At 41.3% G+C, this 141,027-nt stretch overlaps 5 protein-coding genes and 1 long non-coding RNA gene across 6 annotated transcripts; 2 read left to right on the top strand and 4 right to left on the bottom strand.

Annotated features, from left to right (window-relative positions):
- Nucleotides 1-20,546: 20,546 nt before the first annotated feature.
- Nucleotides 20,547-21,347, top strand: LOC119732335. The gene has a single exon (XM_038205793.1). It carries the CDS (start codon nucleotides 20,547-20,549, stop codon nucleotides 21,345-21,347), a length of 801 nt encoding a protein of 266 aa, XP_038061721.1.
- A 2,668-nt stretch (nucleotides 21,348-24,015) lies between these two features.
- Nucleotides 24,016-24,591, top strand: LOC119732334. Its single transcript, XM_038205792.1, has one exon. The coding sequence runs from the start codon at nucleotides 24,016-24,018 to the stop codon at nucleotides 24,589-24,591; it is 576 nt and encodes a 191-aa protein (XP_038061720.1).
- An 18,054-nt stretch (nucleotides 24,592-42,645) lies between these two features.
- Nucleotides 42,646-82,505, bottom strand: LOC119732333 (E3 ubiquitin-protein ligase MIB2-like). The gene is made up of 13 exons (XM_038205791.1): nucleotides 82,397-82,505; nucleotides 81,894-81,998; nucleotides 79,958-80,129; nucleotides 72,674-72,780; nucleotides 68,492-68,683; nucleotides 64,650-64,771; nucleotides 63,953-64,112; nucleotides 63,456-63,628; nucleotides 61,861-62,012; nucleotides 61,246-61,405; nucleotides 60,001-60,155; nucleotides 53,559-53,685; nucleotides 42,646-42,768 (listed from the first exon to the last, which is right to left on the bottom strand). Exons 1-13 carry the CDS (start codon nucleotides 82,503-82,505, stop codon nucleotides 42,646-42,648), a joined length of 1,857 nt encoding a protein of 618 aa, XP_038061719.1.
- A 5,637-nt stretch (nucleotides 82,506-88,142) lies between these two features.
- On the bottom strand, nucleotides 88,143-111,150 carry LOC119731534 (E3 ubiquitin-protein ligase MIB1-like). Its single transcript, XM_038204707.1, has 15 exons — nucleotides 110,930-111,150; nucleotides 110,542-110,646; nucleotides 109,669-109,840; nucleotides 101,283-101,389; nucleotides 100,830-101,021; nucleotides 99,408-99,529; nucleotides 98,034-98,178; nucleotides 97,367-97,545; nucleotides 95,618-95,769; nucleotides 94,163-94,322; nucleotides 93,296-93,450; nucleotides 91,903-92,029; nucleotides 91,397-91,603; nucleotides 89,923-90,119; nucleotides 88,143-88,451 (listed from the first exon to the last, which is right to left on the bottom strand). The coding sequence occupies exons 1-15, from the start codon at nucleotides 111,036-111,038 to the stop codon at nucleotides 88,406-88,408; spliced, it is 2,175 nt and encodes a 724-aa protein (XP_038060635.1). The 5' UTR covers nucleotides 111,039-111,150; the 3' UTR covers nucleotides 88,143-88,405.
- A 3,926-nt stretch (nucleotides 111,151-115,076) lies between these two features.
- LOC119732332 lies at nucleotides 115,077-117,562 on the bottom strand. Its single transcript, XM_038205790.1, has 3 exons — nucleotides 117,553-117,562; nucleotides 115,502-117,331; nucleotides 115,077-115,288 (listed from the first exon to the last, which is right to left on the bottom strand). The coding sequence occupies exons 1-3, from the start codon at nucleotides 117,560-117,562 to the stop codon at nucleotides 115,101-115,103; spliced, it is 2,028 nt and encodes a 675-aa protein (XP_038061718.1). The 3' UTR covers nucleotides 115,077-115,100.
- Nucleotides 117,563-123,755: 6,193 nt separating this feature from the next.
- LOC119731620 lies at nucleotides 123,756-125,850 on the bottom strand. The gene is made up of 3 exons (XR_005271475.1): nucleotides 125,713-125,850; nucleotides 124,236-124,304; nucleotides 123,756-123,820 (listed from the first exon to the last, which is right to left on the bottom strand). It is a non-coding gene; the product is annotated as an uncharacterized LOC119731620 (long non-coding RNA).
- Between the last annotated feature and the right edge of the window lie 15,177 nt (nucleotides 125,851-141,027).

The following is a 141,027-nucleotide window of genomic DNA, read 5'->3' as shown; positions in this document are numbered from 1 at the left end:
GGTCCAGCGCTCTTTCCTTGTCTGAGAGAGTTCTTGGCTCTCTTCAGCTCAGCCATGGAAAACAAGCCGTCGTCAATGTCAATGCCAGTAAGGATGGTGATTGGTTGGGATGTCTTCGTCCTCTACATGAATGACTTAAGTTTTGCCAGTGTTACCTCCTTCGTGTAAGATCAGACGAAGGTCTCTAACATCTATACCAATCACTTTAGCAGCTGTTTTGCTCACACGTTCGAGCCTATATGAATTTATTACAGTTAGAGAGCCATGACACACACATAATAAAAAAGTCATAATTGATTGAATCACACTCTGGTAAAAAAGATGAAGTAGTTTTCTGCACACCTTAAAAGATTTGAGCTTTCTGATAAAAAAAATCCGCTGATAAGCTTTAGAGACTCTTCTGAAGACGGTCAGAGCATACTGACAGGAACGTCGAGTTTATAAGTCTGGTTCTTTTCAGAACCATTCTCTTAGTTTTAGAAATTGTTCCCACATGGTGTTTCCGCAAACCCTTCATTCATTAGTATCTCCACCATGCAAAGCCTCAAATCTTACTTAGCCTTTAGAGACTATTTTTTTAGTGTTTTCATTCCAATCGTCCTTCTGCAAATCATATCGGATTTTTGTTCATACCACTACTTACATAAGGTGTATAGATTTGTAAGAAATATCCTCTGTCGCCGGATCTAGAAACAAACCAGGTGGAATTTCCTCCAATTGACATTGTGAAAGACGGCTGTATAATTAAAAACAGAAATGTCAAAATCGCTTTTAGTATTCTGTGTTCTTTTTATAACACGTCACCTTAACCATTCCATCAAAAGTCACTTGAGCTATGCCTAAAAAAAATCTGCTGATACAGGCTCCAGACATGGGTAAATTATAATTTTTGCTAATGGGAATTGAAGAGTTTAGTTGTTCACTTTTGGGGCGCGAATGAATCGTCAAAGTAAAGTCCCAGTTTCTGCTTAAAAAAAAAAAAAAAAAGATTTCCTTTTTAAATGGGTACCGTGGCTTCTAAAAATCTACTATCAAAAAATGGGAAAAATTGGGTTATCCACTTTTGGGGTTCCATACATAACACCTTCAATTTACATTCGGACATCAGTTTGAACGAAAAAAATGGAAGACGACGCAATGCTTACAGTACGTTCAGCTGATGCATGCTCCCAAAGGTATGTGGCCGTAACACCTTCAAGTGGCATTTACCCATCATTCTGTTTCAACGAAAACAAAGCAGAAAGACGATGAACCAATAATCAGCTCAAGCACAACTCATAAGTCGGCCATCTTGATTGGAAAACAAGGAGTTTTGTAATGTTAACGCAAGCAATTGGGAATAAAAATTCCCATCTTCTAAATCTTCTTTAAAGCGAAAAGCTAAGGGTTATTTATGTTACTTACAAATAAGAAACAACAACAGCAGCAGCAACAATAAAGTAATAGGCGACTTACAGCATGGAAATATCTCGTAGTCCCGCAAACCCTCTGTCTTGTATTTCAGATATTGTTTTTTTTTGCAAGATTCTGTTGAAGGGACAAAATTAACAAACAAACAGTAAATGAGAAAATACGTTTTCCCGGTCAATTTCCTAAAATGTTATTTCACTTCTGAAAATCGGTCATTCATTTTCGTATGAATTTGAGAATCGCTCTGAACACGCGTTTCATTTTTGCTACCAGAGCATATGATTCCATTTTAGTTCAGTGATTAAAAGTATGGTCCATCATTTGTAATTTTGTGCGTTTTGTTCGTTTGAAGCAACAAGAGTGCTCAAAAATATGACCACAAATATGAGTTGTTTTTGTATTGTATTTTATTTCTTTATGATAATGAAACCGAGGATTCCTCAAAAGTGCCCTAGGCACTATAGCTCGAAAGCTTGAAGAAACCTGTAGAGAGAAGACAATGAGAAGAAATTTCAGTTTTAGTTTGGGAGGAAAAGCCCAGAGGAATATTCCGAGGAAACTCCACGGATTCAGGTAGGGACTGAAAACCCAATCCACATATTGGGGTGGGATTCGAACACGGGTGACAGCGGTGAAAGGCGAGGAAAGTACCACTACGCCAACCTGACTCCCCTAAAATCAAATATTAAGTTATTTTTCTAACATTCCATCAAATTTTACTCGGAACGCCGTAGAATCTTATATGACACAACTGGCCAACTGAGCTAAATTACTTATCATAGCATTTGAAGAAATTAAGGGATACAAAATAACAGTTAAATAAGTGTCTTAAACAAAAAGGAAAACTGTCCTGCATACTTACATATGTGTTAAGTTAGTAAATCTCTTGAACATATCCGTCTCGATGATTTGCAGACTGTTGTCCCCAAAATCACTGTGGATAAAGTTGAAGTTGAAGTTTCAAAATGTTCTGCTTTCGGATTTTACTATCGTTATGAAAAATGTTATACTTAAGTTTGATGAATTTTGTGAAGTAAAACGGTGCTAAATATAGGCCTAAACAATGAAGTACAATTTTATCATTTAAATTTCACACTATCAGGAGAATCGGACTCGCACACGTTGTTGTAGAACTTATCAACGGCAAGAAAAATGATGGGCAAATTAGAAAACAAACATGCGTAGTTGAGAGCAACTTCGGACGCACGGTTCCACTGGTCACCAATAGCCACGTGCATCATTAATGTACAGCAGGGAGCCATGACGTTTCGACAATCTTTTGACTACAGGATTGTAGCTCGCACGCTGTTATTAGTGCACAAGCATGTGTAAGTACGTCACTGATCATCAACTTGTGACTAAGAGGTTTCAACTGAATTCCTCCAAGCTGGGTGTAGCCCGTGTATAATCATTCGGCTGTGACCCGAAAGAATACAGTCGAACACCTTCACAACAAATCCATGGGACTTTGCAAATTACGTTGTTATAACAACGTATTGGGAAACAAAGATTTGGGACCTAAAATTTTGCTAAAGCATGACGTTGTATTAACATTAATCTTATTATCAGGGTTCGATTGTACTTACACTGATACCAACTTCACACTGTTATTCATTATTGGCTTGATGTCTTGAAGTTGATTCCCGTGTGCAATACTGTCAAAAATACGAAAGAAACATGTTGATGTCTTGCATTTGTATATTTTGTAGTCCCCCTACTTTAAACGTATAAAACGATTAACCTAAAATGTGAACAACCACCCCCTCCCATCTGCGCCTTCTTTCTATTTTTTTTTTTGGGGGGGGGGCATGCCAAAAGACCTTTTTAATAATAAATGTACAGTGGGCGTCCGCGTTATTTGAATAGAACGCAACAGCTTTCTTCGTTAACAATGCCTTCAACGATTTGACACAGACAGCAATCCTTTCGATTCAGACGTCAGATAGATAAAAGTCATACGTCAAAAGTAATACGTTCGGAAAATATTTTATACAATCATATTACTAACTACACCTTACGAAATAGAGCATCAAATACCACAAACCTCAACCACAAATGAAAGTCCTCCCTAAGGCTTGGTACTTTTTTGTCAAACTCAAAAACTACTGAGCACATCTTGCTCAAATTACGACTGATCAGTACAGAATGTCTTAGCAATGCAGCCATACTCTTTGTTTTGCCCGAAACAGTCATAATGTGTACAAATGCACTTTATGACAAATGATAAGTTAATGATAAGTTGCACTTTTGTGTACGTGCATGTTGAATGCGAATCATAACTTGCACGTATACAAAAGTGCAGCTGTTTTCTGTATCATTTGTCATAAATTGCATTAAATTCTTACACATTATCAAGGTTTTGGGCCAAATAAAGAGTACGGCTGAATTGCTAATGAATTTCTGTACTAATTAGTCGTTATTTGAGCGAGCGGTGCTATGCAGTAGGTTATGAGTTAGACAAAAAGTCCTGGAAGTGGGGGGGGGGGGACGTTCCTTTTTGATTGAGCGTATATACACTCCCATCATTTCGAAAATAACACATTCGAAATAAAATAAAACAACAGCAGCAACAACAAAAACGCCACGGGAATTTAGACAGGAAGAATATATCGACTTGGGTAAAGTAACCTGTGCGATAATTTCGTTAAAGGAAAAGTGCATGTACCATTGGTTTGTTGAATTACATATACAATCACGTATTGTTGACTTACATGGCCTGGACGGACTCGGGCAATTCAAATGGCGTTTCGATTGAGTTGTCGGCTATATTTCTGAGTGAAAAGAAAGCGGTGGATGGAGGGTGGATTACAAAATAACTTAGACATGTACACGAAATTATGACACGAGAGAGGATGACACACAACGTGAAACATTGCCACAATTAAATAAGCAATTAATTAAATCAAAACCATAGAAAAGGAAAAATATAAGCGATTGAAAAGGAGCAATGACTTATAATGTATAGTGATTCGTATTGAAACGAGAAGGCCCATTTGCAATACTAAGTATTATACGAGTAGATATAGACGTACAGTCTCATCGACAACTCCAATGGATGATTATTAACACAAGATGATTTCTGATTTCCCCAAGACATCCCAACCCCAACAAAGGAAACAAGCTATCGGCCTACACGGCCACAGTACAACTCACATTTGGACAAGGGATCCCAATTCCAGCAAACCATCGTAAGGTATCTCTCGCAAGAGATTATTTCCGAGCTCACTGTTTAAAAAGTAAATAGAAAAGAGACCAAAATGATCAATGAAGAAGTTAGAAAGTGTTATTTCAAAACTGAAAGGGATTTGCCAGGTAGACTATTGTAAAAGAAGATTTGGTTAGACTGTTTGAACAAGTTGGTCTTCCCGAAAAGGACGCCATGTTTCCGTAAAGGACGACATTTTCGGGGGCAAATCTTCCAGCGCCCAAAACATGACGCCAGAAGGCGCTCTTTCTCTCTTTTCTTATCTCTTTTTTGATTCAAAGTTTTCGTGATCCTTAAAGGTAACATAGAAGAGTACATCATCAAGTTTTTTTCTTCTCAAATCCTCTTCGGATCCAGAACACAATATCATTCTCTTTAATTAATGAGACAAACAACGGTTAACTATGGACGTCTTTTGTCAAATAATTATTTTGCCAATTTTAAGCATTTTTTTATGGTTTATTCCAATTATAAGTAAACAATAGATTTTTATTCCAAACTGTTTTATGGTTTACAAACCATTAAAACACTTTTTGTATCGGCAGTATGATTTATGAACATTGAAAAATAATGCCGTGCAAACTCATGGTTTATAAATAATGAAAACTGGCCAGGTTGCAAATGCATGGTTTACAACCATGCAAACTAAATGATTGAACACATCTATGATTTATAAATAATGGACGTTCACCAAAGGCAGTGTTCTAGCAAGGCTATTTTGATCGGGGGGGGGGTACATTTTTTTGAAAAGGGCACTTGCACACCCGTGGTGAAATGTAGATCCTTTTTTTTCTCCGGAGACTTGGCCTTCGTAAAATCAAAAAGCTTGGAAAATATGGTGCTTTTCAAGGCGATACAGGCGTGAAATTAAAAAAGGCACCCGGAACGGCATATGGCACAAAAAAAGCTCCATTTCTTTTTCAAAAGGCCACTTGTTAAAAAAGGGCAATTCTTAAACAAAAAGGGCACTTTTACAAATTATTGGGGGTACGTGGTGGTGAAAAAAAGGGCAACGAATGGAAAAGGGCACTCTTTACAAAATATGGGGGGGGGGGGAATACCCCCCTAGCCCCCGGCAGGATACGCCTATGAAAGGGCAATAAATTGACGCGATTGACTGACTTCAAAGCTTCGGGTCTGACAGGCCTATGAACGGCCGAGACTAGGCTGAAGACCGGATGAGCTATATAGACCAGCCGAGCTACCGGGGGCCCTTTTCATACCAGGTCTATATCACTGGCACCTTATACAATAAAAGACTTAAGAGGTTAATAATGTACCTCACAAGCTTGGATAGGTGCCGGAGAAATACAAATATACCTCAAGGCTCGAATACCTCAAACATATCTCTCCGGACTATGTTCCTCAAATTTACCTCCATTATATATCATGGCTTTTAATTTATCAACACCTGTTCATATGCACAAGTAGATTAAACACTGGGCAAGTGGTTTATCACTTAAGCCCAGAATTTAATATTAACCACGAAAGGCCCACAATAAATAATAACAAAACAGATTTATCCTTGCTACTTTACTTGACAATAACATTGCACAATCTGTACAATGACTTTTAAATTACCCATACACACTTCAAGTATTTTTCTCTGCTTGGTTAGACGCTAACCCAGTGTGCCTATGGGAATTGTAAGCGCGCAGACCAGTCAGGGCCGCCTACAACCGCCGCTACACCACGTTCCGGCACAGAAACACGGTACGCAATAAGCTTCTCTACAGATGACGTCACATTTTGTTTACATGTGCACTTTCCTATGGAGCCAGTGGGGGCCCACGTTCCAATGAGCACCAAAGGAAAGCACACACTTAAACAAAGTGTGACGTCATCAGTACAGAGGCTTATTTCTCCAAACTCATGGTGAACAGATTCACCGGCAAGAGAATGGATAAGCTCTCGGACGTCCAGGCCGCCCCGACTGTATCCACGCCAAATCCGTATAGAACAACGGTTTAAATAATCCAAACTTTCTAACAATAATCCACCCCTAATCTTATTAGATAAGACTTAAAATATCTGCTTTGGTCTTGTCACAAAGCCGCTCAAACCTCGCTTGGTTCACAAACACAGTACAACGAACTAACGCGTTACCGGCAAAAGCCCAAGGAACACCTCAATGAGTTCTTCAACAGGTGCCGAGCGAAGACTGTTGAATGTCAGTTTAGTGTGGAGGAACTCACTGAACGAGTAGTGGAACTCGTGCCTCTACCCCCTCCGAGTCCTTCCAAAAGGATCTGCTAGACAGACCCATTGGCTACAGCACTGACAAAATGCTCGTCGAAGAGCGAAAGTATGACGCCATCGTTGCCGGAAAGCAAAGTTTCCAGTCCATGAAGACCAGTGGGGCATCAGTGAACGCCATTATAAGATCCAAGAGCCGAGCATGTCAAAACTGTGGGTTATCACACCCACCCAGACGGTGCCCCGGATACCATGATACCTGCAAGGCTCTCGGAGCGAAAGGACACTGGTCGGAGTGTTGCAGAAAAACGAGAGCTAAAAGCAGTTGACACAGAGGATCCAAGTCACCACGGAATAGACAACGAAAAGCCAAGGGCCGAAATAAGGATGAATCTTCGACACCAACTACTAACGAGCAGGAGACAGATATCCAAGTGTTCCACGTTGTCACTGCCTCCGACCTCTACAAGAAAAATAACACGGGTAATGAAGCCTATAGAGTGCTTGACGTGGTTTGCCCTGATCTTGAAGGCAAGCACCGCCTTAAAGTCAAGATAGACACCGGAGCTGGAGGCAACACACTCCCACTCCGAACCATACGACAGATGTATGGAGACACTTGTCAAACCGGTGACAACCAAGCTAACTGCATTTAATGGAACACCGATCCCCTGTCTGGGCAGCATCGATTTGCTCTGCAGATACAAAGATCCTACGTGGTCAGAGAACAGATTCTACGTCTTTGACGTCACAGGCCCAGTGATAGCAGGTCTGTCCAGGTCTGACATGGGAGACGTGACGATACATGCTGCCAGACTGACGTCAGTACAATCAATTGAGCAGCTGATGGAGGCGTATCCAGATCAGCTTGACACCACTGGAAGTTTAAACGAAGGGCAACATTGCACCTCAAAGAAGACGTAGTACCCCATATTGACCCACCCAGAAAAACAGTAAGCACTTCATACCAAAGTTGAAAGTGGAAATTGACAAGATGTAGGTGCAAGGGGTAATCAGTGGTGCATCACACAGACTGGTGCAGTGCGATCACCAAGAACCTCAAGCAAGATGGTTCCATCCGTGTGAGCCTCGACCCCAAGCGTCTCAACCAAAGCCTGCGAAGATGCCCTTACAAAATTCCTACGCTAGAGGAACTCAACCCAGAGTGTTTCCAAGCCAAAGTCTTCTCTAAACTAGATGCGAATGCCGGGTACTAGAAGTCCCAGGAGCTCACTACATTCCGGACGCAGTTCGGACGGGATTGCTTCCAGCGTTTACCATTTGGCCTCGCCATCAGCCAGGACATATTCCAGCAGTGCATGGACGAGATAGTTGGCCAAGTTCCAGGATGTGTCTGTATAGCTGACGACATACGGCCGCAAGGACGAGGAACACGACGCCAACCTTAGAAACCTGTTCGAGGTTGCCGGATGTGAAGGTCTTGTATTCAACAGCACCAAATGCAAGATATGGACGAAGAAGGTCAATTTCTTCGGCTCGATATACTCTGACGTTGGGGTACAGCCAGACTCAGGGCGAGTTGAGGACATACACAACCTTCCCACACCCCAGGACAAGGAAGACCTCTAAAAATTCCTTGGTCTCATCACCTTTCTGTCAGCGTATTATTCCCAACCTGGCAGACAAGGCAGCGATCCTCCGAGATCTTCTAAAAAAATATTCCTTTTGTCTGGCAGAAGGACCACCAAGCAGCGTTTGAGGCACTGAAGCTGTCGATCACAGCAGATGCATGCCTTCAGTACAACAACCCTGAGATGCCAACGTTATTTGAGGTTGACAGAAAGGACTGGGAGCATGCCTTACTCAACATGGCAAGCCTATTGCCTTTGGATCCAAAAGTCTCTCACCGGCGCAGAAAAATTACTCGAACATAGAGAGGGAAACGCTGTTTCCACAACTACCTTTTCGGGAAGGAGTTTGCGGTATACTCAGATCATAAGCCGCTAGAAATGATCTGGAGGAGGCCCCTATACTACTTATCAAAGTGCAAGGCTTTACCGTGCACTACAGACGAGGACCGACAATGATTTAGTTTGACGCCTTGAGCAAACAGCCAAACCCGAAAAGAACTGGTCGGTGGCATAGATGTCATGGAAGAACCAGAGCTCAAGCAGATCGACCTCCTTCACTTCGGCCAGACTAAGCGGACCCAACTGCAGGCGCAAACCGCACGTGACCCAACCCTGAGTTCCCTTAGCCAAGTTATCTACTCCGGCTGGCCTGACGAAATCAAGGAATTACCCAGAGATCTAAGGCCCTACAGAGATAAACTGGGAATGGGGTGTCAATTTCAAAGGGAAACAAGTCGTTATCCCCGATGATCTACGACAAGACATCCTGGCCCAGCTCTACACAGGTCACATGGGAATCGAAAAAACACGACCTTTAATTCGAAAAACCGTGTACTGGCCAAACATTAGCAGTGACGTCGACAATGCTGTGCGGGCATGTGAATACCGCCAAGAAAACCATCCAAAACAGGAGATGGAACCCCTCCATCCCCATGAGATCCCATCCACCCCGTGGACCAAGATAGGCACCGAGCAGTTTGAAATTGGTGGAGATGACCTTCTTCTGATCATCGACTTTACCTCGAAGTTCCCCGTAGTCCACAGGCTGCAAGATACCAAGAGCGCAACGGTAGCGGGTGTGACATCGCGCACACTTGGCATGTTCAGCGCCGGCAGAAATTATATCGGACAATGACCCACAGTTCGTTGGAGCGCCATACCAGGACATGTGTGCTTCATGGGACATAAGTCACATCACATCGTCACCCCGATACCCCCAATCCAACGGTTTCGTGGAGAGATGCCAAAAGTCGAAGCAGAATGTTGACAAAGTACTTCTGAACTTGCGAGCTACTTCCATTGACTCCAAACTGCCGTCTCCTGCCGAGATTCTGTTTGGCAGGCCACTATGCACAAGCTTGCCAAGCCGATGCCCATACACTGAGGCACGACACAAGGAAATGAAGGATGTTCACGACAAGAGGCGTGACCGAATGAAAGCAGATTGCGACAGGAGATACTCAGCCAATGAGCTCCCACCTCTCCATGTTGGGCAGAAGGTCCGGATTCTTGATCAGGATTCTCGGGCTTGGCTGCCAGGCGAGGTGACAACCGTGTGTAGAGAGCCGAGGTCGTATAAAGTCGCCACCCCAAACGGCAGCATATTGACGCGTACTAGACTCCACCTCAGACGGATAACAAATGCACGACACTCACACTCCCAAGCGGATCAGATTTGCAGACGTTGAGAAAACCACAGACCTCAGCAAGACGGAACACAAACCCCCAAATCATAGCACCAAAACAGCTAGGGCAACCGGATATACTCCACAGACTACAAGATCAGGCAGAGTAATTTGCAGTCCAGTGCGATAAATCCAGCAATAAGGTCATCTTACACAATTTACCTCTTTCAAGCAAACAACCTGATCCTGACCAGCCCATGCTATATCATACTTGCAGAGTGTTCATTGTATAATTTTTTTCAAGTTGTTTAATCTAAACTTTTGATCACTTACACGACTGGGGGTAGTTAACCCTCAAGCATTTGACAAGAGAATGAAAGTTAGACCAGCATGAAACTTTCAGATATGACGTTAAGTCATTGAGCTGTTACTTGGCGTTACAGTTGAAGAGTTTAAACAGTTAATGCGTTTTTGATGTTTAGCACTCTTTTAAGAAGTTTAAGTTCCATCCCATGAGAAACATGTGAAGACACTAGAAAGTAGAGACGCAGCACAATTATTTGTTATTTACTCATAATTTGTATTCAGAAACTAACCACATTACCATTTAACCTGTGCGGAAAGTTGTCCAGTAAATGTTAGACTCCAACACTGTCCTTTCAAAAGGGGGGGGGGGCAGATGTTGTAATATTAATGTGGAACTACTTAATCATATTGTACGCAGCGCACGAACACAATGTGTGTAATGTGGCTACACTCTTGTTGTACCATCATGGTTGAATAAGCGCACTACGTCCATTACAAGTGCCTGGGAAGCTCAGCAAACCTTGTTATGCTATCACTCCAATTATGTCTCCAACTAAATTCAATATATGCAATTTCAAGCTGAATAGTCATCTCGAAGTTCGCTCTGTTTTCCTCTTCGTATTTATTTTTCGTTTCAAAATGGTGGTGCGCGTTGCTAAAAATCTCCAAATATTATGTCAGCTGATCAGATAAAATTGCGTATAAAAACATTGTTTTTTAACAATGAAAAGTAAAACGTAGAATATACAAACTGTTTAAAATTACAGTTGTATTATTTAAATCGATTTAAGAATGAAATTAAATTACTCTCCCATAATGCTCTTGCCTTCTGAATGCATTGGCGGATTCGAACCTTTTTGGAGGATGGCTTGAGGGGTACGAATGGTGGGTGTTTTTGTTGTGCATTATTTCGAACACAAGTCGGGGATATTTGACCTCAATTGGCGGCGTCACCAGGCTGGGCGGGGGGGCATAGGTAGATGGCAAAGATCTTCAAAGCGAAATCGGGAAAGCTGCATTGGGCAATAAACAAAACCACTGCTACTCATAAGGAAACGAGTTGAGTAAAACCATACGAACGATTCATAAAAAGAAAATCCTCAAGTTTATTTACATGTGTTCTACCCGTTTTTTCAACATTGTGAGATTCTTGCGCTTTCTTGGAGATTTTCAGATGCTGGATACGTCACTAGAGGAGAGCACAATAACACACATTTATTTGTTCTGTGTTTTTGGTGAAGGTCCGGGGGAGGGTCGTGCATCCCCCAGCATCCAACAGCACAAAACTGTATCTGATAACGGCGTATGAATTGTCCCGAGGAGGGACAATGGAGAAAATATTGTTCTGAGTGAAGAAAATAGCACCTTAACAACTGGATGCGAGTTTTTTTTTTTAGCAACGCGCACCAGCGTTTTAAAACAGGAAATAAATACCAGAAATAAAATGGACAAAACTGCGAAAAAACATGCCGCTTGATTACCCATTTTGATTTTGTTTGGGAAATAACTGCTACAGGTCAAAAATATTACTTTTACGGACATAAAATATGTCTTTCCATACAAACCTACGGAAATAAAGGTGCGCGGAACGCAACTTTTGCCCCACGAGCTGAAAAATGGCGCTGCCCATGGCAGAACGCGCGTCTGTATACACACTGCCGATGTAGTTTTTTTTTAATTCTATATCTATGGTGAAATATTGTCCACTTACATGATAAACAAATGGACGCGGAAGGCTCAAAATAGGAGACAAACAAAACTCAACGTACACAAATTCCATACAGTTGTCTAGCGGGTGTGGCTCACTAGGTCAACCGCCCGATGCGCGATTCTGATTGGTCGCTGCGCCTGGTCACGCAATCGATCACGCTGGCATAATTCATAACCAGATATGCTGGTCAGCCTAGCACAAATGCAGGATGCGAATTCTGATTGGTTGCCCTGCGATATCACGCGCGATATCACACGGGGCTGGCGTGATGGTGTTGTGGCTAGTAAAGCCATTTTGTGAGTTAAATTGAAATAGAATCTGGAGCGCTGACTTATCGAATTCTTTTGCACGTTTTTACTTTGTATGAGATTTTACTATATCACGTGATTTGGGGCAAACCCTATGCTGGCATCCCCTATAGGTCCGGTGTAGCGTTAATATCCGACTCCATGAAATGTGGACTCATTGATTGTATTGCGCATGCGTAAGTACGAAGAATACGGGGAGTGACCTGTCATGTGCGAGGGATTAACTAATGATAGGGGGAAATGGGTCAGATTTTCACAGGAGTCGGATTTTCTCATGACACCGGCATGGTCTGTGGTGTCTTTGTGCCATTCTCACCCATTGTGAAAAATGATTTGGCGCTGATTTTCTCGTACGTAACTACGCAAGAGCTTGCCCCGAATCATGCGATTAACAATAGTGTCTTTGGTCTGGAGAATTCCCCTATATAGTGTCTTTGGTCTGGAGAATTCAACGTTAAAATGTGTCAAGCATTCTGAGCAAGTCAGTGTACCAGATGTTTTCAAATTTAACTTCCAGTGGGTATAGGTCACTCGCAAATGGCTTATTGTTGGAGAACCCTTTTAGAAGAATTATGATACCGAAATATCCCGATTTGGTCGGGCAGTTTTTTCGGCAGAGCCTAATTTTGTGAAGCACACTTCTTTCATGTGGGTATTAAGTCAAATTCCCGGGCGCGGTTGAGTAATTCATTGGGACAAAAATGACCCCCGCCTTGCTTAAAAAATGGGCTCTAGAACAAAAACAACAGGACCGAATCAGGTCATCTTGGTGTCATTTTTCTACTTATCAGATTCTCCATGCATTTGTCTGTGGTTTGAGTCTCAAGGTAGTGGAAGTATGCCATTCCAGCTTTTTTTGGATCACCCTGTATATTCCGAAAGTCACTCAGTTGACTGATCGATAGAAATCACCCCAGCCGTCTTGATATCTTCTGAATGACAGCAATCCACACGGAAATATACCAGTACGATCTTTAATCCAAGAAATTTGTTGGTAATAATAAGGCAGGTTACTTTTTCATGGGGTGATAGGCAACAAGGTACCCTCTCGCTCCCATGGATCCGCCAATGCTCAACTAGTATCTCTTTCTAGTGGAAATAAAACACTGGATTTCCATTTGTCCAAACCTTTCCGTTTGCCCATTTTGTAACTACAGATTCTCACATTCTCTCCCCACCCCGGACCCCCCCCCCCCCCCACACCCACGCACACACGAAAACTCACTGCGATTACTTACAGTACTTTTGTCCCTCTAGGGATACCTCTGGGTAGTTCCGTGAGACCTCTTCCCGTGCAGGTGACTATGGGTGCCTTCTTGCATTCGCACACATCGCAGGCTTTCCCAGTTGCATTCAACGCGATGGCCGTGGTCAACATTGCAAGAAGCTGAAGTATGACCACAAAACCCATTGCTGCATTTTTCGGACTCGTTCTTAGCTGGCTCAGCGACATGGCTTATAACAGTCACCGTATAGCTGCAGTCAGTTTTATTGTTTTTGTTGAACGTTTTTCCAGTTTCCGCTTTTTAAGCTTATACGAAATTCTAGGCTTACACAAACTTACGGCTTAAAAGTAAAGAAAAAAACTTCTCGATCGTGACACGTTCACTAAAATTTGATGAATGAAAAAAAAAATGAGTGACTACCGAAATTATATATTTTTGCCAGCTATTTCCTCGTGGACACGGTGTTTTTTTATGCGGAAAATATGTCTATAGCCTTCAGTCCAACTATGACTTGCTTCAAGTTCGGATATGTACACATTGGCGCCGTAAATATGGCCCTATTCGAAACCCCGCTATAGTGTTTATTCAACACTTGAACGAGGTTTCGAATACGCACATTGATGTAGCGGCTATTTTGTTAGGGATTTTCCTATTTCAACTTCCAAAGAGCCATTCTTTTATGGCCTTTGTCAATGATGGGGAGGATATGTGATAATACGAAATATACATCTTATGCAAACGTGAGAGCTCACGCTTAAGCTTATATCAAAATTGTGCATTTAAAGCTTTTCTACTGTTTATTACCTTCGCTAAGGAGGTTATGTTTTCATCGGTGTTGGTTGGTTGGTTTGTTGGTTGGTTGGTTGGTTGGTTGGTTGCTTGCTTGGTTGCTTGCTTGGTTGCTTGGTTGCTTTGTCTGTTAACAAGATAACTCAAAAAGTTATGGACGGATTTCAATGAAAAAAAAAAATTAGGACTGGTCCTTGGTACAAGTACTAATCGATTAGATTTTGGAAGGGATCCGAATATGGGTTACTCTATTTCGCCATGGTCTATTATATGTGAGCAAATTCACTGATTAATTATGCAAGACAACCGCCTCATGACCTGTAGATTTTGACCAATCAGCAGGCGCTTCAGTATGGGGTATTCGGTCATTCACGCGTTGTCTCGTCATAGACATGTATATTCAAAACACTTATACACAGCAACAAAGGCTGTGGTCACGCACTCTTATATTACGCGATACGAGCATGCTTGTCTAGGTTTTATCGATATATATGGCCGGCCGTAATTGTTGTACAAACACTGCATTCGAATTGACAATCAATCAGTAAGTACTGGTTTGAGAATGAAATGATGTCACGATTTAGTAAAGTTTACTCCGACAGGCTGAAGCTCGGGTTGACATAAATCTGCATGCTTAGAAATATCACACGTGAAACAGGAGACTGGGCTCCGTGGATAACGGGTGATACTGAGACTAGATGTGGGTATGGATCCAAGAATCGTTGTTAGGATTCTTCACAATTTGGTGTACTGACAATATTTCTTTGTTCTCGTAAGGTTTTCGAGTTTGAAAGTGTAGTTTCAAAATGCTCTTATTTTGACAAAAATTAATTTCCTTGGCTGAAATTCGGACTGAATATCCCTTTTCTAAAACTCTTTCATTTGCGACATATCAACATACCTTGGAAACCATATTCCATTTTTGAGTAAAAGTCCATATATCTATTTCGTGATAACCTTGTGTTTTCATCTATAGAAATTGCCCTGTGGATACGTATACAATCTTTTGTTCCCTATTGTGTGCATGTCTCCAGAGGGCAAGGTGTATCAGATCAACATCGTCGGTGAATCCAGAACAGGAACCAAATCGAGGACGACCTCGATTAAAAAACGTGTACAAAACCAATGAGAGCTGTTGTGAAAAAGTTAGTACAAAGGAAAAGGTAAGAGGAACAAAAGCAAATCCTCGATTTACACCACAGACAAACGTGTTCCTGCATGGCATTACGCCTGAGGACAGACAACAAAAGGAGCTCAAAGGGGCCATTGATCCTCGAAGGAAGGTGCCTATTGTGCCTATTACAGGGACAAAGGAAAACACAAAGCCAATCCTCGGAAGCATAGCAAAAAACGACGGTGTGCGTGCGTGTGTGTGTGTGGGCGGCGCCCGGGATTTACGCCCTTAAACTAGAGCACAGTGGTCCCCTGGTTGGATTCGAACCCCCGATGTTAGCATCTACTAGGCAAATGAATCGGAGTTGTTCAATCTACAAGGACACAGCGGACCGCTGAAAAGGTTGAATTGAGAGTGAGAGAGGCTTCCCAGACATCCTCCGGCTGCTCGAACAGGTTCTTACCACACGCCTTAGAAACCTGCACATTAACAGCGCGTAAGAGTCGTTCACTGCGGCCACGTTCTTGTTCCTATCCGTGCGAAGGGAAAATAGAGATATTTCAAATTTGATTTGTAATTGATGGTATCATTATTGCTACTTTTTGCTGGTCTCAAAGGACCAGCCTAGTGTCCTCTTAATATGAGCCAGGCAATAAATATCTTCAAGGCGTCCCGACATTTTATGTTATTTTATTGTTGGGCCATCTCTTACGAAATGTAAACACTGAAACTATATTGGGATGACGCCGGGAATTTCCCAGTTGCAATGAAAAGCCCCTATTATTGTCAGGAGGAAGTACTTGTACAAGTTCCAATCAACTCCGTTGTACCAAGTGCGTATAAGTGCTTACATTTTCTCCTGTCCATAAGATATGCATGCTAGGATATACCAGATGTGCGTAGTGCGGCTCTGCACACGTTAATGTCTGATCCTCCGAATAATGCTAAATGTCTTTCTGCATGTTTGGCCAGTAGAATCAATCTCGAGCAAGGCTAAGTACTGTCTGCTCCCAGGCGGCCCATTTCGTTGTGTAGCTCATGGTAGACCCGCTGCCGGTGTTTCTGAGGGTTACAGCCCGATAGTCTGAAGGTTCGATAGTCGCAAGGGCCCATTAGTCCGAAAATAGAATAAGGTTAATTAATCCGAAGGTTCGATAGACCGAATAGACAAAGGGGTTCGATAGTCCGAATTTAGAATAAGGTTCGATAGTCCGAATATCCGTTTCTAAAGGGAGGACGAGTTGATGCTTGGATCCTCACTTACGGTAGAGTATTCCCTGCTTAAGATGTAATTTCTCCCATTCATGAAGAAGAACTGTCGTTTCCTGGAGTTTCTTTCTTCTTTCTCTATTTTAAGGTCGTCGCGGTTTCGGGTGACGTACCCAGAACTTTTCCAATTCCTGGGTCTGCTCGCTGATAGTCAGCCTATTCCTGTTAGATCGCATCTTGTATCCCATCACTGTCCCGAGGGATGGGGGATGTGATGGTTGATATCCAGGTGAGTCCTGTCTGCTGAGCTTTGATAGCCTTGACCTTGGGGCCGTATCATAAGTCCGACGCCTCATAGGTCCGACGCCTCATAAGTCCGAAATGTCGGACTAATGAGGCGTCGGACTTATTAGGCATAAAATTGATCTATTCCGCCTCATAGGTCCGACGCCTCATAAGTCCGACGTCGGAAAAAAAAAGACATTTAAATTTGTCGGACCTACGAGGCGTCGGAGCTATGAGGGGTCGGAGCTATGTTGGTGGACTTGTGAGGCGTCGGGCCTATGAGGCGTCGGACTTATGGGCCTTTATTTGGTTAGGAATGCGATTTCGTCGGACTTATGGGGCGTCGGACTTATCAGTGGACCCCTTGACAGTGGCCTCCATTGACATTGGAGTTGTCTCCAGGGTACAACCTGTCATGTACTTCTCAAAGTGGGGCAATCGGGAGAGTGTATCAACATCCACCAACAACCAACCCAAACCAAGCAACCAATATTCTTCCCTCTTGGTACTAGTACATGTATTGAAATGCATTGTGTATCAAGCCCAAACCATGCCAACCAATATTCATCTAACTAGGACCCATAAGGGGAAATAATGTGTCAAACCCAAACCAACCAATCAACCAATATTCTTCCCTCTTGGTCCTAATATTGAAAGGTATTGTAACAGACAGTCTATGCAGCACTTTTGTTGTCATTGCTTTCTGGCACAAGTGCTCCGGCGGAGGGGGTCCGGCGGCGTGCACCTGACCTGGTTTTGGGTCTGGCTAGCGCGCGTTCCGGAAAAAGGGTCTCTAAGGCCAAAACAAAAAAGGTATCCGGTTTCTGGTATGCGCGCGCGTGGCCGTAGCCATGCGCGTCGGCAAAATGAAAACGTTTTTTTTTCAATGAAAGATGATGTCTCAAAACCGTCAAACTCACTGGTTTGACTTGAATCCTGCTACTGGACAATTTTAACATGTTTTTAGACTTCGGGTTATGGTCGAAGATGAGCTTTATGTGGCCTCCCTGGACTCCCATATATTTGCACTAAGTTTAGTCGGGCACCATTTGCAGTCATCGGCCGACATTTGAAGCAACAAAATCAGGTAAAAAAAAAAGAAAAGCCGCGTCGCCGCACCACTTTTTGGGCAATCTCCATACCAGAAACCGGAGACTTTTTTTGGCCTAAATAGGCTGGCTAAGTGGGATTCTTTTGTTGAATTGCGCGGGTAGGACTTGGCTGGATTCCAGGGTTGGGTAAAGTTGTTACAATTGTATACATTTGTTCAGACTGTTTGCGTGTCTATGCTGGGAATTGATCAGTTGCAGTTTGGAAGTGGTGCAGCAAGTTGCCCGCAGAGTCCGCTTGGCGGAATAAATTACATTTTCCTTCAGAGTTAGAAATCCCGTCTGTGTGTCCCCTTTTCTTGCGTTTTGCTGGACTTGGCGGACAAGAGCCTCGTAGGATCCCGCTACAAATGGTGGCAGCTGGTGGGATATTGACGGGAAATCAGACTGACGACTGAAAATGACGGAAAGCCATCAGCCGCAAGTGAGATCGTGGACGCTATCAACGATGTCATCATTGACGTTCTGAAGGTGGGAGACTCCTTGGAGCGCCAAATATGTGGATCAGCCCATTCCTCGGACAGACGTAATCCACAGGCAACTGGTTCAGCGGTAGGTGTGTTGCAGAGGATCAATAAAATGATCGCCGAATTAGAAGTGATGTACAGCTCCGAGGATTCTACCAGAGCGGATCAGAATGAAGATGAACGACGAGCAAGCCTGTTCAGCAGTCCGGGGCGGAAATTGATGTTAGGCCGGGTTGTCGCGTGAATGGGGAGACCACGAGTAGGGAGGCCGCTGCGAGCGATGATAGCCCTGCTGTTGACGTGAAGCTAGCACACATTCCCACGCTGAGCGCTGGAGATCACAAAGAGTGCGCATTCTTAACTTACTAAATTTCCAGACAGTGCGCCACCCAATTGTACACATTTCAAGACGTACTCATATTGATGCAAATTGGTTCGGTTGTTTGGTTTTTATCGTGGCTTGTACAGATAGGTTTATGCCTTTACTTGCACTTACACCTTTTCGGCGTCGCATTTTAAAGCTCTGACAGGGATAATTTTGAACGATTTCATGCATAACGTTCATGCAATTAGACTTCTTGCAACACGGCCAGAGCTTGGGCACTCGCACTTGTTTTCAAAATATAATTATTTTCAAAAAAATAAAAGTAACCGTGCACCACCACTGACTAGTGGACTTGTTGCGGTAGGAAAGTTTTCCAGTTCGTTCGTGACGTCATAGGTGTGGCATTTTCTTGGTCAACAGAGGGCGCTATCAGCGCGCCAGCATTGTCACATATTTGTGTTAAGTTTGTAGAAATCCGTCAAAAGGTTCCTTTGATTTTTGCATCATATTCGATCCGCCCAATGTTGTGAGTACTTATAATTGTTTAGAGATTTCGATAAAGGGTTATAGATAATTGTGTATAAGGGGGGGGTAATAATTACGGTCATTAGATATAGTCATTTTTGGGTCAACTTTTGGGATAAAATTTGGGTAGAATTAGCGATGCACGTTTTATACACGTTTACTGAATGCACGTGACATGATTCTCACATCAGTTTCATCAGTTTATATGGATTACTGTCAACCAAGGTTAATTTTGGAGAGTTGAATATTAATTTTAATGTAAACATTGATGTACTAGGACACATATACAGGTATTTCACGCAAGACACAATTTCAAGAGTTTGGGGATCAAATCAGTCAGTTTAATTCATTTAGTTCATATTGTAATTGATTCATGTGTGTGCAGGTACATTTCGACATACTTTTAGAGACTTACTGTATTTTTTGGTTTTATATTAATTGCAGGCTGAACCGCATACCGCATACGCATACCGCATACGCATTAGCATAGCATCGACAAACTTCTTGAGTGTACAAACCCGTCACACATTTTGCTACACATTTGCTATTGGTACAATACAAGGGAAAACAGTTTGTAGTGACATGTACATGTGTATATAATTAATTGTTTGTACTTTTAGCTCCAACAGGCGTTCCATACAAATAAGTATGTTAATAAGTTTTGGTTGCCATAGGCACCGGAGTTCACTCTCGCTGTTCTGCGTTTGCGCAGTGTGACATGTTGGTGACATCTGACTTATCGTTTTCATTCTGCTTTGTGCAAGTCTTATTCCAACGTTGAAAGTTTCCTCAACCAAGTTTTATTCAGTCAATTGATGTGCGCTTAAGCCTACTGACGTTCCAGAAGTTTGTTGATCATTGGATAGCAGGTGCATGACGAACTTGTGAGTTTTGAGAGCATTAAAACTTGTAAACAACCAACATTTTGTGTGCCGTTTTTCACGACTTGTAAGAACAGACACGATGCTTAAATAACAGTAGTAGAACTCATTTCGGGAGAAAACACGAATTACTACACTGGTGACCCTGTTTTGAACAATTGTGACCTTCTGCACAAGCCCTGTCTGTGGAAGTTAAACCTGATGGGACAGAGGGTACACCGCCTCCAACTCCACCTCCCCCTAACCCATTTCAACCGCCTGTCATGCCGATGCAAGCTGCAGTAAGCCTCAAACTCCCTCCATTTTGGCCTAACGACCCAATCCTGTGGTTTACCCAGGTGGAGGCTCAGTTTGTCATCCGCCATATCACTACCCAGGAGACTCGTTTTGCCTACGTTATCGGATCTTTGCAACCGGAGGTCGCACAAGAGGTGCGGGATATCCTGATTACACCCCCATCCACGGACTGCTACGATAAGCTGAAATCTGAACTCATTCGCCGCACTTCAGCTTCTGAGCAGAAACGATTAAACCAGCTGCTTACTTCAGAGGAATTGGGAGATCGCAAGCCCTCGCAGTTGTTGCAGCGCATGCACCAGCTTTTGGGGGACAACAAGCTGGAGGAGAGGATTTTGAAGCAGTTGTTTGTACAGCGACTTCCCCACACCGTCCAGTCCATTTTGGCCTCCACAGCGGACACTGTGGGAATTGGAGCACTGGCAGATTTGGCTGACAAAATTGTTGAGGTGTCTGCCCACTCTACGCCGGCATCGCAAATTTCCACGGTTTCTTCACCACCCCTCCACCCCCCGCAACGACACGCCTCCCCTGAGGTACTCACTCTGCACGCAAAGGTTGATGACCTGACTCGGCAAGTGCAGGCCTTGACTTTTCAGCTACAGGGCATGCAGCGACAAGGCCGTCCCCGCTCTTCCTCCCGCAGTCGACCCAGACAACGTAGTCCAACCCCTTCTGCGGATAACCAGCCATCCGGCGACCGCCAATGCTGGTATCATTGGAAGTACGGAACTAATGCACGAAAATGCATCAGTCCTTGTTCGTGACGCACAGAACCAAAGCGGAACCAGGAAAACGGCCAAGCCAAAGACTAGCGGCGACAGGTCGGTCTGGCAGCGATACAACAAGTCGCCTCTTCCATGTAACTGACAAGACCACAGGCACTCGTTTCCTAGTTGACACCGGCGCTGAGGTGAGTGTTTTGCCACGCAGTCACAAGTCACGAGCTCAACCTACTTCTATACAGCTACTAGCGGTCAATCACTCACCTATTGTAACTTACGGCGAGAAGTCTCTGACTTTAGATTTGGGACTTCGCCGAGTATTCCCTTGGGTTTTTATTGTTGCCGACTTGCCAACCCCTATTATTGGAGCTGATTTTCTTCGGCAGTTCAACCTACTAGTCGATGTAAAGAACCAGCGGCTTGTCGATTCCATAGCTAGTCTTGCCATACAAGGAATAATGTCTGGTACCCCGTCCGCGAGCCCCATGTTTGTGAATGCAGCTTCATCACAATACGACGAGCTCCTTAGCCGGTATCCCGACGTAGTGCGTCCTGTGTATAAGCAAACGGAGGTACGGCACAACATCACGCACCACATCGAAACTCATGGCCCCCCGGTTGCGGCTAGACCCCGTCGACTTGCCCCGGACAGACTACCACTTGCCAAGGCTGAGTTTGACCACATGCTTAGCCTTGGAATTGTTCGCCCTTCCAGTAGCGAATGGTCCTCTCCGTTGCACATGGTGCCTAAGTCAACTCCCGGGGATTGGCGTCCGTGTGGTGATTACCGCGCCCTCAACAAGAACACCATTCCGGACTGCTACCCAATGCCACACCTGCAGGATTTTTCCTCCAACCTTCACGGGTGCACGCTGTTCTCCAAGATTGATTTGGTACGCGCCTACCATCAAATACCAGTGGAACCAACAGACATCCGTAAGACTGCCATCACTACACCGTTTGGATTATTCGAGTTCGTGTGCATGCCCTTTGGGCTCCGCAATGCGGCACAGACTTTCCAAAGGTTCGTCGACGAGGTAACCCGTGGTTTACCATTTGTCTTCGCCTACATTGACGATCTGCTGGTAGCGAGCTCATCAGAGGCTGAACACCAAGAACACCTTCGACTCCTGTTCGACCGCCTCTCGCAATATGGCATAGTCATAAACCCCCACAAATGCCAGTTCGGCGTGCCATCCCTCTCCTTCCTCGGTCATCTCGTCAACCAGCATGGAGTCTGTCCTTTGCCTGACAAGGTGCAAGTCATCAGAGATTTCCCGGAACCGGCATCGCTGAGTAAGTTGCGGGAATTTCTTGGCCTCATCAATTTCTACAGGCGTTTTGTTCCCCACTGCGCAGACATGCTCCAGCCCCTGACCGACCTGCTCAAGAACAGGAGGAAGAAAAACGAGCCGATTCAGTTAGGGCCGAACGAGCAGCTAGCTTTCGAGCGTGTGAAAGCTGCATTGGCCGACGCAACACTCCTAGTCCACCCACAGACTGACGCACCGTTATGCCTCTTAATCGACGCATCGGACAAGGCCGTGGGAGGTGTTCTCCAGCAACACGTCAAGGGTGTTTGGCAACCACTGTCGTTTTTCTCCAAGCGCCTCCAACCAGCGGAAATCCGCTACAGTACTTTTGGTAGAGAGCTTTTAGCTCTATACCTCGGCATCAAGTATTTCCGACACATGCTGGAGGGACGGACATTCCGCGCTTACACTGATCACAAACCCCTTACGTACGCCCTACACTCCAAACTAGACCGCCATTCTCCTCGAGAGATTCGACAACTTGACCTCATATCCCAGTATACCTCGGACATTAGACACATCAGCGGCCATGATAATGCAGCGGCAGATGCACTCTCTCGTCTGGAGGTTAATGCCTTACCAACGAACGTGACTATCAATTTCGACGCCATCGCTAAAGCACAGATCGATGACGACGAGTTGAAACATCTCCCCGACACCTCTCTCCAGCTAACTGCCGTCCCCCTCCAGACATTGCAGGGTACCATTCTATGCGATACCTCCACATGGACGCCTCGACCCTTCATCCCAGCCAGGTTTCGTCGAACAGTTTTTGACGCTTTGCATGGACTGTCGCACCCTAGTATCAGGACCACACAGCAGTTACTTACTGCACGGTTCGTGTGGCCTGGTATTAACAAAGACGTTCGCGCTTGGGCTAAGACTTGTCGCAACTGCCAACAATGCAAAATTCATCGCCACATCAAGTCGCCACTTGGTACGTTCTCCACACCCGACGCACGATTCTCACACGTACACATCGATTTAGTCGGTCCCCTTCCACCGTCAGCCGGACAGTCCTACCTGCTTACGTGTGTGGATAGATGTACACGTTGGCCGGAGGCGATCCCCATTCCTGACATGACTGCTGAGACTGTGGCCCATGTATCTTTACCCACTGGGTTTCTCGGTTGGGTGCACCAGCTACCATCACCACCGACAGAGGACGCCAGTTCGAGTCACGACTTTTTCGAATGCTCATGGACATGCTTGGTTGTCAACGAATTCACACTACATCATATCATCCTGCTGCAAATGGGATGGTAGAGCGACTACACAGACAACTCAAGGCATCGCTAAAGACTCATGCTAACCCACGTTGGACGGAATCTCTTCCCCTCGTCCTGTTAGGCATCAGAGCCGCTATCAAGTCAGATATCGGTTTCTCTCCAGCAGAAATGGTGTACGGTACCACAGTCAGGCTGCCTGGTGAGCTTATTGTGCCTAACTATGATCATGCTGAGCTCGACCCCAGTGTGTATGTTCACAGGCTGCGTTGTCACATGCAGGACATTCGTCCCACTCTGCCCAGGCCAAAACAGCGACAATCACACATTCCAGCTGACCTAGACAAGTGCACACACGTTTTTGTTCGGCATGATGCAGTGAAAAAAAACCTACAACCTCCGTATGATGGACCATTTTGCATCATCAAGTGCGCCAGCAAATACTTTGTTTTGGACCTCAACGGCAGACGGGATGCGGTTGCCAAGGATCGTCTGAAAGTGGCGTATCTTGACGACGACTGGACAAACGCGCATTCCCAACAGATTCGCGAGAACACGCCCGCAAGGACTGTTTTGCCAGAATCACACCCCCCATCCACAGACACGTCGTCTTCCCGACAGATTCGCGAGAACGCCCCCGCGAGAACTTTTTTTGCCGGTTTCACAACCCCCATCGCCAGAGACGCCATCTCCTCCACAACGAGCCACCAGAGCTGGTCGACGAGTTCACTGGCCAGCCAAATATGAACAATTCGACTGTCACTGACTGTTATTATCAACTACTTGTATCGATTGTTCCATTTATCTCTTACAATCTAGAGGGGAGCTACTGTAGTGACATGTACATGTGTATATAATTAATTGTTTGCACTTTTAGCTCCAACAGGCGTTCCATACAAATAAGTATGTTAATAAGTTTTGGTTGCCATAGGCACCGGAGTTCACTCTCGCTGTGCTGCGTTTGCGCAGTGTGACATGTTGGTGACCTCTGACTTATCGTTTTCATTCTGCTTTGTGCAAGTCTTATTCCAACGTTGAAAGTTTCCTCAACCAAGTTTTATTCAGTCAATTGATGTGCGCTTAAGCCTACTGACGTTCCAGAAGTTTGTTAATCATTGGATAGCAGGTGCATGACGAACTTGTGAGTTTTGAGAGCATTAAAACTTGTAAACAACCAACATTTTGTGTGCCGTTTTTCACGACTTGTAAGAACAGACACGAGGCTTGATAAACAGTAGTATAACTCGTTTCGGGAGAAAACACGAATTACTACAAGTTCTTAAATCGTCATCAAAGGAGTCCTTTTTAGTCGTCATTTGTCACATTAAATTCAATTACAACGTCATAAATCGACAACATGAGTACTACGTCACCAAGTCAGGAAGATGATGTCAAGCCAGAAGACTCGGCCAGTCAGTGCAGCCATACGATAAGCACCTCATCCAGCAGGAGAGCTAGAATGGAGGCCATGGTGAGAAGTGCTGCACTTCAAGCAGAAGTTGAAGCTCTTAAAGAGCAACAAGAGCTTGAGCTATAGGAATTGAGGCTCCACTAAAGGACAACTGAGCTTTAAATGAAAACCAAGCTCAGCTGTGCAGAAGCGGAGGCAAACGTTTATTCCCAGTTCGATGACGAGAAATCAAGCACAGTTTCTCCATCTCAGTCAACACCATCTCCCCATGATGAAGACTCCCCATCACAGCCCGATCCATCACCGCATAATGATGATAGAAGCGGTGACACAGTCCCATACTCCATTGAAGATCATCAATCGTCAACCCCCTACCTAAGCCATCAATGAGATGTTGCGACAATCAAAGCAACAGCAGCAGAGCCTCATTGAGACATTGCAGTTACCGAAAGCAGAGTTGATGTGCTACGAAGGAGATCCCCTGAAGTTTTGGGAATTTTGTAGAGCTTTCGAGGTGAATGTAGACAGCACGACAATAAGCACCGCTGCCAAGCTAACAAGAATTCTTCATTACTGCAAGGGGGAAGCACGCAGAGTGATTCAAGTATTCTCTGTGCTGGAGTCGACACAAGGTTATGCTCGAGCCAAAACCTTGTTGAAGGAGAGATTTGGAAACAAATATAAAGTTGCTGATGCATGGATGAAGAAAGTCACCTGAGGCCAAACAGTGTCACCCCATGATGGAAAAGCCATCAGAGAAATGGCAGATGAGCTGAAAGTCTGCTACGAAACCCTCCAGGCTATGTGCTGCGAAAATAAGATGGCACACTAGAGTTTGTTAAGAGACATTGTTGAGCGCTTGCCCAACTACTTGCGCTATCGATGGGTCCGAAAGGTCAGAGACCTCGAAAGGAAGGAAGATCGAATGCCGAAGGTGAAGGATCTTGTGGCCTACATAGATGATGTAGCAGAAGAGGAGAATAACCCTGTGTATGGTACATCTACTTGGGAGAGAAGCCGATGTTCCTCAGAAAAGACGCACACAGCCAAGACAGAATGGGTCCTTTGCAGTGACATCTGTACCAGAGAGAGTAGTCACCAAAGAGTGTTCTCTATGCAAGGGAGAACACACCCTATTTGGTTGCCAGCAGTTCAAGGCAAAGTCACCACAAGACAGGCTGAGTTATGCCAAGCAAGAGAGACTGTGCTTCAACTGTCTGCGCAGAGGCCACTCGACATCAGCGTGCAGGCTCAACAGGACATGTACTGTTTCTGGTCGTGGAAGGAAACATACAAAATTCCTTCACATCCCGCAGACAATGCAGCAGCATGAAGAAGCAGCGTCACAAGCCAACACATCACTAGATGCCCCGGTACAGAATAGCTACGTTGATTAAGCCGCTGAAGCAAGTTGCAGTAACGTCACAGGGGCCGGCAGGACCGTGCTGCCCATTGTCCCTGTTCGAGTAAAAGCTGCCGGAGGCAGTGTCTTTATCCGCACACATGCATTGTTGGACGCTGGTTCGACAAATACATTCTGTACAGAACACTTGGCACGACAGCTTGGAGTTGAAGAGGCCAAACAAAGGCTCAACCTGACAACACTTGACAACATGGGCAGCTCCACAGACATCACAAGAGTGAGCTTGATTGTGGACTCGGGACCAGCAACAGACCGTATAGAGTTGCCAAATGTGTTCACCGAACACGAGATCAACATTCAGAGTACCCACATGGCCAAGATGGAAGAGATAGCTGGACTACTCTACCTGCAGGGTATTGACTTACCGTTTGCAGGCGAAAAGGAAGTTGGACTCCTGATTGGTCAAGATATTCCGAGAGCACTGATGCCTCTCGAACGGCATTGGGATGATCGCTACATGGCCCAGTGAACAAAATCGGCACAACAGAGCAGAACACTCGTGCTACCTCTACCTTTATTCAAGGAAACACCAACCTGGAAGAACAGGTTTATAAGTTTTGGAAGCTGGAGGCATCAGATACACTACATGATGAAAGAGGCATGTCAGTGAACGACGAAACAGCTCTGAAGATGTGGAAAGGTGGAATAAGCGTTGATGGGGGACATTAACAGTTTACCAGTTCCATTAAAGCGTCATCCTCCATGCCTGCCAAATAATCGGTGGTTAGCAGAACATAGGTTGCAGAGTCTTGCAAGAAAGCTTGGCAAAGAATACAGTCTCCGTCGTAAGTACCAAGAAGGCTTCGAGGACTAACTCAAGAAGGGGTATGCTGAGGAAGAAGAGAAACAAGAATGTCAGTCTAAAGATCAGGCTATCTGGTATCTCCCTCACCATCCAGTTTTCCACCCCTTGAAACCCGAGAAACTACGCATCGTGTTCGATTGTGCAGCTAAGAGCGGAGGTGTCTCTCAATGATGATAACCAAGATGAGTTCAGTCCTGAAGCCGTAGAGATTGTGAAGCGCAATTTCTATGTTGACGACTGCCTGGTTTCTGTCGAGTGTGAAGAGAAAGCTGTGAATCTATCGGACGAGCTGAAAAATCTGCTGCAAAGAGGCGGATTCAAATTGACCAAGTGGCTGAGTAACAAAGTGTCCTAAAGTCAAGTGTCCTAAAGTCCATCCCTACCGAAGAACGATCCAAGCAGTTGAAGGGTCTTGACCTAAACCTTGATGCTTTACCTGTTGACAGAGCCTTGGGCGTCAGCTGGGATGTTGAAAGAGACTGTTTGGGATACAAGTTGTCACCTAAGGACAAGCCCCTGACGAGACGCGGGCTGTTGAGCATTGTGTCATCAATCTATGACCCCCTGGGATATGCCAACCCGTTCATCCTGAGAGCGAGACTGCTACTCCAGGGGCTGATAAGAATGAAGCTGGAATGGGATGATCCAGTACCAGAAGAGCAGCGACAAAAATGGCAAGATTGGTCAGAAGAGCTAGCAGAGATGAAGGCGTTTGAAGTTAACAGATGTGTGAAGCCACACGGCTTTGGCACAGTGACAGAATACCAGTTGCATAATTTTGCAGATGCCTAAGAGAAGGCTTGTGGAGCAGTGTCTTACCTTGTCATGAAGAACACCAGCAGTGATGGCCAAGTCTCATCTAGCGCCATTAAAAACAATGACGATACCTCGTCTTGAGCTTGCAGCAGCGACCCTTGCTGCTAAGTTTGATGTTGCAGTGAAGAGAGAGTTAGATGTACAGGAACCGATCTACTTGACATTCTGGACAGATAGCATATTGTGCTGCAGTACAATAGAAGTACAGACGGGAGGTTTCGCACATTTGCAGCCAACAGGATAGCTACCATACATAATGCATCAGAAGCAAGTCAGTGGCATTATGTAGACACAAAGTCAAACCCTGCTGATGACATATCAAGAGTGATGTCAGCCGGTGAGCTTAAGAAGAGCACAAGGTGGATACAAGGACCAGAGTTCCTTCTTATGCCACAAGAACACTGGCCGAGGGAACGAGAAGTTATGGAACCCCTAAGACAGAGTGATCCGGACCTTAAGAAAAGCAAGGAGCAAGTGCATATTTGCTGTAGATTCCGAAGAGAACAAGGCGACAGACAAACTACTCCAACACTACTCATCGTGGCACAGGCTAAAGAAGGCTGTAGCATGGATCTTGCGAGTGAGAGAGTACTTGCAGAACAAGAATGGACATGTGCCAAGTGACATGAAGAAGCCACTGTAGATGATCTTGACAAGGCAGAACAAGCATTCATCAGACACGTTCAACGACAAGCCTACACAGATGAATACCAGACACTGCACACAACCGCCAACCCTGTGAAGAAATCCAGTCCTCTCTACAGACTGGACCCAAAAGTGAACAGTGAAGGAGTGATGTGCGTCGGAGGGAGATTGAAGAATTCCAAGCTGCAGACACAAGAAAAACATCCTGTCATCCTTCCAAAGAAGAATCACATTGTCAAGCTATTGGTGAGACACTTTCATGCTGTATCAGGTCACTCAGGGAGAGAGCATGTTATGTCATTGATGAGACAGCGGTACTGGGTGATACGGAGGAAGAACCACAGTACGACAGGTGTTGCATGATTGTTTGTGTGCAAACGCCGATTAGCTTCACCCAGCATTCAGAAGATGGCCAATCTACCTGAAGACCGAGTAACCCTTGAGAAACCGCCATTCAACTACGTCGGAATAGACTGTTTTGGGCCATTTTTGGTCAAGCAAGGCCGAAGTCAAGTGAAAAGATACGGCTGTATCTTTACCTGTTTGGCGATTAGAGCAGTTCACATCAAAGTTCTGCATTCTATGGAGACCGACTCCTTTCTTAATGCATTGCAGCGATTCATGGCCAGACGCGGTCAACCAGAACTTATCAGATGCGACAACGGCACCAATTTCGTCGGAGCTGAGCGTGAGCTGAGGGAAGGGATCAAACGATGGAACAAGCAGAAGGTCCATGAGTATCTTCTTCAAAAGGGGATCAGATGGAAATTCAACCCACCGGCAGCGTCCCACATGGGAGGACCCTGGGAGAGACAGGGCAGAACAGTCAGGAAAATTCTGAACACTGTAATGAAGCAGCAAGTTCTGCATGACGAAAGCCTGTCGACCATGATGTGCTTGGTTGAATCAGTGATCAACGGACGCCCACTTGCAGTAGTATCTGATGACGCGAGAGATCCAGAACCCTTGACGCCAAACCATCTTCTCCTGTTGCGTCAGAACAGTGCATTGCCAGTCGATATATTCCAGAAGCAAGACCTGTTCAGCCGTAAAAGGTGGAGACAGGTGCAGTATCTTGCGGATTTTTTTGGCGCAGATGGATACGAGAATATCTACCCACACTGCAGCAGAGAGGCAAGTGGAACGAGCCAGTACGGAACATTGAGTTCGGAGACATCGTTCTCATTGTTGAGGATCAACCGAGAAACCAGTGGTCCTTGGGGAGAGTCGTCGAGATCTACGCTTGTGAAGACAAGCTGGTCCGATCGGCAAAAATATAGACAAGGTCATCCACACTCGTCAGGCCAATCCACAAGCTATGTTTGATGGAGTCTGCAGAAGCCAAGGAGAGATGAGGTATCAACCTTTATATTGGAGTGCTTTACAGCAGTCTTGGAGTACGGAGTAGGCAAGATAGTCAGGGATGTTAAGGCGTTATAAGGGCCGTTTGGTTCAGTTTCTTCCAAAAGCACCAAATTTGGCACAGATGTCAGTCATACCATACTATTTCGATTTTTGACGGGCGCCAAGACGGGCGCCCCACGGGGCCGCCGTATTGGCAAAATCCAATATGGCCGCCTACCGGGTCAGAGGTCAATCGAACTAAACGAGCTAAAATCATAAATAATACCACTTTTCAGGTATTTTCGGGGACGAGCAATCTGAATCAATAAAGATTATTGTTTGAACTATTTTCATTTAAATAGTTAGAGATAATGTCTGCAGTGTCAAAATGCTATATGCCGCTGTGTGCGTTTAAATTGAGCTGTTCATTTGTAGAGGACCTTGCATATAGAAACCTACATGTAGTGTGATTGCATTTCAACCTTCCTTTGCATGAGGCAGCCGCAGCGCACGAGAATGGCACATGTCACTGAAGCATCATTGAGAGTTGGTCCATAGTGATTGCCATGTACTGGTACCATCTTTGTGCCAGCCCCACACGATGAAGTCAGGAATTTCCTGCTGGACCGAGGTGGCCTGTACGTAGTAGCGGTTGCTTTACATGTTCAAACAGCACGGCAGGTAGCTGGGATGCTTCCGACAAGCTGCTTCCAGTAGTGAAGAAGCGATGTCTGGCCCCTTAGATACCTACAGTTGCACCACACCCCTTGTGCTCTGCATGAAATGGGGAAGCAAGTTGTGTCGCACCATGTTAGGCTTTGGAAGAAGGGTGGTGCCAAGGACTTTGTCAGACCGAGATCGGAGTAGATGCTTTGGATTAGTATGTTACTGTACTTTTCACCACTTCTGAAGCCCACCCAGATCTCCAATAGGCCAAGGATCTCCAAAACAAGCTTGAAATGATCTCGAAAGTGATCGCAGTGACTCGACTCTCAATCCTTCACTGGCTCAGTGGGTCGCATATCAAGTTACTCCAGTGCACCCATAAGATGTGGATGCAGCCTTGTCTAGGTATAGGGCGTACGTCCCGATTTTGGCATGGGGCTTTGCCGACTTGTTTGCTGGCACTGAGTTAATTGTATCCCAACCAGGTGAGGATGTCACCATCTGCAAACTTGTATGATGTGTAGAAGAAGTCAAGCTTGATGAGCCCGCCTCACTGCAGGGTTCTCATGCGAGAAATGGATATTTACGGTATGGCATATCACTGGAACTCACTAAGTGAGAGGTTGCCCTGAGCATTGGTTATCTGTGATCAACATTTTGGGTGGTGAAGACAATGAAACGACCGTTGGTTGATAGCTCCACCCATCCTCAGCATGGCGGGCACACACCACACGCGCCTATACATCCTTAAAATAACTAGGGACAATTTTCTCGCTCCAATCTAAGATTGTTTCTGTGGTATGCGTAGAAATGTCAAACTGTCCGACATGTGCAGCTAATGGGAAAAGGTTTTTTTATGGAATGACGCACCAGAAACACCAGGAATGACCGGAATGATCTCGAGTGGTAAACTTGACAAATAATTACAATTACATCAGAATCAGACATTTGGAGCCCCCCCCCCAAAAAAAACCGTTGTATTGTTTTAACTGCGAGTACCTCCAACCTGGGTGGCGGCCATTTTTTTTTCAAAAATGGCGGCTCCTAGAGCATCTGCCTTGCCTCGAATCATTAAAATGACATCATATTTAGATTCTGTGACCCCGAAAACCCATAAAAGGTGGTATTATTTAAGATTTTAGCTCGTTATTTTCTACAGTTATATATTTGGCGGCCATTTTGGATTTTGCCAATATTGCGGTCCCTTGGGGCATCTGTCTTGCCTCAAATCGTTAAAATAACATCAGATTCAGATTGCTCGACCCCGAAAAGTGGTATTATTTATGATTCTAGCTCGTTTAGTTCGATTGACCTCTGACCCGGTTGGCGGCCATATTGGATTTTGCCAATATTGCGGTCCCTTGGGGCATCTGTCTTGCCTCAAATCGTTAAAATAACATCAGATTCAGATTGCTCGACCCCGAAAAGTGGTATTATTTATGATTCTAGCTCGTTTAGTTCGATTGACCTCTGACCCGGTTGGCGGCCATATTGGATTTTGCCAATATGGCGGCCCCGTGGGGCGCCCGTCTTGGCGCCCGTCAAAAATCGAAATAGTATGGTATGACTGACATCTGTGCCAAATTTGGTGCTTTTGGAAGAAACTGAACCAAAATATCCCTAAGACCCCTGACTAAGAGGAGAGTATCATTGTGTCATTTGTGGAATTTACACATGTAAATGATGTCATGCATTGAAGTATGACAGAGGTGCGAGCCTAGCGCACCTCTTTTTTGAGCCTTCAAATTGGCCACACTCCACCCTACATGTATCAGGCTGAATCGCACACCTGTGTAGCATCGGAACAAGTCGAGAAAGAAACAGTCATCTCGGACAATCGAACATTTCTGAGTTGGACTGCGCAATCTTTGAGAACATTGCAAGACATTTTATACGGCCATACGACAAATGGTTCATTGTGCGTAATTGGCCCAGGCCAAGTCAAACTGATATACAGACTCACTCACGGCTAGCTGTTAAATGTGTTTGTCCGGATGTGCACAGAAAAAAATCAGGAAACTTTGATTTCTCTGCAAGCCGATCAACCATTTCAAACTGGTACGAGTACTAAAAAAAAAAGTACTCGAGTAGTAGGCTTACTCGAGTACGAGTACCGAGCGCGAGACTGCGAGTACACCAACACTTGGATCCACCTGCAAATATACCGCCATCACATCTGGGGAAATGGATTTTTGAAAGAAAAAGGTAGTTTCACACAGAAGTCAACGAGGATTAACGAATTTTATTTTTGGCAGTTATAATACAGCACTATCTTCGAGTTCAATCAGAGTGATATTAAAGCTTACACTGTGTATTAAATAATAACGATTGGAGACTGAACTTTCATTTTGCATTTTCAAAGGAAACGTAACAGGCTCTAGACTAAAGGCAGTCAAAATACGAACAATAAGGTCCTAAGTGTATGTCCTGTATAGTAATGTATCATACACCAAATACACGTAACTATTATGTTTGAATAATTAACCATGCAATACAGCCACACTCAAATACACGCAGCGAAGCACTATACTTTAAATAATATTATCTGGTTGATATCTCTGGGATAAAATTCCATGAAACAGATTTCCTCTTTATCTTGACGACGAATTTTACGAAATTAAATACTGAAAGGAGAAGAGTCCTATTTTTTTCACTCCACAGGTTATGCGCTACACACAAGAAGTTAGAATTTCACATGTAGGGCGGAACAGCATTTTTATAGACGGATCTGACATGTGATTATTGTACACTCACAAGACCTCCTTCAATGGCTCTCGCCATTGAAGGGGGCCTTCGTGAAAGAACTGTTAGCGTTCCCGGATTGGTTTGTACGCAATGTTGCTATGTTTGGCTCCTTTAGTTTTTATGATCTCCGTTTGAAGTACTCTTCTAATTACAAATTATCTATTTCTTTTTGTTCATACCAGTTTGTACACATTGTGAACAATGGCAACATTGAAATAAAATTTTCTAAATGAATGAATGAATAACAGATATCAATCAAGCATTAATATAAACAAACCACGGTAACGAGGGGTCCAACTTTAATGGAGCATGTAACTTTTCATTAACAATTCAGTACTCTGAGTATTGTTTAACTTCAAATTTCTGTTCGTTTTAATACAATCGTTTCTTATAACATATGTACTAAGAGAAATGATATTCAGATAATAAATCATGCAGGAGTGTATGCGTTAAATTGAATACTTAACTTGACACGCATTTAAGATGTCTGAACTCTGAAGCTCTAATGAGTTCATATTACAAGATTCAGGTTGCCAAGGCAAAATGAATGTTTCTTATCATTTCAAGCATCACGAAGTCTATAACACAATAATTTAAGAAAATCAACCCATTTTTTGTTTTCAAACCTGCGTTGATGTCTTAAGGTCTTAAAACTGCAGGGCAGTGCAAATTGCAGATTGTCAGAAAAGCAAAATACACACTCGTATTTAATTTTATATAAGGATCTAGTGACCTTTTGTTTAAAAGCCTATACTAAAGCATGCAACCTTCGTTTGAACTGTGGATTACACACCAAACTACATACCACAATCTAACATGGTGTTGTACAATGACTATCGAATACTATTACATGGTAGTTTTTTTTCACAAGTTACGATTGGTTAAAGGCAGATTTGTGTTATTTGTGACTTACTGAGGCAAAATGAGGAATGTCACCCAAAACCTTGTTTTGAGTTATCGACGGCTAGCTGAAGTCGAATATACTAGAAAAAATAGTGTCAACATCAATATTGATTGTTTTGTAGTGTTGAGTAGCCAAGGCATCCAAGATTCACACTATGCATTTTTTTTGGAAAAAAAATACCCACAAAAGTGGAAAAACTGAAGAACGTTTTTTACTGCTATTGGCGACGCAATGCGCATCTTTTTTCCAAAGCGGTTTGCTCGAAATGAGGATAGCGAAACCTGGCAGGACACTGTTGAAGTTCCTGCGGCATATCTTTGGAATAAATTAAGCTACAGATATAAATTTTATATCATTGGAAAGCCAATGATTTGCGCTTTAACATGATGTACATAACGTGAAAAGTCAAAGGTGGGGGTTATTCCTCATTATGCTATGGCATGTCACATTAATTTTGTGCTTAAATAGAGCAAAACAGGATGGTTGGCGTGTATAATTATTCCGGGCAAATGTATTTTTTCAGTAATGTACAGCACTTCTCATTTGTTAATGTCAACAGACCGGTATTCTCTGTGTAAGTGATAATATTTTAAGGTCCTTTATCAATAAAAGGCTGAAATTAAATCTATGATGTGAGTAAAACTTATATCAACTCGATCAAGGCTCTGGGTAGGGTTTTGTGTTTCGCTGACATTCAAAAGGACATTAAACGATGATGTAAATTTTGGACTCGTTTCGCCCAGCCTGCTCTGTCTCTACACGCCCCAATCGGCTATAACTCAATGAACAGGTTTCTTATGGGGCAATACAGTTCTTTTTGTTTTCCAAAATTTGCTGCGATCTATACGCCTCATGGATCCTTAGTAAAAAAAAAAAAGGATCAGTAAAAACAAACGAAACCCAAATGTCGCGACCATTGTTTTAGTGAAGTTCTGCATGTAGCACTTTCAAAATCTAGGATATGAAAGCACAATTCAAAAACATTTTTTTAGTAGAAGAATCATTAAAATCACTTATGTAATTTTCAAGTCCACGTATCACAAAAGGGTAAGTGTTCTTTCAGCAAACGAAATCAAATCACAAAGGAACTTGTGTGAATTGTTTTTGTTTTCCTGACAAACGCACTCCTTTTTTTGTGATCCGTGGACAGAACTTTAAAGGGAAAATACAACATTTGCAAACATCAAAAGATAAAACTACCAAATCATTTTGAAATACCTTGCTGGACTGTTAGTGAATGAAAGTGTAAAGCATCCTGTAAAATCATGGCACCTGGTATACTGTCATTTTCAAGAAAAGTGGTATGTTTGTATCAATTTCCAACGCTGATCGGCCGATCAGTGTTGGAAACAACTGGTTTTTTTTCAAATACTGGCCCCAATTGACCATCGCACTTGTTTGCAATCGATTACAAACCTATGAACGGGTACGAGCCAGCTAGACTGGTTCCCTGACCTTACAATTCCACAATGTATGTAAACTGCTCTGTTTCTTCTTATATGGAGTCAGGGAACCAGACTACAGGAAAATGATCGTTTTTCTTGGTTTTTATAGCATTTCGAACCCAAAACCTCAAAAAAGTCAGTGTAACTATATTTGCTATATATTTCCAACCCCCCAATTCTATCCATTTCTGAAAATTACAGCAAAAGCAAATGATGTATATTCCCTTTAAACGGTTGTTGTGTTTAAATTCAGTAACTTGAAAAGTACACAAGTGATTTAAATGATTTTTGTACTAAAAGAAAGCTTATGAATTGGGATTTCATATCCTAGATTTTAAAAGTGCTACACGGTTAGCTTCACTAAAACAAAAGTTCCGACATTTGCTTGTTTTTTACTCACCCCGTACAGCTACAAAAGGAAGGAGTATATGTATTAATTATAGCTGGATACATAGCTCATCGTTCATCACAGTTGGGGATGTATTGCAACGAAAAGACCTAAGAGAGGATTTACTCTTGTTGCAATTGTGGGCCGTGTTAATTACTGGAGGACCTCTCCCGGCCACGACTTGATGTTGTGTAGCTGGTTGCACGGCAAATCGTTTAGCTGACAGTGCAACGTTTTTTGGATGCCGGTGCCTCTCTGGTACTGAAACGATTAAAAGATAGGTAAGCTCCTCAGTGAAAATCTCAACAACTATAGACTCTCCTGCATACAAGGCCTATAAGAGAGCAACCACCCAACGGCAGTGAGTGAAGGCCCTACATTTCCATAAGCGCCCTGTACATCCGTTGATTTTAGAAAGGAATATCGGGATGGCATAGCCTTGAAAGGGAGGGCAACCGACATCTGAACTCGAGGGGGCGGAAACAGTCTGAAGTTTGGCGCTTTTTTACACCGTAAGAATCACTGCATACCAGAGGAGATGACGCAACGTGTTACGTTATCACCATTTACTGGATACCTGTTAAGAGCCACAATACTTGTTATGTGCCACACACGGAGCTCTTTAATTTAAAAAAAAAGTTTTAAAATGTGTATAATTTAACATATATAGGGAACAACTCGCCAGGCGACCTGCAAGTACCCTTTCTAATGAAGCCGTCGGAAATACAAAAAAAAAAGCTGTAGAAAAATAGCACCAACAAAAAAATGCGCAGCTAATTGAATATTCGACTATTAGTATATCAATATGTAAAAGACATAAAATCCCAGAAAACTGTTTAATCATATACACAAAGATAGGATGTACTGTGCTGAATACTTAAAATAAAGGCATGGTCATTTCTAGCAATTTACTGGCTTAAACCTTTTCACAGCTTGGTTGTAACTGCCTATAACCTAGGGTATACTTCCCCCGACTTTGGCCGTCGAATACTATAGTCGATTTTCATATTGACTTTTTACGTGCATTGAAAAAAAAACATGTTCATGTTTATCCTACTCATTTGCAAAGTATTTTGAAATTATTGCAATTAATAAATCAACCGTGAATATATGATCCTCCAATCGTGAATATATGATCCTCCAATGAGTTGTTTTTATCCGAAACATTTTCCTATGGTCGGTAGCTTTGTATTAAAGAGCCCATGCAATGTATTTTTTTTAGTACAATACTTGGATGTCATTTCGAGCAGAAACCTCAATGTTAAAGCTCCTTTATCAACCCTTTCTCACAACAGTTTTTAATGAGTAAATCTGGGATTAACCTTTTTTAACAGAAAACCCCCTAAACTGAACGGTGTCTTCCTGGAATGACATCACGAGTGTCCTTTCTTCACGAGTGCCCTTTCTTCACGAGCGGCCTTTCTTCACGAGTGCCCCTTTTCTCCCGACAGTACCTATTATCGCCTTATTTTAACAGCGGACTCGTATAGGAAGATGTTGTCCTAGCCTAGCCCCCCCCCCCCCTTACCCACTGTTTGATTTTACGCAGGCGGGGTTACCAGTGCGAAAATTCTTTCTACCTTTCAGCACGGACGATGAAAGTGTCCCTTTTCACGTCTAACCCCCCTCCCCGAAATAAAAATGACCATGCTACGCCACTGGAAAGTTGCAACAAAATGAACCTGAGAAAAAATCATTGCATGGCCCTTTTAAATCGGTGGGAAAAGGTTTGTAAGATCTTAAACGAAATACTCATGAAGGCGCAGCACTCATGGATGCGGTGACATCGGGTCAAAGCCGATGTTGTGGAAGGATACATGTTTGCAAATGAAAAACAAAAAAATAACAACAGTCTCACCTTCTCAATTCGATGAGACGTTTCATTAGATTTTGAACTTGTGGGAATTCACAAATCCTCAAAAGAACATCAACTCCGTTTTTATTCTCGATGTAGATGTCGGCGCCATTTTGAATTAAGTATAACGCTATTGCAACCAGGTTGGATTTTTCGTCGGAACCGCCTTCATTCTCCAGGTGCTTGACAAAATGCTCCACCAACTAAACAATTGAACGAAAACATTTTGATGAAACTAAAAAGTCATTGTGGTCTATCAACACCTAATTTTGTCATATGCATTTGATATTGGAAAGACTACCATAAAGCTATCAAATTTCACAGATTGGTGACATGTCTCATGTCACATGTATAAACTTTACGTCGTAACTTTGAAATACTACTATACTGCTGCAATAATGCTTGCCAATGTAGTAAGCCGCATTGACGCAGCGTCAATGTCAAAGGCGCGATCATTTACGGCCTTCTGCACAAAGTATCCTAATAGATTTGAACATTATAAAACTAAAAACCACTGTTGTTTACAATAGGAGCATGCAACAGACTCCTTGCGAAGCTAAGGAGAGCAAATGCTTAACATTTGCTTTGACACTGGAATTATTGAATGAAATAATAATAATAATAATAATAATCGGCATATAAGAACGCCCTTTTTAGTAAACTAAATCACGGCGCTTACAGTATTATTATTACCCCCGATCATTGGGCCAATTAAACATTCCAAATACCATCTCAGCTCCCTGGGGAGTATACAGCTCGATGCTGCCTGTTAGGCGCAAGCAAGCTAAATCAATCACATAACCATCTCTGCCCTCACAGGTACCCATTTACTCCTGGGTGGAGAAAAGCAATGAGTGACAAAGTGCCTTGCCCAAGGGCACACGCACCATGACCCCGCCAGGACTCAAACCCACAACCTGCAGCTTTACCCACAGACCACGAATCAGTCCCTTAACCATGAGGCCACAGCACTCCGCTGATGCGTTAGGCCTATAAGCGTTGAAAGAAGTCAGATTTGCGCATTTTTCAAAAACCTGAACATTTACCTCTTCCTCATGATAACTGGGACAATGGAAAGAGATTTTCATCATGATCAGATGAAGACTGGTTTCACCGTCGTGATTCTTGGCGTTCACATTGGCACCATTGTTGACCAGAGCCTCGATACACTTCATGTTAGTCTTGCCGATGGCCAGGTGCAGTGCGGTTTTCCCAACGAAGTTTTTCAGATCTTTGTTGCAATTTACCTAGGTGACAAAAAGAATATTAGAACTGTAAGTGCGCGTATAAATGCGCAAACTGAAGTCTTGAAATAGTCACAAAGATGCACATGCGTAGTCAGAGTTCATATCCGCACTTATCTCGCACACTGATTTGACTTTCGGCCGTTGTAATTGAACGGTGCCACTGACGGCCATGTCAAATAAAATGCATAATTAAGGTGGGACTGGTAAGCGTCGTAAACGGAATTATGGTCCGTATATCCACGTTGGGTAGTGAAGCTTCGCTTAGTGAAGTTCATTCATTATACTTACGATAAAATAAACTGCCAAACAGGCATGACAATTGCGAAATTTAAACACAAAATAATACCGTCTTTTAATCACTTTCAAAGAGATGACTTTTAGGACCAAATTGACGCTGAGGTAGCAATCCATTAAACTGTTTGTATAAAAATAACGGGTTGATGGGTTTTCATTTATTTATGTGTTTTTGGAGTATAAAGAACATTACAAGTGTTGATAAACAAGGTTTAAAACATTTTTTCCCGCATCCGTTGCCGTCTACCGGGGGATTGTTCAAAGTCCTTGCAGGTCACGTCAGTATTACAACTCGCTCGAATCCAACTTATTACACACTGGCATGTTCATTAAATACATCCACAATCTTCTCCCTCCAACTTTTCCTCCTACTTCACTCATGTAAACGACATACACTTCCATCGCACTCGTTCCCGAAGCAATCTATTCTTACCATCCACCCGCACTTCATATTCCATTCACAGGCTGAGTGAATTTACAAATTACAAATTTATTTGACAAATTTACACAACATCAAAATCGTACGTTCAGAAATGTCAAGGGGAAATCTTCGTTATGAAATCGTATTAATAGTCAGCTTATAGGTACATTTAAAACCACCTCAAAATATCAATTCAGTTTATGCAATGGAATTATAGCAGGTAAGAAAATTCACTGTTTAAAATATCTAGCAATCTACTTTCCGTTGTTCACAGCGAATACAACTGACCGATTCAAACTTCCAATTCAATATCTACAATCAAATATCTACGGTCAGTATCAGCATCCAGTATCTATATGTACGTGCCTAGCAATAAATCCACACTATTAATTCAATCAATAAATCTGCACTATGAACAAGCCGGATAATAAATCCACACTATTAACAATTCAATCCATAAATCCACACTATTAACAATCCGTTCTGTGTTCACCTAAACATCACTGGCTGCTTAAAACTTTCCTATTCAAAACCTACAAGTCAATATCCAATTCAACGATTTAATCAAAATCACATAGAATGACAGTTCCTGGGGTTTTCTCACAAATATTAAACTAAACCAATTCAACAATCTACATTCCCTTAAGTCGAAGAACACTGCTACATGTAGCTGGACACCACAGGTTACATCAATACACAATATTCACAAATTATACATGTACATCCAAACAACAGCACCTGTGCAGCAATACACAAGAGTATATGCACAAACTAATGCTCTTCATATCCAGACAAATAGTTGCATCAAATTATTAAATTATATGTGAAATGGTACACTCAAAATGTGCGTAAATATATCAGGTGATCAAAGTGCAAAAAGTATTTTTAAGAAATTATACAATTCTAAATCAATATGCTGTTGAAGTTTTGCTGATAAGGCTTGTCACATCTGCGGTAGGTATCCCGCTCTCATCGTCTAGGTCAGAGATGGGCCAATCCAGTCAGAGGGACATGGCGTTGTAAGTCGGCGGTCATGGGACCAACCCTCAGAATTCACCACTTATTAGGGCCAGGTAGTACATCACAAGTACATCAACTTCAGTAGGGCCAGGTAGTACATCACAAGTACATCAACTTCAGGTACATCCATATAAGGACCATCTATAATTAAAATAATTAACCAACTCGATGCCAGTATTTTCTCCAAAGAAAACATATTCACATATTTCAAGGCTTGTTCAAGCAACAACAACCAATACTCAATAACCAATAATTCAAGCAATAATGGAGAAACAACAAAAGGAAATGGTAACTTACGATTGTCCAATTGTCACGCTGACCTATGCTTGTCCGAGCCACACCCAAGAACCTCACAGAACTGCAACTTCTATGCTGATGGCCGAGGGATGGCACAAGCTGCCAAAAATGGCTACGCCAGCATGCACTCCCAAAACACAGTGCTAACTCAACAACAACATGTATAGCAATACTCACACACACCCAGTTTGCTCCATCTTATATCAGCCAACACCCACATTTACCGCATACTGGAAAGCACTCAAGCACGCCAACTAAATTCCAGCACCAAGCCCTGGCTGAACAACAAAAGTCTACTGGCCAGTGTAGAGGATTAAGTTAGGATTACAAAAGATTAACTGTACAATTTGCAACGACAATCATGGTCCTGCTGTGGAAACTTAAAATAGTTAGAAAAGTTATGCTTAATCAGAATCAGCTGTGACACTGAGATTCCACGGTCCTCGCCTCTGGAACTCTATGATGGAACTATAAAGACTCAATCGTGCATGGGCGGATTCAAGTCCTCCCACAAGGACGTCCTCATCTCTCACTATGTGACTTAGCTTCTGAATTTTTCTTTCGTCTTTTTCTCTACTTTGAAACTTACGGCCAGCTCCACTCCCACCTAAAACTAAGTTCAGCCAGAATCGCGACTGATGTATCATCAGTCGCGCCCTCAACGTCCACTGCGATGCAAATAGCCGATTATTTCCGGTTTCTTTACTTCTTTTTTATTGACCGATAGTGTGGTAAAAATGTACTACGCTATCGGTCAATATTTGTTACATTATCGGTTAAGACCGAAAATGTAACAACAATCGACTGATAGCCTATAACATTTTTACTACACTATCGGTCAATTTCTGTTACATTATCGGTTAGTGATACAGTATCAGTCAATTTGTGTGACATTATCGGTTGGTGATACATTATCCGTTGGTTACTACATTATCAGTTGTAACACAGGTACAAACTGCCCGCGTCTTTGCCTGAGCTTGTGTTATTCTATATTTATCATCGTTTTACATTCGCTATATAGTTTACGACTGTGCCGTGGTCCCTTGGAACGCTCTCTCGGTCCTGAAGTTTGAGCTCAAGGTTTGGAGAACTTTAAGGCGAAGTCCGCCGCAGATTGCTGGTTATGTAACTCCAGCACCCACTTGCCGCAGTCAATGACCCGTTGCTCTACCCCCAGAAGCAAGCCGTCATACACCGTCTTCTCATAGCAAACACCGCATCTTCGCCTGATAAAATAACTGCTGTCTGGTTGCGACATGTGCCTCAGTCTGTCAGTCTGATTGCTTTGATGTTTTTTTCTTTTTACTTTAATGCACGGATTCCCCAAGTTAGAGACTGTCCACCTATACGGGCCTCTTCTTGCCTATATAATTAATCTGCGTTCACAGTTGACCAATGACCAACACCCCCTTTCCCTGCCATAAGGTATCGTTGACATCTGCATCCCTGGATTCCGTGTTTCTACAGCTGGGGCGTCCCATAACATGGAACTGGGTTCCGCCTTCCGAATCGTGGTCTATGATAAATTTGACGATATCGCTTTCCCAACCTATCATCAACAATACAAAACTGGAATCACAGTTCTCCTGTATCAATTTGTTGAAGCTGTTACCCAAACTGTCTTTTTGCCTCTTCCCACTGCGCTTAAAATCACTTGAGCTGTGGGCCTGCTCTGTGACATCTAGACTTGATGACAAGTCGTTAGACTATAGTGGTTTATGTCCGTCATCAGCGCCGGAATCCGCATACCACTGCCGTTCATGCAACGTGAGCGTTACAATCATTCATGCAAAAGTCATGTACTACCGCGCGGCATGGTCAGTTTGTGTCTAACGACCTGATTAAGACGTTTTCAAGCGAATATTTATATATGCAGCCACTGCAATGCATATGCATGACGTTTCCATAGCGAGGGCCAATGGTAGCACATCTGGCTTACGAAGAAACATCCATTATAAATATAGGGGTAATTATAACACGATTATTTGAAGCTTCCATTCGATTTGGCAGTCCTATTTTTAAAATTACAGTAAAACAGAGTTTAACATTGTAGATAATATTAGTACTTTTGCAACTGTCTTTGAATAAAAAGGAGTAATATTTAAGTAATTATGGAAGTTGAAACTGTTACGAATAATTGTAAATCCCCTTCAAAAAATAAAGTGCGCACCGACTGTAAACGTAAGCTCCTTTTGGCCCATGTGGTTTGTTGTAGTTTAACTGATCACCCTGACAACAATTCGTTCGCGGTTTCTCTATTTTTACATTTGTAATTGTGACCATAATGTCATGTTTCAAAGCAATTTTGTGCAAGTAAAAATAAGTCGATACAGAAAGGGGCTAGCTGGTATATTAGGGATGTACCCGCTGGGTAGATTCACGAAGGTGTCGTTGCCGTCAAGAAAACTTGTGATTGCCTCAGTTTGTTGGCGTTTCAGAGCACTGGAAATCCCCAGTTTTCGCAACCCATGGTCAATGGAACCTGTATACCTTTCGGTGCTAGCTTCCAACACCTCCATTTTAACGTTGGGCGATAGGAAATCCGAAGAAATTCGATGTAAGCGATTGAGAATGTTTTGTGAAGACTATACACTAACATGCTGCGATAATCAGGTGTGTATGTAAACTTGTATGTGTCGTCGTGCAAGCCAAAACGCATCGGCTAAGAGATGCCTGTTTAATATTCATATTTTCTTGATTCTTAACCAATCAGACTGCTCCGTCCAATTTTGGTAGCAAGTCTCATTGCCTATGCACAAACTGACAACGAGTTATTCAAGTTTATAATGCATGCACAGAGCACACGCATGGGATTGCACACGCATGGGGTCGAAAATGTACGTAGCGTCCCCGCTACTAGGACAGCATGCGCCACGTCGTACCCCCGGCACAGAGCTTGGCAGTCGAGTCGCGCGCGGCGGACGCGATTAAAACCACTCATTACAGACTTGATTTCAAGTCTATGTGACATCCAATATACATACATATTATTCCATTGGTCAGCTGAACGTGTCTTTAACGATGGTTTGTCTGGCTAAGGCTGTATCGCAAACCCTCGCGTTTGCCTCAAATTCTCCTTAAGAACATATCAAACTGTCGATGAAGTTTTCGGTTTCCCACAATCGTTAAATGGACCTGGTCTTAGATATCCTACTGGGCCATTTTGTGGAGTTGACAGATCTTACATAGCATTTGATGTCAGCACTTCCTCTTTGGCGTACTTTCATCAGGAGACGAACCTCGGGAAGTTGCACCTGTAACTGCCCCCAGGCCGCACTTCTGAGCAAATTCTTGGCTACTGCTGAACGATGCATTACAGCTCAAGGTCACCAATTCCCCCATGCAGCACCGCAATATTTGGCTTTTGAGCTTGACACAAGGATATAGGGCTCGACACAGGCTTCCATCCCCACCCCGCGGTATACACTTACGCTAATACGTAATCTTTGGAAACCGCCTGGCCAAATTTTGCTATGCTTTTGAATATGGAGTCCGAGACAAGTTGGACTGCCCTTTGCTCAAAGTGTCAGGCTGACTTGGAACACCACATAATTACAGTGAAGGCAAAAGGAAACTAGATTTTCCGTAGCTTAAACGACGAGATGGTACCTCAAGAAACCCGACCGGCTGGCCTACCTCATCCAGTCGTACAGATTATAATGGGCACAAGTCCGGCCACCAATGCCTAGGCTGTGTATGCTTCGCGACGACTATCACCTAAATAAAACCTTAGAGAACTTACATCTCTCTTCTTATGTGCACCCCCATGAGGCAGTTTTGGAGTACTCGTACTCGAACTCGAGTACAACTCGAGTACCAAAAAGTAGTTGACCCGTACTCGATCATAAGTGCTCGAAAAACAACAACAACTAAGTACTCGGCACGTATTCGTTATTTTGTACTCGGACCCGTCCCCTAACTCGACAAATTGTACTCGGTGAACTCGATCCCAGTCGCGCAGTACTCGAAAGAAAATTGGGATTTTTTTTATACTAATTTTTCGATACTAAACTTTGACCAAACATTTCATAGAGTGTATATGAAAATGATGAAAGTATTGCGCTGTATTCTTTATCGACTCTAAATCGAGTATTTGTGAATGGCTATTGGCAGCGCTCGCAGTATCGCTGGTGCACATTTTTTTTACTGTCCTATTCCTACTGAATACTACAAGAATACCAGCGAAATAAATCGCAACCTTCTTTCCATGGGCTGCATGTGCGTTCATCACACAAGGCATTCTCTAACTTACAAGGCGCGGAAAGATCGTATCCGTTGGGAAGAGGTTGTACACATCGCTCTTTGTTGGAAACGCGTCACATTCTCTGGCGCATGGCGGCGAGTTCGATCCAGACGTAGACATGTCTTCTCCGTCAGAAATTATATCTTGGGGGTTTAGAGATCACAAGGAATATTTCGCTAACAGACAGATCAGCATAGCGCAGTATGCAAGTCATGTGGGCTTCAGATTTCGGGTAAGTCTGGAACAACTTCCAACTTCAATAAGCACCTTCGACGCAATAAATCCAGAATTCCAAGCAAAAGCAACACTTCTTAATATGTGTACGTGTTAATTTCTTGGAATTACTTTACATATCACATGTAAGTAATTGTGCTAATTTCCATAATGCTTCAGTTTAAAAATGTACTCGGGATGTACTCGATATCTTTGTACTCGCACTCGGCCCGTACTCGGCCCGTACTCGGACTCTGAAAAACTCGCACTCGGATTTTTGGCCCAGGACTTGACTAAAAAGTACTCTGACTCAGCCCGTACTCGGCACTGTGTGTACTTATCTTTGCCTGCGTTACGGTTGTATAGCAGGCAAAATTTGTCTAATCGGTTGAGGAATGATTTCCGCGAGGCGGTAGTGCGTGTAAGGGTGGAAAGGGTGTGTCAAATTTGAATATGAAAGACGTGCATAGAATGTACGTAGAACGTGTGAGGCGAAGGCGTGGGGGATCATTCTAGCTTGCGACTTCAGGTCAGTTAAGAACAAACAGAGAATGGATCAGCTTTAAAAAAATAGCTTTATGTAAACGTTCGAAACGTTTTGTCTTGCTGGCAACCACAAGGTTTTCCAGAGTTTTTGCTCATTGAGTTTTATCTCTGGTTTTTAATCCAGTGGGTTTATTCGGGAGTTTGTACGATTACATTGAATATCTGTATAATTATTGTTTAAAACTAAACAATTAAAGAGCCAGCTCCAACTAGTTAACTGCCCCTTGGCAAGCCGTACCCTATATATGGTAATATATGTTGTATATTGATTTGGTGTTGTGTTCATAGGAAAGGATGTATCATTAGAATAGACTCGGAAAACCTGGTACTACAATAGTGGTTCAATCGACTGCAAAATGCATGTGCCCGTGCAGTCATCACGTACGGAAACATATGGTATGTAGTGCTATTCACCCATACTGGACAATGGTATCGCCCTACAATGCACGTGAGCGTGCCCGTCCTTCTTGCATTGTTTGCGTCATATTGAGCACGCGCGCTCTTGCTTTAACATGACGTAAACAATTGAAAAGAACATCAGTGCGCGGAGTTCTAGGCTATATACTGGCGCGTCAGACTTCAGAAAATACTGCTTTTTTGCAGCTTTTTCGAGAACCGCTGATCCAAACAACTTCAAACTTGTCACTGCACATTCTGCTATCCCGAGCAATACACCCGCCGATTTTCAACTATATACGGTGCCCGGTTCTGGAGATAATCGGCGGACACAGTTTATTTTTCTCATGTTATGACGTCATGAATATTTAATGAGGCAATCTTGAGAGTCTTATAACCATAGAACTATTTAATAATGAAAGGTTTGCGGAAACACCATGTGCGAATAATTTCTCAACTAAGAGAATGGTTCTGAAAAGAACCAGAGGTATAAACTCGACGTTCCGGTCAGTATGCTCTGACCGTCTTCAGGAGAGTGCCTAAAACTCTAAGAAAGTGAATACTTAAATAGCAAAAGGCGAAGTCAATGAAGTGAGAAGTTGCATCCTGTGAGGATGCCAAGTAGACAGGATCCTAGAACAAGCTTGGTGCCCACTGAACTATTTGACCGATTGATGTTAAACTTGGTAGGTATATAGACATGGAAGTGTAAATGAAAATTGGTATTTCAAAGTCACGTGACCTTTACTACCGGTGTTACCAGAAGTGTCAATTTTAGACCCTATTTATCATATTTAATGAATTATAAATTTGATGGGTTTGATACCTTATATAAGCATTAAGCAACATTGAGAGGTAAATATCTTGCATAATTATGAATGTGCAGTTTATTGTTCTCAATTTATGACGTCGTGAATACTTAATGAGGCAAACTTTAAAGTCTTATAACCATAGAACTATTAAGCAACATTGAGAGGTAAATATTTTGCATAATTATGAATGTGCAGTTTATTGTTCTCAATTTATGACGTCGTGAATACTTAATGAGGCAAACTTTAAAGTCTTATAACCATAGAACTATTTGACCGATTGATGTCAAACTTGGTATATAGACAAGGAAGTGTTATAAATTAAAATTGGTATTTCAAAGTCACGTGACCCTTACTTCCGGTGTTACCAGAAGTGTCAATTTTAGACCCTATTTATCATATATCATGAATTATAAATTTGATGAGGTTGATATCTTACATTAGCGTTAAGCAACATTTAAAGATAAATATATTGCATTATTATTAAAGTGAGGTTTATTGTTCTCATATTAGGACGTCATGAATATTTAATGAGGCAATCTTTAGAATCTTATAACTTTAGAACTATTTGACCGATTGATCTCAAACGTGGTAGGTATATAGACTTGGAAGTGTTATAAATCACAACTGGTATGTCAATGTCACGTGACCCTTAATTCCGCCTACCAGAAGTGAAATTATTTAAGATTATATTTTCAATTTAAAAAGATATTGTTTTTGGAAACTGTCCAATACTGTCCAATAGATATAAAAAATATATGTTGGGAACAGCTCTGTGGTTGTTCAGTTACAACAACCTTTGAAACAGAAGAGTAAGTTGTGATAGAGGATTTTTAATGTAAAGTCTATAAATTGAGTCATTTGTAACCTACCAGCTGTACAAACATAGTCATAAAATTGTAAATTTGGAAGACCCCAATTTGATTTAGTAGATTCTGATAGATGAAAACATACTCTATCAAGTCGGTTTCACTTTGTTGATTTTTGGACTGATTCACTATTAGAAAAATTGGGTCAAAGGTCATGGTGACATCTTAAAAGTCATGGCTACCTACTTTCCACAAAATTTAAATTTGACAAAAGAGTTGATTTGAGCATGCAATTCTCAATATTTTAACACCACATTTGCATATATTTGATAAACATTTACATGATAATGGCATATTTGTTCCACAACGGTGGTATTTTTATCTAAAATTTCAGTTTTGGTGCTTTCTGCCCTGACTACATGGTAGGTCGGTAGGTCGGATTGGGCTAAAAATTGGTATGCATTCATTGCTCATCGGGACCTACTGTACAAGCAAATCAATTTTTATCAAAATCAGAAGACCTAAGGTGAATAAGTGCGTTGGTCTGACATGGAATGACCCTAAAACGATGTCGATTTGTTTTGATTTCAGGCAAATGTTCTAATTTTACATTCACCAAACTTTGACCTTCCGGTAGACCTGGAAGTAAATGTCAATCCAGTAAACGTAAACCAATGTTAACCAATAAATGGCCTGTCCGAGCTGATTACAAAATTGATCATTTTGTTCAAGCGTTATAGGTGAAAGAAGACCGTCATTTTTTCAACGAAAATCGCTTTACACCCGATGACGTCATCACGCCGTCAGAGTAATATGCATCACTAGGGATCAGGCTCGATATATGTTGAAAGTTACAAGCTCATACCATACACCGTTCAGGAGAAAACCCACGGAGATTTATTGTCCGGAAAAAATAACAACTAAAGGTCAAGGCGTTTGTTGAGCTACAAACGCAGAGTGGTCGGGCCGACAACTATTTTATTAGACACAGCCCACGTAAGTTATGAATGATTTAATGTCAGAAAAAAGAATCACGAAAATTGTTGTTTAAAACAAAATTATATCAAATTTCAGTACACATTTTATGTACACGAACAAGTTATTTCTGGCTTGATGACGTCATCAGTCAAAAGGGAAAGTGAATACCGATTTAGTTCGGAGAGGACATCTGTTCATTTTGAAGTAAAGAAGACGTATGAAAATATGGAAAATACTAGAGGTAATCGCGTTTGATGTTACAAACGCAGAGTGGTCGGACAGGCATTTTTTTTCCAATAAACACTGCCGTGTTAAGTTATGAATATTTGAACAAAGGATCACGAAATTAAATCCTTTCCAGTACAATTATTTGGTGGTAAAATTCAGTAAATATTACACTAGTTATATCTGGCTTGATGATGTCATTATTCAAAAACGGGAAGTGAATACTGATTTAGTTCGGAGTGGATAAATGTTCATTGTGAAGTTAAATGACGTATGAACGTATGGAAAATATACGTGTATTTATTCATAACAACTAACCTCCGGTTTGATGATGTCACAGTATTTGGAAACAAAAAGTGAACATTGTAATGGATATCGTTACTTGGGCTACGGAAATATACAACATGGATCGAATGATATGATTTAAAAGTAAATTCAAAATATGGTCGTTTTCAAATTCTCAAAGAAGTAACTTCCGGTATGATGACGTCATAACTTTGAAACCTTGCCAAGTTATTTGTAGTTAATCAAAGAATATCAAGGAACGATTTGGTAAATTTGAACTGATGGTTTTTAAATAAGAGAGAAGAACACTGTTTTATGTGGCGCTAGAGGCAACCTTTCGAAAGATAACGTCATCACACTTTTTTGTCTGGCATTCCTCACTTAACACTTTCATAATTTATATGTGTGTAGTAAAATGCTTCCGCTTTTAAATTACATTCGGTTTTCATTGCACTTCCTGTAATACTGGAAGTGGAAGTCGAGCGGTTTTGTGTCCGGGGACAAAAAATGTTTCTTACGGCATAGTCTACAACCTCACGAAAAAAACGAACAAGATACTCTATTTAGTTCAAAAGATATAGCGCAAACTATTTTGTAAGAATTTGCCCTTAAATCGCTTGTAATTTGATACCTGATGACGTCATGATGACATAACAACATTTATAACATCTTCGTTACATGGTACAAGTTCACATTAGGTTTCTGGATCATACCGTTAACCGTTTGGAAGAAATTCTGCTTTGTTTTGATTTCAGGCTAAAGTGTTCATTTTGAATTCACCTAACTTTGACCTTTCAGTGGACCCGGAAGTAAGGGTCAAGCGAGTTCACGTACATATTAAAAAATGTTTATCAATTCATGGTCTATCCAATTACAGAATACAAACACTATTGATTATTTTGTGCAAGAGTTAAAGGTGAAAGTAATTGGTAATTGTTTCAGCTAAAATCGCTTGTAATTTGACACCCGATGACGTCATCATGACGTCAGAGTTATATGCACCACTAGGCATGAGGGTTGATTATATTGAAAATTTCAAGTTCATATCATGAACCATTTAGGAGAAAAGCCGCGGGGAAGTATTGTCCAGAAAAAAGAAAGATTTATCAACACAATAACAGAGAGTGGTCGGGTTGTGCCCGACCAATCAATAATTCATGTATTAATAACACCTCACTCCCGGTTTGATGACGTCACATCATTAAAGATCCAAAGGTGAACATTGTAACGGATATTATTATTTGGGCCACGAACAAAGTCATCAGACAGGGATCAAATAATAGAAAAAGGAAAAAAAATCATTTTCAGGTTCTCCCTACAGTAACTTCCGGTCTGTTGACGTCATAATTCTTAAACCTTGCAAAGTTATATGTAGTTGATATAACCTAAGTTGCTCGCAACTTAACTTAAGTTGCTCGCAACTTAGAACTGATTCTACAAGGGGCGATTGGGTTAAATTTGGACAGAGGTTTTTTTTTTAATTAAAAAAAGGAAACCCTATTTGATGTACTGCTAGAGGGCGCCCTTTCCAATGATGACGTTATTATGCTGTTTTTTTGTCCTTTATTCCTTTCTAAACACTTCCATAATTTATTTGCTTATAGTAAAGAGCTTCTGCTTTCGAGTTATATTCAATTTTTATTGCACTCCGGTAACACTGGAAGTGAAGGTAAAGCAGTTTTGTTCCCGGGAATAAGAATTGTTGCCCGAGGCATCATTTACAGCCTCACGCAAACGGAACACAATACTCTATTTAGTTCTAAAGAAATAGCTGAAACTATCTTCGCATATTTGGCCCTTAAATTGCTTGTAACTGTTAAAATCATTTATAATAATTTGGGATACTGAATTGCGAAGGACTCGGCTACAACGTGGTCGGGCCGCTGGTACGTAAAGGCGCCTATGGCTGTTGGCCACATTGACCCATCTATGACCACGGAGCACAGCCTGAGATCGAAAGTGTTTGATTTTTTCTGGAGGAGGGAAACCGAAGGGACCGGAGAAAAACCTGATACCTGATGACGTCTGATTTTATTATCATCTTCGGACGGGGGTTCATTTCATACCAGGTTTTATCGTAATCCCGTTAATCGGTCGGTAGAAATTCGGTTCGTTTTGATTTTGAGACCTCAGTTTTGTCTGTATTTTATATTTACCTAACTTTGACCTTCCGGTTGACCTGAAAGTAAAGGTCAAGCGAGTTCACGTGCACAGCAAAACATGTTTTTCAATTACTGGTCTATCTGATTGCAGAATACGAACATCATTGATTATTTTGTTCAAGAGTTATAAGTGAAAGTAGTTGATCACTCTTTAAGCTAAATTCGCTTGTAAATACAACCGATGACGTCATCATGACGTCAGAGTAAAATGAACCACTTAGGATGAGGTCACATCATATACCGTTTAGCAGAAAACCCACAGAGAATTATTGTCCAGAAAAAAGAAAGAAACAAAGAAGATAATCGGATCAATTCTAAACAGTGGTCGGGTTGTGCTCGACCATTCCAAGACAGAAAGAAAGAAGATTTATCTGAACAATTCTACACAGTGGTGTAGCCCGACCACTCAAACAGTCGTGTTGTGCCTGTCCACTCAAACAAACGTGTTGTGCCCGACCACTCAACAAAGACTAATCGGAACGATGACAAGCAGTGGTCGGGTTGTGCCCGACAACTCCAAAATCCTTTAAAAAAAAACCACTTATTTTACATCCTTCCAGAGGCGCGAAGGGTTACACTGATTAAACATTGTTACTGGAATTTGTATCCTTCTGGATTCATTTCTTTGTTCTCGTGTATTAAAGTTTGCGAGTTTGAAAGGGTTCTTTCAAAATGCTCCTATTTTAACCAGAATTAATTTCCTGGGCTGAAATTCCGACTTAATCTCTTACACTATAGTTCTCAAGCTGTTGAACAGTTTGCAAACTTGTAAACTTGTAAAACTTGTAAAACTTGTAAACAATTTTTAACTTGAATACATTGGCTATTAAAAGTCAACCAATCAGATGACGAGGATTTATGCAGGTGTTATATAAAACAAATAATGAATGTTTCACGTTCGTGCAATAGAAAGAATAATTTCATTCGGTGAGAGATAAAATGTTCATTCGCCTCGTGGAATGGAACATTTCATCTGTCACCTCATGAAATTATTCTTACCATTGCACTCACAAACATTCATTATTTGTATAATGTCCCTTCAGGGACACCATACCAGCACATTCTTTTCTAAAAGTAACAAACCCAACACACTTAATTCACTTTGTTTTTACAATAGGAATGGCAGATAAATGTTACAGTTGTGAGAAATGTGTCTGGCGTCGTGACGTTATCAATACAGAATGTTTTCTCAAATATATACATGTATATGTGTAATTAGAATAAAATGCGGAAAACTCAGATGTTCTGTTCATCAAACGGACCTACTTCTAGATTTTGTCCTTTTTTACATTCTATTCAAATCATGCTATCAACAACCTCACCTGTGTGACGAGGATCAAGATGATTTCAGTCAGTCCGTTTGAGGCAGCAATGTGCAGTGCCGAGGAGCCGTCCCTTTTGACAACATTGATCAGGTTTGGCAACTTTCTTAGAATCCCTTCCACAGCACTGGAGTAATGAAAGTTGCTTGTTTTATAATGCAACGCCGAGGCGTTTACTTTTTAAGTTGGTATGACGTAACGCACTACACATACAGGGTGTCTCAAAAAAGGTAACCCAACTTGAAAGGGTTATTATGGCCAGACTTTTTGTTTACAAGCAAAAAGCATGGTATCATCTTAAAGCTGAAGCTGTGCGCTTTTCAATGATATCTTGGGTTACATTCCAGAGTCACGCATCACGGAACACCATTGTCTTGAAGTTGTGGTACAAAAATGCAGTTGGTTCACTTTCCTGCTAAAGAAATCGACACAGATTCATGTTTTTGGCTGTTTCGGCACTTTGCCGAAACAGCCTTTGTTTTCGTTAAGATTTTTTTTTTTTTTTTTTTTTTTTTTTTAGCTGTTCCCAATTTCAATTGGGAACAGCTCTTGTTTTCGTTAAAGTAATTTTTTTCCTTTTTGGCTTTTTCGCAATTCAGCGAAAAAGCCTTTGTTTCTGTTCTGATTTTTTTTCTCCCTAGTTTCTTCTTTTTGTTCCATGCAAAATGCCATATACTTTGTACACCATTTTTGTACACGCCACTATTGGCATTGAAATTTGTCAAACATAATTCAAATTAAGCATATACATTGTCCTTATAGCAAAGTTGTGTCTCAAAGAGTGACGTCATGATTACGTTATCAGGGGTCACGTGACGTCATCACAAACGTGCATATTTTGAAGTCTTATATCTAAAAAACAGTCCGATTGGGTTGAAACTTGGTATGTGGGTAGACCGGGATGTGTTATAGAAAAAAAAATGAGGTGACGTCATGATGACTATATCGTGCGATTTATATTAATTTTTGAAGTTTTGGACCTTAAAGCCATATCTCACGAACGCAACATGCTAAATTGAAAATTCTTTTTGTATTTGGTTTGTTATGTAATAGGTATATGCACACATTTTTGAAAAAATGTGTGACGTCATCATGACGTCATCAAAAATGCGATTTTTCAAAACACATATAAGGGAAAGTCTGATTGTCATGAAACTTGGTTGGTAGGTTGATAGTGGTACTAGTGTGCAAAGTCCGAAGTGACGTCACGATGACGTCATCGTTTGATTTTTTACGATTTTTTAATATTTATTCTGCTTCCAAAATTGCACACTCCGCTTCATCGGGTTGAAACTCGGTATGCGGGTAGACCGGGATCTGTTATAGATAAAAAATGAGGTGACGTCATGATGACGTCATGGTGCGATTTTCAAATGAATTTTTGTATTTTTGGACCTTGCAGCCATATCTCACGAACACAACTTGCAAAATTCAAAATAATTTTTGTATTTGGTTTGTTAGGTAATAGGTATTCGCACAAAATTTTGAAAAATGTGTGACGTCATCATGACGTCATCAAAAATGCGATTTTTCAAAACACATGAGGAAAGGTCCGATGGTCATGAAACTTGTTGGGTAGGTAGATAATGGAACTAGTGTGCAAAGTCCGAATTGACGTCATGATGACGTCATCGTTTGTTTGTTTTATATTTTTTTTAAATTTTTATAATTTTATTCTGCTTCCAAAATTGCACACTTTCTTTTATCGGATTGATTTTAAACGTGGTTCAAACTAAGACCACAATACAAAATGTGCATTGAGAAGGGTTTTCAAGATGACGTCATTGCAGGGCATGTGACGTCATGTGATAACCTTATATTTTAGGAATTATTTTAAGCGTTTTGAACAACCTTAAACTGCATGAAGCACTATGAAAATTGACTGCAAAAGGTCCAACAAAACATAACAATTTGTAAAATGCGAAAAAGCCCTGTGTTCTGTTTGCAAACAGACACACAGCTCTAGTTTCTTGGGTCTTTTTCTTTTTCCACTTTTCCCCATAGGTTTTGTACACGTTTTTATTGTACAAGCCACTTCGGCAATTATTTTAAATCCGATCAACTTTAAAATTCGCATAGACATTAACCATCATCTGAAGATGTATGCCGAAACGTTTCGTCATGCTGACGTCATCAAGCGATTTATTATAGAATTTTGAATATTTAATTTTTCCCATAGACTTTGTACACAGAAATTTAAAACAAATTGTCGATTTTCATAGGGAATTTTCGACTCTTTGCCAGAAATTCATTTACACCAATCTTTGTCCAAGCAAAGACCCTAATTCAAACAACATTGTGTAATGATGACGTCATGATGACGTCATCCTGTGTTTTTTATGGGCAATTAAATTGTGACACTTCTAATATTTAAAAATGCATAAGAAATCAACCGTACGCGTCCGCAGCATTCTGTTTCCGTCAAGTGGTAGAATAGGTTAAGGTCTTTATTTCATTCAGTGTGCGTGAAATCACGTGACCCTTGCTTCCGGTCGAAAAAGGCCAAAACCGGTAGTGGCTTATTATTTAAAAATGGTAATAGAAATGAACTTGCTTTTAACGGTAATAGTCTTTTGGCTAAAAGTATTCTTCAAATCATCTACCATTGACGTCATGCAATCTTCGAGCGCCCTCTAGCGACAGGTTGAAAATTTGCAAAAATGTATTTTGAATAGATGTCTGCGGCGAAGTTTGTCGGAATCGCCTAAATATTGGTGTATATGATAACCTTGACCCACTTAAGACGTGTGCGAAGTTTTAGGCGAATGACGTCATCGGACCGGAAGTTATAATAAAAAGACCCTTTTTCATTTGAAAATTCCTGAAAAATCAACCATGGCAGTTTTTATGTTAGTTTTTACTTTAATTGTCCATTAAAGGGTAGGTCTTAAACATTTCAAAGCTTAGAGGCAATAAGGTAACTCGGACATGCCCTGCGCACGCTTAAAACTTCAGGTTGACAATACCTCTGCTCTAAAAGATGCACAGAACGTCTATATGTACATACACGTACGTTACGCACATAAATTGTATGTCAGTCAGCCTGCAGAGCACGTGTTGCCGAGGTCAAATCCTGTCCACGTCACAGTGACCGTTTTAGCCGATTTTCGGCTAATTTTGACAGATTTTATGTTCATGCATGCGCATAGTCAGGGACGTATAATAAAATGTCATAATGCCGAAAAGCCCTATGTTACGTACTAAAAGGTGCAGTTTTTCTGCAGTGGGATTTTTCACAAGTCTTTTCCTATACAACACTGATATCTTACCGAGTAGTTCTGAACTTCAGCCGAGAATTACTATGAGAAGGAAAGAGAAATCGTATTTTTTTCGCGCTGTCATTCGATTGAACATATTCCTAAGGTCAGAATATCAAGTAATATTTCATAAAAATATTTCAGTTCAAAAGGCAAATTACAAATTTAAAGGTGCAATTTTTCTGCAGTGGGATTTTTTTTAGCCCGTTAATTTTGTACACGTGTTAGCCCATTGACTTTGTACACGTTTTCAAGCCACAATTTCTATAACTTGGCGATCTGGAATTGTCATCAATGTTACAGCCAAGGAAGACCCTCATACAAAATTATGCCAAGACTATGACGTCATGATAACGTCATCACTTAATTTTTTTTTATTGATTTTTGAAAATTTACCTGCATATTATGAAGTCTTATATCTACAGAACTTTAAGTCCGATTGGGTTGAAACTTGGTATGTGGCTAGACCGGGACGTGTTCTTGGTAAAACAAAATTAGGTGACGCCATGATGACGTCATCCGGAGATTTTATATTTGAAGTTTTTGACCTTTTAGCCATAACTCATGAACGTAACGTACAAAATTCAAAATTCTTTGTGTATTTGGTCTGTTAGGTAAAAGGTATTTGCACAAAATTTTGAAAAGAATACCTGACATCATTATGACGTCATAAAAATGCGATTTTTCAAAATACATATAAGGAAAGGTCTGACTGTCAAGAAACTTAGTGGGTAGGTAAATAATGGTACTAGTAGACAGAGTTTAAAGTGACGTCACGATGACGTCATCGTTTGGTTTTTATAATTTTTAGATATTTATAATTTTAATCTGCTTCCACAAATTGCACACTTTCTTTCATCGGATTGACATTAAACTTGGTTCAAACCAAAATCACAATGACAAAATGTGCATTGAGAAGGGTCTTAAGGATGACGTCATTGCAGGGCAAGTGACATCATTTGATAAAATTATACTTTAGGAATTATTCTAAGCGTTTGAAACTACCTTTAACTGCATGAAGCACTCTGAAAAGTGACTGCAAAAGGACAAACGAAACAAATATTTGTAAAATGCGAAAAACCCCTGTGTTCTGTTTGCAAACAGACATACAGCTCTAGATTTTTTTCTTCTTCTATTTCAGCCAAAACCCATAGGATTTGTACACGTTTTTACAGTGGAAGGCACTTTGGGCACTAAAATCAATCCGATTGACTTTATACTCGGCACACACTTAGACCAGCATCTGAAGATGTGTCCCGAACATTGACGTCATCATGACGTCATCACGAGTCACGTGACGTCACATAATATGCGATTTTTCTATTGTGACCGTTTTCTAGCAGAATTCGGCTATATCTGACAGATTGGGCTATATCTCCAGAACTACAGGTCCGATTGGGTTGAAAGTTGGTATGTACCTAGACCGGGATGTCTTATAAATGAAAATTAACTTGACGTCATGATGACGTCATCACGTTACATATGACGTCATAAAAATAAACATATTTTGAAGGCCTATATCTCCTGAACTACAGGTCCGATTGGGTTGAAAGTTGGTATGTACCTAGACCGGGATGTGTTATAGATGAAAATTGAAATGACGTCATGATTAAGTCATCATGGGTCACGTGACGTCACGTTAAAGATTAATAGATCTTTGAAAATCAATATAAATTCAAACGTGAGAGACCTAAAATTGACGTTTGCAGGAATCTAAAGAATAATCCAGGGTCTTAATTTTTATATGTGCAAAATCACGTGACCCTTCCTTCCGGTTGAAACCAGAAGTGCCTTGTAATTTAAAATTGGTGAAAGATGTGAACTTGCTTTCAACGATGTATGCTATGGCGAAGTTGTTATTTACAAACAAAAATATAGTTATAGATGAAAATTGTTGTGACGTCATCATGACGTCATTACGTCACATGTGACGTCATAATTCAAAGCCCTATGGGAATGTAATCACATATTGTATGCCACCAGTTATTATCAACAGAACTACACATTCTTCCTGGATGGAACTTGTACTACAAACTTTACATGTCACATGTCACAAAAAAATACCGAAACAGCCCTATGTTTGTCCACAAACATAAATCTAGTTTATTCATGTTTTCATTCGTGTTTTTTAATTATGAATTTTATTCACGATCATGAGTAAAACACTTAACAGCAGAAGTTTCTGATTTTCTCACACTGGCCAAGACCCTCCCTCCAATGTCGTTCGCAGCAATGTTTTCCTGAGATCTCGCCGTCCTTGGCCTTCCTGAACGTCCTTTGTCTTCCTGAACGTCCTTTGTTGTGGTTGAGGCTGGTTCCATGTGCTTCATACTTTCTTACGTTGTCCCAGATTGTTTTCTTTGCTGGTGGTTCACGGTCTGGGAATGCTTCTCCAAGGGCATCCTGTGTAGCCTGCAAACTTCTTGATTCGTGCAATTTCTTGACCACAAAGATTGTATGTTCTGCTGTTAGCTGAATCATTGTGACAACCTGAGGTTTACACACTGTCTGAAGGCTAGAATGAAATGGGTTCAAAAGTGAACCAACTGCATTTTTGCACCACAACTTCAAGACAATGGTGCTCCATGATGCTTGACCCTGGAATGTAACCCATGGTATTATTAAAAAGCACACAACTTCAGCTTTAAGATGATACCATGCATCTTGCTTGTCAGGGGCGGATCTAGGAATTTTTGTAGGGGAGGGGGTTTTCATCAGCAAAAAAATCTGAAAATGTACACAGGTTTTGCTGTTCAAATTCGACGATTATTAACACTAGATTACAGAATGGTGTACCGTATTTTGAACAGGCAGACATTATACCAGTATAATTTTTATGGGGTGTCACAGCGGGAGGGGGGGGGGAGATTTCGACTTATTTTTAAGGAGTTTGTAAAGGAATTTTTTTTTTTGACAGAGCTGGGGGGGGGGGGGGTTGACCCCAACCCCCCAAACCCCGGATCCGCGCCTGCTTGTAAACAGATAGTCTGGCCATAATAATCCTTTCAAGTTGGGTTACCTTTTTTTTGAGACACCATGTAGTGTGAATAAATTGTAATATTTAACAGAAAATCGTAGAATTTCCGGCCAATTTAACAGATTTGGCAGCCAAATTGATGACGTTAAAATATGGTGAAGTTTTAAATGACAATGTATTATATAAAAAAAGAACACAAAACACCTACAAACTGTTTCGGCAGGCCGTGGCGTGATGCAAACTGTTGAATCCCTTCTTGTTCACCTGACGGAGGTCAGTTTGTGGGTGGTTTATCAGCCAATGGATGATCTGCTTGTTGTTCTTGGCAATTGCGAGAAATAGTGGCGAGTTACCATTACTGTCCTGTTAGAAAAAAAAAGGAACGTTTTTCACTGTGCTCTTTGTCTGCAAGTTGACTTTAAAATCAAATTTACAATGTTTCGATACAGAAAGTTTGGCAATCCCATATAAATTGGCCGTCGTGTAATTTAGTTTTCTACATTTAATTGTTGTTGTAGATTTAGGCCTCAGTGTCTGCTATAATTAGTTATTTTTCCTTTAATTATATCCTGGGATTACTTGGTTTCAGAATTATATCAAGCAAATTCACGATTATTTTAGATGTTACAATGATGGCTCCGCATGCATTTCTCTTGGGTATGTTCGTCTTAGTAGTACAATAGCATTAACTCATACCATGACGTTATCGTGTGGTTTATATCGATATTTGAAGTTTTGAAGATGATCACCATATCTCCCGAACCCAGCATGCTAAATTCAAATTCTTTTTGTATTAGGTTTCTTAGAAATAAGGTATATGCACACAATGTTTGAAAAATCTGTGACATCACGATGACGTCATCAAAAATGCGATTTTGCGAAACACATAATTATAAGGTTAAGTCCGATTGATTGAAACTTGGTGGTAGGTAGATACTGTTAATAGTATGCAAAATCTGAAGTGAACTCATGATGGTGTCATCGCCTGATTTTGTTATTAATTGATAAACCTTTTACATTTCTTTTAATACAAAAAAATTGACATAGTATTATTCAAAAATGCGGAAAAGCCTGTGTTCTGTTCATCGAACAGACAAAGCTCTTGTTTTTACATTCCTTTTGGTCAGATACATCATTGATGACAGTTTGAACAAACGTTTGTGTAGACCAGGACAACTTTATTTATGGATTTTAATTATTGTCCGAAGATATACAATAAATAACAATACAATTTCAACAAATAACAAATAAATTCTTGTTGGAATGTTGTTCGCAGTTGGAATACCGATTTTGTTTATTATCCATATTTTTTTTCCATTTTCTAATGCGCAATGTTTGAAAGAAAAAGCTTCACTGTGCATTGGAACATCCACATTGAACATTGTATTATAACAAGTTAACATTTTTATAATGATGTGAGTATAACTATGCAAATAATAAACACTCAACTTACTTGGTAGTTGACATCGCAATTCTGCTTTCTGAGCAACACCTCTGCGCATGCCTCGTGACCTTCAGCAGAAGCAAGGTGGAGTGGTGTCAAACCATTGTTATTGGCTGCGTTTATGTTGCTCCCGGCAAGGAGAAGATTTATGACAATATCCGGTTTGTTACTAAATATGAGATTAAGAAAATGCCAAACTACCTTTCATCACGCTAACATTAAAAACAAAGAGATTAAAAATTACTTTTACTAAAACTGCACCATTTAAAGCACTGTATGCACACAGGTAACAAAGCAACTGGCGAAATGGCTGAGAGCGACGCATCTGTTAAGCAATTTACATTTGCTTTTGCTGTATTGTTCATAAATGGATGGATTTTGGGGTTAGTATTTTATAGCAAATATTGTTACACTGACCTGTTGAAAGTTTTGTCTTCGTAGATGTTCGAAAAACCAAGAAAAAAATGTGTAGTCTGGTTCACTGACTCTACATCAGACGAAAACGGAGAAATGTATAGACCTCGGGGAATCGTCAGGTTAGAGAACCAGACTAGCCGGCTTGCTCCAATGTGGACTAACTGAATTGTGTAAATTTTGGGCAATATTTGAAAAAAATATGCTCACCCAAGTACAGCATAGCTTAATGCAGTGTCACCGTCCTTATCCTGCTGTTCGAGTGGTGCTTTATACTTGACCAATACATTCACCGCATCCACGTGACCACGATGAGCGGCTGCCTGCAGTGCCGTCTGTCTTTTGTAATTCTGAAATTTTACCTAAAGGACGAAATAAACATAGACTCAAGGATCTCCAACATGCTTGATGTAGCGCGTGACACTGATACATGCGATTTTCGTCCCCCGGACAATGTGTACAGGGAAAGAAAAATCCGGTCACACCGGCAGTAAATGATGGGAATTGGATTCTGCAGCGTCAATAGGTAATTTTGTATTTGCTGGTGAAGCGTGAATGTAATTTTGTGCTAGCCAGTACAAGAACACTCAGTCTGTTCCTATAATTTTAAATGATACTCATCTTGATCAGGTTAAGGGTACCAAATTTTTGGGAATACATATTGATGAGAATTTAACTTGGAAGAATCATATAGACGTTATAACAACTAAAATATCAAAAAAATATTGGTATAATGAACCGTCTAAAATATTTTTTACCTAGTAGCATATTACTAACCTTGTACAACTATTTTGTTTTACCGTATTTAAATTACTCAATTCTGACCTGGGGTAGTCCAACTCCTTAATGCAACAAACTGCTTACTCTACAGAAACGTGCAGTTCGAGTAATTTTTAAAACTGGCTATTGTGAACACTCTCGGCCTCTATTTGCAAATTTAAAATTGTTAAAATTCATTGACCTGTATCATCTTAACTTAGGATATTTATGTATAAATGTATGAATCGTGCATTACCTGCTTGTTTTAATCCCTGTTTAACACTTACTTCAAACATTCATTCATATAATACGCGCAGTACTACTAGGACAAATCTGTATGTTAATTATTGTAGAACGACATTGTCCAAAAACAGTGTTGTCCAACGTGGCACTTTATATTGGAGTAGTCTGGATAACTCTTTTAAATCATCACCCACTCGCTCTATTTTTGCTAGAAAACTAAAGAAAAAAATCAATTTTAATTGCATACTTAAACAATGTAATAGGGATAATAACAGCCTTGATTACAGTCTTACACCGGTGTTTGTGCTCTGTCTTTCCATGTATGTCTGTCACTTGTCTGTCTGTCCATAGGCTGGGGAACAAAAGCTTATGCTTCACCCCGGACCTAGATGCTGCCATTTAGTTAATGTTCACTCTTGTAAAAATATATATGTACATGTATTGCCAATTTGAATATATAACATTATGTATCGTCCTTTATGCAGCATCGAAATAAATGTATGTATCTCTTTAATGGTACAATCAATCATTCATCATAATACGGACTCATTGGTAGTCGCATACCTGTATATAATAATTGGGAGAGAGTGACCGGTCACGTGAGATGGTTTAACCACTAATAGGGTTAAGGGGTCCATATTTCATGGGAGTTCGATTTTCATATGACACCGGTCGTTGCCAAGTAATGCTGACGTGGCCAAAGAAGACTTTCTTTCGCTGAACCAACGGTCATCTTACATAAAGACGCAAGTTTTTCACGGTGCAAAGAAGATTAACGTAGTTTCTTGTCGTAATCTTCTCACCGCATCTGGATGATCATTGATGATCCTTCGCACTTTGTTGGTGTCGCCAACAGCAGCCGCCCGGAAGAGAACAGCACCGCTCGATCTATCCTCTGATCCGACAAGCAGATCCCCGAGTTTCTCCAGCTCTGACTTCAGGTATAGAGCGGCCAGTAATTCACCTACATTGAGCTCTGAAACTGGATAAAAAAAAAATCGTGATCAAAAGTTGCCACCAAACAAACACGACAATAGAACGGAGTGTATAAGACAACGAGTTGTACTAGGCTTTCTGTTTGAAACTTTAAAACAAAATGTCCTATTAGCCATGTCTGAAATCAAGACACTCGCATCAAGCTCTGGCATCATAAACGCAGTCAATCTGTTAAAAACAACGCAGCTCGTGTGAGTTCCTAAGACCGGATTCACAGGTCTGTGGATGCCATTATCTTACAATTTTTTTAATCAAAACGTTTTGGCGTCATCTATTTATCCATGATTGTTGGCATTCTTTAGACTATCCCATGTACCTCCAGCACCGGCTCTGGTATCTTCAGCTTCCTTCTTTTTCTCCATGACGAGACACAGCGGATTAACGAAGTACGACGCTCCGCCAAAGTTGACCTTGACGTCGCCATCTTTGTCGACCGCGATGACTTCACCGACTTTGCCTCTGTACTATGGGGCCAATATTAAAGTTACTAAGATTGATTTTATTTTTTTCCAAGATTTTTTCATGTGTTGTTTTTGTTTTCTACCATGAAGATGTTGCCAAATTCGAATTTACCTATTTATTGTTATTTATTCCGAAGTCGACCATTGTGTGCATGTGTCAGTTGTCAAACAAATGGTTCTTGGACTTCACTTTCATTAAAAAAAATCCTCCAGAGCCATGAATCAGGAGAAAAAAGTTCAATATAAAGAATGTGGAAACCAATTATTGTACCCCTTAGGTCGGTCTTTGTAGGACGGTACCCTGCAAAGAAAATTCTCAAGAAGAGGGATACAGGGAGAACAATGCAAGACGACCCCATATATAACATCCGTATGTGCATGACCACTTTCATAACTCTACTACCTAATGACTGAACCCTCATAGTTTGTGCACGACACTTCACTATATTGCACAAACAGTTAAATTACCTCTTTCATGGAAAGCGCTTGGACATGGTTTCGACCAGTTATGACCCGCTGTGTACGTTGCTGTCAACTTACGTCTTTGATTTCCTCGTTCCAGCCACAACTCTCTAGCTGCAGTTCCTTGAGCTTCGTAGGGTCCATGTCAAGCAGACGGACCTTATCTCCGGTATCCAAGTAAGGGCGGAGGCTAGTGGCATCTGTATTGGCGCAAAACCCAAGAAAGAACTAGAGGTTCGCGTTTGTTGTTACAAACGCAGAGTGGTCGGGTAGACAACCATTTTATTAGACATTGTCCAATTAACTTATGAATATGTTTATGTCAGAAAAAAAGGACCAAGAACTTCAACATCTCCAGTACCAATTATATTATACAAAAAGAATACGTCTTTTAAAGTATGATAAATTTCAGTAAACAGTTGGGTACACGTACAAGTTATTTCCGGTTTGATGGCGTCATCAGTCAAAACAGGGAATGGAGGACACTTGTTTTATCATTAAGTACAAATAACGCATGGAAATATGGAAATTAAGTGTATGTAATAATAACAGCTAACTTCCAGTTTGATGACGACACAGTATTTGGAAGCAAAAGGTCAATATTAAGTGTAACAAATGTCATTTTTGGGGTGCAAAAAAAACGAAGTCATGAGACAGGGATCAAATGATGGATTTAACATAAAAAAATAAATAAAATGGTCATTGTTGAACTCTCCCTACAGTAACTTCCGGTCTGATGACGTCATGATTATGAAACCTTGCAAATTCCTTTGTGGTTGCTCACGGGATATATAGGGGCAATATATCATAAAATATTGATTTAGAGTTTTAACATTTGAAAAGATTAAACTGTTTTCCATGTGCTGCTGGAGGGCGCCCTTTCGTGGATGACGTCAAAATAATGTTTTTGTAATTGGCATTCCTTACTTAACACTTCCATAATTTATTTGTCTGTAGTAAAATGCTTCCGTTTTAGAGTTAGATTCAGTTTCTATTGCACTTCCGGTAACATCGGAAGTAAAGGTCAAGCAGTTTTGTGCCCGGGAATGTTGCTGAAGGCACCGTCTACAACCTCACGAAAAAACAAAAACGATACTCTATTTAGTTCAAGAGATATAGGTCAAAGTATTTTGTCAAATCGTGCAATCAAATCATGTAATTTGATACCTGATGACGTCATGATGACGTAACAACAGTTATAACATCTTCGTAACATGGTACAAATTCACACTAGGTTTTATGATCATACCGTAAACCGTTTGGAATAAATTGTGCTTTGTTTCGATTTCAGGCTAATGTCTTCATCTTGAATTCACATAAATTTGACCTTCCGGTAGACCCGGAAGTAAAGGTCAAGCGAGTTCACGCACACAACAAAAAATGTTTAACAATTTATGGTCTATCTGATTACAAAATTGGAGTATAATTGATCATTTTGTTAAAGAGTTATAGATGAAAGAAGATTGTTACGAAAACAAAAATCGCTTGTAATTTGACACCCGATCTAACCATAACCAAGTTGTCTCAGCTCGACAGTTAACTGCAGTTGGTATTTAACCTGAAAGCAATCAACTTTTCTTTTCCAAATAATTAAAAAGCCTACACACTTCTGTAAATAAAATCGGTGTTTTTTTTCCAAAATTAAAATAAAAAATAAGAGTAGCCTCTTCTTCATTCTTAGCAAGGACTTCTTCAGAGGCAAATGACACTGGAACAAGAAACAAACATGTAGGGACAAACACACATGCAGGGTTGGGAGAGGAAACACAAATCAGGGATTTGGGGGCCATATTAAATATAGCTCTATGGGGGGGGGGGAGGAGGGGCAGACCAGTGTGTGTGAAGATCGAAGGGGAATAAGGAAATAAGGGAACAGAGGGGATTTGAAGGAACGAATGATGCAGGAGGGAACACAGGAGACTCGTAATGAATGTGGTATAGTGTGAATGGGAGAAGATGGATAATAGTATGGACGGGGGTGAGTGGATAAGGAAATGGGTAAAATTGAAAGAGGAGTGCAATGAATAGGGTGTTAGTGTGAATGATAGGGGGTAATAAATGGGGGAAACTTGTGGATAAGGATAAGGGTGAAATTGAAAGGGGAGGGAAAAGAGGAAGAGTAAAACCCGAGAGTGTAAGGCTGGATCTGAAATAAATGACACTTGGAGAAAAAAAATGAAACATTAATCATTGCCTTGCTTGACGTTCAGACCATGTTGCTCAACAGTCAAAAGACGATTCATCCATTCTGCTCCCTGCTTATACGAACTGAGTCCTTGCGACGGTTAAATTACTCTATACCCTGTAAAATCATAATTATCAGAAATTGAATGTTAGGCAGGTTTAAGTGGTAACCGACAGGGTTATCCAGTCTCTTGGTGTTGACAGTTGATTGATGACCATAGAAACGTTGTTCAAGCGTGTTCTCTGTCTCCCGAGCATACGGTACTCCTAAAAGCCTGCAAGAGATGAGATATATGACTTTGGAGGTGTTGTAAGTGATGTTACCACAAGTGCTATGGGTGGTGCCAGAAAATTGTACTGACCAAGAAATTGTTCTTGGTTGGCACAAGTCTCATGAGGGTGTCTATATCACTGGTTGGAGACGTCGTGTGTCCTGTCTTGGTTAGGGCCATTGAACACGTCTTCCTCGAACGAATAACTTCCTCATGTGGGATGTTGGTTAACAAAGATAAGACGTCAATAGTCCCAGTGTCTGGGGTATCATGGATATATACGATGAGATCCATGGGACGCAGGGTTTGAGAAACCTGTCAATAAACAGGGAGATACTTTCCGTGGAGAACCATTACCAGAGACGATGGGCCAACCGGGCTAACCAGCATTGTGAATCTTGGGAAGAAGATTGCCAGTCCTACAGTCTGTTGGGAAAGAAATGTGTGAGCTTTCTTGGGCAACTGGTCACGTGGTCGTATATCGTCCAGCACCTGTTGTATCTAACAGGAAGAACCTGTGGGGTCAGAGGCAGATGAAGTTAGTTCGATTATTCAACTAGTGGTGGGTCTCGTCAATGTACTGCTGACGATTCACGATGACCACAGCTGAGCCTCTGGGTCTGCTGGCTTGATGTTAATGTCAGTACGATGACGTATAATGTAAATTAAAATGATCCCCATGGAAAATTGTATGCTCATTAAGGGAACACCATGGGGATTTTATGGACACAATGGGAACACCATGGTGATTTTATGGACACCATGGGAACACCATGGGAATTTAATCGACACGGTGGGGATTCTATGAACACCACGGGAACACCATGGGTACACCATGGGGATTTTATGGACACAATGGAACACAATGTGGATTTTATGAACACCATGGGGATTTTATGGACACCATGGGAACACCATGTGGATGTCATGGACACCATAGGAACACCATTAGGATTTTATGAACGAATAATTTCACAGGGAGTTAAGTCCCTTACTATCTTTCAACCAAGTATGTTTTTCAACAATAATTACGCCAGTTACTTTTTGGATAGCTGCAAATGATGGACTCTGGCTTTAATGCGTACTTGTGCACTGACATCGAGTGATGTAGTCAACCTATAGTTTTTTTCTCTTTTCTACATAAAAATCTGAATAAAAAAATTAGTTAGTGAAGTTTCCGACTTATCATTGTTTGTATGGCTTGAAGTTATGCAGTGCTTGGAAAAGTTGTCATATACTCTTATGTAAAGTTCGTTCCTTATTGTATAATATACAATATCTCAAGCGGGTCGTGCCCCTACCACCACAAGCAGTTACGCCACTGCCGGTACTTTAGCAACGGGGTTTTACTGTACATTATTCAGGGAATTAACATAACATTTCTTTGTTCAGCGAAAAAAATTCTAGACATTTCCCTAAATCGCTACTTCGCAGCCAATATGGCACAACTTCATTATTTCTTACCGAGCCTTGGAAGATGCTCGATGTAGAATTCTCCAGCGGTGTCTTCTTGCTTGTATTGTACGTCTAGCTTGCCTCCGTGACCCCGCCGGTACTGGTTAGTAGAGCGGTTGGGCCATTGAACTTTGACCCAGGTACGACGGGTTCCCTGTGCACTAATCACTTCCTTCACGGTTCCAATTTCCCCCTCTCCTCCTATCAGAGTTATAAAAAAATGTTTGTTAAACCACAACACCTTTAAGGATTTAATTTAGTTGCACTTCCCCAATGCCTCCTTGTTAGACTTCCACGTGGAGTATTCAGGAGGATAACCACCAAGTAAGTAAAGAAATACTCAAAAGACAAAATAAAAGGGCCGTCCATAAAGTACGTACGAACGAAGGGGGGAGGGGGTGTTAACATCGCGTACACATGCGATCATCTTCCTCTACCCTCAACAGTGTCATGCCAAAGGCTTTCTTGGCCATAAAAGACATTGATCGGGCCCATCGCCTGGGAAAGCCCACACAAAGCCACGACAACGACTCCGACCGATGATCATCAAATTCATCAACTACTACAATCGTGCAAGGGTCTTTGGGCAAAAGCGTCTGCTGAAGGGCTCCGGCATGATGATAACTGAAAGCTTAACTGCAACCCGTCTAGCCTTGCTCAAGGCAGCTCAAGCTAACCATCATGTTGAGAAGGCCTGGATTGCTGATGGACGCGTTGTCTGTCTTCTGCCGAACAAGCGAAAGGTAACTGTGACCACCATGTCTCAGCTTGACAAGCTTTAATTTGCATGCCATCTATTGCCCGTGCATGCTGCATGCTGTATACCATGAACCTATTCCTCTGCTTACATTGGTTGCAACTGTTTTGTTTTGCTTATCTTGTTTTACTTCGCAGTACTCATTCTCTGATATCTTTAAGTTGCAATGCATGTCATATCTTCACCATCAAACCCATTGTTTTCAGCTCATTATAATTTATGTTGCTTACTCCTAAATTATTATAATTTTACCAACATTTTGCCTTCTTTCCTGGTTAAATCATCATGATTATTATCACTTTCTTCAAAGAGTGCATATTTCATAACTTGTCGAATCACTGTTATTGTTTCTGTTACGTTTAAGATTATTATTTATTTACCTTCCTTTTCGTGCTAAACTTTATTCCATGTATTTTCAATTAATTTTCTTTCTTAGTTTTATGTGTGTATCTTTCGTGTATAATGCCCATTAGGTTCCCTTGTGTCTCTTGTAACCTCTCGGTCAAGGCAAATCAAAACGGTATTCTCTGTGACGTTAGCAACAGTTGGGTTCACTTAAAATGTTCAAGTCTTACCCTGGCCCAATATAATAGTTAATCTGAAAGTGATGAAGCTTATATCTGTCACATTTGTCTTTTAAACATTTTACCTTTTAATTACCTGGATAATGCTGGTTTGCAAGACCTCATAACCCCAAGACAATGACAATAGCCCTATGCTTGACGATTTCAGTCCATTAAATCTTTCCACTTCTTTACCTTCTCTCAATTTGTTGGATAGCCAAGATCACAATAATCCCCTACAAGTCACCAATAATTGTATTAATATTAGTGACACTGACCTACACAAAAACAATGAACGAAGGAAATCGCTTGTCAGATTTTAATCTTGTCCACTTTAACATCAGAAGCCTACCTAAAAAATTCCATAACCTGAGAATTACTTTACAGTCGCTGAGTGAATTTACTATTATTGCTTTTTCTGAGACCTGGCTCAAAGAAACATCCTGATATGTTCTCATTGCCATGCTATACTCTTCTTACATATAATAGATCCAAAAAAAAAAATCGGTGGCGGTGTCGGTAGCCATATATATCCACGATAGTGTAAAGTTTGTGGCCAGGCAAGATTAAATTTATTCAAATTATTCAATTGCATCTCTCTTTGTCGAAATAAACGCTGGATCATCACCAAATGTTGTCACTGATTTACAGGCCTCTCAGGGCTTCTTATGATGACTTCATGCTCAATTTTAGTGATATAATAAGTTCTCCATCTTCGCAAAATGAAACCTGCCTCCTGTCTGGTGAGATCTAATCGACAATATCTTTACAAACATCGCCACTTGTCCTAAATCATACATCCTAGTGAATGATATTACTGCTCATTCCAGTCCCTTCCTTAAGCTCAAAGAAAAAAATGGAGGTCCCTAATAAGTATGTTCACTCATATTCAAAGGATAGCCTAAATAAACTAAATCATGGGCTAAATTCTGCTAATTGGCCTCCTGTCTATGATACTGAAGACTCCAATATAGACTCCAATCATCTCCTTACCACATTCGCTCAAAAAGCCATTTCCTTCCAAGGTCCCAAGCTATGGAACTCCCTCCAGCGGCTCTTTCAAAATACCGAATCTGATATCATATTCAAAACAAACTTTCAAGCAATTCCTCTTAAACAAATACGCCTAAGCCTTGTTCGCTATTTATTTTGTCATATTTTAATTTATGTGCACCAACAATTTGTTGATCATTTCATTGTAATATTATTATCGACATGTACGTACTTTTCCTTTTTACCTTATAATGGTGTTTTTCTTGATTTTGTTGATGATTTTGTTTCATCATCGTTTTTACATACATATTGAAATTTATTTTTATTCATCCGGTTTGCCTTCCATGCCCACTCTTTGGATACATACATGGTGTGTTTGTAATCCATTTGTCTGTGTGTACTATAATCATGTTAATCTTGGGGTTCATACCCACAAGCTAAGCTTTTTTTATGGATTCCGCATCTCTATAAATTGTATTTATTATCTGTTTATTACCTTGTACTCATGTAAATTAAGAAATGAAATAAAGTCAAGTTCAAGTTCAAGTTCAAGGGGAAGGGGGCCAAGCAAATGCGGACGTACGCAAACAAAAATTGCTGGGAATAAATTGTCCTAAAATCAATGTACTTTCTCATATTTTATTGCTATCAGAATCAGCTTTTATGCATCGAAAATTGTTATAACACTGTACCCTTCACCCCCACCATTTAGATTTCTTCCCAGTGCCACCGCCAGTCAACACCTTTAGAGATAATTAAACTTCAGAGACCGCGAAATGATGAAACCGTGATTGTGATAAGGGCCCCTCTTTAGTTTTGGTAAAGTAGTTGAAGTCAATTTTTTTTAAATTCCAAAACAACTTTCGCAACCCACAGCTGACATATCTTTTAAATCTAATGACAAATATACATTTCTTTTTTTACAGTATCTTTCGATAGAAATGCATTTTTCGTACGCTTTTTACAGTTCATGCAATGTGAATAATCGCGGTTTTGGCACATTCACGGTACGTCGCGGTGATCGCCATCTTTATTTTCGTGTTGCATTTCGTTGTCTTAATTCGTCATCGTTTTACCCCCAATACCAACCAACCCCCCCAAAAAGATCACAACCCTGCCCTCTACATGTGTCCATGACACTCTTCAAGGCAGTGGCGTACACAGGATTTGACTTTGGGAGCTCACAATTTTTTTTTAGAAGTTTAAATGTTTTTCACAAAATGTTGCCCCTAGATTTTTGGCCGCAATTTTTTTTGGGGGGGGGCTGACTATGTTGACGTTGGTGGCGCTTCATACACCAATATTATACTACTCGAAAATAGGCCACATACATATCACTTAGAGCAGATCGTGGTAATTAAAAAAAAAACAATTACAAAAAAATCACACACAAAAAACCAACCTCTCTGAGGGGGGGGGGGGGCTGAGCCCCCCCCCCGAGCGCCCCCCCCCCCCCGCCCTTGGGTGTGCGCTGCACTCTTGTTGGTTTTAAATGTCCCTAACTAGTTTGGTAAGTTCAAGAAGTACACAATCGCCAATAAAAAGATTGCTTCAAGTAGTCGGCAAGCATGTTTATTCAAATGTACATGAACATGTATATTGTACACCGAATGCATATGCGTACCGGGGGGGGGGCAGGTTGAACCACTGCGTATGCCGTACGTACAAGGGAGGGGAGTTCTAAAAAGGCGGCTTTTCGTGCGTACGTACTTTATGGATGGCCCCAAAGAGAACGGGCAAAGGTGTCTATTTGGAAGTTACATTGGATAAACTATGGCTGATAGCTGAGAGACAATACTATAGTAAAGGTTAATTGCATCTGCAGCCTCCTGCTAAAAGAAATGGCAAAATATTTGCAAGTTAGTTAAAAATCCTCACCATCTTGATCTTCCCATTCCCAATCCGGCCCTCGCACCACTTTGGCACCTGGGAAAATGCCCAAAGAGCGGCATTTGGTGGCGCCCAATCGACAGGGAACCTCGACCCTGAAATGAAAAAAAAAATCATGATTTATGGTGACACGTATGCTACTGGCCTCACATCTGAAACACAAATTCGCGAATCGGAAAGGTATTTGCATACTAAATGAACAATGTAGCAGATTTCATGCAAAGCTTTCCTGGACACAACACAACATGTTGCGGCTTTTTTGTGTTTTGTCTTTATTGAATTTTTGTGTTTGTCGTTGTTGGTGTACAATTCGTTTCTAATTTATTGCGAGTCCGGAAGTAGACCTTAATATTGGCTTCATGGAGGATACCCTGGATTTTGAGTGATGCATGGCCAATGTATGGAAGGACGGCAATCGGCATGTGGGGTGTGCTCAGTGTCTGAGACTAGCTCCTATTCGGTACGAAATTTGTATTTTAGGTCTGTACCCATTGGGCCGAATTCTTAAAAAAAACTAGCAAATGCTTTTTCTAGGCTTCTTCATACATACAAATATGCAATTGCTAGTAAGCTAAAATTTCTAGTTTTAAGCAAAAGCAAAAGCTTGTTTCTTGCAAGCAAATGCCACCTGGATTAGCAATTGGCTAAAAACTACATAAAACAACCTTTTGCTTGTGTTATTCAGCAATTGTAGTTTTACATGATCCCCAAATGGTAGCTCGACCTCTCGCTTGTTAGTGATATTACAGACATCAGAGAAGATTTCTTCATGTTTATGCCCGCTAGAGACGACCGGGCTCGGCCTAAGGTGTACAAACCAAGAATAGATCGAAAAATCCAACCTATCATAAACTGTTTCGTTTCGACAAACAAAATGTGGCATGGCTGGCGCAAACATTCTTGCCTGACAATCACGAAACACGTAGTGTATGCCTGTCACCAACAGAGCGAATGGAGTCCACACTGCGTTAACGGCCTCAGGATATCAGACATCGGTCGCGCAAGTTACGGGGGTAACTCAGCCTACTGTAAGCAGATGTGTGGCAAGCACCATTAACATGATAGCTGATCAACATCCAGAATGGATCAAGTTTAGTATTGTTTGTCTGAGAAGCATGCATTCCCATTTACTATTGGGGCCATCTACTGCACCAACGTTCGCATCGACAAGCCACATGGACAATTTGGGGAGAAGGTGAAGGCTACTTGTGATGAAAAGTTTGACTTCACAAGCGTGGATGTTGGATGGCCAGGATCTGTTCACGATCCTCGCATCTTCCAAGCATGGGAAGTACACAAAGCAGTATCAACAAATGTGCACGGTTTCCTTCTTGGGGATGCTGGATACGGAATACCTCCTTACATCATGAGACCCGACAGTAATCCCGCGACTCCTTCCTAAAGGAACTTCAACAGGCTTCTTTCAAGTAAGAGGGTCGTTTTCGAGCAGTCCTTTGGACAAATGAAGCGGCGATTCCCTATTCTGAAAAATGGCAATCGGCTCAAGATAGACAACATCCCAAATGCATCATGACCTGTGTCGTGCTTCACAACGTGTCCAAATTTCTGAACGATCCTGATGATGATCTTCAGGAAGACGGCAGTGATATGTTGGGAGAGGAGGAGGATGTCGCTAACGGTGCAGTCAACAACCTACAACCTAGCATGCGAATCACACGACGTCGTGGACAGCAGCGACATGACGAAATTGCTGCACTTCTATTTGAAAGGCCTTAGTTATCATTTTTGTTTGTGAGAAAAATCTACATTACTACGTGTAAATGAAGAAATTCAAGTTCAGCTTTAACAAAATCCAATCTTTATTTGTTCAATGACGTCTCTTTTTCTTTTCAGTGCCTGTTGCCACATTCATACTATGCAAGAATTAAGATTTCTTATTTTGCTCTAAAGCATAATGATACAAAAATCATCACAGTTTGCAACTTTCTCATATGTAGTGATAACAATATATAATCTATAAACGAAACACTTTCAGTGTTTTCTTCTGACAACTAGTTTTAGTTATTTCTTACGAGCCGCTAGAGGGCGCTGCTACAATTCCCGCAAAAGCCAAGTTCAGGTCGATCACGGTTGATTTTATATTGATTTTCAAAGATTAAATCTAGAAATCTTTAATAGCTTGTAATTTGATACCTGATAACGTCTTGATGACATAACAAAATTTATAACATCTTCGTGAGATGGTACAAATTCACAGGAGGGTTTATGATCATCCCGTAAACCGTTCGGAAGAAATTTTGCTTTGTTTTTATTTCAGGCTAATATCTTAAATTTGAATTCACCTAATTTTGACCTTCCGGTAGACCCGGTGTAGCGTGAATTTAGGTTTCTATGAAAATCGGACTCATTGGTAATACTGCGCATGCGTAAGTATGATAATTAGGAAAGTGACCTGTCACGTGAGAGGGATTAACATATAAAAGGGAAAAGGGGTCCGATTTTCATAGGAGTCGGATTTTCATGTGACACCGGAAGTAAATTGTTTCTCAATTAATGGGTTATCTGTTTACAAGTTTGGAACATAATTGATCATTTTGTTCAAGAGTTATAGGTGAAAGAAGACGGTCATTTTTTTCATTGAAAAAATCGCTTGAAATTTGACACCCGATGACGTCAGGGTAATATGCACCACTGGGGATGAGGGTCGATATATATAGAAAGTTACAAGTTCACACCATGTACTGTTATTGTCCGGAAAAAAAGAAAGATGGAAGGAAAGAAGAATATCAGAACAATTCTAGACAGTGGTCGACTAGAGGTTTGCGTTCGTTGAGTTACAAACGCAGAGTGGTCGGGCAAACAACTATTTCATTAGACACTGCCCAGTTAAGTTGTGAATATATTTGTTGTCAGAGCAAAGGCAAACAAAACTTCAACCTATCCAGTAAACCAATTATTTTGCAAAAGAATATGCATATTTCAGGGTATGATACATTTCAGTATGCTTTTTAGGTACACGTACAAATTATTTCCGGTATGATGACGTCATCAGTCAAAAATAGTGTCAGAGTTGAACCAGATCGAATTGTACATAGAATAAGATGTGTAATTATTTTCCCCAGTTTTGTTTGTTGTCACAAAAGTTTGTTGCACTTACCTTTTCCCCCCCTGTATATTCACAAGTGTTGAATATTCATTTTATGCCAAGATGTCATGAATTTGCATTTGAAGTAATGGGTAGGGCTCTAGAAAGTGGACCATGCATCTAAGACTCAAGAGGGTAAGTATACACAAAAAGACTGGAATTTAAACAATTGGGTGGGGTCTTGTAGTTATGTGCATTGAAGTGTGAGGCAGTATAGGTGTGCCTTCTACATCTACCCATGGTCAGTTGTCTTGCTGCCTACATTGCATTGCAATTCACCAGTGGTCAAGCTCTGTCAAATGTAGCAAGTTTTTTTCTACATGATTGTCAGCAGAGCTTTTTGCTCTTCGGGTTTTGCCTAATTTTGTATCCCGAGTTTGCTCAACAAGTGTTCTTCATATGGGAGTAACAGCTAGACTTCCCCGTTTGACTTTGGGACTGGTGACGGACTGCAGGCAACGACGGAGGCCACAAATATGTAAGAAGATTTTAGTTTCTTTATTTAATGTAATTTAGAGTGCATTTTGAAGTATTCAGATTGAATGATGTACAGAGTTGGTAGATTAGTATCTACATCATTTTGTTGAAGACTTTGCTCTTGTTTAATGGTCGATAATGCTCATTCGAATAGTGCTTGTTTATATGTGACTAGTATGATCGATTCTGTATATTTCTCCTGCTATGTGTGAAGCATAAATGCACCACTATTTTGGAATCGAATTCATTAATTTTACAGAGGGCCCTTTATATGTGGCAGTTATCTACCGAGAGGTTACTACTCGATGTGTCGTCTCGATACAGTACGTAGAGGGTGAAGACGACTGTAATCTGGCGTGATTGACTAGAGTCTGATTAGCCCCATAAATGTGGCCTATTTACTGGACTGCCTCCGTAAACATAGGCCACACATCCACATGTACAAAAACGTGTCGCACTTTGCCAAATTTTGATTTTCACATTTAGGCTTAGTTTGTAGGTGTGTTTGCTTTAGAAGCATTCTCACCCTCTTTATAGGCTAATCAGAAAGTGCTGCCTTTTTCAGATGTCTATTTTTTGTTGAAATTTCATGTTGAAATTTTCATACGCAAACGTGTGCAAATGTATCCGGAAATTTCACGAAAAATAGACATCTGAAAAAGGCAGCACTTTCTGATTAGCCTATAAAGAGGGTGAGTATACTTCAAAAGCAAAACAAACCCTACAAACTAAGCCTAAATGTGAAAATCAAAATTTGGCAAAGTGCGACACGTTTTTGTACATGTGGATGTGTGGCCTATGTTTACGTAGGCAGTCCAGTAAATAGGCCACATTTATGGGGCTAGAGTCTGATGTGGGCGTGCGCGTGGCTACCCTGCTTGTGGGCGTGGCTACCCTGTTCATGGGCGAGGCTACTCTGCGTGGTTCTACGCATCTGACGTGGACACGGAATGAAGAGTGGACGCAAGATAATAAATTGAACATTTGGTGGAGGGTTTAAGTTTACTTTGCAATTTTGTTACTGTATTTGAATTGATATTGAGTAATTTCTATTGAATCTTGCGTATTTGGCCTCTTTTGCCTTGGTGGCGTAAAGTTGCCTTAAGGGAGTAAAATTGCCTTGGTGGCGTATTGGCAGAGAGTGCCTTGGTGGCATATTGATATGATGGATTTTGCCTTGGTGGCTTGTAGTTGAATTGTGCCTTGGTGGCCAAGTAGTTCAGCCTTGGTGGCAGAGTGAGTTACATGTAATTTTCTGTATACTTGTTTGGTGTACGTTTTGGTGTATTTCGCAAATTGGATTTCATTGGAGTTAGTTAATAACTTGGTGTATTTGTACTTTGAGCTCCTAGGTTGATACCGGTATATTGGTTTATAATTGGTGTATTTGGATTTCATTGGTTTATTATTGGTGTACTTGGATATTAGTGGTCTATTATTGGTGTAGTTGGATTTCATTGTGCTATTTTGGTGTGTTGTCGATTTCATATCTGGTTCACGTTTAAAGTCTTTTGAACACTTGGTAACAAATTGTAACATAAAGATTTTATATCGACAAGAATTTTAAAGAGAGATTTAATGTAAATTAGTGAACCTTGGGAGTGTGTAAATAAATGTGTATATTTTGACACTAGACACTAGCCGAGTCCGTTTTCTGACTGGAGTTCTCACAAATAACAAGGGAAAACTGATTTAGTTCAAGGAGGATATCCGTTTATCCATAAATAAAAATACCGCATGGAAATATGGTTATTATAAGTGTATGTTTAAATAACACCAAACTTCCGGTTTGATGACGTCACAGTATTTTGAAGCACAAGGTTAATTTTAACATATGTCATTTTTTAGGCTAGAAACAATGTCATGAGACAGAGATCAAATGATGGATTTAAATTAAAAACAAAATGATCATTGTTAAATTCTCCTACAGTATCTTTCGGTCTGATGACGTCATGATTATGAAACCTTGAAAATTAATTTGCAGTTACGTGGAATATATAGGGGGAATTTCGTAACGTTTTGATTGATGGTTTTAAAATTTGAAAAAGTTACTCTTTATTTTTATGCGCCGCTAGAGGAAGTCTTTTTGAGGGACGACGTCAAAGTTATGTTTGGCATTCCTTACTTAGCACTTCCATAATGTGTTTGTCTGTAGTGAAATGCGTCCGTTTTCGAGTTAGATTCAATTTGTATTGCACTTCTGGTAACACCGGAAGTGAAGGTCAAGCGGTTTTGTACCCGGGAATAAGAAATGTAGCTCAAGGCACCGCCTCCAACCTCACAAAATATTAACACGAAGCTCTATTTAGTTCAAGGGATAAAACTCAAACTTTTTTCAAATTGTGCCCTTAAATCGCTTGTAATTTGATACCTGATGACATCATGATGACGTAACAAAATGTATAACATCTTCGTAACAAGATACAAGTTCAGACTTGGTTTTATGATCATTCTGTAAACCATTCGGAAGAAATGTTTGTGCTTTATTTATTTTAAACTAATGTCTTCATTTTGAACGCACTTAACTTTGACCTCCCGGATGACTTGGAAGGTCAAGCGAATTCACGTACACAACAAAAATGTTTATCATTTAATGGCCTATCTGATTACAAGGTATGAACATGATTGATCATTTTGTTCAAGAGTTATAGGTGAACGAAGACGAACATTGTTTCAACGATTTCAACGGTCATTTTTTTTCAAATCGATGACGTCATCATGACGTTAAGGTTATATGCTCGGGATAGGGGTCGATATATGTTTAAAGTTACAAGTTCATACAATAAACTGTCTAGGAGAAAACCCGCTGAGAAGTATTATCCGGAAAAAGAAAGAAAGACCTAAATAAATATTAATCCTAACAATTTCAAACAGTGGTTGGGTTGTGCCCGACCACTCAAACAGAGTGTAACAGATTTGTGCGATAACGTATCTCAAGGGCCCATGCGCAATATATAAGAAAATCAAGACAGTCATTCTGGAGGCAGATACTTTTGAAATATCTGTTATGGTTATAAAAATAGTTGTTGATAAAATTCTGCAGTTTTAATGTTTGCTGAAGAATGCTTAGGCTATACATTACAAACATATTAATTTGTCGCCATAATTTTGCTATCACCACAGACGTTTAATTCCGAAGTCCGACTCGGATCGGACCAGTCGGTTTAATTATGTTTGAATACACAAACTATGAGTCCAAGGTACATTCTGCTCTGAACACCAGGCGCAATTTGCCCTACTTTTTTTTCTGCAACCAAGTATATTCATTGAACATAATGCGCTGGCGTTAGTTGAATTCGTGAATCTAAAACCACGTGAACGTTATTGCAATCATGGGATATGATTCACGAACGTATTTTGGCTACTGACTATATCTGGTTGTAGAATAAAATCAGTATCGTGGGCATGCATGCAACGCCCACTTTTGAACTGTGCCCAGAGATAGCCAGGGTAGTGTAGACGTTCGTGCTTTGTAAAGAGCCGCGTTTAAAAACAGAACACGACGAAGCAATTAAAGTGCAGTCACGAGTGCATACTTGAGATACGACGTCTACAATGGCATTTAATACAGATAAATATCCCTGATATTGACATTCTTAAATCGAAACCGTGAATTTATGAACCGAGCATTTAAAAAAAAATGTTTACTCGGTTTACACAAAAGAAAAACCAGCACTTAACCCACTTACCCTGGAACTGAGTTGGTTTCGATCCTAGTGAAGCGATGACCCAGGTCATGCTTTCCCTCGTTATAGCAGCTGTGACACAAGTCAAAGTCATGACACTCCAGACATTTCCAGCGTATTCCTACGATACCGTCCTCTTGACAGCCGTCACAGTTCATATTTGGATGCTTCACTCCTAAATACAATATTTTATGACACTTAGAAATAGAATTTTGACGAAAAGACCTTATTCACAAGGAAACCATTTTCGAGCGCGTTCACTAAATCTTTTTTATAAATTGTAAACTGTTGAATGGGATTGTGAATGTGCCTTAAAACATTAGGGTATGTTTAATCACAAAAATGAAATTGTTCACATAGCTGACTGGTATTATTTTGTAATGAACTTTTATGTCATCGCTTTCATTTCTACTCGCAAGTTCCAAAAATGAAGCCTTTACATCGCTTTCAATTTAATATTTCCGACTCGTTAATAAAGTCTATAACCCCTTCTTCGATTTTTTTTTTGGTTGTAATCAATGACACGTCCCTGACTAGGTATGTACAACGTTTCAACCCAATCGGACTTATGGTTCTGTAGATATATTTTTAAAGATTGCACTTTTAAGACTAAAGATTGCACTTTTAAGACTACGTCACAAGACCCGTGATCACCTGCCGCCAGAGTGCGCTCGAATAATGCATGACGCCACTGGTCAGATTTTTGAAAAGCCCACCTTAATGCTGCAAACTCACATTAATGAAAGTAAATTCCCATTTTTTACTAAGTTAAAATAACAATTAGGCACTTCCGGTTTCAACAGGAAAGAAGGGTCACGTGATTTTGCACGGAATAGTAATGAAGACCCCAGATAATTCTATCCATTCCTGTCAAAGCAAAATCAGATCTTTCATATTTGATTCTACATTGATTTTCAAAGATAAAATCTAAAACTCTTTGGTTGTTTGTATCTGATACTTGATGACTGACGCTATCGTGACGTCATTACCGGAAAGCTCGAGAGCCATGTTAACTGTGCTTTTTTAAGCAAAAATCTGGATTATATCTTTCCCAGTTGATTTTTCGTCAATTTTTTTTAAGGTTTCAAGGTCTTTTTATTGTACCTTTCGGTCTGGTGACGTCATCGATCTTCCTCCCCTCAACGTTTTGTTAGCATGAAGCTGATTATATACACCAATTATAAAATGATTTCATCAAACTTCGCCATACACATCAACTAATTATTTATTTCAAATATTTTTCAAACTACAACGAGAGGGCGCTCTAACATGTTAAGACGTCACCGGTATTTGTTTGTAAAGTACAACCTAGCCAGAGATTATTAAGCACCGGCCATCTTTAGATTTTACGCACTGTTGTTGCTTCAGTGAAAAAAAAATGCACCAAAATGAAAAATGACCTACCCTACCTTTAATTGCTTTTCTTTTTCTATTTTGAAAAGACAAAGGCAGGTGTACTTGTGGTTATTTTCCTTTCAGCAAGAGTCTTGACATAAGCAACTTTTTGTACATTCACACGATTTCCACTGACAACTGTTACTATTACCCGGTTTATTTTGGTCGACATTTTTGTTCAACTTCACATGATTGACAATCTGGTCCCGCATCTTTTCTTGGTCTATGCATGAATTGTCAATGCGTGTCAGTGAGGCAACCACAGGCATTATTTCATCAAACATTTAAATAAAGTCTTCTGTTGGCTGGTTCGATCGCTCCCTCAAACAATTTCTGATCTCCCAATATGAAGCGTAGTTTCCTTACTTTCCTCATAATGGCACCCCCCTCCAGATCCGTCAATGATCATTTAACGACCGACTCCGCGATACGGACTGTAAAAAAATAATAACATAACATGTATCGGAATGGGGAACTTGCAACAAGCTGGCGGCCACAACTATGGAGTCGGACTGAGGGGATCAAAACAACTTTCGGGTCTTACCTAGTTGGGCGTTATCGTAAATCCGCAGATCGTACTGTCCGTTTGCTCCACCAGCGCGGTACTTTGCTTTCCTGCCCGAGTCCCATCGCACCCAGACGCCCTTGGCTATAAAACATGAAAAGAAGAGTCTCCAATAAGCAGAAAGGCTTAAGCAGACTTAATTTTGATACAATATACTATAACAGGAGGGAGGGAGGAATTATAATGCCCACTGCCATTAAATATTTTACACCTTGTCAGAGTACATGAATTTGATTTTGTGATTCTGCGTCGATCCGTGGTCCGTGCCAAAAATAGGCTATATGGCACATCCTTTACGTTATTATACTTAGTTCATACACGCTGCAAACTAAACCTCTGGACATACCTTTGACATGAGAATTTCTGCAATTTATTACGTTGTACTTACTACTCCCTTTACGTTACACTAACACGCTTCGAACTCAACCCTGGGGGCATACCTTGGACGTGAGAAAGTCTGTTATTAATGGTGTTATACTTACTACTCTCTGCGGGCTCGGCAGGGACCGCAGTGCCTACGCAGCCCTTCCCCCCGTCCTGTTCGCCAGATTTCCAGTCCGGTCCTCGTACAACTCGCAACCCTACGAACATGACGGTTTCCGCTTCGTGTGTTTTTCTGTTCACCACGATCTCAAAACCTCGTAATCCAGTTATGTGAACGGCTTCAACGCCAACCAATATACACAAGTTATTGTCGGTACCGGGTGATGACAAAAAGTTGCAATATCTTCATGATAGAAACAGTGCCTTCATTTGTTCCAGGATACTTGGATCGTTCAGTTCTTCAAAGGGGAGTTTTGTTGTTGACAAGTACCTTAATTTAGTGGTGTCATAGTAGGAATTGGCCTCAATTAAATCTGAACTTTACTGCTAAAGTGGCACATCTAAGGGGGAACAGCAGCAGATACGGGAGGGGAGCCAACGGGGCCAAGGCCCCCCCCCCCAAAAAAAAAATAAGAACTCAATTTTCTTTTTATAAGTGACGTCCCCCCCCCCCCAAAAAAAAGGCAGCCACTGTGTACAGCATTAAAATTGCGCCAACACGCACAAATTCCATGAAGAGTCCTAGTGCCCCCTTGCTTTATATATTAAATGTTGGGCGGAAATTTTGGACCCGCTCAAAATTTGGGAAAACAAAAAATGAATTTATGAAACGCATCACGCTCCCAATCAGGACACCTCTCAAGTGCCCCCCCCCTCTGCAAATGGGACAACAACTACGCCTCTGATTCGAGCAGTTTAAATCTCGTGCATGCTGCACACCTTACGCTTAATCCTACCCAAATATTAACAGCCTATTTTGGCCAAATTCAGATTTGTTTACTGAACATGCGCAGTGTCCTCTGCGGCTCCTCATTTAAGGACAACATAATTTAACGATACAGCTTACCATCATAAGTTCCAGTAGGTGGGAATACCCTGTATGCGACGCCCGTGCGGCAGGGTATGGAAATCTTGAGCTATTCTTGCCGAGGCTCGTGGAATGCTATAATTAGCTCAACCAATCTGATCGCCCTTATCTTGGGTTTTTCCGAGGTTCTTTTTTTGAATATGACAAATATGGGCACTCGTGATATCGTCTGAGATGTTTTATTTTAAAATGCAAACCCAGGATTTAGACACAATACAGTATATTCTCCCCTGAAAAATTGATTAACTGGTTTCTGTGAGCAGTTATCCGATTTATTTCGGAAAAAAACAAAAACCGTGGGTGCATGCAAATTTGTCCATGTGACCCCGTGTTGTCATTAGGTGCCATAGAATGTCACCTTCTTCAGGACTCCTCCTTGGCTCTTCCTCGGTTCAGACGGATGTTTGCTAGATCTTTAATCGTTCTTCGTGGTTAACCTTGTAGTGGCGCCTCGTGTTATCTCTTCGTCTGTCGACAAAGCTACATTGCATGCAGTGGGGGAACATGGCCGTCCCGTGACTCTTCTTACGCCTTAGCAACTTCCTTAAATTACCAAACTTCTTCGAACACCGGTAGCAACGTGTTCCTCAGGCACACTTAAAACATAACCCGTAATTATATTCTTTCCAACAATACCATTTCAGGTGGAATATTTTCACAGGGTATTTAGCACCATCCCTCAGTATCCTGACCTTGAGCATGGTTGTCATTACAATGGTACGGTAGGTCCTTTACGGGTTAATGCCAATGTTCCTACGTACCTATTAGCATTAACATGTGATGTTCCAAATAAAACAGACTGCTAACTTCCCCGCGTATTGATTCGGACAGTTATGTTTTACGTTTATGTACGGAATATTAACAATTGGGAACTATTTGACTGTTTACTGAATAATCATGCACTGAAGGCATTGCATTTTGGACAAAACCACAGCGAGCAGGTGGACTTATACCCCCGATGAAATAATACTACTGATGCTATAATTGCACACTGATTCCCGTCACTTAGGGCATTTAATTTACGATGAATATTATGAGTATTGTTATTGCGCTTCACTGAGATGATTCAAACTCGGTTGACAAAAAGATGAAATGAAGACTGTAAAATCCAAGAATCTCAATTTGAGAGATTATACTGCTATTTCCTTAAGTGCGTAAGAATCGGTTTACAGGTGCGTAGTGTATCCTGTAAACCATGGTTGTGACTGTCAAAAACCTTGTCTTTGGCCACTGAGGGCCACGATGTTATGCAGCTTAATTATTCCTGAGTTCAGCGCATGGCCTTTAGTAATGTCAAGTGCATAATTATGTTTACACTGCCAAACAGGAGACCTTGGATGAATTTGGTGTCATCTTTTGGTGCGATGCATCAGCACGTTTCCAACAGGACCCACTTGTCCTCTTCTCTTTGCTCAAGGAGCAACAAGGCTTCATTAGACGAATCATGGAGTTCAAATCCAACAAGATGCTGGTAAGAACCCATCCGAAGATGTTCAAAGCCCTAGGCATCGACAGGGAGCAGTTCCGTGCAGATGCTGGCTACGCCATGTGCTTCGAGGCCAACCGCCTGTTGTTTGTAAACAGCGCCCTCGTGCAGACGAACATCATCGGACCCTGGGTGGACTGTGCGTTGAACATGGCGTGCATTTCCCCAGAAGGCAGTGTGCTAGCGCAAAACCAGAAAGGTCCTCAGCGGTACACGCACCGCTTCGATCAGGCCGCGCTTGCTCTGGTCGCGTACAAGAGCACGAGAGGTGTCTGGGATGTAAACAACGACAGGTCAAAACTGTTCCACAAAGTGGTCGGGTTGTCGCGATCTACAGCCGGATCGGGAAAAAAAAATTATGTTAAAGCTAAATGGGATAGAAAAGCAAAATATATAACTTTTACGAGCTCTGGCTTATAGATTGTGTCCGGACCTACCTGTATCATACCGCCCTCATATCCGGGGAAATTTTCTCAAGAAGAAGGTATTTGCACAGAGAACGCAACGAGGATTAAAAGAATTTTATTTTCTGGTGGATAGCACTACGTTAAGTACAATAAGGTTGACATTGAAGCTTACATTGTGTTAAAATAATGTTCGGAAACTGCACTTTCATTATACATTTTCAGAAAGGTAACAGGCTCTGGACTAACAGCCCTTGAAATACGAACGATAAGTTGCTAAGTGTATATCCTTTATAGTACCGTTAATGTAGTACAAAAAATGAACCAAATACACGTAAAGCTGCTTTTATGATTGTATAATTAACCATGCAATACAGCCACACTCAAATACACGCAGCGAAGCACTATACTTTAAATAATATTATCTGGTTGATATCTCTGTGATAAAATTCCATGAAACAGATTTCCTCTTTATCTTGACGACGAATTTTACGAAAACTACATATGGAGAAGAACCCATGCTACTTTTTCACTCCACAGCTATGTGTTACCAACAAGGAGAGATGTTGGCCTGAATGATACGGAGCGACACTCTCCTAATTCAGAATTCCACAAGTAGGGACACAAAATTATTTTTATAGACCAATCCAGGCACGTGATCATTGTACACTCACAAGGCCCCCTTCAATGGAGAAACCATTGTGCACACTATTGTGCAAACCAACTGTCCCGTACAGATTATCTGATCAATAGCTAGCACAATGCTCTCGCCATTGAAGGGGGCCTTCGTGATAGAACTGTTAGCGTGCCCGGATTGGTTTGTCCGCAATGTTGTCGTTTTTTCTTGGCTCCTTTAGTATTTATGATCTCCTTTTAAAGTACTCTTCTAATTACAAATTATCTATTTCTTTTTGTTCATACAAGTTTGTACACATTGTGAACAATGGCAACATTGAAATACAATTTCCTAAATGAATGATGTGAATAACAGATATCAATCAAGCATGAATGTAAACAAACCACGGTAACGATGGGTCCAACTTTATTAAAGCGTGCACTCTGAGTATTGTTTAACTTCAAATTTCTGTTCGTTTTAATACAATCGTTTCTTATTATGTAGTAAGAGAAATGATAATTAATCATGCAGGAGTGTACGAATTAGATTGAATACTTAACTTGACACGCATTTAAGATGTCTGGACTCTAAAGCTCTAATAAGATTCAAGTTGCCAAGGGAAAATGAATGTTTCTGATCATTTTAAGCATCACGAAGTCGATTACACAATAATTTTAGAAAATCAATCCATTATTTTTTTTTGTTTTCAAACCTGCATTGATGTCTTAAGGTCTTAAAATTGCAGGGCATTGCAATTTGCAGATTGTAAGAAAAGCAAAATGCACACTCGTGTTGAATGTTATATAAGGATCTAGTGACCTTTTGTTTAAAAGCCTCTACTAAAAGCATGCAACCTTCGTTTGAACTGTGGATTATACACCAAACTACATACCACAATCTAACATGGTGTTGTACAATGACATGTATAATTCATCGAATACTATTACATGGTAGTTTTTTTCCATAAGTTACGATTGGTTAAAGGCAGATTTGTGTTATTTGTGACTTACTGAAGCAAAATGAGGAATGTCACCCAAAACCTTGTTTTGAGTTATCGACGGCTGAAGTCGAATATACTACAAAAATAGTGTCAACATCGATATTGATTGTTTTGTACTGTTGAGTAGCAAAGGTATCCAAGATTCACATATGCATTTTTGTTGGAAAAAAAAATACTCACAAAAGTGGAAAAACTGAAGAACCTTTTTGTCACTGCTGTTGGCAACGCAGTGCGCATCTTTTTTTCAAAGCGGTTTTGCTCAAAATGAGAATAGCGAAACTTGGCAGAACACTGTTGAAGTTACTGCGGCATACCTTTGGAATAAATTAAGCTACAGATATAAATGTTGTATCATTGGAAAGCCAATGATTTGCGCTTTAACATGATGTACATAACGTGAAAAGTCAAAGGTGCGGGTTATTCCTCATTATGCTATGGCATGTCACATTAATTTTGTGCTTAAATAGAGCAAAACAGGATGGTTGGCGTGTAAAATTATTTCAGGCAAGTGTATTTTTTTCAGTAATGTACAGCACTTCTCATTTGTTAATGTCAACAGACCGGTATTCTCTGTGTACGTGATAATATTTTAAGGTCCATTATCAATAAATGGCTGAAGGTATAGCTGAAATTAAATTTATGATGCGAGTAAAACTTATATCAACTCGATCAAGGCTCTGGGTAGGGTTTTGTGTTTCGCTGATATACGAAAGGAAATTAAACAATGATATAAATTTTGTACTCGTTTCGCCCAGCCTGCTCTGTCTCTACACGCCCCAATCGGCTATATCTCAATGAACAGGTTTCTTATGGGGTAAAAACAGTTCATTTTTGCTGCGATCTATACGCCTCATGGATCCTTAGTAAAAAAAAAAAGGATGAGTAAAAACAAACGAAACCCAAATGTCGCGACCATTGATTTAGTGAAGTTCTGCATGTAGCACTTTCAAAATCTAGGATGTGAAAGCACAATTCAAAAAATTCTTTTAGTACAAGAATCATTAAAATCACTTATGCAATTTTCAAGTAACGGAGTTTTAAACAAAACCTTCGTTTTAAAGTTCTGTCCACGTATCAAAAAAGGGTAAGTGTTCTTTCAGCAAAACGAAATCAAATAACATAGGGATGTGTGTGAATTGTTTTTGTTTTGCTGACAAACGCACACTTTTTTTGTGATCCGTGGACAGAACTTCAAAACGGTTGTTGTGTTTAAAGTTCAGTAACTTATAAAGTACTCAAGTGATTCAAATAATTTTTCTACTAAAAGAAAGCTTATGATTTGGGCTTTCATATCCTAGATTTTGAAAGAGCTACACGGTTAGCTTCACTAAAACAAAAGTCCCGACATTTGGTTGTTGTTTTTTTACTCACCCCGTAGAGCTACAAAAGGAAGGAGTATATGTATTAATTATAGCTGGATACATAGCTCATCGTTCATCACAGTTGGGGATGTATTGCAACGAAAAGACCTAAGAGAGTATTTACTCTTGTTGCAATTGTGGGCCGTGTTAATTACTGGAGGACCTATCCCGGCCACGACTTGATGTTGTGTAGCTGGTTACACGGCAAATCGTTTAGCTGACAGTGCAACGTTTTTTGGATGCCGGTGCCTCTCCAGTCCTGAAACGATTAAAAGATAGGTAAGCTCCTCAGTGAAAATCTCAACAACTATAGACTCTCCTGCATGCAAGGCCTATAAGAGCGCAACCACACAACGGCAGTGAGTGAAGGCCCTTACATTTCCATAAGCGCCCTGTACATCCGTTGATTTTAAAAAGGCACATCGGGATGGCATAGCCTTGGAAGGGAGGGCAAAGTAGACTGGTTAATACCGACATCTGAACTCGAGGGGGTGGAAACAGTCTGAAGTTTGGCGCTTTTTTTTACACCGTAAGAATCACTGCATACCAGAGGAGATGACGCAGCGTGTTCCGTTATCACCATTTACTGGATACTTGTTATGAGCCACAATACTTGTTATGTGCCACACACGGAGCTCTTTAATTAAAAAAAAAATTAAAAATGTGTATAATTTAACATATATAGGGAACAACTCGCCAGGCGACCTGCAAGTGCCCTTTCAAATGATGGCGTCGGAAATACAAATAAAAACAGCTACAGAAAAATAGCGCGAACAAAATATCGCGCAGCTACTTTGATATTCGACTCTTTATATATCACTCTGTAATAGACAGTATAAAATACCAGAAGAAAAATGTTAGCATACACACAAAGATAGGTTGTACTATTTTCATGTGCTGCATTAGTAACATGAATGTTTGAAATAAATGTATGATCAAAGTCAGTAAGTGACTCGGTTTAACCTTCTCGCAGCCTGGTTTTAATCGAACTGCCTATAACCTAGGGTATGCTTACCCCGACATTGGTAGTCCAATACTAGATTATTCTTTCATTTTGATTTTAAACGTGCATTGAAAGAACAAATACATGAACATGTTCATTCGACGTATTTACAAAGTATTGTGAGATTATCGACATTAATAATCCATCGTGAAATATATGATCCCTGAATGAACAATTTAGTCCTATGGCTGGTAGGTGTGTATTATATCGATGGAAAACTATTTCCCAAGACCTCAGACGAAATACTCATGAAGTCGCGATCACTGCCACACACATGTACCCATTAAAGCCCGGCCTATATCTTATACAAACCTACTGTGGACATTCCTTTGTTTTCGTGTAGTTTAGATACACAGGAGAAAAAAATGTTTTTTTGTTCTCGCACTGTGAATACTCTTTCAACTCATTTTTTCTCTCAAAATTTGCTTTGTGTTCCTTTTCATTTTACGACCAATAAACATAACCCCAAAATGCCTCTGAATCTGTTTTTTTCAGAGAAGGGAAACCTTGTGTGGACCTGGCTTAGTCCACAGAAGGTTAACACAACATGCATCGTGTGGACCTGTTTTGATTTCAGGTCCACACAAAGATGACAATGTCAGCACAAACAAAATCAATAGGGTAACATCGAGTGGAAGCCGCTGTTGTGGAATACTTGTATGCCTGATGTATTTTTTTCGGGACAGATAATAACAGTGTAAATTAAATTAAGAGCAAGCAGTCTCACCTTTTCAATTCGAAGAGAGTTTTGATGAGATTCTCAACTCCTGGGTTGAGGGTGACGTCAAGAACATTCAGTCCTTTTTTATTCTTGATGTAGATGTCGGCGCCATTTTTAATTAGGTACACCGCTATGGCAACCAGGTTGGTTCTTTGGTCGGACGAACTGCCTTCGTTTTCGAGCTGCTCGACAAGCTGCAACAACTGAACAATTGAACGAAAACATTCTGGTGATGAAACTTAAAAGTGACTGTGATGTTGCAATGACAAAGCACACCAAAAGTGTCATACATGTGATATTGGAAATTTACAATTAACCTGTCAAACTGTACAGATTGATGCCATGTCTCATGATGGTGTGTACAATGTAGAAACTTTACATCGAAACTTTGAAAGACTATTATACTGCTGCAATAATGCTTGCCATGTAGTTTGCAGAGTTTACGCAGCGTCGGGTCAACGGCGTGTTCGTTTATGGTTTTCTGCACAAAGTACATTGTTATACCTCTGTCTTGCATACTGTATTTTCATTGGTCTAGATCGATCACGTGGTAAGTTTATGAAAGTTCATGGCACACTCCCTGTGCGATATCACGTACGTGATATCCCACACCGGGAGTGTGCTATGACTTTGTACGTATAGGCCTTATTCAGTCGGCCATATTGAATTGAAGTGAGGTAAAATCTTAATTTTTGGAACTTGCAAAGAGAAGTGAAAGCAAGTTATTTCCTAATCAATTCCAGTCTGCTTCAATGATTACGTTTCAATTTGTAATTCTGTAATATTTGAAGCCAGATTGAAAAAAAACTCCAGTAAATTAAGGCTGCATTGCTGCAAAAATAGTCTGGTGCCATCCCATTAAACAGTTAACTTAATGAAAATGCGTTCACGGAACACGACAAAAATGGCCAACTCATGAATAAGGCCCATGCGGAACGTACGATTTGAAACGATTTGAAATACCAATGCTATGTTCACCATGTTTTCACATATGGGAGCAGCAACTAGCAGACGATCAGCACGCGACATGCATGTGAGTTGCCGTTAGATTGTCATGATAGTTATGTCTACTGCCGTTTGTTTTCGTGATTTTTACATCAAAATCCAAGGAGTCCGAGACAGAGGTATAACAAAACAATTGTTGACTACTGTGATGTGGGATATGGCGTTTCGAACACATTCGGAGCGCATATAGCGCCCCTCGAACATTCAAAACGACATATTCCACATCACATCTGTCAACAATTGTTAATTGTAAATTGTATATTACAAATCTAAACACCACCATTTCTTTCAAAGTAGAGTTAATATCACGTTGTTTACAGTGGGAGCATGCATCAGAGTATTTGTGAAACTAAAGAGTGCTAAATGCTTCAAATGTGCTTTGACGCTGGAATTATTGAGTGAAATAATTGCCGTCGATGCTTTAAGCGTTGAGAGAAGCAATATTCACTCATGCTACGAAAAACTCGACATTTACCTGTCCCACCGGTGTTCCCCGCATGATCTCTTTCACAGAGGCTTCCATCATGATCATATGGAGGCTGGTGTTACCGTCGTTATCCTGGGCATTCACATTGGCACCGTTGTTGACCAGAGCCTCGATACACTTGTTGTGGGTCTTGTCGATGGCCAGGTGCAGCGCTGTTTTCCCAACGATGTTTTTCAGCTCCTTGTCGCAGTCCACCTTGGTGACAAAAGTTCGTGCTTATTGGAGTCATTAGCCATGATTGATTTTTGTCTGCCAACGTCACGAGTGAAGCCGTAAGCACAGTTGGACATAATTCTAAAGATCTTATCACTGCCAAAAACTCCCCAATTTCTGATGCTTTGAGAAACACGCGAACATTTAAAATCTGTGTTGGGGAATTTGGACAGGCTTGAAATGTGCAACAGTTTGACGTCATTATTTTGAGCGTTGTTAATGTATTGTTTTGTCTTGTTTTGTTTTCCATTTTATTCAAAGCATGCTATTAACAACCTCACCTGTTTGACGAGGATCAGGATGATTTCGGTCAGTCCGTTTAAGGCGGCGATGTGTAGTGCTGTGAAGCCGTCAGTTTTGGCAACATTGATCATGCTTGGCGACTTTCGTAGAATCGCTTCCAAAGCACTAGAGTAATGAAATTTGTTTGTTTCATAACGGAACTTTAGTACCCATGCAGGCACGTGCTTATTAGTCTGGCTCCCAACCCCATTGTCTTTCGGACTTTAAATGTGGGTACAGGTAGCTAGCAGTGAATCCTGAATACATTATATGGCATCCCCGGCTGATGTTTGCCAATGATATGCATGACGTGCATAGGTCTAAATCCCGCCTCCTGAATTAAAAATCACAACGGTAATGTTTGCCCGCAACCAGCCTATTTATGCCGCGCCACAAATGTGCAATTCCGGAGGTGATAATTTTCGATTTTGCTGAATTCGAAAGTGTCTCTGGCAAATATCAATAAAAAGAGAGAAATTACTGTTCAGTATTTAAAACTTATGCAGTTAAAATACTTGAAAGTTGCCTTCATGGAGACACTGATGAGTTTGCGTACCTGTTGTGGTAAGACAAGAGAGATTTTTTGGATAATGGCGTGTTCAATCGCCGTCCATGCACAAACAGCGATATGAAAATATACAATCATGATGCGCACGCGTGCAGAGGTGGTCCAATCAATGCCTTAAAATGGGAGATAGCTATACCGGCTTATAAGTTGGTATGACGTAATACACTCAATGCAGTATTTAAGAGCAAATTATTAAATAAATGCATAGACTGTTATACACAGGAAGGTAAACGACCATTCCTAAGGTCAACCTTGTACGTCAAGCATAATTAAAGCATAATTATTTACGTAAAAGTCGCGTTCCCTGTGCTATTCAACACATTTGACATTTATTACTAAATTGTTAAATTGTATGTTTTATTCCAATCCCAAAATCTGTCTTTTGGACCTCTGCAACCCTCTCAAAAACAAATTTTGTTTTGGACACAAACATATGTAGCTCCCGGTCCTTATACATTACTTATCGACACTGAGTGTAGAGCAGGAACCAGCTTACCTCTGCATGAAGAGAATTATTGTGTGGTAGCCAATAATTCGAAATTGTAAAGTAATAATTCAATAACTAAACACAGGACGATTTTCTTTCGGTTGTTCTCATTCAAAAATGAATAACTTTATGGAAATTAAAAAAGAAATAGAAAACGATTTTTTCCCCCGAAATGTAACTAGATCATAGCACGAGGAGTGTAAATTGACTTTGTGAGGTCAAGTGAAAACTATTCGCGCTGCGTGTTTGATTTGAAACTTTACCAATAAAAATGTATAAGTGCAGTTTCAAATAAAAGCCATTACTTAAGGGAGAAAAGAAAAAAGAATACACGTACAAATTGTTTTCGGAAAGCACGGCATGATGCAAACTGTTGAATCCTCTCTTGTTCACCTGACGGAGGTCAACGCGTTGGCTGTTTATCAGCCAAAGGATGATCTGCTTGTTCTTCTTGCCAATGGCAAGAAACAGTGGCGTGTTGCCATTACTATCCTATCAAAAGAAAAAAAATAACCAAGTTTTTTTCTGTGCTCTTTGTCTAAAATTTGTACATAATTATTAGATGGAATTTTGCGTCGGGGTGATGTACTTTTATACATTGACTTTTTGTTGATTTAGCTCTTAGTGTCTGGCTCAATTAGTTCTTTTTCTGATTAATTATATCCCAGAAATACTGGGTTTTGCAATATATGAAGCAAATGCACAATTTATATATTTATGCTTTGTATTTTATTGATGGCTCTTCATGCACACAGCTATTTTCTTACGGATGTTACTTTTAGTGATAGTACTATATAGCATGGCCACATAAATATGTAACAAATTCGTTCGGTATTCCAGCTGCGCACGTGCACATTAAAAAAAATAATGAGTCTCCATTCTGGAAATCAATATAAAATTTAAGAAATTGTCTTGTTCTGGAGTGGCACAAATTTCATAACTGTTTGACAACGAAGTGCTTTATATGTTTATATCCCCCAAACTTTGTGCGAACAAATGTTTTCATTGTCTTTTTGATTGCATGCAATGAATCTTGTTTCCACATTCGCAATATGAATACCGATTTGGTTAATTATTGTCCATTTTTCTTATACCATTTTGACCACTGTTTGACAGACAAAGCTTCACTTTGCATTTTTCATAACAAGTTAAATTGTTAATAATGATGTGAATATAATTATGCAACTTATAAACAGCAACTTACCTGGTAGTTGACGTCGCAGTCCTGCTTACCGAGCAGCGCCTCTACGCATGCCTCGTGACCTTCGTTAGAAGCAAAGTGGAGTGGGGTCAAACCTTTGTTGTTGGCTGCGTTTATCTTGCTGCCAGCAATAAGAAGATTTAGGACAATGTCCGGTTTGTTGCTAAATATGAGAATAAGAAAATGCCAACTACCTGTCATCACGTAGAAATAAAATCAGAGAGATTCAACAGTACTTTTACTAAAACAGCTCCTTAAGGAGCGAAGGATTAGTACGCAGGTATAAAGTCCGGTTCATACCGAATGCCAATGCGAATGCAAAGTGATTTGACGTCATGAAACGTTCGCTGCGAAATTCGCCCGAGTTGAAATTATGTTCAACTTTTACGAATTTGCGGCATGAATACTTGCTAAGACGTCACAAATTCGCTTTCGCGCAGAGCATGAACCGGGCTTTATAAAGCGAACATGCGCATATCTGTAAGGAGATCGATATACAACATTTTGCTTTTGCTCCAATTTTCTTATATGGATGGAATTAGGGGTTAGTATTTTATAGTATACAAATATTGAGTGGCTCAGCGTGGAATGGGAGGAATATTATCGCAAGGTAAAATCTAGACTTTTCCATTTCACGAGGCGAAGCCGAGTGAAATGGAAAAGTCCAGATTTTACCGAGCGATAATATTCCTCCCATTTCACAATTTAGAGCCACCCAATATTTGTTTTAAATAACTGACATATAGATCCTTGTCATTTGATATATTTGAACTTTTATTTCAATACAAAACTGGAGGAAAATGTATTTCTCTCTTTGAAACCACCCCTTCACGAAAATGTTTGAATCCAACGCTGTAGCGCTTGCTGTTTGGAACAATACGCGCTATGCGCAACGCTGAACGCGCACACCAGCATGCATTTGCACACAAATACCGCGTCATGATCCTAACTGTTGAATAGTATTTCCCATTCCCCATGGGCGGATAGTACTTTTTGAGCCGCGGCATGAATGGGAGCAATAACGAATGCCACGTGATGTGAGTTCCACCAATCAAATGACAAGGATCTGTATGTCAGTTATATAACAAATATTGGTACACTGACCTGTCTACAGTTTTGCTTCCATAGAGGATAAGAACCCCCAACCCCCCCCCCCCCCCCAAAAAAAAAACCCCAAACAACCAAAAAGGCAGCAAATAGCTTTGTTTTGTTGAAAGATATGATGAGACCTATTGTAACCCGTCTCCTACAAATGTGACCCCAGATATGAAGCTGCCATTTCATTAAATCTCGTGTCCAAATCGCGAATGGTTAACTAGTAACATGTGACGTAAGATATCATCTCTTATAACTGGTCATATTGTTATATGTGCTTTGTTACTTAGTTGAGCAACATTTTCGTCAACAAAAGTAACCTGGAATCCTTAACATAGCGCAAGGGGAGGGAACGATGCTCACCCAAGCACAGCATAATTTAACGCAGTGTCTCCGTCCTCATCGCGGTGTTCTAGCGGCGCTTTATACCGTACCAGGACATTCACCACATCCACGTGACCACGATGAGCAGCAGCCTGCAGCGCCGTCTGTCCTTTGCCATTCTGAAATTGGACCTGAGGGAAGAAAATCAAACATGGACCTTAGGATCTCTCCAACTTGCCTTATGTAAAGAGCGTTGTCAACTTCCATGATATGGCTACGGCACTGTATACAACATGGTTTGAGAGTAAATGGGCGGGGGACACAAATTTCCGTGCCTCCCAGGTGCCCCCACCATAATACTGATAATGCCCCTTTTCCTTTTCCCCACCCAAAAAGTGTTTGTAAGTTATATTTTCTTTCAAGTTAGCCAAAGGCTTACTGTTTACAAATTATTATGTTAATGGACACAGCGAGGCATTATGGGGCCCAACTGGTAAAAACTGCATTAGGAACTTTGTGATATGTGATATTCTGATGCCCCTGTACCCCCCCCTTGTACCCCCCCCCCCCCCCCAAGAAAACCTGTAGCGTCTTCGCGTGAGCGTCAGGCGGACATCAGCATTGCGTTTTCAGAATGTCCCTCCGAGTTCTTTTGCAACTCTTCCTTTGTAACCATAGCGTTAATGATAAATAAGGGAAACCCTGGACAAACGGGTCCTTGCTCAACTGTCTTGGCCGATGAAGAAGGAGATTCTGCCCCTGGTTTTTCTTTCTTCCGGACAGTATCTCCAATAGGAAATAGTGCCTCTCTTTAGGATATTTTATCACCTAACTCAACGGAGAATTTGTCCCATGGATATTCAGCCCCCGTCAGGAAACTCACAATTCAAGTCTAGACACCAAGACTTTTGCTTCGTTTTTCATGTGGATGCTTCTTTTTTTAGTTTTTATCTGTGCCTGAGTTAAAGTACTTTCCTTCCCTTAAATATTACGAATATCGATGTACTGCCTAACATAGTCGGCGTCCGACACAATGGAGAAAAATTTGGCCATACCGGCAGTAAACCAAACTCGAAATGATCTCGGAAGCTATGGCCTAACTGTAGACCTGTGTCGCCTATAAGTCATGTGAATCTGTGAAAGTCTGCTTTTATAATGCACTATACTCACGTGATTGTGACTATCAATTGAAATGAAGGATTCGTCTTTGTTGTTGAATGTCACTCGAGGTGCATGCAGTGTTTTCTGTATGCTATAGCACAGGTGGAACACTGAATGTGTGTACAGTACGTGGCAGTCCAAATGCAAAGTGTTTTAGAACAAACACCTTGTTTTTGACTGTTGTGACCCACTTTCCAGAACTACAATGAGTTATTTGCTGGTCAGAGAAGACCTATGTAACTTTCACCATTCAGGGCCATTAACCCGAAGTAGTGTTGTTGCGAGTGCATAAGGGACAATTTAGGTGATTGAAGGCCAAAACGGCATGTGCTGAAGTTCGTTATAAACCAACTAACTAACCAACACAGAGACATGACTACGTGTAGAACTAGAGCTGCTCAGCCGCAGCTAAAAAGTGTCTATCATGAAAAATGGATTCCGTTGCTTCCATAGGTAGATATATATATTTGTAAATGCCAGTCGTTGCCAAATATTTCTGATGCTGCTATATGGCATTATTGCATCTGGTGAAGCAACGGTCATCTTACATTATTTATAAAAGGCGCAAGATTGTCATGATGCCAAGAAGATTAGGCCTAACGTATTTTCTTGTCGAAATTTTCTCACCGCGTCTGGGTGATCATTGATGATCCTTCGCACTTTGTTGGTGTCGCCAGTGGCTGCAGCCTGGAAGAGAACAGCACCGCTTGATCTACCCGCCGATCCGCCAAGCAGGGATCCGAGTTTCTGCAGCTCCGACTTCAGGAGAAGAGCGGCCAATAATCCACCAACATTGAGTTCTGAACCTGGACAATATGTGAAATCGCAATCAAAGGTTGCTGCCACACAAACCTTTTTATCGAGCTTATCTGCCGAATTTGTACTTTTCTTGGTAAACTTTAAAACAAATGTCCCCAATGGGCCCTGTCTGAAATCATGACTCTCGCATCAGGCACTGGCTTCACAAACGCAGCCAATAGACAATCATGTTGCGGCCATCTTGATGTTTTCCCAATGAAATCAACGTAACCAAAGCAAGGCTGGTAGGAAAAAAAGTCTGGGTCCTTTTTGTACAAACAAATTATCATTCAGTACTCTTATTGGATACAGGCAACATGACTCAAATGGTGGCAGTATGAGAAAGGTCTATTGGTTTAGAAACTGCAGCTCGTGTGGGATCCTAAAACCCGATGCACAGCTGTGTGGATGCCATCACCTTACATTTTTTAATCGGTACATTAGTGAAGTAATCTACTCATCCATAAATGTCGATATTTGCTAGATTATCATGTACCTCCAGCACTACCTCCTGCCTCTTCAGCTTCCTTCTTCTCCTTGACGAGACACAGGGGATGAATGAAGTACGACGCTCCCCCAAAGTTGACCTTGACATCGCCATCTTTGTCGACCACAATGACTTCACCGACTTTGCCTCTGTACTACGGGACCCAAATTGAAATTGCTTAGATTGGTAATTATGTTAACAAGGATTGCATCGTGTGTTTTTCTCACCATAAATATGTTTGCCGAGTTGCCGGAATTAGCCATCGCTGTTGCTATTTTATGGAAGTCGACCATTGCGTGCATCAGTTTTTGTCAACCGAATGATTCTCAGACTTTACTTTCATTAAAAAAATCCTCCAGAACCATGAATCCGGAGATTTTTTTTTAATCTACCTCACTAAAAAGTAGGATTTGATTTCAAAATGTAAAAGTAAGGAAATACACACTTAAAACTAAAAATAATTATGCTCTGACCAAGATTCGAGCCCCGCACCACTCAGGGAAAACTTTGTTTCCATAATTGTCTTTGTAAAACGGTACCCTGCGAGAGAAATCCTAAAACAGAGGCATATACAGGGCGAGTCATAATGATCTGGACCCAATTAAAGTCACCATTTGTTGTGGCAAATAGAGTATACTAAGAAAAAAACTGAGTGTTCATATGAATGGTTATTACCTTGTCTTCCACATGAATTTCAAATTAGTGGCTGTGGTGAGGCCATTTTCATTGTAGTAGCTTAAATTTTCCAGTCTGAACACCGAGTTGGTTTTGCCTAGGTTTTTCTTTGTTATTACACTGCTTCACATCAGTACGCAATTTCAATAAATCTGTTGAACCATGGAACCATGGTCAGAGTGTTTTTAGCGTGTGTTCTTTGCCAACGCTTTTCTTCAAAATGGTATAATGGATATACTGAAACTTTCACCAAATATGTCCAAAATACCAGCCTATAACACATCTCATTTACACTTGTTTTGATAATTGCTACATATTTTTAATTTGGGTCCAGATCGTTCTGAATTCGAGGGGCCCTGAAGCGCGCCACCTTTCAGGCTCTAGACACATTTTAAATGAAGGCACATAACAAAAGAACAAAACATTCGGGCTAGTGAAAATGCCCACAGGCTAGTAAAGAGTCTGTTTCAGTAGCCCAGCTGGCTGGTGAAAAAAAAACAAGATCGAACCCTGGTCTAAGACCCCATATACCCATCCGTATGTGCATGACCACTTTCATTACTCAACTACCCAATGACTAAACCCTCATAGTTTGTGCTCGACACTTCACCATATTGCACAGACCGTTAAAATACCTCTTTCATCGAAAGTGCTGAGACATGGCTTTGACCAGTTATTGTCGGCTCTATACGCTGCAGTCGAACTTACGTTTTTTATTTCTTCGTTCCAGCCACAACTTTCTAGGTGCAGTTCCTTGAGCTTCGCAGGGTCCATGTCCAGCAGACGGACCTTGTCTCCGGTGTCCAAGTAAGTCCGGACATTGGTGGCATCTGTATTGGCGCAAAAACTCAAGAAAGAAAATAAGGCGTTCTCCATCCGAAGATCCCACTATGATACCCAAGTTGACTCAGCTCGACAGTCGGCCTTCAACGTGTAAGCAATCAACTTTTCTTTTCAAACAATTTAAAAGCCTACACACTTCTGTGTATAAAATCGTATTTGAAATCATAGGCCGCTTGAGAAATTCGATGTTGGAGTTTCAGAATTTTCATCTACAGTTATAATAATTATTGTGCAGAATCTGAACAGAACCTTTGTTTTGGGCGTATTGGTGAAACGGATATTCAGCAGCGTAACTGGCGTCCAGCATGGGACAGGGAACTTTTTTAAGGTGCATTCAATTTATGTTCTGTCTTTCGGAGGAGTTGGGCGCACAAGCAACCTCATTCATAGGGATTACTTTCAACCTCGATAAAAAAAAATGTGACCCCTTAGAGGGAAACGAACTTTAGGCTTTGTGTATATACTGATTTGATATATGTTTTTGTATTCCGTGTATGGGCTCCGTACGCCAACAAAAGAGGGCGCCCTTTTACCTAGGAGCGACGTCTCATGGGCGGGACATTTAGCTGGTTGACGTGCACCGTTCCTTGTGTGTGACGCACACACATGGGGATTTGTACTATGTACACGCAGTGGTACATGGTACGGCAGCGCGTCGCAGCAAAATTGCAGTCAGGCAAGATGGCGTCGATCGGTCACCCCAACTGTGCCGGTGAGGGGGTACTTGTGAACGGAGCGGATACTTGATGAATCTATTTGCAACGTCTGTCACGTGTTTGAACCTTCATTGTGAACAGTTCAATCCTAAAAAATCCCATTTCAATTTTGCTCATAAAGACATTTTGGGTGATACTTCATGTTGGATGGGTACAAAAACTTTGCCAAAAGGAAAATGTGTTCTCGAAAGCGGAATAATCCCGAACACCTTCATAACTGCCAACGGGAAAAATGTGGCGTTTTGACACCATAATGCATTTATTTCTTGAGTCTTTAAAATAAAATGAGTTTGCGACGTATCTGTGAATGGCTTGAAGTTATGCAGTGTCGACAAAAGCTGTCATATACCTTATGTATTTCTATGTATACAATATCTCAAGCGGGTCGTGCCCTTTCGTGCCCCCACCACCGCCACTAGTTACGTCACTGCAGGTATTTTGGCAACGGTGCTTCACTGTACATTATTCAGGGAAATTACATACCACGTCTCTATATTCATCAAATACATTGCAAGTCATTTCCCTAGTCACTACTTCGCAGCCAGTTGGGTACAACTTCATTATTTCTTACCGAGCCTGGGAAGATGATCGATGTAGAATTCCCCAGCGGTGTCTTCTTGCGTGTATTGTACGTCCAGCTTGCCTTCGTGACCCCGCCGGTAATTGTTGTCCGAGCGGTTGAGCCACTGAACTTTGACCCAGGACCGATGGGTTCCCTCTGCGCTAATGACTTCCTTCACGGTACCAATTTTCCCTTCTCCTCCTAGCATTATTATCAAAAGAGACAAAACGTTTATTAAAAAATACTGAAAAGACAGTTGCATATTTTCAAATTAAGAGGACTCGCAAGGTTTTCTGCTTTTATGTTGCAATGGTAGACCTAAGCTGATCGCTGATGGATAATTTCGTATTACGCAACAAAATTTGCAACAGGTTCTATTATGATATTAAAGGTTGATTGAGTCTGCAGCCTTCGACGTAAAGATACGGCAGAATATTTGCAAGTTCCTTTTATTTTCCTCACCATCCTGATCTCCCCATTGCCAATCGGGCCCGCGCACCACTCGGGCACCGGGGAAAATGCCCAAAGAGCGACATTTGGTGGCGCCCAATCGACATGGAACCTCAACTCTGAAACGACAAAACAAATCTCCGATTTTACAGTGTCACATAATGCCACAGGCTTTAAATCTGAACCAATTATTTGCAAATTGGAAAGGTATTTGCATACTAATGAACGATGAAAAAAAGACCATGCACCCTTACTTAGTTAATTTTTTCAACGGTGGTATAAGTTACCAAAAAGATTCGTGGGTTTTTCCGCTCAATTACAAAAAAAAATCACCTAAACGAGCTTAAGAGTCATTCATTTCCTTAGCGAGAATTTGAATGCAGTTTAAGATCATCGTTCAATTAACTAAAAAGAACATGTGTTCTGGACCGTCTATCCAGTTTTCCTAAATAGCGCCCTCTTTTGAACATTTTTATAGCCCGTTTCTCACATGCACATTCGTCGTCACGTTTACAGACGTTTCCGGCATTTTGTGACTTACTTATTGTCTTTGGATTGACATAAATCCCTGTAATGGCCTGTGCAAGCCTTGTCTGTAATTTCCTTCCTCATTATGTAGCTAAATTAAGCGATATTTTACGGTTATTAATATTTGTATGTAAGCACAAGCCATATCATAACTGGTTAAAAGCGTACACACACGTTTCACATGCACACATCTCATAGAAAATCCGCATCTTTACGTCACGCTTTATGTAGCTGTTGTTCCTGGTGTTATCTTTACACCAAGAATAACACCAAGCGAAGAGCTCAACCTATTTGTTAAATGATTTGGGAAAGAGTCATCAGACCACGACAAAAGAATCCGTGCTGTGCACATAAATGACCCAAAACACAGCTCTGACAAAGTCATGGGAACGGCTGAAAGAGCAATATGCAGCGCCAAAGGTCATCAAAAGCGCCCTCTTTTGCAACTGGAAAGTTTTCCGCGCATCAACAGCAGAAGTCCTAAAAATGTGTGGCAGCTAGGTGATCTGCTCATGGAGGTCCTATGCGCAAAGGAGAACGGATACTTACCTGGTCTCACCAACCTGGATAAACGACACATGGGTTATTCAAATTCATTCTGCTCAAACGCCAAAACCAGAAATGGCCCGAGTTTCACCAGCCTCTTCAGCAACACCAGCGGCCCCATGAGAGCAGAGAAACCCACCACTAGAAACACTAGTGTGAGAACACCCATATCCGTCCAAGCAGACAGATGTCTCCACAGAGTAAGAAGAGTGATCCTAGTAAAAGCTGCCCTATCCATCGGCTCAAGAAACCACATCCCCTCAAGAAATGCAAGGCTTTCTGAGCAAATACCGTAGACGAGCAAAGGGCTTTCCTCGGGAGAAAATGGAATTTGCTTCAAGTGCGGCGCATCTTCCTCTCATCTTGCTAAGGACTGCAAGATTCCACTGAAATGCACCGAATGCAACAGTGCTCATCACAGCACAGCCATGCATCCTGATCCTGCCCCCTTGACACTGAAGGCCTCTACCCCTACACCACAGCATGGCGGGGAGGAGGAAGTTGTCCAATGCAGCCTACTGCAGTCAACTCACATGGCACAGATGTATGTGGTGAGGGCCTACCGACATAATCATGTGCCAAAACATGCCTGGTTTAAACTGTATCCACAGAAACAACCTGAGAGTGATGCCAAGATGTACGCAGCCATTGAAACCATTGACGACCGGAGTACGTGGTCATTGGCGAGATTTGACTTGTTTGAACTGTTTCCCTTAGGACCTGTGCTGGAGTCACAGAAATGACAGGGAGCAAAGCTGATGGTTCCCAGATTGAAGCTGTGAACGGAGGAGAAAGCCTGCATCTCCCTCCTTTCATCGAGTTCAACAAGATCCCAAACAACAGAGCAGAAATATCAACGCTCAATGTAGTTCTTCACCCCGCCCATCTGAAGCCTGTAGCACCAGACATCCCAGAGTTGGATCCGATCAGTGCTGAAATCCTTCTGCTGCTTGGGATTGACATCCTCAGAGTGCATAAGGTGAGAAAGCAGATCAACGGCCCACACAGTGCCCCTTTGCTCAGTGACTCAATTTAGGCTGGGTTCTGGTGCATTTCTGAAAAATGCACTCAAGACAACTGTAAACAGCTCCAGAACGCACGTGCTTGAAAGAGGATGCTCCTCTTTCCTCGCTCCATGCCATAATCACATCTGCCTGAAAGAAAAGATGACCTACATCGGGGAGCAGCAAAATTTGTTCATCCCGCACGCTCATCAGTAACCCTGTCAGAGAGCCTGCCAATGACAAATTTGGAAGAGAAGCGTTCAGAAGAACTCGCGATAACAACATGCCAGCTCTCTCCATCAAAGACACAATCTTTCTGAAGACGATGGTTGGAGAGTTCTACAAAAATGACACCAATAGCTGGGTAGCTCCACTGCCACTCAGTATGCTCAGACATCATCTGCCAAATAATCGAGAACATGCACTCACCCATCTTGCATCTCTACGACACAGCTTATATAAGAAGCCAGAGATGAAAGAGCAGTTTATCGTCTTCAACAACAATCGCACAGAGATACCGCCTTCTTTGAAAGATGGAGAATAGTGTTGGTACTTACCGACCTTTGGAGTCTACCAATTTAAAAAAACCGGGCCAAACCAGGATGGTCTTCGACTCTAGTGTACGACAAAATGGATTCTCTCTCAACGATGTTCTACTAACCGGCCCAGATCTAAGCAATAGCCTGCTGGGAGTCCTAATACAGTTCAGCAAAAGACCCGTAGCGATCACAGCTGACATGAGTAAATGTTCCACTGCTTTGTTGTGAGAGAGGACCGGCCATCGCAACAACCTAAGATTCCTCTGGTACAGAGACAAAAAAGTCTGTCCCGAGCCAATGTGGCTCATCAGGCCGGCGTTTATCTCCGGTTTCAGTAGCATGAAACGACTGAGAATATTTCTACTCCCCCTGGATGGGATGCTAGTCCATCGCAGGTTACTCCCCAGCTAATGCCGGTACGCATTTATACTCCTGAGTGGAGAGGGGCAAGTGGGGGTGAAGTGCCTTGCCCAAGGAAACAATATATGACCAGCGGCTGGATTTGAACCCCGGACCCTCTGATCATGAGTCACGAACCCTAACCACTAGGCCACACACTGCCATGGTACAGAGACAACGACACCACAATGGATGTCATCGATTACTGGATGAAAGTTTACGTCTTCGGAACAGCCCATCGATCCCCACGGTTGCCATATTCGATCTGAGACGAGCCGCACAAGAAGGCAAACAAGACCATGGTGCAGATACAGAGAGTTCGTGGAGAGACATTTCAAGTTTCTACCAACAGATGAACAGGCCATCGACTTGCTGAAGGAACCCAAACATCCAACCTATGGCTGCACAAGATTGTTTCGAACAGCACCACTGTGATGCAGACAGTTGCCCCCTCAAGATTATGGCATAATTGTGCTTCGGAGATGAGACTGGTCCTGGCCAACGCAGTCAAGGACTTTCCGGGATACCAAAGTAGACACCTTCACCTTCAAGGTAAGGAGTGGTGACAAACCACTCACACACCGTGGAGTCCAGTCTCTTTGACCCACTTGGCCTGGTACCTTCAATCGATACAAGGCAGAGCTATACTGCGGGAACTCACCATCGACACTTACAGTCGGGATGCATCCCTCCCAGAAAAAAAAACTTCAAGAATGGGAAGCATGAAAAGATTTGCTTCTGAGTGCAGCTTCAGGTCCCACGCACCTATTTTCGAAGTCTTTTTGCAAGGCACAGCACACCGATCTGTGCGTGTTTTTAAGATGCATCCACCAACACCGTCGCTGCAGTATCCTTTTACAGAACCGTTGACGAAACTGGATAAGTTGAAGTAGGCTTCGTTCTGAAGAAAGCTAAGTTGACTCCTCACTCGCTACCTACCATACCCCGTCTAGAGCTGTGTACCGCAGTCGTGGCAGTAAAGATAGCAGAACTCATCCTAGATAAAATTGACATCAAGTCAGAAGCCTTGAACTGCTTCTGTGACAGTTTAGTCGTGCTCGGTTACATATACAATGTAACCAATCAACGTTCCTGTCAAGCGCAACCCAGCTGACCACGCTTCCAGATCACCAGTACACCGTGGTTCACAGGACCAGCCTTTCTACACAAACCTGGCAATGCTGTGGTGGATCTGTGGCCGTAGAAACGTCTCTTGAGTGTAGTATATTAAATAGATTAGATTAGTGGTGGTGAAGGTGACATGACCCCTTGTCCTATGGGTGGTACCACCGGTATGGCTGGTGAAGGAGTCCGATTCTCTGATGTGTTGTCTACAGACGATGCATTTGGAGGGGTTGGGACACCTGAAAGTTCCCTGTGGCAAAGGGGGGGGGGTTAACATTATCATTAAAGGGGGACTTCTGCCAGGACAATGAGATTCCTGAGACTGGGTGGAAGTCTGTAGGCAACTATGGGTTCTTCTTGTACAGCACGTTGAAGTCGATCTGATGTGTGAAGAATATGATGGTTAGAACTGGTTATTGTACGAATGGGGGGAAGTGAGGGGTGGAAAGTGACAACAAAGGGAACTTTCTCCTTGGAACTCTGTTGTTGCACAGGTATTTTAGAAAGTACTGACTCCCTGGAGCGAGCCTTGACTTTCTGGATTGCTCGATGGACTGCCAGGGAGCTATGGCCCCGGGAGACGAGGTGTTTCTTAAGTTCCTGTGAGTGGTGGATAAAATCGGCATCATTAGAACAAATTCGACGGAGTCTGAGGGCCTGACTGTAGGCTGTGCTGGTTTTGTAGTGTCGGGGATGACAGCTGGTTGAGTGGAGATATTGGTGTTCCAGATTCCATCATATATTCATGACACTCCTGATTTCCTCCGTAAAATCTCAGGTATTCAGAACCAGGTCCCCAACACAGCTATCATCGGTACTTTTGATGTGTCCTCTTTGTACACCAACATTCCCCAAGATGAAGGGATTGCTGCCTGCTCTTCAGCTTTGGCTAAGAGCAGTCACACCTCACCGCCAGTTTCTGATATAGTATCCCTCATGAACCATGTTCTAACTAAAAAGAATTGTTCGTTCATGGGTAAGAATTTCCTACAGGTACATGGCACCGCTATGGGTACACGGATGGCACCATCAATGGCCTGCCTATTTATGAGCCAACTTGAACAGCGCATGTTGGTGTCAGCCCCGTGCCGTTCCTGGGTCTGGTGGCGCTATATTGATGACATCTTTTTCATCTGGACCAGTAATGAATCTAGCCTCACAGCATTCATTAATCACATCAATTCCTTCCATAGGACCATCAGATTCACAACCGAATACTCAACCAAGGATACCCACTTTCTGGATGTCAAGGTTGAAGACGGATGATGGTTTGATCACAGATCTCTTTGTTAAACCCACAGATAAACACCAATATCTCCACTCAACCAGCTGTCATCCCCGACACTGCAAAACCAGCATAGCCTACAGTCAGGCCCTCAGACTCAGTCGAATCTGTTCTAATGATTCCGATTTTATCCACCACTCACAGGAACTTAAGAAACACCTCGTCCCCCGGGGTCATAGCTCCCTGGCAGTCCATCGAGCAATCCAGAAAGTCAAGGCTCGCTCCAGGGAGTCAGTACTTTCTAAAAGACCTGTGCAACAACAGAGTTCCACGGAGAAAGTTCCCTTTGTTGTCACTTTCCACCCCTCACTTCCCCCCATTCGTACAATAACCAGTTCTGACCATCATATTCTTCACACATCAGATCGACTTCAACGTGCTGTACAAGAAGAACCCATAGTTGCCTACAGACAGCCACCCAGTCTCAGGGATCTCATTGTCCGGGCAGAAGTCCCCCTCCCCCTTTAATGATAATGTTAACCCCCCTTTGCCACAGGGAACTTTCAGGTGTCCCAACACCTCCAAATGTATCGTCTGTAGACAACACATCAGAGAATCGGACTCCTTCACCAGCCATACCGGTGGAACCACCCATAGGACAAGGGGTCATGTCACCTGCACCACCACTAATCTAATTTATTTAATATCTTGCAAAGTTTGTGGCGTTCAATATATAGGTGAAACGAGAACTACACTCAAGAGACGTTTCTAAGGCCACAGATCCACAGTCAACACCCATAAGCTAGATACACCCGTAGGACATCATTTCAATCTTCCTAATCACTCAATTTCTGACATGATTTTACAGGGCAATGAGGCACTAGGAATCTACAGAGAGATTGTTCGTCTGAGGAGAGAGAAATTATGGATAAGACGTCTCCAGACCATTCAACCCATGGTCTGAACATCCAAGAAGGAAATGACTAATAACGTTTGGTCTTTGCCTTCTCCTTTTCACCACATATAAGCCCCCCCCCCTCCAGTCTGCCTCATTCACCAATTAACTACCTTTCTCTCCCTCTCCCCATCATTGACTTTGTCCTTTGTGTTCCCAACCTCTTGTGGTCAACCAACCCCTTCCCCCAATCCCCCTCCCTTTTGTTACCCTCCTTTCTGTTCAGCCGCCTGCTTTCTCTGTGTATTTTCCTCTGCATCATCTATTTCCACTTGACTGCTTTTGTTACATCAGTAATGTATACATGTACCTGTTTATGTTTATAGTCTTTTCATTTAGCCATCGAGAAAGACTCTGCTAGGGTCGAAACGCCAGGCCACTAACCATTTTTTTTTGCATTATTACAATTTACTAAGTTTTGTGCGATAATTTATCTCAAGGGCCCATGCGCATTATTATAATAAAATCAAGGCAGTCACTCTAGTTAATCTGGAGGCAGTTGCATTCGATTTTTTGGTTTTGGTAATAAAAAGAGGTGTTGTTGAAATACTGCTGTTTTAATTTTGGCTGAACCTACATGACAACATAATGCTGGACAGAATGCTGGGGTGATATTATCTTGTTGTTATTGTTTTCCTTTATCACTACAGACATTTCGTTCCGAAGTCCGACTCGGATCGGACCAGCTGGTTTAATGTTTGAATACACAATTTATGAGTCCAAGGTACAGTCTGCTGTAAATAATACCTGGTGCAATTAGCGCTCTTTTTTTCTGCAACCAAGTATAGTCACTGAACATAATGCACTGGTGTCAGTTGAATTCGTGAACCTAGTATCACGTGAACATTATTTCAATCACTTGATATCATTCACGTATACGTATTTTGGTAAGTGACTATATCCAGTTGTAGATGAAAATTAGTACACTTGAACCGTAACAAGATATCTCCAGGGTAGTCCAGACGTCTGTGTTTTGTAAGGAGCTGGTAGTCTGGTTCCCTCTTCAGATGTTTCTGACGTCCCGCAATAGAGCGTTCATGTAGGTCGGGTAACCGCCACATTTAAAAATAGCATTGCGAAGCAATTAAAGTTCAGTCCTGGTGCGATTGCAATTTGAGGTACGACATCGACATTGGACATAATGCAGATAAACGCCACTCCGCTGGCTTTGAAACTCTTAAATGCAAACCATGAATTTATATTCAAAGCTGAAAACAAGCATGACAGGTATTATAATAATAATAATAAGAAGAATAATACTAGTGGCATCTGATTAAGCGCAAACAGGTCCATCACTCGGTGACGCTCATGGCGCTTATGTTGTTAGATAAACATTTTACACCGGGATTTATCACAACTGTTGCGAACATATCCGATTGTCAAAGAAGTGTATTCGGTTGATAACGTTCGTGCATTTTAGGAATGATGGGCAAGACCCTCACCAAAGATTTGACAGAATAGTCTGAAATCATTTGGCCTGCATACCAGACTAAGAAGCGGGAGTTCTACGGATCCGGAGAATGGATGACAATCAAAATATAATGACCACCGGGATGATGGTACCGCCTCACAAAGCATAACTTTATTGAAGCCTAGATGGTGCAACTAATGAATAATCCATGAATAATCATTATACATTCAAGTTATTCTATATGCGACAGTTCTGATAGCCATGGAATGGGGGAATTGAAGACATGTGGCACTGCACCTCTGGCCTGGACTTTGGACTTCCAATTCTTAGCATTTTGGATTCAATCGGGTATGGAAGTGGCGCTATGAAGCCATGATGTGGAGGCATCCTTTTTGAAAATGGCTACTGTTCCAGTTTTGGAATTATTATTCGTTTTAACAGTGGTCGGCTTCAGGTGATAGGAAAATGAAAGACGACATGTTAATCATCATATGTTTTACAGCCTGAACACCTGTGAGAGTTTTGAGTATTTAGGGCATTTAATATAGTGTTCAAGTATGGGGATTTATCACAGGTGTCAATGGAAATAATTACTTGGTTGCAACCTAGAGATGTGAACATTCTTAATGTCCACTCAGTTTACACGAAAATGCAGCACCAACTCACCCAGGAACTGAGTTGGTTTCGATCCTAGTGAAGCGATGGCCCAGGTCATGTTTTCCCTCATTATAGCAGCTGTGACACAAGTCAAAGTCATGACACTCCAGACACTTCCAGCGTATGCCGACGATGCCTTCCTCTGGACAGCAGTCGCAGTTGACATTCGGATGCTTCACTCCTAAATAAAATGTGACATTTGAAAAACAAACTGTTGACGAATAGACCTCATTCACGAGGACGCCATTTTCGAGCGCGTTCCCTGAATCCATTTTATAAATTTTAAACTGTTAAATGGGATGGTGCCAGACTATTTCTATGATTGGAGTGCGTTCTTAGCCTCCCTTTCAGATGGGGCTTAAAACATTAGGGTATGTTTAATCACAGCTTTTAAACTATTCACATTAGCAGACTGGTTGTAATTTGTAATGAACTTTTATGTCATTGTTTTTTATTTCTACTTGCAAGTTAAAAAAACAATGAAAAATTTACTTCGCTTTCAATTTAAAATGGCCGACTCGTGTATAAAGTCTAAAATCCCCTCTTCGCTTCTATTCCACTATTCCAAGCTTAAGATATTGTGCTCGGTATAACAGGGTTATGCAGTTATCACTTATCAAAATTCAATAAACGTAGACTCATGAGTATTCAAAAATATAATTAGCTGGCTTGACAGACTTCGACACCAGATCGGGCGCAGAGCCCTGCAAATCTGAAAACCACCGCGTGCAATGGTCTTTGTTGACAAGTGTTCATAGTATGTGCCACCGGTACGTATACGGGCCGTTATCATGCGTCTAACCAGGAGTTGGGCGAGTCGTTGATCCTAGTGTGTAGGATTCGTGGTGTAAAAAAAACATTTAAACAACCTCAGCGTCTTACCTTGTTGGGCGTTATCGTAAATCCGCAGATCGTACGTGCCTTTTTCTCCACCTGCGCGGTAGTTTGCTTTCCTGCCCGAGTCCCATCGCACCCAGACACCCTTGGCTGAAACATGACAAGTAGTGTCTCCCATAAACAGAAAGGCTTAAAGCAGACTTAACTCGAGGAATTGAAATACCCACTTCCAATTATTTCCCTACTCGATAGAATACAGGATTTGATTTTGAGATTCTGCATTCTGTGTTGATCCATTGTCCGTACCAAATATAGACTTGGCGCACTTTATTTTACACCCTTTACGTCTTAAAATAACACGCTTCGAACTCAACTTTGGGGGCATACCTAGGACATGAGAATGTATTTAATGGTGTTTAACAGTTATGCTTACCACTCTCCGCAGACTCTGCAGGGACCACGGTGCCTACAGAGCCTCTCCCCCCGTCCTGGTCGCCCCATTTCCAGTCCGGGCCTCGTACAACTCGCACCCCTACAAACATGACGGCTTAAATGGCAACTAATACGCAAGTTATTGTTGGTACTGGGCGATGAAATTGAGTGTGGGTATCATGACACCTGGTTCGCCTAGTTATCCAAAGGAGAGTTTTTGTTGTAGACAAGCCCCTTCATTAAGTGGTGTCATAGTAGAAATTGGCCTCAATGAAATCTGAACTATACTGTTATCCTTGTTAAAGTGGCACATCTAGGGGGAGCAACAGCGGATACAGGGAGGGTCGGGGGCACGCCCCCCTGAAAAAACAATGAACATATTTTTCTTTTTTAAGTTACGTCGCAAAAAAAGGGCAGCCACTGCGTACAGCACCATGTACCAATGCCATGAAGAGTGCTTGTGTCTTCTTGATTTTTATATTAAATTTGGGGTGGACATTTTGGACAGACTTTTTCGGGGGAAAAACTTGCTCCCCAAAAAATTGTGTTCTGGATCCAGCCTCAGAGGGGAATATGGCAACCTCTCCCCTTCCCTCGCGTGCTCGTGCCCTCGGCCTCCCCTCCCCTGCGCCCAATCGGAATTCGGGAAGACCAAAATGAGCTTTATGTTGTTTAAATCGCACTGTGCGCTTCTCCAGAAAATAAGAGTACCACTGAAGTGCCCCCTCTCTGCAAATGGGACCACAACTACACAATTTAAATCCCGTTCAAAAACTCATCACAACAAAGCTGTACCCTACCCGAATGTTAACACCCTATTAGCTTAATTCAGATTTGTGTACTGAGTATGCGCTGTGTCCTCTGCGGCTCAACATTTTAAGGACAACAACATTTAACGGTACACCTTAGCCATTAAAGTTTAACTAAGCGGGAATCCCCTGCAGATGATAACCGTGTGGCAAGGTATGGAAATCCCGAGCTATTCTTGCTGCGGTTCGTAGAATCCTATAATTAGCTCAACCATTGTGATCGCACTGTTGGGTTTTTCCATTTGCCGCGATATAGTCCACTATAAACTATAACGTCAGTGCGTTTTGAGTATATACGTCCTGGTGATGTTTTATTTTAAAATTCAAACCCAGGATTTAGACACAATACAGTTTTTCCCCTATTTATTGATTGACTGGTTTCTGTGAGCAACTATCCGATTTCAAGCGAAACAAACAACAACAATGGGTACATGGAAATGTGTCCATGCGACCCGTGACGTCATTAGGTCAACAGCGGTACTCTGGTAAGCCGTAGTGAGATTGAGGGTAATGATTATTGTATTGATAGTTGATTGAATTAATTGAATTGGCTCTATGCATGGGCGTCATCAGGATTTTTTTCTATAGAGGGGGCAAAGCATATTATTTCCCAAATCCTTGTATTTCTCTAGCATATTTTCAATTTATCATTTTTTTCGAGAGTGGGAAGAGGGGCGTTTGCCCACCATACCCCAATTGCCAGTTTGCCATCCCCGCGGACGCCTATGTTGTTAAATGTGCATCACATGAAATACAACATGACTTCGCAACTCGTCTCTCTATTTTTTTTTGGGGGGGGGGGGGGGAGCGCCCCCTCCTCCTCCCCTCTCCTCCCCCTCCCCGTATGTGCGAATACCCTTTTCAAGATTGTTTACCCTCTTTCTCCCAAAAATGACCTTGCTACGCCCTTGTCCAGCGGCGTAAATTTGTGCCGGGCAGTGTGGGATGGGGGATGACCCAAATCCAAAAATTCCCCGGCAGTACAAATTCGAAAAGCGGGGTAGTATAGAAATACTCTTTTATCCGAAGACTGACTGGATGTCACGTGTGAATTAGACTTGCTTAATTCTCACCTTGTCCCAAAGTTTATCCCGTAATTTACCAATGGAAGTGGTAAATCCTGCCATTTCTGTACTAGACCATTCTAAAAGGATTGAATGTTATTTCGAGCACAAGGGGACCAGCTGTACTATAATTGCGTCGTCTTGTTTTATTAGCATCTGAGCGAAGTGTTACAAATATTACTACAAACAAACAGTGGCAGATTGAGTCTGAGGAAGCAGTGGGCGGGGCTTATTTTGCCTATGAAGGGTGCCGGTACCGAGCCAGACACTGTTACCCACTCAAGCTAAATCTGCCATTCCAATTTTACGTTGTGAATTAAACCTGGATATTGAATTAACATGCAAAACATTTATACAAGAAAAAGAACGCAAATCAGACAAAAATAGAACTATTTACTGATAGTGTATACCGCAAAGCAATCATTAGCCCCACAGTGATATCCACTACTTGCAAGCAAAAATTATATTCACAGCAATCAGTCAGACTTTTATGTCTACTGATACGCATACACTTTGTGACATCTGGCTATAAAAATATGTTGATTACTTTTTTAAACGATAACATTAACCTACTTCTATCAACTATATTCTCTATTAATCTAGTTAGATCGCGTAACCGTTTAAATTTTTTTATATAGAGATTACATTTTTAAAATGTCCTTCACATCAATTTCCATCAAAGAAAATCTTAACAGGGTTCAGACACACCAACGTTATTGTGCTTAAATATCGAACACGCAGAAACGTTTCAGATTTTTCGGCTGCTCACGGCCAGGGCCAGCCTGCAGCTAATGAGTGCGTTCGATTACTTCCCCCAGCTTACTCGCTCCTGGCTCCTCGCGTAATGACAGACATGCGCAGTCGAGCTAAATATACAAGAGCTGGAAAGTTTAACTTTAACTTGACAAAGGCTGCATCCCAATCGACTGTCTAGAGCTATGTATCGGTCCACACTCATTAAAAATACGCAGGGACGCACTGACAAAAGACGTGGCCGTATAGCTCTGGAAGCCCGTTTCGGAAAAAAGAATGTTGCAACCTGACGAAACTTCAGCGGTTCGTGTACAAAGTCTAAGGAGAGTCAAGAACATTTTTAAGTATTTCCTAACAAAACTGGAAATTTTTGTCAGTCCCAGATTCACGTCTTATCTTCATTTTTGCAATGAATGACCTTCATTGAGGTGATATATGAAGAAAAAAGTGGCGTCAGGTTGCAACATTTTCCCGCCCGTTTTGGACACGGCCTGAGGCGCCTGCCAGACGTCACGTTGGCATTCATGTTTATTGCATGGCCTTATGGGATACTTACCCAAGTAACCGGCTCGGCGAGTCGGTTACTTGGGCCAGGCTCGAGTAAGCGCGAGAAGTCACATTTGAATCACTTACTAAAGTTTCAACTTTCCTCAAAGTTCGAAGTATGAGATTATCTCGAATTAAACGCCGACAGGGCTAAACCAGTGCATACGTGTACCAGGCTACTAAAAGGTTCAGTAGCCATTTTGCTGTTGTGTGCGCTCTATATTGTAATTGCATTGTCTTGTTTTTGGCATCTTAGCGAGGTTGTACATACAATCTAGGTAACAGTGAAACATACAGTTAAATAGGCATTAGCAGATTGAGTCTGAAGTAAAACAGGCCGGGGCTTAATTCGCTGATGTTGGGGTGCTTGTGTTGTCCCAGGACAGTTTATCCACAGAACTGAGCTAAATCTGTTAGTCCAATTTCTTACGTGGTAAATTAAAATCTGCAAATTGTTTCAGCCCCAACACTGGAAGTTGAATTTACATGACAACATTGATTACATAAACATATAAAACAACAGTTTAAAAATGCACCCATAGAAATGGCGTTTACATAATGTAAAGACTGAACTATTACACCAATATTTACAGATATTATAGGCCTACTCCTCAAATTAATCATTCACTCCATATCAATGCCTACCCTTCAGAACAAAAATTCTAGTCACAGCAATCAGACCATAAGGTTTACTTATAAATCTATACCATTTGCTTCTGGGTATGAAGATACGTTAATTTAAATTTTCTTGTGTTGTTTGTTTGTTTGTTAGGGGTGTTGGGGTGTTTGTTTGTTTGTTTGTTTTTATCACTGTTTTATCAAATTACAAAACTTGTAAAATGAAATCATGATCAGCGTAGTTCCGCTCATTATAGCCCTGTCACAATTTACAGCGATGATACCAGGCAAACTAGTTCCAAAACAAAACTTTTACCCCGTCTGCCCGTCATCATGAGCAACACTGTTCTGAGGCATTACTATCCAACTGTTCTGGGGTCTATTATTCAAAGTTAACTGTCATGGTGGTTGAGTCCTGTTCGTCGCTGTCATCGTAAAGATGGTTATTCACCTCTTGCCCACGATGACGAGGTCTACAACACCAGCTCCACTCCCCAGCGATGCACGATCCTAAGCGACGCAAGCACCCATGACGCCATAAGGCCTTCACACTGGTCCAGACCAAGCTAGCTATAGCGATGAAAGCAGAGAGAACGCAATCAGTTTTCGTGTACCTAGTTGCCAGAACGTATTTTTATCATATTCTGATTTTAAAAGCTACAAGGCCTTAGAACCAAAATTCAATGCCAAACAAAAAGTCATTTTTTGTTTAATATACTGAGAATCCTTGCGTCAGCTGCAAGGCCGTTGAGATGCAACAGGTAGATGGAAAGAAATTCTTACCGATGACAAAAACGATGATACTGAGGTTCATCAGCACAAGAAAAACAGAAAGGAATTCCTTCCTTTTCTTGCTGGATTGAGCATCCTCGCTCGGCAACAGAAGCAGCGTCGCAGCCAACAGGTTCAGGAAGATGGTACCAAGCGAGCACATCTGCAGACGATGCTCGGCAGCATCCTTCATGGGTTTGACGTAAGCGTGCAGGAGCAGAAAGCCCACCGAAATGACTATGGTGGCGAACATGGTAAAATGATCGTCAGGCCCGTACAGAAGCACAAAAAGCGTCTGGACGATCTTGCGGGCCAGCTCCAGAATTTCCCAGTACCAGAAATTTGGCTTGTAATTCTCGCACAAGAAACTCTCCCAATTGAATTCAGCATGGCTTGGTTCCGAGTGTAGGAAAAGTTCGTCATCTGTCTCATCAGGCACGTTGTTTATGTAACTGGCGACACGACCGGCATCCAAACGACATCGACTACCCGCATCGAGCAAAGGCTGATCCTCACTTTCCTGTCTACCAGCGACAGCCCCGGTCTTCTTCCGTTTTCTGATGTTCCACCACAAGAGGAGAAACAACACCAAAGGAAACCCAACAACGTAGAAGAGGGAGGCCTCAGCTGCGTAGGTGAACTGAACATGCTGCTCTGTTTGGCAATCGATCGAGTAATTGGTTCGAAGTCTGGTCACACTGAGGGTGTCTTTTTCGTCCATGTAGAAGAGGTGACACCCAGAGGGCAATAATGTGAGAATAACACTAGACAGGCTGGGGTAGGAAATAAAGAGCAGTATCACCACAAACAAGTAACACCTCTGCTTGGTCTGCAACATTAGAGCGTTTTGTTCCGCACGCGGAATTTTCTTTGCTTTCAGGTAACACTTCTTGGAGCCGTAAAAACACCAGCCACCAAGAAGAACAAACGCCACAAAAATGATACCTGCCAAGAACTCAATGTAAATATTAGGATACGTGAAGTTGGGGACATAACATCTGGGACTGATAAACATCCGCACGATGTCCACTTCCAACAGTCTAAAGAAAGAACCAACACTTGTTAATGTCTTCGGCCATGCAATTTCATCCAGCGCTGAGATTATCTCCCCCATGACCTGGTAAAAACCCAGTAGGATCTTCCCTCGAGCAAGCAGCAGGCTGACGGCAGACCGACCGTTTCTTCGGACTTTGCGCGCCTGCCAAGCTATGATGATGACAATCAGAACAATGGCCACGCATACAGCAATGGCTTCAAGCAAGAACCACCACCATTTGGGACAGTCGAAGCATTGATCGAACCAAGAGTAATAGTACGGACTGCATTGGGAGCAAAGCCACCCCGTATAACCTTTCTTACATGTTGCATTGATACCACCCAGAACAGCATTCACGCACGACTCATTGCGAGGACATTTATGCACTTTGGGTAACACACCCCCAAACCGGAAATTGCTTGTGTTGTCATATCTGGAATCTTCAGTGCACACATTTGTGACAAATCGCTCGTAGGAAATGTAGTTGTCATCCGATAAACCCCAGTCCCAGGTCCACCAGAAGCCAGGCAGGAGGTGTTGGTACTCTTCTGAGCAGTTGACTCCCTCGGTTGGACACGGATGGCATTCACCGAACCGGTCAGTACGGTAGAAACCATCCAGACATGGACATGCGCGGAAGCCAGCGTGAAGGCTCTTATTGGTACCCGTAGGACACACCGTGCAATTCGCAGGACTGATACCAGGGTGCGCCTGGGGCGTGACATAGGTGCCATTGTTGCATCGTTGACAGTTGATAGCTTGAGATGAGTCAACCACTTGCCCCGCCTTGGTTTGGTAAAAGCCACCTGAATTGCCGAGACAAAACGAAAATTCGAGAAAAAATCGGTTAAACGATATGACAAAAATACAAGAAGGATATACCCCCAAGGGATATTTCAACCGGGATGAGCCATTGGATCATCCACCCCCCATATTTAATTGTTTGTGGTGAGAAACAAACAAAAAATACTTTTGAACTTTCCAACCGGCCAAATGTATTAAATAACACTAAACACGGAAAACGAACAGCGCACCATCTCGATGTATTGAACGCGTGCCAGTTTGCATTAAAGGTGTACATGTTGTATCATGAAAAGCCCCCCCCCCCCAGTTCCATGGGGTGTCAAGATGCCCCGCCCCCTCCCTTTTTTCAACTTTACATGACTGGGCAATAGAGCTTGAAATCCCACCACCTGCTGGCTCGCTTCCGGCTGCCTAGCCTTCGAATAGAAAAAAATAGCTTGCAAAATGACATTGTATCAAATAATTGATACGGTCGATTGGAACAAGGCGTTCGTCTGGATCCAAATGATTTGCATTAAATAGTAGCCGCATGAGGTCGCTGTTTGCGCTGTATAATGCACTGCATAACGAGGATATGCCGCCGATCGTAACACCGCGTACGGACGATTAATGACGAACGCCTCGACCAAGGTTATCACTGTTGATAAGGACTGCATTCAAACCAACCCGACTAATCTAGAACCCATCAGCTGTAAGTAGGTAAATCTTCTAGTCCTTATACATTTTCGTTCTCACGCAAGTACTGGAGACCTAGGAACGAAAATTTCGGATGTGAAAGGTGGTAAGTAAAATTCGTTTTAACCCATCTCGATGTTATTTCTTAACAATTTTCCTTGAGGAATACCAAGATAAAATTCCAACATGAATGTTTTTGGGATGATTACGATTATAAATCACAGCAGGTGAAAGGGCAGCCCAGTGTTACATGCTCATAGGCGGGCCGCGTGCGGGATCCGGAAGCTTGCCGCGTGACCTTTTACTCTCAGTCTCTATTGAAGGCTGTTACAATTGATAATGTAGTAACCAATGGATAATGTATCACCAACCGATAATGTATCACAAATTGACCAATATTGTATCACTGACCAATAATGTAGCAACAATTGACTGATAGTGTAGTAAAATTTGTATCCGATAATGTATCACGTGTCGACGGATAATGTAACTACAAAATAACTGTATCCGATAATGTATCACCTCGGAACGGATACTGTATCAACCGATAATGTATCAAAAATCAACCGATATTGTATCAGTATATTTGGAAAAGGTGGAAATAAGTCTAATAAGTGCCTTTACTATGATGAGTCCCCACTCGGGATAGTTTATCATTAAGATTTTTTTTTTTAATTTGGGAGGGAGTTGCTCTGGTTTGGAGACGCTCTACTTCCAAGTGGGCCTAGACTAGTGGCGTATCCAGCTTTTGATGTCGGGTTGGGGGGGGGGTCACTGCATTCGCACATCCGCGCCGAAATGTGGACAAGTTCTTTAGTCTGGTTCCCAGACGGACCAAAAGATTCCGACTATTCCTGATGAATCTTAGGTCCGGTAGCCTCCGGTAATACAATGTATTACAATTTACGTCACGTGACTAAAACGGGAGGAATTCCTCCCTTTTCCGAAAATTTCCAAAGTTTGTCGAAGTCGTTTCGTCGACATTCGGATAGCGTCCGAGTATTTCCGAGTATATAATATAGGTTTAATTAACTGCTAATTGCTTACTAATTTTATTTTAAATGAGTTGATAATTAATATTCATTGTTTTCATTTAGAAAACTTGAAATTCAACGACGATTTTGTGCATCAAATATACTCGGATCGTACGGGCGAACTTTTTGCTGGGTCATGTACAATTTTGAATTTGACGACCGTTACCGAGATTTTCCAAAACTCGGTCTTCATTCGGCTCCGCCTGCTAACAGTTCTATTTGGTTCCGTAATTTTGAAGATTCCAGATCAACATTACTCAATGTTATCTTACAAAAACATCAAACTGTATTATCATAACTGTATGATATTACGAAGCAAGTGATTTATTTAAAGATTTTATCAGAACATTAAAAGCTACAACTGATAAAGCGAAATCGGAAACGAAGCCGCGCTTTGAAAAAGGGCCATTAATGTCGTCATGTTTATTTTTAGCCACGGAGGCTGCCTGACCTACAATTTAAGACGTGAGCGTCGGGAATAATTGTCAGGTCTGGGAACCAGACTACAAGTTTTTTCTCCGTGCTCCAACCAAGAGGGCGCGTTTTACCACTTTTGAGAGCACCATGGACGTACGGGACCACTGATCTCCGTATGGAGTTCGCCCTGCAAACAGAACGCTGTAATATCTGATGAATTCACGCTCTGTATGGTTGGATTTTGTGTGACCAGTGACCTGCGCGTCATCAAGGTCATGACTCTGCAAGGTTTGAAAAGGCCGTTAAGACTGATTCGTTACTCTTTTGTTACAGTTTAGAGATGTTTTTTTCATTGAAAAGCGTAATAATGTAGGAAGTTCTGTAAAACTAATCTGTGTTGTAAATTTATAATTCCCGTCACAGGTTCCATTTCGAATCACGAACGGTTGGATGGCATAATGCGACGCTCAGAATTTTGTCCACATGGTCCGCAAGGAAATAGAAATCACATCCTGCCTGTATGGAACGAGTGCATTTTAATGGGAAGTTTTCGGATAGCATTTGCGCACATTGGCTAACTGCGGTCTTAAACAGCTGCAGCCAGTGCTTTATACATAGGCCATAGGCCACTTCCTTCACAAGATATTGTGAAGCTCATCAGCAGGGCGGGGGGTACAAGCGAACGTATGGAGATCAATGGACGGGACACAGCATGAGCGCGTACTTTACTGTACTGGTTCGCGCGCAAAGTTCCACACCACGTCCAGAATGTGCCAAGGCTATTAGCCGCAGCGTCGTCGCATGATCGTCAAGCAACGTCGGCGCGCGCATACGTTCAATTTAACTTGCAATGGTCTCCCAGACTATTCCCTCCCCCAATAACTTTGCATCATTCAACATACGCAGTGGATGGACCGGGAACCAGTCTAGGTCCTCCCCCAACTCTCCGTTTCTGGCCGTTGAAGCGGCACTTGTGCACGAAGCCCATAGCTCCATGGTATATTAATCAAAAACTGAGAGGGGGGGGGGGGCTTGCTGGAGACCACATGACATTGGGGGCCCTGTTCATGATACAGATGTATCAGCGCATTTCCAGCTTTTTGTACTCTTTCTCCCTTTCTCAGTACTATTTTATACTTTTCGGTGGTTGGAATTTTTTTGGAATACCTCAAAATCTGCCCTTTTTCTCTAAATACGAAATAATGGGGGGGGGGGGGTGATCCAATAGTCCAGACCCCCCTCCCCGGTCAAAAAGTGGTGCGGGATATACAGGACATAAAACGAACATTTGTGTACACCTTTTCCTTATCGATTGATTTTTTGATACTTTATCGGTTGATACAGTATCCGTTCCGTGGTGATACATTATCGGATACAGTTATTTTGTAGTTACATTATCCGTCGACACATGATACATTATCGGATACAAATTTTACTAGACTATCAGTCAATTTTTGCTACATTATCGGTTAGTGATACAATATTGGTCAATTTGTGATACATTATCGGTTGTTGATACGTTATCCGTTGGTTACTACATTATCAGTTGTAACAAAGGCTTTTGGTCATCCCCCGCCGGCACGGATTTACCCCACTGCTTTTGTCTATAGTGAACTTGGTAAGTCTAAACACAATTCGCTGCGATGACGTTCCCCATTTTCTCCTATGGCTTACAAGGATCAGAACATTTGCAGTCTCCTTGATGCTGTGTTATAATGGGTTTTTTTTAATTTGAACTTGTCTGTCCTTATGGGTTGTTTTACCTGGCGGGCAGTCCAAACAATTGTTTTCACTCCAAAAGGCTCCGTACGTGCCCTGTGGACAGGGCGTGCACCTATGCTGATTAGCAGTTTTGCCACACCTAAATCCCGACTTGCTTAATATCAAGGACACGCCTCTCGACACCAGTATTGGCTGGGCGAATCCATCACCAACCAATTCGCTGAGAAAGCAACCGTAAAAAGAGTCGGTTAGCATCATTATCGGTTTTTGAGTGACCAGATTGGAGCATAGACATCTAAACAAATACTAGACGCATTTTCTTGCAAAACCGGCAAATGAAACCACAGTAGTACACGTACACTCTTTTAAAGGGAAGATACAACAATTGCAAACATCAAAAAACGAAATGATCAAATTATCACAAAATTCCTTACTGGATTGTTAGGGACTGACAGTCTGAAGCGTCCTTTAAAATCGTGGCTCCTGGTGTGCTGACATTTTCAAGAAAAACTGTATTTTTCCAACGCTGGTCGGCCGACAAGCGTTGGAGAAAACTGGCTTTTTTCATAAACTATTCTTAATTTTTTTATGTTTAGTTATTCTGACTTTTCTTTGCAATTGATAACACAGCTGTGAAGGGTACAAGCCAGTGCTAAACTGATTCTATGACCTTGCAATTCCCCAATGTGTATTAATTGCTCCGTTTCATCTTAAGTGGGTTCAGGGAACCAGACTACAAGAACATGGTTGTTGGTTTTTTTTTTTGGTTTTTCCAGCATCTTCAAGCCCAAAACGTGAAACAAGTCAGTTTAACAATATTTTCTATAGCATACTTATCATCCAAATATGTTGTTTTGTTAAGTAGATATCTTGAAACAAATGTTAATAGGCAATTATTCAAATATTACTTTGTGATGACGTCATCATGACGAAACCTCAATTTTCTCATATAACACATGTAAGTCAGGAGATATTGCATGCAGAAAATGTAACTTTCTGGGCTCCTGATGACGTCAACACGACGTCATGATTCAGCATACAACTTCAGAATGTGGTCTAAGTATGTGATGCAGTTTGTGTTGAAGTTTGAAGTGAACAATATATTTCATGTCAAATTTTGAAATCAGAAAAGAAATATTAAATTTAAAAGCATTTGATAAAAAAAACATTGGATAACGTCACCATGACTTCATATTAGATTTTGAATACCATTATCAATGCCTACCTACCCGGCAAGTTTCATAAAGATCGGGCATTCCCTTATGTGTTTTAAAACATAATCACATTTCAATGTCGTTATGATGACGTCACACATTTGTCAAAAATTGGTGAATACATAACATATCATGACGTCATCATGACGTCAAATCAATTTTGATCTAAAAACATCTTCCGTTCAACATATGTACCAACTTTAAGATCAATCGCTTCAATAGTTCTATAAGACTGTAAACAAAAAAAATTGTAACATGACCCCTGATGACGTGATGATGACACAACATCTTCGAAAGATATAATTATAGTTATATAAATGAATGTTTTAAATATACAAAGTGATTGGATTAATTGAAGTCCTAAAGAATTGTTAAAATGAAAACGTGTACAAAACATATAGGAAAAAAAGTGGGGAAATATATCTTATCAAAAACAAAAGCTGTTCCTAATTGTAATACTCACATTTTGAGGTCAGTTCTGTTTGTGACTGGTGCAAACTCCAAAATGTTCTCGATTGCTCTGAAGAGGGAAAAACAGGAATACGATCTGTCGAAACGGGACGTGCCGATTGCATCTGTACGGCTTCTCGAGTGTCTGGTTTTAATACTGTTTTATGTTTACTTTTGAGCCGCATGTAACGGCTGCTTCATGGACCAATGCATTTTGAAGTGTTTATTTGTGTTTTGCACACGTTTATATGACAACTTGTTAATGGAAGCATTTTTTTTTTTTTACTTTAGATGAGGTCATAAGACGCTAAAAAGATGGGCTGGTAAAGGCGCCCACTTGGGCGTTTTTTGAAACGATATAAATTGTATTTTTATCTTAAATTTATGTTGTAACAATTATTTGTTGAATGTTTTTACTCGGCCTGTAATTGGTGATTATTTGCTGTTGGCTTAAAGAAATAAATATATCTTAAAAATCTATCAAAACACCCGATTAAACCCAACAGCCTAACTTAAACTTCTATAAATACGATCATTATTTAGTCCGTTGGACCTTTGACCTAAAGTTGTTTTGAACCTACCAATTGTTTGTCTTGCTGGGAACTAGTGGGAGTCTATAGTTCTGAAGACGTCATACTAAGGTTATCGAGCAAGGAGAAAGTTATATTATTCCAAGACTGTCTTTTCTTGAGCAGAAACTTGAAATTGACTTACACGTAACAGGAGTTACCCAGATCCTGCCAGACAGAATTGGAAACGTTCTTCAAGTGACTGTCGTATATTGATCTGAAAAAACGTAATACATACTTCAATTTAATGTCTTTCTAATCAGGGAATGTCTCAGAAAATATTCATCTGCCCGATTGACATCGTAAGGTTGGAAGGCTGGAGCTTTAATACTCACAAATGTTGCAGAGTGTGGTTCATTGTCGCAAATGGCCGCTCCCCTATCGACGAAAGTTGAGTCTGGAATATGTACCTAATATTCAAATAATCAAGAATTGCTTTAATTAATTTGTGTAGAAGGTAGTGCATTGGGAAAAACACTGGTGTTCAAGATAAATGAAGCTTTAAGTTTGTGTATGGTGTAAATCGAGGACACACACGTGCAACATCATCGGTGAATCGATGATGAAAAGGAACCAAATCGAGGACGACCTCGACTAATAAACGTGTACAAAACCAATGAGAGCTGTTGCAAAAAAGCTAGGGTACAAACAAAGGAAAAGAAAATCCTCGATTTTCACCATAAACAAACGTGTGTGTCTTTGTTTCTGTACACCCATGTGTATCGTCTATTTGAAAATATTTCAAAGCTTTGCTTTTTCAAGTTTGATCTACAAATAACGATTCCCGATGTTTAGATGTCAAGATGACAAGATGTGTATACTCACAGGTGTGTCAGTTTGGTCTCATAAAACAGCCAGTCCACTAACTCGGTGATTGGGTTGTCAAATATCATCCTAAAATGGAAAATATTGGAATTTAAATGTTGAATAGGCCTACTGAGCCCAAGTTCATAGAACTGCTTAACAGTAGGCAGAACAAGTTGTGCTTACTGCAGCAGAAATTCTTGGCGCGGATGTGCTAGCGGTTGCGCGCCCGTGGAGAATTATATTGTTGCGTCACTGATTTAACGTTCCTCAGGCGTTAAGCGTGCTTCTGCTGTTCTTACTTTTTACGGTGTCTATGAAATAGAGGGAGGCTCGGTTAGCAGAAAAACAGCTGTTAAGCAGTGCTATGAAATTGGGCCCAACTAGTCAAGTCGAAGTTTAAAAGCTATCAAGCTTTTTGATATTGGATTTTTGCCCTTTGCCAACAATTTTGTTTATTTTATGTAATGTTCTATTTAAAGCTAGGTTCAAACAGTTGAATACGAAAAGGCAGTGGACGCGTATGCAAAACAATTTAAACATTACGAATACCTGATACCTAATACACCTGTACGTTACACTTGCCAGAGCAGACCGCATTTTTCCCCATAGGCGGTAAAGCCATTCAGGAATGATTCGGTGTTTCGATGGGAATGTGTTCATTTATGAAAAAAAAACAATACCGTAAACTCCTTTGATCCAGATCCCTAGTTCAGATCACTTGGAAAACACAAAGTGAGTGTTTACGCATCTTGCAATGATTCCCTCGAAACTGCCAACCTCGTTATAACTCCTGGATAGTATCATTTCTTTCTGTGTCATGTTTCGATACAGCGATAGTAAATGAATGTATATTGTGTATTTGATGTTTTATTTTCAAGGATTTTGGTAAGGATGACAGGTGGATGTACCATTCAACATGGCGAATCAGATGGGGTGACACATGGATGTTCAATGAGGCAAAGCCGAACATTTCATACGAATTTAGTATTTTTCTTTTGCACTTGTTTCAAACTTTTTGTTTCAAAACAACACCTGAATAAATACTCGTCATAAATACTAGTCAGTGACGTGATTAACAATCAGATGACGGGGATTTATTCAGGAATGAACAAAAACAATCGCCACAAGAACTGCCTTGACGGGAACAGTCGCTATAGCAACGAGCCGATAGTGACGTCACGGCATACGGCGACGTATAGTTTGGTAAGGTATTAGCCAGGTAAAATCTTCATTTTTGGAACTTGCGAATATAAATGAAAGTAATGACATGAATTAATATTAAATACCAGTTTGCTCCGATTAATAATTTAGAATTTGTGATTAACCATACCCTAGTGTTTTAAACCACATTTCAAAAAAGTGAGGCTTGGAACGCATAACTATAGTCTGGCATCATCGTATTCAACAGTTTACAATCTATAAAATATATTCAGGGAACCCGATCAAAAACGGCTTCCTTGTGGATAAGGTATATTGAAGGACGAACTTGACTTACAGTTCTTTCAGCGAGCGAAGTCCCGCAAACACCTTATCATGCAGGACACTGATTTGGTTCCGCTGTAAGTAGAGATATCGGAGCCCAGTCTGCGACCGGAAAAGTCCAGTTGGAATATAAGTCAGTCGATTGGACGACAAATCCCTAAAAGCAAACATAAATAACTAAAGTAAGAAACTGGCGTCAGCATTACATTATTGAACCCGCTCTAAATAATTCAGAGCATTCAATAAAGGATAGAGTAAAAGCTGATTTACTACATTTTATACAGACGAGTATTTAAAAAACATCATTCACACGTTAAACTACATTTTCGTTGAAAAAGTTTCCAATGCCGTCCACTCGGGTTGCAAAGAAATTCGTCAAATCATAAACAACACTTTGTTTGCAATGTCAATGTAACGTAAGCATCATCGTCATAATGCCGACGGTTACTTTGCTTTTCAGAATATCTAGAAAACATACCTCATTAGAGTCTTTATTTTAAAAATATCTGATACGTTGATACACTTACAGAGTATACATTGTAATGTTGTGAAACGCATCCTCTGGAAGGCCTCGTGAGTCGATTTTGTTCTGCGAAAGTTTACTAAAATCGATGATCAAAAATTATTATCAACAATGTTTTTTGCCAATATTTTTGTTTTCTTTCTGGTGTTTTAGGTCTTGTTGATATATTTTATGTGTTGTATATTTTTGATTATGTTTTATGTATCCCAAAATGGGCTATGTTATGTGCTATCCCAGACGTATTGCTATGTGCATCATAATGTTACTATATATTGATATTAAACAACGCCGAATCGAAATTCATTGTGTTTTGGGTATTTCAGAGAATTCGCACACTTTTTTGTCTCTGATAGTCTGAAGCAATAGCCATATTCTAACAACAGCCTAGATCCGATAAAATAAACTCTTCTTTTTTGTTTTAAAAAGGGGGCATTGAAGTACACTTACAACATTCCGACTTTTGTCGAATTTTCAAACATGTTATTTGGGAGAAAAGTAAGCTGGTTTCCTTCAAGATTTCTGCAAAAGGAAGAAAAAAGAATGAGTGAATGAATGAATGAATGGTTGAATGGATCTTAATGTGACCCGGGTTCCTGGCCAGTACTATGACCCGTGACTTTAATGAGTGTGGGGGTGCGCGTCAGAGTTGTAACCAAGTCATTTTTTTTCCCAAGTCAGGTGAATTCTCGAGTCAATTGTTCACAAGTCAAGTCAAGTCAAGTCCCAAGTCAATTTTGGCCTATACAACGTCGTATCCATCGTTCTCACTACAGAGGAGAGGAGGGGGCAGCCAGTGGGGGTGGAGGTTAAATATTGTGTGGGCGTCGCCAAGATTTTTTCTAGAGGGTGACAAAACATATTTTTGCCCACAAAATGCCTGTTTTTCTCAACACATTCTCGATTTATCAGTTTTAGAGGGGGGCAGGGACATTTTGCTCCCCCCAACCCATTAAATTTACACCACTATGACTTCGCGCCTTTTTTTGTTTTTGCTTTTCCGGGGGGGGGGAGTGCCCCCCCCCCCCGTCATTTACGTCATCATCACAGCCAGGGGTTAGTGTAAGGAACGAGCACGCGCCCCTGGAGTCGAGGCTGGACCGCTCTATAAAAACGGATGATACCCAGACTACGCACGGCACAAACTTCACAATAACACACGCACAGTGCTAGTCAAGTATATGACTTGCGACAGGCTCAGGATGCCCAGCTATCGCGTGCTGGTTGCTAATTCGCTATGTATATCTGCATTTTTTTCAACCGATTATGCTAGTGCGCACGAACGCCAAGATTTGTTTTGGTAACTTTCAGAAACGTGTTAATGTCAGCAAGTCAATTTATTTGAGTCAAGTCAAGTCTCAAGTCATATTTGTTCAAGTCAATTGAAGTCTCAAGTCATCTTTCCCCAAGTCAAGTTAGCTCTCAAGTAAAAAAAAAAATGGCGACTCGAGTTCGACTCGAGTCCGATTCAGCAACTCGAGTCAACAACACTGGTGCGCGTAAACCGACGAGTTGCATACATTATAGGTCTCTCTTTTGCAGTAGCAAGTCATAAAGTCTCTGCTGTAGCAGTCACGGGTTGGCAAATGATGGACGGCCACCATTTCAAAACTAGTTGTTCTGAAAAACACCCTGACAGCATTCGGCCTTGTGGCGTGTGGGACACATGACCAGTGGCGTAGCCACGGGGGGGGGGGGGGGGGGGGGATTTTGAGTTTCTAAAAATGACGCACATGACGCACTACATGTTATTCCGTGCTCCATTAGCATTGGGATAACTTATGATGCCACTCTTGTGTGAACAAACTAATAAATACTTGTATTTGTATATCAAGATGTAGTAGAATACACGGCCTTTCCTCAAGCAAACTTAAATCCTTGATCCCGATTGGTCGATCCATAGCAACAACAATGTGGCATTAGCTGTATTCATGTGTCACTTCGCGAAGCAACTATACTTCTCAGCAACCAAGTGTATTCAATAACCGTAATGGGTATATGCATCGTTCGTAATAAAATGGTTCTCGAGCTTAACTTCTCGTTAAAATGTAAATGTGAAGAAAAAAGTGTATTTATTTTATTAATCAGCAGGACTTGGTTAAATTCATTTTCGGGGGAAAATATCACTTTGCTGGAAAAATAAAAAAAAATCGGGGATTCGAACCCGCAACCTGCAGCTTTTGAACTACCGGATTAGCGCAGCCCACGATATTCGCCGTGAATTATAAACTACAGGGTGAGTCAAAAAAGCGGAACTCAAATAAAAAAATGTATTTCATATTTAGAAAAATATATAGCGCCAAAAACAATAATGACAGGAAAGCCAATTTTGATAACCTACTTTTAGATGAAAAAAAAAATTCTGAAATTGCTCAATCCGTTCGAAGAATATCACCATTGTAACGCAATGACCCTCGGGGAACGAGGTTGACTCGACAACGAACGATACTCAGATTATCGCGCTCGAGGAAAACCGAATATTCAAGCAAACTTGAATCCTCGATACGGATGGTTCGATCCATAGCAACTAACTGTGCTACATTATCCCATATGACACAGTCCAACATACTTATATTAAATTACTCTACCTTTAACTCAAGTTTGCTAAAGATAAATTTGTTATCTCACTCGCGCTCGAGGAACACGGAAAAGTAGTGCGTCTGCTTCCCTCAAACCACTAGGCCTTCGGCCTCGTGGTATGTCGGACACACACGCACTACAATATTCCGTGTTCCAATTGTGCTCGCGGGATATACAACTGTACTAGAATGAATAAACTTACAGGGTGTAGATTTCTTTTACTCCATGGAATGCACCTGGACAGATCCGCTGTAGTTTGTTGCTCTCGAAATAACTTAAAACAAGTGAAAGAAATATTAAATTCTAACTGCTGCAAACGATAAATAGGCCTGTATATTAAGGTCGAAAAGCGGGAGAAAAAATGTCCTATGATGACGGACATGTTCATGTATGACGGACATGATATACATGTATAAGATCAGGACTAGGATCAGGTTTTGTGCGGGCGCCTACGATTCATCCTCCCATGGGTTGGTTGCCGGATGAGGACTTTGCTGGCGGGAAACTCTGGGTGTCGCAGGCAGTGCCCGGCCAGTCGCATCCGTCTCCATGCTATCTTGTTGCTCAACTTAGGAAGGTCGATCGCCCACCATGGAGTTGCTTGTTGGTCACCCTCTGTGTCCAGTCGACATTGAAGGCCATCTGGAGCATCCTGGTGTAACTGCCATCGAGAGACTTGGCCATGGACTTAGTGAGGGTCCAAGTTTCACACTCGTAAAGGAGGATTGTCTCGATTGCTACTATGAAGATTCTCTTTTTAAGTCCTCTGGAGAGGTTGGAGTTCCAGATGTTGTTAATGACGTTGAGTTCTCTCCAGGCAAGACCTCTACTCACATTGATGTCCTTTTCCGAGCTCGCCATTGGTGATCCGACGTGCTTTAAGTCGGAAACTCGTTTGAGTGGGGAACCTTTGATGGTCTTGAGTGGCTCATGGTCCTACGTTGTAGGACATCTACTCTGTCTTATTGGCTTTGAGGTGCAGCCTGACTTTGTTTCACTAGTCTCAGTTTCTACTCTTGACAAGGTAGGCCTGGGTATCGCGATGTCGTCGGCAAAGTCCAGATCAGATAGTAAAAATGTACCAACCCTCTTTGACTTCCTTGGTGTTATGGTGAAGCCCAGCTCCTCATGGTCTTCAACTGCTTGCCGGAGGGCGTAATCAAGTACCATGACGAAGATGAAGGCTGCCAACGTGTCACCTTAATTGCAGGACCCCAGCCTGTAGCTCGAACACTTCGGTCTCACCATCCGGGGTGATCACTCTTGCCATGGTGCTGTTAGGTGGCCTCAATGGCTCGAAGGATTCAAGGTGGGATTCTACGGAAGCCCGTTAGGGCCAGGTACCTCGTTCTCCTTCACGGCAGAGCATTTCTTTTTCATGGTAGCTGGCCTCGCTTTCATATCGTGTAACTCGCGGCCGCGACTTAATTATGTTGCAGCCGCGACTTATTAAGTCGCGGTCGCGACTTAATTAAATGGCGGCCGCGAGTTATTATGTCGCAGCGGCGACATAATTAAGTGACGGCCGCGAGTTAATAAGCTGTGGCACCGTGAAAAAGAAACGCTCCGACGTAAAAGAGAAAGAGTTACCCGGCCCATTACCCATTTCCCCCCAATGAATAGAATCGAGTGCTTTCTTGAAATCGATGAAGGTCAAGATAGTTGGTAGGTTGTTCTTCTTTACCTCCTCTATTATTCTCCGAACGGCCAGGATCTGTGCGACTGCTTCTCGCGAAAACTGTTCTGGTTGTATCTCAGCTTGGGGTCGATTGCCACCCTTTTCCGGTTGAGGATCATCCGATTATAGAGCTTGGCTGAGATACAGGTCAGACTGATGCCACGGTAGTTGTCGGTTTGTGGTAAGCCGTCTGGATTTCGGAACAGGAATTATGTTTGAAAGGGACCACTGTTCCCGCTTAACGCCCTTCATCAGCGCTGTGTTGCAAATGTTCAGCAGGATGCCATCCAGGTCACAGTTCTTTAACACCTCAGATGGGATCCCATCAGGTCCAGCGCTCTTTCCTTGTCGTCAATGTCAATGCCAGTAAGGATGGTGATTGGTGGGGATGTCTTCGTCCTCTACATGAATGACTTAAGTTTTGCCAGTGTTACCTCCGTCGTGTAAGATCAGACGAAGGTCTCTAACATCTATACCAATCACTTTAGCAGCTGTTTTGCTCACACGTTCGAGCCTATATGAATTTATTACAGTTAGAGAGCCTTGACACACACATAATGCAAAAAGTCATAATAGATTGAATCACACTCTGGTAAAAAAAAGATGAAGTAGTTTTCTGCACACCTTAAAAGATTTGAGCTTTCTGATAAAAAAAAAATCCGCTGATAAGCTTTAGAGACTCTTCTGAAGACGGTCAGAGCATACTGACAGGAACGTGGAGTTTATAAGTCTGGTTCTTTTCAGAACCATTCTCTTAGTTTTAGAAATTGTTCCCACATGGTGTTTCCGCAAACCCTTCATTCATTAGTATCTCCACCATGCAAAGCCTCAAATCTTACTTAGCCTTTAGAGACTATTTTTTTAGTGTTTTCATTCCAATCGTCCTTCTGCAAATCAAATCGGATTTTTGTTCATACCACTACTTACATAAGGTGTATAGATTTGTAAGAAATATCCTCTGTCGCCGGATCTAGAAACAAACCAGGTGGAATTTCCTCCAATTGACATTGTGAAAGACGGCTGTATAATTAAAAACAGAAATGTCAAAATCACTTTTAGTATTCTGTGTTCTTTTTATAACACGTCACCTTAACCATTCCATCAAAAGTCACTTGAGCTATGCCTAAAAAAAATCTGCTCCGACAGGCTCCAAACATGGGTAAATTATAATTTTTGCTAATGGGAATTGAAGAGTTTAGTTGTTCACTTTTGGGGCGCTTAACAAAAAAAAAAATGGGTACCGTGGCTTCTAAAAATCTGCTATCAAAAAATGGGAAAAATTGGGTTATCCACTTTTGGGGTTCCATACATAACACCTTCAATTCACATTCGGACATCAGTTTGAACGAAAAAAAAATGGAAGACGACGCAATGCTTACATTTTTTTCAACTGATGCATGCTCCCAAAGGTATGTGGCCGTAACACCTTCAAGTGGCATTTACCCATCATTCTGTTTCAACGAAAACAAAGCAGAAAGACGATGAACCAATAATCAGCTCTAGCACAACTCATAAGTCGGCCATCTTGATTGGAAAACAAGGAGTTTTGTAATGTTAACTCAAGCAATTGGGGATAAAAAACTTATCTTCTAAATCTTATTTAAAGCGAAAAGCTAAGGGTTATTTATGTTACTTACAATTAAGAAACAACAACAACAGCAGCAACAATAATGTAATAGGCGACTTACAGCGTGGAAATATCTCGTAGTCCCGCAAACCCTCTGTCTTGTATTTCAGATATTGGGTTTTTTTCCAAGATTCTGTTGAAGGGACAAAATTAACAAACAAACAGTAAATGAGAAAATAGGTTTTCCCGGTCAATTTCCTAAAATGTTCATTCACTTCTAAAAAGCAGTCATTAATTTTCGTATGAATTGGAGAATCGCTGTGAACACGCGTTTCATTTTTGCTACCAGAGCATATGATTCCATTTTAGTTCAATGATTAAAGGTATGGTGCATCATTTGTAATTTTGTGCGTTTTGTTCGTTTGAAGCAACAAGAGTGCTCAAAATCTATAGAAGGGTGCTGAACAACTAACCTGACGAAGTTTCAGCTCAGCTTCAGCTGTATATTTCGAGAAAAACAACATTCTATGATTTCGATTTCAAATCAAAAGTTGCTGAATCGTGCTTTGAATTGGGCCTGAATTCAGCGTCCGAGACACGTTCTCACTGAGCCGAATGCAGCTAGCTACGCGATGTCGCGCATCGATCCAACGAATAATAGCAACTGCGCGCGCGTGTGCGACGTGCCAACGCTTGCGCGCGCTTTGCCGATTAAAACAGACATTTCCAACGGTGGGTCTTGAGACGCACCGTTGGAAAGGCCTTCTTTCTTTGATTTCTTCAAAATGAAAGATTGTTAGAAAGAATAACTTCACAGGAAATTTAGTTCACTTTATTACAATCTTCCTACCAAGTATGTTTTTCAACAATAATTACGTCAGTTACTTTTTGGATAGCTGCAAGTGATTGACTGTAGCTTTAAGTGATTGAGCAGCACCTTTCATTATTTTATGTCCATTCAGATTCGTTTACAAGACTTCCTTTTCGCTTTTAGTAGGCGATTTCAAACATTTACCATTCTATTTCACTTTTACTTTTGGCTCAAGATACAATTAGGTTTTTTAAATTTTTTTTTATAACTGTCAATCAAATTAGCTGTCCCTGGAGCAAATTTAGAAAAAGGTATATACTTGCGTAAATGAATGCACAGGTAACGTAATTGGCCGTCTGTTTCTTAAACCCGAATGCACGGACAGTAACAAACGATTGAACTTTCGTTGAATTGAAATGGGACTAAAGACGCGCATTCAAATGCAGACGGAAATGAATGACCAATTTTCAGAAGTGAATGAACATGTTAGGCCGGGAAAACATATTAACGGTATCATGAATCTGGAATGAAACACAGGGTTTGCTTGATGAATGATGTCCTTAAATGCTGTAACTATCAAACATTAAACATAATCATTTCTGCAAGAATTAATATTGAATTCAAAATAATGAAGTAATTACAAAACGCAAATTGCAATGAATTCAATAGGATGAAAAAAAGTGATCTTTTTTTTTTATTTGCGAAATAAAAACACACAAATATGAGTTGTTTTTGTATCGTATTTTATTTCTTTATGGTAATGAAACCGAGGATTCCTCAAAAGTTCAGTTTAAGATTGGGAGGAAAAGCCCCGGAATCAGGTAGGGACTGAAAACCCAATCCACATATTAAGGTGGGATTCGAACCCAGGTGAAAACGTTGGAAGGCGAGTAGAGTACTGCTACGCCAACTTGACTCTCCTAAAATTAATTATTAAATTATTGTATTAACATTCCATCAAATTAAACCCGGAACGACGTAGTATCTTATATGACACAACTGGCCAACTGAGCTAAATTACTTATCATAGCATTTGAAGAAATTAAGGGATACAAAATAACAGTTAAATAAGTGTCTTGAACAAAAAGGAAAACTGTCCTGCATACTTACATATGTGTTAAGTTAGTAAATCTCTTGAACATATCCGTCTCGATGATTTGCAGACTGTTGTCCCCAAAATCACTGTGGATAAAGTTGAAGTTGAAAATTCAAAATGTTCTGCTTTCGGAATTTACTATCGTTATGAAAAATGTTATACTTACGTTTTATGAATGTTGTGAAGTACAACGGTGCTAGGTCTAAACAGCTTTGTAAAGTACAATTTTATCATTTAAATTTCACACTATCAGGAGAATCGGACTCGCACACGTTGTTGTAGAACTTATCAACGGCAAGAAAAATGATGGGCAAATTAGAAAACAAACATGCGTAGTTGAGAGCAACTTCAGACGCACGGTTCCACTGGTCACCAATAGCCACGTGCATCATTAATGTACAGCAGGGAGCCATGACGTTTCGACAATCTTTTGACTACAGGATTGTAGCTCGCACGCTGTTATTAGTGCGCAAGCATGTGTAAGTACGTCACTGATCATCAACTTGTGACTTGAGGTTTTCGTCCGAAATCCTCCCAGCTGGGTGTAGCCCGTGTATAATCATTCGGCTGTGACCCGAAAGAATACAGTCGAACACCTTCACAACAAATCTATGGGACTTTGCAAATTACGTTGTTATAACAGGCACCATGCATTAACAGTATTGGGAAACAAAGATTTGGGACCTAAAATTGTGCTTATTATAAGCATGACGTTGTATTAACATTAATCTTATTATCAGGGTTCGATTGTACTTACACTGATACCAACTTCACACTGTTATTCATTATTGGCTTGATGTCTTGAAGTTGATTCCCGTGTGCAATACTGACAAAAATAGGAAAGAAACATGTTGATGTCTTGCATTTGTATATTTTGTAGTCCCCCTACTTTAAACGTATAAAACGATTAACATAAAATTTGAACAACCACCCCCCCCCCCCCATCTGCGCCTTGTTTTTATTTATTTTTGGGGGGACCCATGCCAAAAGACCTTTTTAACAATATAAGTATAGTAGGCGTCTGCGTTATTTGAATAGAACGCAGCAGCTTTCTTCGTAAACATTGCGTTCAGTGATTTGACACAGACAGCAATCCTTTCGATTCAGACGTCAGATAGATAAAAAGTCATACGTCAAAAGTAATACGTTCGAAAATTATTTTATACAATCATATCACTAACTACACCTTCCGAAATAGAGCATCATATATCACAAACCTCAACCAAAAATGAAAGTCCTCCCTAATGCTTAATACTTTTTTGTCAAACTCAAAAACTACTGAGCACATCCTGCTCAAATTACGACTGATCAATACAGAATGTCTTAGCAATGCAGCCATACTCTTTGTTTTGCCCATAACAGTGATAATGTGTACAAATTATGCACTTTATGACAAATGATACCGAAAAAAAGTTGCACTTTTGTGTACGTGCATGGTGAATGAGAATCATAACTTGCACGTATACTAAAGTTCAACTGTTTTCTGTATCATTTGTCATAAATTGCATTAAATTCGTACACATTATCACTGTTTTGGGCCAAATAAAGTGTACGGCTGGATTGCTAATGAATTTCTGTACTATTTTGTCATATTTGAGCGAGAGGTGCTGTGCAGTAGTTTATGAGTTAGACAAAAAGTCCTGGAAGGGGGGGGGCGTTCTTTTTGGTTGAGTGTATATACACTCCCATCATTTCGAAGAAAACACATTCGAAATAAAATAAAACAACAGCAGCAACAACAAAAACGCCGCGGGAATTTGGACAGGAAGAATATATCGACTTAGGTAAAGTAACCTGTGCGATAATTACGTTAAAGGAAAAGTGCATGTACCATTGGTTTGTTGAATTACATATACAATCACGTATTGTTGACTTACATGGCCTGGACGGACTCGGGTAATTCAAATGGCGTTTCGATTGAGTTGTCGGCTATATTTCTGAGTGAAAAGAAAGCGGTGGATGGAGGGTGGATTACAAAATAACTTAGACATGTACACCAAATTAAGACACGAGAGAGGATGACACACAACGTGAATATTACCACAATTAATTAAGCAATTAATTAAATCAAAACCATAGAAAAGGAAAAATATAAGCGACTAAGAAGGAGCAATGAATTAAAATGTATAGTGATTCATATTGAAACGAGAAGGCCCATTTGCAATACTAAGTATTAGACGAGTAGATAAAGACGTAAAGTTTCATCGACAACTCCAATGGATGATTATTAACACAAGATGATTTCTCATTTCCCCAAGACATCCCAACCCCAACAAAGGAAACAAGCTTTCGGCCTACACGGCCACAGGTCAACTCACATTTTGACAAGGGATCTCAATTCCAGCAAACCATCGTAAGGTATCTCTTGCAAGACATTATTTCCGAGTTCACTGTTTAAAATGTAATTAAAAAAGAGACCAAAATGATCAATGAAGAAGTTAGAAAGTGTAATTTCAGAACTGAAAGGGATTTGCCTGGTAGACTATTGTAAAAGAAGAGTTGGTTAGACTATTTGAACAGGTTGGTCTTCCCGCAAAGGACGCTATGTTTCCGTACAGGACGACATTTTCGGGGGCAAATCTTCCAGCGCACCCAGAGGTTGCAAAATGTGACGCCAGAAGGCGCTCTTTCTCTCTTTTCTTATCTCTTTTTTGATTCAAAGTTCACGTGATCCTTAAAGGTAACATAGAAGAGTACAGCATCAAGTTGTTTTTTTCTCAAATCCTCTTCGAATCCAGAACACAATATCATTCTCTTTAATTATTGAGACAAACAATGATTATGGGGCGTCATTTTGCCAATTTTAAGCATTTTTTTAATGGTTTATTACAATTATAAATAAACACTAGATTTTTATTTCAATCTGTTTTATGGTTTACAAACCATTAAAACACTTTTTGTATCGGCAGTTTGATTTATAAACAATGAACAATAATGCCGTGCAAACTCATGGTTTATAAATAATGAAAACTGGCAAGGTTGCAAATTCATGGTTTACAACCATGCAAACTAAATGATTGAACACATGTATGATTTATAAATAAGGGAAAATCGTTTAACGGTGAACGACGAGCAGTTTCAGGGTTTATGAACAGTGACAATCTCTTCGTAAATAATGGACGTTCACCAAAGGCAGTGTTCTAGCAAGGTTATTTCTATGGGGGGGGGGTAACATTTGTTTGAAAAGGGCACTTGCACACCCGTGGTGAAATGTAGATCCTTTATTTCTCCGGAGACGTTGCCTTCGTAAAATCAAAAAGCTTGGGTCGGGGCGCTGTTTAAAACCTACGATTATGAACACTACAACGGACAATATGGTGCTTTTCAAGGCGATACAGGCGTGAAATTAAAAAAGGCACCCGGAACGGCATATGGCAAAAAAAAGCACCACTTCTTTTTCAAAAAGCCACTTGTTAAAAAAAGGGCATTTTTTTTTACAAATTATTGCGGGTGCGTGGTGGGAAAAAAGGGCAATGAATGGAAGAGGGCACTCTTTACAAAATATGGGGGAAATACCCCCCTAGCCCCCGGCAGGCTTCGCCTATGAAAGGGCAATAAATTGACGCGATTGACTGACTTCAAAGCTTCAGATCCGACAGGTCTATAAACGGACGAGACTAGGCTGAAGACCGGATGACCTACCGGGGACCCTTTTCATACCAGGTCTATATCACTGGCACCTTATACAATAAAAGACTTAAGAGGTTAATAATGTACCCCACAAGCATGGATAGGTGCCTGAGAAATACAAATATACCTCAAACATACCTCTCAGGACTATGTTCCTCAAATATATCTCAGGTATTTAATTTATCAACAACTGTTCATCTGCACAAGTAGATTAAACACTGGGCAGGTGTTTTATCACTTAAGCTCAGAATAATAACCCCGAAAGGCCCACAATAAACAAAACGGATTTAAAAATACAAGATTAATCCTTGCTACCTTGCTTGACAATCACATTGCAAAATCTGTACAATGAGGTACTTATTAATGACTTTTTAAATTACCCATACACACTTATATTTATATTTTTCTCCGCTAGACGCTAACCCAGTGAGCCTATGGGAATTGTAAGCGGTCAGACCAGTCAGGGCCGCCTACAACCGCTGGTACACCACGTCCCGGCACAGAAACACGGTACGCTGTAAGCCTCTCTCAGGCTTAGCTCTCAGGCCGCTCAGCTCTGAGGCCGCCCCGACCGTAACCACGGCAAATCCGTATAAAACAACGGTTTAAATGATCCAAACTTTCTAACAATAATCCACCCCTAATCTTCATTACATAAGACGTAAAATATCTGCTTTGGTCTTGTCACATCGCAGCTTAAACCTCGCTTGGTTTACAATTACAGTACAACGATACAAGCTGTTGGCACGTCGGGGTTTCTCGATCAAAGGAGTGCCAACTCACGCCCGGTCATGAGGCAATTAACCAATCGCGGGTAGAATCGCGTCAAATTAGTAGTGCGTGGGGCAAAACGTGCGTTACGCGCTCCTACATTCCCGTAGGTTTGTGCACAAACGTGTATTTTTATGTCCGTAAAAGCAACATTGTTGACTAGTAGATTCCTGTTGTAATTTTAATGTTAAACTTCATGTTCATATTGTATGCAGCGCACAAACACAGTGTGTGTAATGTGGCTACACTCTTGTTGTACCATCATGGTTGAATAAGCGCACTACGTCCAAGTGCCTGGGAACCTCAACAAACCTGTCATGCTATCACTACATGGTGGCAGCAGTACTCAAACCGAACTTTACTTATCTTGGTTTATATAATGATATACTTGTGTTAGGTATAGCCTCACATTGCAATAAATGGTTTGTGTTTTTATGCCCAGTGATTTAAAAGGTGATGTATATAGTATCAATATTATCACACCTGTATATAGTAGAATCCCCACAGGCACAGCCCTTGTTAACCATGTCCACAACATTTCCTGAAATGCAGCTGGATGCCAGAGATCTGGCAGAAGAGTTTTAGATTTTCCGACAGAGTCGAATTGTGTCTTGTCGACCATAATATCACAGACCCAGCCAAGCAAGCAGTCAAGATCAAGTAAGGAAATCAATGCCTCTAGCCAGACTGAAGAAGCGCAGCGCGACCCATCTAAGCTGTGGGATTTGTTTGAAAAACAACTCAAGGTGAAGCTAAACCTCAGGATCCACCGCTTGGAACTGATGCGTTACCGGCAAAAGCCCAAGGAAAACCTCGATGAGTTCGTCAACAGGTGCCGAGCGAAGGCTGTTGAATGTCAATTTAGTGTGAAGGAACTCACTGAACGAGTTGTGGAACTCGTGATTGCCTCTACACCCTCCGAGTCCTTCCAAAAGGATCTGTTAGACAGACCCATTAGCTACAGCATTGACAAATTGCTCGTCGAAGGGCGGAAGTATGAAGCCATCGTTGCCGGCAAGCAAAGTTTCCAGTCCATGGAGACCAGTGGGGCATCAGTGAACGCCATAAGATCCAAGAGCCGAGCATGTCGAAACTGTGGGATATAACACCCAGCCATACCCACCCGCATACCATGATACCTACAAGGTTTGTGGAGCGAAAGGGCACTGGTCGAAGTGTTGCAGAAAAACGAGAGCTAAAAGCAGACAACGCAGAGGTTCCAAGTCACCACAGAATAAACGCAGTCCCGCCGGGGAGAGAAGACGCAGTCCCTCCAGTGATAGACGGCCCCAACTACGAAAAGCCAAGGGCCGAAATAAGGATGAACCTTCGACACCAACTACTAACGAGCAGGAGACAGATTTCCATCGGCTAGAATACACGAACAATGTGTACGAGGAAGTGTTCCACGTTGTCACTGCCTCGGACTTCTACAAGAACAATAACACAGGCAATGAAGCCTACAGAGTGCTTGACGTGGTTTGACCTGACCTTGAAGGCAAGCACCGCCTTAAAGTCAACATAGACATCGCAGCCGGAGGCAACACACTCCCACTCCGAACCATACGACAGATGTATGGAGACACTTGGAGATCCTAAGTCAAACCGGTGACAACCAAGCTAACCGCATATAATGGAACACCGATCCCCTCTCTGGTCAGCATCGATTTGCTCTGCAGATACAAAGTTCCTACGTGGTCAGAGAACAGATTCTACGTTGTCGACGTCACAGGCCAAGTGATTGCAGGTCTGCCCATGTGCTGTGACATGGGAGTCGTGACGATACATGCTACCAGACTGACGTCAGTACAGTCAATTGAGCAGCTGATGGAGGCATACCCAGATCAGTTTGACACCATTGGAAGTTTCAAACGAAGGGCAACATTGCACCTCAAAGAAGACGCGGTACCCCCATATTGACCCACCCAGAAAATGCAGTGCGCACCTCAAACCAAAGTTGAAAGTGGAAACAAGATGGAGGAGCAGGGGGTAGTCTCAAGCAAGATGGTTCCATTCGTGTGTGCCTCGACCCCAAGTGTCTCAACCAAAGCCTGCGCAGATGCCCCCACAAAATTCCTAAGCTGGAGGAACTCACCCCAGAGTGTTCCCAAGCCAGAGTCTTCTCTAAACTAGATGCGAAGGCCGGGTACTGGGCTGTTCACCTTTATGAGAAGTCTCAGGAGCTCACCACATTCCGGACGCCGTTCGGATGGTATTGCTTCAAGCGTTTACCATTTGGCTTCGCCATCAGCCAGGACATATTTCAGCAGTGCATGGACGAGATAGTTGACCAAGTTCCAGGATGTGTCTGTATAGCTGACGACATAATTGTTTATAGCCGCACGGACTAGAAAACACGACCCAAACCGTAGGAACCTGTTCGAGGCTGCCGGACGTAAGGGTTTTGTATTCAACAGCACCAAATGCAGGATAAAGACGAAGAAGATAAATTTCTTCGGCTCCAAATGCTCTGACGTTGGGGTACAGCCTGACCCAGGGCGGGTTGAGGACATACACAACCTCCCCACACCCCAGAACAAGGAAGACCTCTAAAAATTCCTTGGTCTCATCACCTTTCTGTCTGCGTATATTCCGAACCTCGCAGACAAGGCAGCGATCCTCCGAGATATTCTAAAAATTCCCTTTTGTCTGGCAGGAGGACCACCAAGCAGCGT

The sequence above is a fragment of the Patiria miniata genome, unplaced genomic scaffold, assembly GCF_015706575.1.
Source record: "Patiria miniata isolate m_02_andy unplaced genomic scaffold, ASM1570657v1 HiC_scaffold_24, whole genome shotgun sequence".
Lineage (NCBI taxonomy): Eukaryota > Metazoa > Echinodermata > Asteroidea > Valvatida > Asterinidae > Patiria > Patiria miniata.
The sequence above is the reverse complement of the archived record's forward strand: the minus strand, read 5'-3'. Positions and strand labels throughout refer to the sequence as shown.

Excerpts from the sequence above, each read along its gene's own strand:
- LOC119732332 (XM_038205790.1), bottom strand. Across the intron at positions 115,289-115,501 it reads TATCATCGTTTTTGTCATCG|CTAGCTTGGTCTGGACCAGT; the intron begins GTAAGAATTTCT and ends TCATCGCTATAG.
- LOC119732334 (XM_038205792.1), top strand. The coding sequence starts at position 24,016 with ATGGTGTACGGTACCACAGTCAGGCTGCCTGGTGAGCTTATTGTGCCT.
- LOC119732333 (XM_038205791.1), bottom strand. The coding sequence starts at position 82,505 with ATGTTCGTAGGGTTGCGAGTTGTACGAGGACCGGACTGGAAATCTGGC. Across the intron at positions 60,156-61,245 it reads ATTGCGATGTCAACTACCAA|GACAGTAATGGTAACTCGCC; the intron begins GTAAGTTGAGTG and ends TTTTTCTAACAG. Across the intron at positions 53,686-60,000 it reads ACGGCCTGCCGAAACAGTTT|TGCTGTGGAAGGGATTCTAA; the intron begins GTAGGTGTTTTG and ends TCATTACTCCAG.
- LOC119731534 (XM_038204707.1), bottom strand. The coding sequence starts at position 111,038 with ATGTTTGTAGGGGTGCGAGTTGTACGAGGCCCGGACTGGAAATGGGGC. Across the intron at positions 101,022-101,282 it reads GCAATGGGGAGATCAGGATG|GAGGAGAAGGGAAAATTGGT; the intron begins GTGAGGAAAATA and ends TAATAATGCTAG. Across the intron at positions 93,451-94,162 it reads ACTGCGACGTCAACTACCAG|GATAGTAATGGCAACACGCC; the intron begins GTAAGTTGCTGT and ends TTCTTTTGATAG.
- LOC119732335 (XM_038205793.1), top strand. The coding sequence starts at position 20,547 with ATGCCGATGCAAGCTGCAGTAAGCCTCAAACTCCCTCCATTTTGGCCT.